Consider the following 144,179-nt stretch of genomic DNA (forward strand, 5'->3'; position numbering starts at 1 on the left):
AGGCCAGGAATTGGGCTTCCCTGGTGGCTCAGACTGTAAAGAATCCACCTGCAATGTGGGAGACCCAGGTTTGATCCCTGGGTTGGGAAGATCCCCTGGAGGAGGAAATGGCTATCCACTCCAGTATTCTTGCCTGGAGAATACCATGGACAGAGGAGCCTGGCGGGCTACAGTCCACAGGGTCGCAAAGTGTTGGACACGACTTAGCAAATAAGCACAGCACAGCAGGCCAGGAGTTGAGCTGCTGCCCACTCTCTGAACTTCACAGTTGGCTGTCGAACTGTCTTGGCACCGGTGGGTGTGTCGTTTAGCTTGCTGGTGTGTTCCAAAGACTGTACACTGAGGTTCAAGACCTAGTGGAGTTGACTCACCCGCTATCTTGGACCTGTTTGGTCTAACCAGTTTACATTGTGTCCTCAGGCCATGTCATTCTTCCCAAGACCGTGCCCTGCCCTGCTTCCTCCTGTATCACTACTGCCAAGGGCCTAGGTTTGATCCCTGGCTGGGAAAACTAAAATCCCACCAGCCATGCAGTGTGGCAAAAATAAAAGGTACTAGATCCATCTGTATGAATATTAATACGTTTTTTAAAAAGTTCAGTGGAAAAATCCTGATGTAGATCAAATATATTGTATAACATCACGGATATAAATTGAAAGCAATAACCTCACAAAACAGTTTTATATACTGACTGTAGATCCATATATACATGAAAAGAAGATGAAATGAGCAAATACCTACAAAACTCATAATAGTGGGACATGAAGTCAAATGTCACTTAAATGTTTATCTATAACACTTAATTAAAAATAAAATGATAAATATAACAAAAATATTCCATGTTGATCCCAGGTGGTTAGAAACTAGTGTTTTTTTACACTATTCTTTTCTGTTTATTCTTCCTACCTTTCTATCCATGTAAGAAATAGCTCATCTATTTTACAGCAATTAGTTGAAGGAAAAGGAAAGTGATTTTGCACATTTATGCCCATATGAGATTATTTTTGCCTTGAGGAGATAAAATCAGATCTCTGTTTTGGACTCAAGAAGAAGATTAAAATGTTTTCCTGCCTTTTCGTGGGTAAAAGAGGCCTTTTAGAATTCTTACGAGGCTTCTGTGCCTTTGGGCCTTGGCAATCACTTCCTTTTAATCCTCTTCAACAACCTAAGAGGTAGGGTCAATACTGCTTTCGTTGTTTTACACAAAGAGGTCTGTTCACACAGTCCTTCAACCTACATCCAATCAATTAATTTAAAAGAAAAGAAAAAAAATCTCTCCATCCCTGGGATAAGGTCCAAACTCTGAGATACCATGTGGGCTGGTAAGAAAGTTTAAAGCAAAATACTGACTTAGGCTTATTGATTTCATTGATTTCATTCATCTGGGGGCCTGGATGGGCCCCAGTCTCATTGGTTATGACTAGAAAGAAATAAAGTGAGTTACATTTAAACTACAAGGTAATAATCAGGTACTTCCTGCTGGTGCCTAGGGAGAGATTGTGTGTGGTGATTCAGGTGGGAAGATGGGGTGGGTCCACTTCTTCCTCCTAATACACATTTTTTGCAAATCTTAGAATTCATTTTTTTGTAGAGACTTCTGAACATGTATCCAATTCCAATTGATATTCATGTTAAAAATCTGATCTCATATTCCTTTAGCTTATTTCATTTACGTTTCTACCAGATCTTAAATTTTTTTATGCTAAGATTTCAACCTCTGAAACTGACCTTCAAGGGGAAATTGATCTCTATCACTCCTATGCTTAAGCCCTAGCCTTCAGACTCAGCACACACAAAAACAGCGATTTCCCTTCTCTTCTCTGTGGCAAGTGGTGGTGGTTTAGTTGCTAAATCATGTCTGACTGTGCGATCCCTACGGACCATCGCCCACCAGCCTCCTCTGTCCAGGATTCTCCAGGCAATAATACTGGAGTGGGTTGCCATTTCCTCCTCCAGAAGATCTTCCTGACCCAGGGATCAAAATCAGGTCTCCTGCATTGCAGGCGATCTCCTGCATTGCAGGCAAATTCTTTACCGACTGAGCCACCAAGGAAGCCCTCTTTGTGGCAAATGATATGTTTATTTCTCAATACTTGAGTATGAGAAAGTAGGTGCTTCTTGCTAAGCCAGGTAAATCATGTAGATTCCCACTGGTGGTGATCCTGGTCAAGAGAGGATCTCTCCACAGTTCAAGGAATTATGAGACTCCTGGTGCCAGAAAGCAGGAGGGCTGGTCCAGGGCTTTCACCTCACTGCTGGGGCTCCCTCTGGGATGTTGCCCAGGTCCTCTCTGGGTGAGCCCTCATGTCAGACAAACACAGGAGTCCCTCTGTTGATCACCTGTGGAGCACAGAATCCTCCCTAGAATGCATCACTGCTGCCAGCCTTGGTCATCCACAGAGATGCCCATTGTACAATGTTTCAGGGGGTGGAAGATAAATGAGGACTTTGGGATGAACATATGCAGACTACTGTACATAAATCTTCCCTTGTAGCTCAGACAGTAAAGAATCCGCCTGCAATGTGGGAGACCTGGGTTCAATCCCTGGGTTGGGAAGATCCCCTGGAGGAGAGAGATGCTACCCACTCCTGTATTCTTGTCTGAAGAATTCCATGAATAGAGAAGCCTGGCAGGCTACAGTCCATGGGGTCACAAAGAGTCAGACACAGCTGACACACACACACATACACACATACAATAAAACAGATAAGCAACAGGGACTTACTATATAGCACAGGGAAATACACTCAGTATTTTTAATAAACTACAAGGAAAAAAATCTGAAAAAGAATAGATACATAGATTATATGTATTATATATAGATACATATATGTAATACATACATGTATATATAACTGAGTCACTTTTGCTATATACCTGAAACTAAAACAACATTGTACCTCAACAATACTTCAATAGAAAAACACATTTTAAAAATTATATTAAAAAACAACTTATTAAATAAACTGTACCAGCAGGCAAGGACCTGTATAGGACAGTGAACTATATTTAATATCTTGTAATAATCTATAATGGAAAAAAATCTGAGAAAGAATATATATATTTTCCATATGTATCTTTTATATCTATATATCTTTTATATATAGATTCAGTTTAATATCTCTATAGATACAGCTATTAAATATAACTATATATATATATAGATAGATAGATAGATTCTATTAAACTGAACCACATTGCTGTATACCTGAAACTAACACAACATTGTAAATCAACTATACTTCAGTTTAAAAGAAAGTACCAAAGGGTACATTTCTCCAGCAAAGAAGCCTGCTATGTGTTTCTAAAGGCCCTGGGCTGCCACTAAACCCCCACCTCATCATCTTCCACTTCTCCATTCCTTTCCTGGGGAGGAAGAAAGTTTTTATTTCTCACACCTTTTGAGACTAAGGAAAAATAAACGTGACTGATCAAATTATACCCACCAAATGAACTCTGTTTTTAAAATGTCTTGACATTTTTTTCCCAGACTTCCACACCAAACATGAGAAATTAAACAGATTTAAATGTTGAAACACATGCATAAAGAAATCTCATTTTTTGACCTAACTACTAATTTTTTAATTAAAAGGATGACATATATTTTGCAGATTTTAATGTGTTCATATCTCCCCTTGCCTTCTTACACGTTATGAATTCCTCTCTGGGTTTTGCCCGTCATCTCACATCGGTCTCCCCCAGGAAAGGAAGGGTGACAGTTATGAGTCTATCCTGGAAGATGCTAGATTGTATTCTAACTTAAAGAAATCGTTATCAAACGTCAGTGCTTTATTATAAACATAGATAAACTGTGGAACGCCTGACCGATAGATGCACTCAAGAACTCATTCTACCGCATTTCTGCTTCTGTATTATCTCAACCTTTCCCACTCTCTAAGGCCAAACCCAAACATGTTTCTCCTTCCGCATTCCCCAGGGTCCCCGCCTCCATTTCCTGTTGGGCCAGAGTCCTGTCCTTTCTCTGGCTTAAAAATGCCAACCTGACCAAGTTACTCTCTCCTGACTGCTTACTGCCTTGAGAATAAAACCCACAATACAGCCTCACCCCTGGAAATGTGATGTGGGGTGCCTGCTTCTCGTTCCCTCCCCCCAAACCACCCCCACCCACCCACCCCAAATCCCCCAACAGGCTCCAATCAGCAAAGACTCTGCCAGGAATACCACTTCCTCAACCTTCTCTCCCTGACCACCCCTCCCATTCAACATCACCTTTGCTAACTCACATACTTTTAATGCAGGTGGGATCTCAGACCAAACTACTTGGATTCAAGCCCACTTATACCTCTGTGTGACCACAAACAAGACCCTTAATTTCTCTGTGTTTTAGCATCCATAAGTGTAAAATGGATATATGTGCTAAGTCGCTTCACTCGTGTCCAACTCTTTGCAACCCCATAGACTGTAGCCCTCCAGACTCCTCTGTCCATGGGATTCTCCAGGCAGAATACTAGAGTGGGCTGCCATGCCCTCCTCCAGAAAAAAATGGATATACTGAGATGTTAATTTAACAAATAATGATTGTTGATTAAAATAATATTAATAACAGCACCTATTGGCAGGGTGGTGATAAGAATTAAATTAGCTACTAGCAAGCTCCAGGAGTTGGTGATGGACAAGGGAAGCCTGGCCTGCTGCAGTCCATGGGGGTCGCAAAGAATCAGACAAGACTGAAGGACTGAACTGAAATGAAATACTATTTAGTGCTTGGAGCAAAGACCAGCAAGTGGGAAAACCATACCACCAGCTCTGCTCCAGCTTGATCTCTGAGGAGTCTCCCCTCATTCCTCCGAACTGTCTCTAGCTTCTCCTGTCTGTGTTGTGATGGTTTCTCAGCGTTAGAGGGTTCTTCAGGTCAGTGATGTCTTTGTCACTACCTCTGTGCCCAGAGCAGATCACATTACAGTGAAAACAGCACAGATACTGGCGTTCAGCCAGACCACAGTTTTCCAACCCTAGCTGCACGTTAGAATCACCTGGGGGAGGTTTTAATACGCTCCCCGGCCCGCCGCCCACCCCCCCCGCCATGCGAATTATATTGAGATCTCAAAGGATGGTTTCCTGACGTCAGTACTTTATAAGCCCTTCCCTAAGTGATACTAAGCTTCCCTGGTGGCTCAGACGGTTAAGTGTCTGCCTGCAATGTGGGAGACGTGGGTTCGATCCCTAGGTGGGGAAGATCCCTTGAAGAAGGAAAAGAAATGGCAACCCACTCTAGTACTCTTGCCTGCAAAATCCCATGGACCAAGGAGCCTGGTAGGCTACAGTCCACGGGGTCGCCAAGAGTCAGACACAACTGAGTGACTTCACTTTTTCTTTCAGGTGTTAGCTAACATTCAGCTAGGAGTAAGAACTATTGCACAACATACACGCAGGCTTCAACTTCAACTCTTCCTCACTTACTAGCTCAAGGACCTTGGGCAAGTTACTAAAATGCCCAAGTCTAGGCGTGGGAAAAAAATGTCTAACTGCAAAAGCCGCGTGCAGAACGTGTCGCTACCGCCCTCACCTCCTTAACAAATACCCGAAGAGACACAGCCGCCATGTTCGCCCTCCACCTCCTCCATCCCCCCCATCCCCCCCACACACATCAGGGATAGACCCAGCGAGGTCAGGGCATTTATTTCTCAGCCTTCCACCCTCCCAGGTCATCTCACATGTCTTGAGTCCAGCCCCCAACGGCCACAACTGCCGCTGGGCAGTGTTTTCCTACAGGCAGAGTAACCGTTTCCCTATTGTAGTAACCGTAGCATTCCCTCGCTTTTCCAGTGCAGGCGCCATGATGGCTGCTGTTCTCTCTGTCCTCAAAAATGTTCGGTGCGCCTTTGTTGCTTCTCCTTAACCGCCCACGTATTTACAGATACAGATACGTTAAAATTTCCCATAAGCCCCTTCGAATGTGCCATTCTTAATCCTGCCAAGATTGCATCGGGGCAGGGAACAATGACAATAAAGAGAAGAAATTAGAGAAAAAGTGGAACATATGGTTAAATATTTATAAAAGTGTAAACACACAACACCCTCTAAATCCTGTCTTTACTTGCAAAATTCTCCCATGGAGCCCTGTGCTATGCTGTCTGTGCTTAGTCGCTCAGTTGTGTCTGACTCGGTGACCCCATAGACTGTTGCTCGCCAGGCCCCTCTGTCCATGTAATTCTCCAGGTGAGAATCCTGGAGTGGATATCCATGCCCTACTCCAGGGCATCTTCCCAACCCAGGGATCGAACCCAGGTCTCCCGCATTGCAGGCGGATTCTCAGCCACCAAGGAAGCCCTCTAATACTGGAGTGAGTAGCCTATCCCTTCTCTAGGGGCTCTTGCTGACCCAGAAATCCAACTGAGATCTCCTGCATTGCAACCAGATTCTTTACCAGCTGAGCTACCAGGGAGCTCTAGAATGCTTCAGAAGTACTCTGAGTAACTATGGTTCACTATTTGGGGGAAGAAATAACACAGCAAACTGAATTTTATCTCATGTTTCTCTGAGACTTGTTTCAGACTTTTTTCCCCCTAATTCATTATATTGTTCCCTTCTTGTTCTCTTCACATTGGCATAAATCATCTAACAGGATCACTGTGAAGATTAAATAAGATACACCATGAGAATACATACCTTGTGGTAATAGTGCAGTGGGAGAAGCTTGGGCTCTGGTACTCATGTAGATACAAATTTGAATACCGATCCTTGTTCTATAACTATACATTTTTGCATATTGCCTCTGAAAATGGGGTATGAATTCTTATCTTACTGGGTTGTTGTAAGATGATACATCATAATAATGATAATAGTTATTATTGCTGAGCACCGTTGTGTGTCAGGCGATGTGATATGTACTTTATATGCCTTAGCTCACTTAATTCTCGTGAAAACCTGTGAAGTAAGTGCTGTTTGTTGTCCTTATTTTACATATAAGGAAGCTGAGGATCTGGGAGGTTAAGGAATTTGTTTGAGATCAAATAGCTAGTAAATAACAGCATTAGGCAATAATGTGTGATGTAAGGTGACTAGAGTGCAAATTAGGTACATATTAATGATATTCTCTGATATTTTGATAATGATTAATTTTCCTTCCAAAAAAAAAACCAAGATGAGTTCAGGATAATGTCATGAAGTTCCCAAGCTGAGTAATTATATCATTTGTTTCCTACCTCAATAGTCTAGCTTTCAAAGTTTTTCTGTCTGGAAATTGAAAATGGGGTATAATGTCCAGTATTTTTACTCCTACAAATTTCCCCAGTACAGAGTTGTATTCTTTTTTATTTTTATTTATTTTTTGGCTACTTCTTCTTTTCTGCACACTCTTTGCTGTGCACCTGGCTTTCTGTAGCTGCAGCAGGTGGGGGCTACTCGTCCTTGTGGTGCATGGCCTTCTCATCGCAGGGGCTTCTTTTGTTGGCTTCTCTTGTTGCAGAGCATGGGCTCTAGGTGTGTAGGCTTTAGTAGCTGTGGCTTGAGGATTCTAAAGCACAGGCTCAGTAGTTGTGGCTCACGGGCTTAGTTGCTCTGAGGCCGGTGGGAGTCTTTCTACACCAGGAATTGAACCTGTGTCCCTGTGTTGGCAGATGGATTATTAACTACTGGACCACCAAGGAAGCCCAGGAGTTTTATTCTTAACCATCTAAAACTAGAAACTACCCAAAAGATAGTGACAGGTGAAAGTCTCTCAGTTGTGTCCAATTCTTTGAGACCCCATGGACTATATAGTCCATGGAATTCTCCAGGCCAGAATACTGGAGTGGGGAGCCTTTCCCTTCTCCAGGGAATCTTCCCAACCCAGGGATCGAACCCAGGTCTTCTGCATTGCAGGCAGATTCTTCACCAGCTGAGCCACAAGGGAAGTCCAAGAATACTCGAGTGGGTAGCCTATCCCTTCTCCAGCGGATCTTCCTGACGCAGGAATCAAACCAGGGTCTCCTGCATTACAGGTGGATTCTTTACAAACTGAGCTATGAGGGAAGCCCAGAAACTACCCAAATGTCCATCAATGTAAAATGGAAGAATGAATTTTAGTATAGCCATGCAGGGCTTCCCCAGTGGCTCAGACAGTATGGGAGCCATGCACCTCCTTATTCCCATCCAACAAGAGAGAGTGAAAGAAGGACTTCCTGTTACTCTCTTAATAACAGAGAGAAGGGTTTCCCTGCTGGTTCAGTGGTAAAGAATCCTGCTGCCAATGCAAGAGACATGGGTTTGATCCCTGGTCTGGGAGGATCCCACATGCTGCAGAGCAAATAAGCCCGTGCACCACAACTATTATGTGTGTGCTCTAGAGCCTGGGAGCTGCAACTACTGAGCACATGCCACAACTACTGAAGCCCGTGCACAGAGCCTGTGCTCCACAAGACAAGCCACCACACTGAGAAGCCCATGCACGTCAACTGGAGAGTAGCCCAAGCCCAGCACTGAAGACTCAGCACAGCCAAAAATAAATAAATAATTTTTTTTTAAAGAGAGTAGAGAACTTACCTAGAAGTCTCTAGCAACACCCTGCATCTCTTTGGCCAGCATTGGATGGCTCACATGTTTATGAACTAATTCACTAGTCAGAGGATTCAGTTATTCTTAGAACAGTCAAGCATGCCCTGGAGGAAGAACAGTCTCCCAGAATGCACGCTGCTGCTCAATGGGGAGGAATAAACTTGGGAGCGCCAGCCATAATATCCACTAAAGGAGCTTTAGGAGACCGAGGCTGGACGGTAAGGGTTAACCCAGATTATGGAGATGCTTTAATAACAGACCAAGGAATTTGGATTTAACATAATAAGGTGCAAGAAAGCAACCTAATGTACATGATAGTTGTAGGATTGAGAGAAGGGTATTGGATTTGAATTTGCAGGTTCTAAATCTGTTTCTGCTGCTTGCTGACTGCCAAAAAGTGGGCAGTGGCCCAGTTCCTGGGAAATCCTCACCCTTCCCCCAAATAGCAAGACTGTTCCTCCCACTTGTTGGCTTATGAAGTAACTCAGTCCATAAAAATCCTCAACCCCATGCCCTGGGGCTGCTCACACGTTCTGAGATGGTCGAGATCTGTCTATAGAATGTGTATCTGTCCCAATAACCTGCTTTCCCTTTACTTTGGCTGGGTCTTGAATTCTTCCCTGGGCAAAGTCAAGAACTTTCACTTGCTGTCCATCCTAAGGACTCCTGACTTTTCACTGTCCAGTAACATCAACATGTGAAAGTGAAGTCTCTCAGTTCTGTCTGACTCTTGCAACCCCAGGGACTGTAGCCTACCAGGCTCCTCTGTCCATGGGATTTTCCAGACAAGAGTACTGGAGTGGGTTGCCATTTCCTTCTCCAGGGGCTCTTCCTTGCCCATGGATCAAATCTGGGTCTCCCGCATTGTGATTGCGCACAGACACTTTACCATCTGAGCCACCAGGGAAGTCCCTGTATATCAATGTGTACAAAGTATTAAAGGATGCTGTCATACTTGATCAGTATTTAGTCAAGATTAAAAACAGGATTTAGATATAAGAGAGAAAAGACATTTTTTCAGGTTGATCAGAGCTGTCACAGAGAGAATAGTTGACAAGGTAAAACCAAGTTGTCCCCTGAAGACACTGGGATGTGTAAACTGGAAAGTTCTAGATTTTGCAGGAAAAAAATTGATTTTTCCCTCTCACAAATTCCTAGTTTAATCTGAGATCCTCTATTTTAAAAGGGAAATGTTTTCCTGGAATTACATCATACATATGGTTAAGTCCCTAAATCTCAAGTTTGTAGCTCAATGAATTTTCACAAAAGGAGCCAACATTTGTAATCTCCACCCAGATCAAGAAACAGAGCATGACCAGCCCCTGAGAAACCCTCCATGAGCCACTTCCAAATCTTTACTCTCTTTCACTGCAGAAACCTCCAGTATTCTAACTGCTAATCACACAGCATACTTTTTTGTGTGTTGGAGTTTTTACTCAACACTACATTTGTGAGATTTATCTATGTAGTTGTTTATAGAAGTAGTTTTTTTTTTTCTTTCTGCATAGCATTCTATTGTATGAATATATCACATTTTATCCATTCTACCATTGATGGAAATATGGATCTTATCAGTTAATGATTATCACAGATATGCTGCTCCATGCATAATTTTACATCTTTTAGGGATTTATATGGAGACCTTTCTACTGTGTATACCTGGAAGCCGAGCTACAGAAAAATACAGTCTAGATGCCTAGCTTTTAATAAATAGTTGGACTGGGAGACTCTTCTGAAAGGATTTTATGTTTGTGGCCAGTTTGCATTAAGAACGTACATATTGCCGATGTAGAGCGTGGATTTGTGGACACAGCGGGAAAGGAGAGGGTAGGATGAATGGAGAAAGTAGCGTTGGCACATACACACTCCCGTGTGTAAAACAGATACCAGTGGGAAGCTGCTGTGTGGCACAGGGAGCACAGTCTGGTGCTCTGTGATGATCTAGAGGGGTGAGATGGGGGGATGGGAGGAAGGCTCACAATGGAAAGGATATATGTATTTATGACTGATTCATGTTGTTGTATGGCAGAAACCAACATGACATTGTAAAGCAATTATCCTCCACTTTTAAAAATTAATTTTTAAAAAAGAACTTATATAGCAAAGAACTATTCAATATTCTGAAATAAACCATAATGGAAAAGAATATGGATATATAAGTGAATATATATATATAACTGAATCACTTTGCTATACAGCAGACATTAACACAAATTAAAAATCACTGATATGTGTGTTAGTCGCTCAGTCATGTGCAACTCTTTTTCGACCTCATGGATTGTAACCCAACAGGCTTCTCTGTCCATGGGATTCTCAGACAAGAGTATTGGAGTGGGTTGCCATTCCCTTCTCCAGAGGATCTTCCCAACCCAGGGATCGAACCCGGGTCTCCTGCATTAAAAGCAGTCTTTACCACTGAGCTACCAGACAAGCCCCCTTAAAATTGCCTATACTTCAATAACAAAAAAATTTTTTTAAGATAATTACAATCCATAGGGTGCTAAAAATAACAAAAATAGAAAAAAAAAGATATATCAGTTACTGCTGCTGCTGCTGCTGCTTAAGCATGTCAGTCATGTCTGACTTTGTGACCCCAAGGACAGTAGCCTGCCAGGCTCCTCTGTCCATGGGATTCTCTAGGCAAGAATATCAGAGTGGGTTGCCATGGCGTCCTCCAGGGGATCTTCCTGACCCAGGGATTGAACCCAGGTCTTCTGCACTGCAGGCAGATTCTTTACCACTGAGCCATCAGGGAAGCCCCATCAGTTACTATGTGGGCCATAATAAACAAGACCAGAATCCAGAATCTATTCTGCTGTTGTGATTCATGATTCTGTAGATCAGCAATTTGGTTGGCTAAACCAATAACCTTTTCTGCTGGGGTCACTCCTGTGGCTGCAGCTATCTGATAGCTCAAGGAAGTTCAGTGGGATAAAACATCCTTATTTATGTCTTGGCTGAGCTCTATGTCTCCAGCAGGACAACCTGTGCTTTTCACAGGAAGCAGAATTACAAAGGATGAGAGCTGACGCTGTAGTACTTCCTGAGTCCTAGGCTAGGAGGCTGTACAGCATCACTTCTGCTGCATCCCATCGGTCAAAGCAGGCAAGCCCCATTCAAGAACAATAAACAGCTCTTTTTGATAACAGAGCCAGTAAAATATTGTGCCCACTTTTTTTTTCAAGTTCCCATGATCTTCAACCTGACCACAATTACTTATTTTCCTCTCACAGGCAAAATATGCTCACTTCCACCCCAGGAACCCCAAGTGTCTCATCCAATTATGGCATCAGGTTCAAAGTCTAAGATCTTACCACCTGTGAAAGTATTAGTTGCTCAGTCATGTCCAACTCTCTGTGACCCTATGGACTGTGGCCTGCCAGGCTCCTCTGTCTGTGGAATTCTCCGGGCAAGGATACTGGAGTGGGTTGCCATGCCCTTCTCCAGGGGATCTTTGCAACCCAAGGATTGAACCTGGCTCTCCTGTGGCAGGCAGATTCTTTACCATCTGAGCTGCCAGGGAAGCCCATTTGGTCCAAATGAGTGCTATCCTCGGGTGCAGCTCCTGTCAGGAAGGACACCTGCCCCCACAAAAAGGCAAGTTTCCCACTCCCCACACACCCAAAATATATTAGGAAGGCAGGGTAACCACAGTAGACGCTCCCATTCAAGGGAGGGGGAGGTTGGGAGGCACATAATAGTCACTGTCCCATGGAAACTCTGAAATATAGCAGGGTACATGGTTACTAGGTCCCCTTGAACCAGAAATAGGAAGGGTCTCTTTTTTTTTTTCTTTTTAAAAAATATTTATTTTTATTTATTTATTTGGCTGTGTCAGGTCTTAGCTGCAGCGTGTGGGATCTTCTGTTATGGCTCACAGACTCCCTAGTTTTGGCCCATGTGCTCAGTAGTTACTGCTCGCAGGCTTAATTGCTCCCTGGCTTGTGGGATCTTAACTCCCCAAAAAAGGACCGAACCCGAATCCCCTGCATTGTGAAGCAGATCCTTAACCACTGGACCACCAGGGAAGTCCAAGAAAAGTTTCTTGATCAGGGTCCATCACAGCTCCCTGGGTATTGAACCATCCAATCCATTTTTCTGGAAGCCTCTTGACTCAGCTCCTATCAGAAATGGCCCATTTTGCAGCTGAGTAGGTTTCTCAGTCTGCCTGCTACCTATGTTGACAGCCCAGAGTTTGTTTATTCATTATGAACTGTCTCGGTTCCTTTTAGTCTCAGCTGGCAATGATTTTACCGGCAACACTCTCTTTAAAATTTTGTGGATTTCCTCTGACTCTGATACAGGTCTACTCGGTGGGGCAAAAGTCACATTTACAGTTATTTTTGAGGCCGGTCTCTTTCTATGTTGGGTCATAAATCAGGCAGCAGTCGGACAATGCTCTTTTGTCTCCTGAGAGAGTCTAGCTGACACTGCCTCAAATTGTCCAATGATCTTAAGTGTGACATTACAGCTGTATGCTGGAATTGGACCTTGGCCCCAGGCCTCATTTTATTTTGAGAATCTCATTTGCTATGGACACTGGGCATAATAAACAATTTTATTTTACAGCTGAGCACATCTCGGATACATTATGTTTTTCTCAAAACTGTGCTTGCACATTAAGCAGTTGCATTTTGACCTCGTCCATCTCCTCCTGGTATCTTATCATATGTATCCAGGACCAACAAACTGACACATCATTCTGCCTGGGGGTTTCTTTAGGCAAATCCAAAAGTTTACTAGTAGCATTTCCTATCTTCCAGGTTATTAGAGACAACAGTTGTGTACACTGTTGGGGCACTGCATAATGCCACATGCCATTACCCACATCGCTGATGAAGTTTTCTCACTGCTTTTCTAAGCCCCACTAACAGTTGGTTTGCCACTAATCCAGCTTCTACTGAAAGTTTTCTCATCACTGTCTCCTCTTTTTCCAGGGCAGGATAGTTTATTCAGGTGGTAACCTTGAGTGATGGATTAGTATCTCCCCAGAGATAAGGAGCAGGCTTGCTTACTGCTTGCTCTAAAAGCAGTGGATTCCCCAAGCTCAGTGTTTCTCAGCTGCATTCCAAACCCACTGTGTAGAGAGCGCTCATCTGGGCTGTATCGCATCACCCACACAGGACCCAAGGGCAACGAGAACTGAAGCAAATATGCTGATGTGCATGCTGCTTGCTCTTCCATGAATAATAAAGTCCCACATCTCAGCCCCGGGAATCTTTGTCTACTGCCAGCACTCAGAAAACAGTCACAGGCTCGATAATTCGCTTGTAAGTAGGAAAAACCAAATCTCAGATCTAATAGTCTCCATCTCCAGGAGGCATTCTCAGTTTAATTTTCAATAAAACTTAAGTTAACACTACCAAAGGCTGGCCATGACCTGAAAAGAAGTCTCATTTTCCAAAGATAAAAGGGGGAGTGAAAAGAATTTTTTTTTCAAAGTTAAGAACTATATCACAATTCAGAACTGAAAGCAAATCCTGTTGACATCTCTGTACCCATGTTACTTTGTGTCTTCAGAGCTGGCCTGGCCTCAGATCAAAAGACAATATTACAGCATTGTTGAAAATTGTGTATTCTCTTCAAGAAAATGTTCTCTTTTAGGCCATTTATCAATCCAGCAACAGAAAAATTCCAACAACTGGCCAGCTTCAATGATTTGCATAATTTCTAAACAAACATAGTCATCTTTTAAGTACTTTTTTGAAAACAATTTCTTGGCCACACCATGCGGCATGTGGGATCTTAGTTCCCCAATCAGTGATCAAATCCACGTGCCCTTCATTGGGTTTGGAGTGTGAAGTTTTAACCGCTGAAACACCAGGGAAGTCCCACGTAAGTCTTTAACTCTGTGATCCCCAAATATGTCTGTCTTGTAAAGCAATAAGTCAAAGGAAGAACAGGGGTATCAGAAGTGGGGAAAAAAGATCAATATCATTCATACAAGAAAGACAAATACTGCATGGCATCACTCAGATGTGAAATTTTGAAAATTCAAATTCATAGAAACAGAGAGTAGATTGGTGGTACCAGGGGTTGGGGGGTTGGGAGAAATGGGGAGATGCTGGTCAAATGGTACAAAACTCCAGTTGTAAGATGAATAGATCTTAAGAATTAGATTTGAGGATATAATGTGCAACCTGGTGACTATAGTTAACCAAAGTGTATTGCATACTTGAATGAACTTACTTACAAAGCAGAAACAGACTCACAGACTTTGAGAACAAGCTTATGGTTGCCAGGGGGAAGGATAGCAGGGAGGGGATAGTTAGAGAGTTTGGGATGGGCGTGTACACACTGCTATATTTGAAATGGATCACCAACAAGGACCTACTGTACAGCACAGGGAACTCTGCTCAATGTTATGTGGCAGCCTGGATGGGAGGGGAGTTTGGGGGAGAATGACTACATGTATATGTAGGGCTGAATCCCTTTGCTGTTCACTTGAAACTATCACAACGTTGTTTGTTAATCGGCGATATCCCAGTACAAAATAAAAAGTTTAAAAAAGTGTATTGTATACTTGAAAGTTTGCTAAAAGAGTAAGTGTTCTCACCACAAGAGAAAAAAAGACTTAAAAAAAACTATGTGAGGTGTTAGACGTGGTAACTAATACTATTGAGGCAATCATTTCACTAGAAATATGTATATCAAGTCACTGCATCACACATCTTAAAACTTGCTGCTGCTGCTGCTGCTGCTAAGTCGTTTCAGTCGTGTCCGACTCTGTGCGACCCCATAGACCGCAGCCCACCAGGCTCCCCCGTCCCTGGGATTCTCCAGGCAAGAACACTGGAGTGGGTTGCCATTTCCTTCTCCAATGCAGGAAAGTGAAAAGTGGAAGTGAAGTCCCTCAGTTGTGTCCGACTCCTAGCGACCCCATGGACTGCAGCCTACCAGGCCCCTCCGTCCATGGGATTTTCCAGGCAAGAGTACTAGAGTGGGGTGCCATCGCCTTCTCCATTATATGTCAATTATATCTCAATAGAGTTGTGGGGAAATTCATGGATCACTTACCATACACCAAGAAACTGTAAAAAGTTCTTTTACTGACACTGATGTGAAACTTTATTATGCCTGTTGTTGTTTTAATCTTCTAAGAAATAGCATAGCTTAGTGCCTGAGATCACAGGCTCTGGAACCAGACACCTGGGTTCACAGCGTAGCTGGCTGGTAATTAGCTCTGAAAGGACAGGTGTGTTATTTAGCTTCTCTAGGCTCTGTTGCTTCATCTGTAAAATGGGGGAAATACTGGCTGTGAATTCACTGGGGCATTGTGTTGAATTAAAAGAGTGAGACATGTAAAGTGCTTTTCTCAGGGCAAAGACGAGTAAGTGAAGAGGATGAGAGAGGAAATTGCTCCAACATGCAGGATCAAGAATGACAATTTGCAGGACACCCTGAAAATCCAGAAGACTGAGACATCTTTAATGCCTGAATTTCTGGATAATGATAAACGGACTCTGGAAGCATCTTTCTATAATCTAGGAATCTAGTTTCTTTGATCTTGGGTTCTAGTCTCCATAACTGTGAGACATTACATTTCTGTTGTTTAAGCCTCTCAGTTTGTAGTACCTCATAGTGGAAGCTCTAGAAAACAAATACCAAATACTACGGCAATTCTGTCATTGTCTTTTTTTTTAATTGAGATATAATTAATTTACAGCGTTATTAGTTTCAAGTGTACAGGAGAGTGATTCGATTATACATACATATATTCTTTTTCAGATTCTTTTTCCATTATAGGTTATTGCAAGATATTGAGTATTATTCCCCATGTATTTTCTTTTCTAATCAAAGTAAGACATAGCACTGAAAGGCATTATAACAAGTAACAACTTCCTGCCCCATCCTTCCCCTCTCTCAGGGCAATTCTTTTAAACGACTCTTTTAAGTCGAACAGAGAAGTAGAAATATCGTATGACATCGTTTATATATGGAGTCTAAAAAGAAATTATATAAATGAGCTTGTAAAAACAGAAAGAGACTCACAGTCAGAGACGGAATTTATGGTTGTTGGGGGAAGGACAGGGGGAAGGGACAGTTAGGGAGTTTGGGATCGACATGTATACACTGCTATATTTTAAATGGGTGACCAACAAGGTTCCCAGGTGACTCAGTGGTAAAGAATCCGCCTGCCAATGCAGGAGACATGAATTCAATCCCTGGGTTGGGAAGATGCCTTGGAGTAGGAAATGGCAACCCACTCCAGTATTCTTGCCCGGGAAATCCCATGGACAGAGAAGCCTGGTTGACTACAGTCCACGGGGTCGTGGAGAATCGGATACAACTAAGTGACTAAGCATGAATAGGGGAGTAATAGCTCAACATACTAAGCTCAGTGCTCTTCCTTTCATCTTTTTTTCTTATAGCACACAATTGTTTTATAATCTCTTTTCATGAGGACAAGATCTCTACCTGTCTACAAATTTTTGCAAACATGGAACAGTTATTTTAAAAGCCAAAACATTTTTTCCTCCTTCTGTCCTTTCTTTCTTCCTTCATTTTTTTTTTCTTTTTTTCTTCTTTTTTTGGAAAGAGTCAAAAAGCAAAGCTCTGAAGATACCACTGGTAAAGTTTATCTTTAAACAAGACCTGGGAGGAAGTTAGGTTTTTCTGGCTGAGGATGAGAACTCTGGGGGGTGGTGAAGAGGTAGGTCCCCCATTCCTGGGGGTTCCTTTCCTCAAGGAGCAGAGTCTCCTCAGGATAGCCTGGCCCCTCCAGGCGAGCATCTTTGGTCTTGGTTCCCGGAAGTTAGGCTGGGAGCTGGGTCAAAGTTAGCAACCACCACTGCCATTTGGGAGCGCTTCCTATTGCAGTGCTAAGAAGCTGCGGTGGTTTTGTTGTATCCCTAGAGGGCCTCCCAGCAGCAGCCAGTGATGTGTCAGGTGACCCTCGGCAGGAGGGACTCCTGTGAGCAGCTTCAGACTTTGTACAGCCCATCCAGAATCACTCAGGGCCCAGGACACAGGTCTGTGTCTGACTCCATGTGACTATATGGACTGCAGCCCACCAGGCTCCTCTGTCCATGGGATTCTCCGGGCAAGGGTACAGGAAGGGGTTGCCATTTCCTTCTCCAGGGGATCTTCCAGACTCAGGGATCAAACTGGAGCCTCTTGCATCTCCTGCATTGGCAGATGTATTCTTTACCACTGAGCTACCTGGGAAGCCCCTTTGTGTCCCTAAGTGTATCCCGATTCTTGAGCAAAATACCAGCTGTCTTCAAGGTTTGCTTTAAGGGTGCAATAACCAACCTGGAAGTATCCATAACAGAGTCAACCTCAGGTGTATGGAGGTTTGTTTTCTTAGGCAGGCCCATCTCTAACTCCGATTACACAGGAATTGGGGGAGTGCTATTGCCATCTGTACAAAGTGTTCTATTTGCTGATAAGTAGCGTGAAAGAGAGGGAAAAGAAACACCAGTCACCTCATTGTGTGACTGTAAGTAATGAGGTTGGTTCTCCTGAAAGACGGCCATCTGACTCTGAACAAAATTCCCCACAGAGGAGGATCCTTGCAATTTTGAGCACTGCCGTCACTGGGAAAAACACGCAGACTCCCTACTTTGAAGATGAGCCCTTACTTAGGTGTGTGAACTCTAGTGACTGTTGTTCGGTTTTCTAAGTCTCTTTATGATGTAATTGACCTCCTGAGTATTACGAAACATTTGTGATTGTTTAAGGTGCTTTAAATGAAGTTTATGTTTCTCAGAAATCATTAGACCCACAAAAAAGTCTACCTGGACTGTAAAATGTTTATTGTTACATTTTTATTTAATCACCGCTTCCATCACAAGGCAACAAATGACATCAGTATTTCCTGAGTAAATACCAGGTAACTGCATTTTTATAGGCAGTGAGATGTTACAAAGGAGAAATGAGACATGATCGCTTGACCTCTGGTTTCTGAGATCTGACCAGAAAGATAAGACAACAGTGAAATCAATAGAGAAGTGGGGGAGGAAGGGTCAACTAGAAATATGTTTAACCATTTTTTATAATTAACGTTGATTTTTTACAAGGCCAAATTTGCAAGGAAAATATTTTGTTGACTTTTTTATGTTCTTCTTAGCTTTGTTCACATTTATCATGATTTCATTATGCTTTTATTTTCATGCGTATTTTATTTTTTACTATGCCATATTCACTATTTAAAAAAAAAATTTATTTGGCTGTGCCAGGTCTCAGTTATAACATATGGATCTTGTTCTCAAACCAGGGATGGAACCCAGGTCCCCTGTGTTGGGAGTTCAGAGTCTTAGCCACTGGACCACCAGGGAAGTCCCTTTATTTGTTTTAAGAGGAGATGATGAGATCGAAGTAAAATGGGCCACCCTAAAAATTAGGCGCCATAAATATTCTCCAAGGAAAGAATTCTTTCAATGACAGCATTTTTGTTTCAATTTATAAATATACAAACCACTGTTAAAATCTTTGCATTACAATATTTGCTCATGTACTCATCAATGGGAACATTGCTTAGAGAGAGGTATGTAGGTTATATAAAGCCCATTTGACTTAAAAGGAAATGTACACGAGGGGGTCGTGTGACTTCTCCAAACTCTCACCATGAGTCATAAAAGCAGAAATCAAGTTTCCTGACTTGGTCTTCCGCTGCGTCCACTTCATACTGTGTTTGTTCACTGATTTTAAAACGCAGCTATTTCAATCCGTTTTTAGGTTCTTTGCAGAGCTGGTTATAGTTATGCCTACAGTGGCTCAGGAAAATATCCATATTTTATGTGTCTAGTTTTCTCACAGGACACTGACATCTTCACAGGACTTCAGAGCTGCAGTGAGTCCCTGAGATCTAGTCCAATACTCTCATTTTATAGATTGGGAATCTGAGGCCCAGAGTGGTTCAGAAGCTCCAGGAGAGCAGATGCTCCAAGGTAAACAATGGTGTAGAAATGGATCCTATGAAAAAAGGTGAAAGGCGCCAACATTGCTTCCTCCGAACAGCTAGTCAAATATGACCTCTGAGTATTAGAAGTGTCATGATTCAGGAAGTTTAATAAGGAAGTTGTTTCCCTCTCTCTGTCTCTACCAAACACAAAAGGGAATAAGTTTTGCTTAGAGTGAGCAAAAAAAAAGAATGAGAATAAATATAAAAAAGCATTTTCTGGCAGCCAGAATGATTAATAAAGCTGAGATATGAAACCTAGAAATACAGTTCACCTACTGCACGATTCCCCTATAGAAGGTGTCAAAGTCAAGTTGTTAGTATCATATAGTCACTGTTGTGCAATGGTAAACATAATCCATTTTAGAACATTGTCATCAACTCAGGAAAAACCCATACCCTTTAGTTTTCGCTCACCGTCCCCTCCTTTCTCCTAGCTATGCTGCTGCTGCTGCTAAGTTGCTTCAGTCGTGTCCAACTCTGTGCGACCCCATAGACGGCAGCCCACCAGGCTCCCCCGTCCCTGGGATTCTCCAGGCAAGAACACTGGAGTGGGCTGCCATTTCCTTCTCCAATGCAGGAAAGTGAAAAGTGAAAGTGAAGTCGCTCAGTCGTGTCCGACTCGTAGCAACCCCATGGACTGCAGCCTACCAGGCTCCTCCGTCCATGGGATTTTCCAGGCAAGAGTACTGGAGTGGGGTGCCATCTCCTAGCCATAGGCAACCCCTAATGTACTTTGTCTTTACAGATTGATCTATTCTAAACATTTCATGTAAGCAGAATCTTATAATACGTGATCTTTTGTGACTATCTTCTTTCCTTAGCATCAAGTTTTCAAAGTTCAATGTTGTAGCATGTATCAGTTCTTCATTCCTTTTTTAAGTATTTATTCTTTATTTAGTTTTGGCTGTGCTGGGTCTTAGTTGCTGTACATGGGCTTTCTCTAGCTGTATCAAGCAGGGGCTACTCTTCTAGTTGCGGCATGCAGATTTCTTACTGTGGTGGCTTCTCTTGTTGCAGAGCGCGGCTCTAGGCACTTCGGCTCAGTAGTTGTGGCTCCCGGGCTGCCGAGTGCAGGCGTGGTTAGTGTGGCTCACGGGCTTAGTAGCCCTGTGACATGTGGGATGTACCCAGACCAGAAATCGAACCAGCATTGCAAGGTGGTTTCTCAACCACTGGACCACCAGGGACGCCCTCTTCATTCCTTTTCATTGCCAAAATAATACTCTATTGCATGGATATACCACATTTTGCTTATCTGTCCATCGGTTGACAGGTATTTGAGTTGTTTCCAACTCTCGCCTTTGTGAATAATGCTGCTGAAAACATCCATCTGCCAGTTCTTGTGAGGACAGCTGTTGTTATTTCTCTTGGGTATGTACCAAGATTGTGGAACTGCTGGGTCAAATGATAACAAGTACATTTAACTTTTTAAGGAACTGCAAGATGGTTTTACAAAGTGGCTGCCCTGTTTTCACTCTCACCAGTCGTGTAAGAGGATTTCAATTTCTCTGCATTCTCACCAACATTGTTATCATGACTTTTTGATGCTGGCCATTTTAGTGGGTGTGAAGTGATATCTCATTGTGGTTTTGATTCTTATTTCTCTAATGGTTAATGATATGGAGCATCTTTTCATGTGTTTATTGGTAATTTGTGTGTCATCTTTGGAGAAAGTTCTATTCAGATCCTTTGCTCATGAAAAAAAAAAATTGACAGGTTAAGTGCAGATTAGATTCTTAGTCTCTGGGTTGCTTCAGATCAGATCCTCTATTATATAAAAGTCCTAGTTGCATGAATTTGAATTGTTCCAATTCTGGTTCCATGAATCTACAATTTGGAAGAATTTCTGTATTTTAAGTTTGAATTTTATAGAAGGAAAGATGAGAAATAAAATGTTGCAAAAGGTCCCCACTTCCTACAGAGATGAACTTTCGAGTTAGAAGAGCTATGGAGACGCCTTTCAGGAAACTCCTCAGTTTGTGTCCTGCAAAACAGGTTTTCCATATCGGTGCAAAACCTGGCCCAGAAAGGAGCCAGTGGGCAGATGTGCTTAACTTCCCATGGCCTTTGTAAAAAATAAACCCAGTTTTTGTCTGAATTACATTATGGGGTGATCCATCTTCAACCAGCTAAGAGAGTAGCTACATTGTTCCACCAAATGTATGATGTAGCATGAAAATATACATCCCAAGAAAAGCAATTCAACAGGGTCTCATTATAGACATGCTCATGAAAGGTGCAGTCTTGGCAGGGAAAGCCAGCACTTTGCTTCCAGTCCTTTCCCTTCCTCTGAGTTCTTACGTCACTTAATTTAAAGATGAACATTTAGGCCCTTCCCTGGGGTCCAATAGTTAGGACTCCATACTGCCACTGCAGGGGGCACAGGTTCAATCCTGGGTTGCAGAACCAGGATCCTGCAGCCACACGGTGTGGTCAAAAAAATTAAAAAAAAATTTTTTTAATAAAGATGAACATTTAAATTTGTTTTAATTATTTTTTTTAGGTCTGCAGGCTCTGCATTCCTATGTACCAGGTTGTGAGTGCGTAGATGTAGTAGTTTGAGGTTTAAGAATTTAGGGTAAAAAGATGTGACCTGGGGCCAGTGAAGGCACCACAGTTGATCATTTAAACACAGTATGAGCTCACTGAATATTTAAGAATGAGTGACAGGAATTTTTATTTTTTCGAGAACAGAAGATATTTACATTATCCATCACTAATATGTCCGTCACCATCTCAAATAGAATTTAAGTGGTGAAGGCTACATGAACAGCTTAAAGGATTCAAACCTATTGTTGAGTGAAAAAGGACACCGTATCTAAGTAATCATTAGAAGGTTTACATTTTAAAAAGAAGAAGGGATCGTGGTGTTTTCTGATTATCCAAAATTCTTATGGCTCATTTTGGCACTTCAGTCATATTGACTCTTTGCCACCCTATGGACTGTAGCCTGCCAGGCTCCCCTGCCCATGGAATTTTTTCAGGCAAGAATACTGGAGCGGGTTTCCATGCCCTCCTCCAGAGGATCTTCATAACCCAGAGATCGAACCCACATCTCCTGCATTGCAGGCAGAATCTTTACCAATGAGCCACCCGGGAAGCCCTTGCCTAACATGGACTGCTGCTGCTGCTGCTAAGTTGCTTCAGTCGTGTCTGACTCTGTGCGACCCCATAGACAGCAGCCCACCAGGCTTCCCCATCCCTGGGATTCTCCAGGCAAGAACACTGGAGTGGGTTGCCATTTCCTTCTCCAATGCAGGAAAGTGAAAAGTGAAAGTGAAGTCGCTCAGTCGTGTCCGACTCTTAGCGACCCCATGGATTTCAGCCTACCAGTCTCGGTCCATGGGATTTTCTAGGCAAGAGCACTGGAGTGGCTTGCCATTGCCTTCTCCACTAACATGGACTAGAAGACAAATAAAGCCATAGTGCAAAGCATCCACCCCAAGCCCTCTATACCTGATTTTCTAGCCTACCCTTACCTCTATGATGCTCCCTACTCAACTATTTTTCCATCAGTTGCACCTACTGATGAAGAAATCAATAGACAGTTCCCAGATTACAGTCTTTGGTATTGGTTTGAAATGCCCAAAGGTCAGCCAGGGCAGCCAAGGTCAGCCAGCAACTGGTCACTTTCCCAGGGGCTGGAGGAATGGCTGAGATTCACTCCTTTAATATGTTCGTCATACGTCTTACGATCACCTTGTAATCAAGCATTGATTCTTAATCTGTATAACTTCTGATTTTGGACTCTTGGTAGGATCCTCAAGCAAAATGCCATGAGGACACCTCACAGACATGAGCCCTGCTCAGGAGCCAAAACATTAGAACAAATAACACGTGATGGAACTGAGGACAAAGAAGTGGGAAATTGGCACCAAAAAACTTTCAGGATTGGCAGGGAGACCTTGAAAGTGCTAAGACCGAACATTTTACCAAGGGAAAAAAAAAAAAAAGTGACCTTTACAAAGCGGTGTGCATGTGTTTTATGAAAAAATTTTATAAACTGAAAATGTTGATTTTCAGTCATTACTGATGAAATTAAGAAACAGAAGAAATACTAAACACAGTGAAACTAGGTCATCAAGGATAATCTAGGCCAAATTTGATTAATATATCATATAAGAACTTAAAACTACAGACCAAAATGCCATATGCTTATTTAACAGGGCACTGCCTTCTGCTTCTATATAAATTTGTCTCTATCTACTTGAGAAATCAGTTTCTCTTTTCAGTACTGAGTAGTAGAGTAGAAGTGAAATCCTAGGTCAAGCAGCTAAGTAGTTTCAAAGCTGAAGTTGTTGATATATTTGGAGTCTGAGTAACCCCCAACCGCATGAGTTGTCCCTTCCGTGGCTTTGGGAACAGTTGGGTCAGCTAATAACAACTGAACGGCTGAACTGCCTGGGAAGCCTGTATGGTAGGCAAGTTGAAGGGGGCCAGTAGCGTGGCACTGCTGACCTGCAGCGGGTCACAATGGTAGTCAGCGGTCTCCATGGTAATGTCTCTGAGCCATGAGGTCGGAACTGTGGGATTAATGACATCCCACGACTGGAGCAACCATAGTGCTGAGAACAGCTTTGACTACGGTAAGTCATCCCTGGACCTGAGATATAAATGAAAAACTGGAAGAACTCAATTCATACTGAGGACAAATGCAGGAGATTCTGGAGGGCAAGTCTTTCGTGTGAGATCCTGCAGGGTCTTTTCACTTTCTCCCCATTTGCGGTCCCCACAGTGGTACCAACAAGGGAGGAAAGGCCAGAAAAAGTGATTCTGAGAATGGATTAGACAGAAACCAAGAAAGAAAGAATGTGAATTCTGTGACCGCAAGTTATTCCTTGAAACTGTGTCTTAAATTAGCTGTTGACCGCCTTTGTGTATTTAAGGAAGCATCATTTGGTTAGAGTTGCCCAAAAGAATGTAGACCATTGCCCGAGTGATCTGGGTGGCCATCCTGAAAGAGTTGGAAATGCGTTTTTGTTTCATTTAGGTGGTTCCGGGAAGAAACTTTTCCAGGACCTATGTATGGGTACAGCTGTTTCCCCTGATCAGTATCCTTGCAGCACCCAAGTAAGACTAAAATTATCAGATATATTTTGTTCTATCTCTGGCCACTGCTAACTGCATTCTTTGTTTCCTTTATAACAAAAAGTATCTACTCTTTTCTTCTACAGTGACGATATTCATTTCTTGATCATTTCACCTTCCAGTCATTGAAAGATTGCAATCCAAGTCACCAGGATTTTCCACCTGACTTTCCCACAGGAAAATAAGCACTTAAAAGCAGTTTGACTCTTAGCGTCTTTCATTTCTCAAGCATCTCAAGATAAGCTCTGTTTAAAATCTTTAGAATTTCCATCCTAGGCCTCTATACATTCTGGCTGCTTCCTCTCAGAGGCTAAGGACACGTTATTTTCATTTTCAGGGACTATAGGCTAGTAAAGGAGGGATAACATAATTCATTTTCACTGCGGGAAAAGTAAATCACTTAGTAGTCAAAAGACTACTTACTTGATGGACTACCTTACTTAACTGTTTCTCTGAGAACTTAATCCCCTAACAAGGTATATGAAGTTGCTCAGTCGTGTCTGACTCTTTGCTATCCCATGGACTATAGCCTACCAGGCTCCTCCATCCATGGAATTTTTCAGGCAAGAGTACTAGAGTGGGATGCCATTTTCTTCTCCAGGGGATCTTCCCAACCCAGGGATCAAACCCAGGTCTCCCACATTGCAGGCAGACGCTTTACCATCTGAGCCACCAGGGAAGCCCAGCAAGGTATAAAAAAAGCCAAAATTACAAAGAAAATTATTAGATACAGGCGACTTGTCAATGGCAATTCTCTTATTATTTAAAGTTCTAATTTAGGCCTCCCTAAACACTTTTGCTCCACGTTTTTATATGTGTTTAAACATATATATGTTGGAACCTCCGTAAACTAGCAGTGAGAGGCAGCTTTATACTGGAGCATTGTGTCTGCACCTGCTTAAACGTTTGGAACGCAATTAGGAAGGCCTCAGTGAAAAATATCTGAGAAGCCAAATAGTAGTAAAGTTCATGCACGGGACTCTACAGAAAATATACTCGGTTTTCCCTATTTCATATACCATTTAATATACTCGGTTATTTGGTCTCCAGAGTCCACAGCAAACCAAATGATGAGAGCAGCTGACAAGGAGAGATGGCTGTCATTTTATGTCGGCAGCTATGAAAAGTGGCAGACCTGTGTTCGATCCCTGGGTCGGGAAGATCCTCTGAAGAAGGAAATGGCAACCCACTCCAGGACTCTAGCCTGGAGAATCCCAGGGACAGAGAAGCCTGGCATGCTAAAGTCCATGGGGTCGCAAAGAGTCGGACATGACTGAGCAACTGTTACTCACACACTCACTCATAAGAAGTGGCAGCTGAACTGACAGGAAAAATGAAAAAGAGAAAACTTCTAAAAGCCAGGCAGATATAAGACCTCAAATTCCAGAGGTGCAGAACAACTTTATTTCAGGACAAGCACCTCTAAGTGCCCTCTGTAGTCATCTGTTTCAACAACAGAGAGATAACTGACTTAATTATCCTCAAAGCTTGGTGCTGGAAAGATTTCTTGGGACTCGGCCCAACTCTCCCAATTCACAGATGAAGAGGTGGAGGCCTAGGGAAGCTCCAGGGGCCCAGGTCAGCATTGTAGCTGGTTAGTAGTGGAGCTGTAGTTGGAACCAGTTTTATTCTGACCCCAATACACGTTTTTCTTGACAAAATGGTTGAAGCCTCATTGGTTAAAGATGAGGATTGACTGAGATAAAGTATAGAAAGTTCACACAAAAACAGAAAGAAATTGAAATCTTGTTAGCTATTATTATGAATTTTTAAATCTGATCTAAAAGACTCTGATGTTGGGAGGGATTGGGGGCAGGAGGAGAAGGGGACGACAGAGGATGAGATGGCTGGATGGCATCACCAACTCGATGGACAAGAGTTTGGGTGAACTCCAGGAGTTGGTGATGGACAGGGAGGCCTGGAGTGCTGCAATTCATGGGGTTGCAAAGAGTCAGACACGACTGAGCAACTGAACTGAACTGAAACAATGGTTGAGCATTTTTAATACGAATCTTTTAAATATTGTTTCTTCTTCTGAAAATTAATTTCCATGAAGCAACCCATTCTTGGGTGCTAAAATGTCACCTCTTCAGAAAGGTTCTCCCTTGATCACCCTGTTAAAAACAGTGCCTCTTTCTTTTACTTTCTATCTCCTTACCTTGGTTTAATATGTCTTATAACCTACCACCATAAGAAGTTATATATCAGTTCAGTTCAGTTGTACAGTCATGTCCGACTCTTTGCAACCCCATGGACTGCAGCACCCCAGGCTTCCCTAGAGTTGGCTTAACCAACTTCCGGAGCTTGCTCAAACTCATGTCCATTAAGTCGGTGATGCCATCCAACCATCTCATCCTCTGTCATCCCCTTCTCCTCCTGCCATCAGTGGTTTCCAGCTTCAGGGTCTTTTCCAATGAGTCAGTTCTTTGCATCAGGCAGCCAAAGTATTGGAGCTTCAGCATCAGTCCTTCTAATGAATATTCAGGACTGATCTCCTTTAAGATTGGTTGGATCTCCTTGCAGTCCAAGGGACTCTCAAGAGTCTTCTCCAACACCTCAGTTCAAAAGCATCAATTCTTTGGTGCTCAGCTTTTTTCCATAACTTTGACTAGATGGACCTTTGTTGGCAAAGTGATGTCTCTGCTTTTTAATATGCTGTCTAGGTTGGTCATAGGTTTTCTTCCAAAGAGCAAGCATCTTTTAATTTCATGGCTGCAGTTAGCATCTGCAGTGATTTTGGGAGCCCAAGAAAATAAAGTCTGTCACTGTTTCCATTGTTTCCCCATCTATTTGCCATGAAGGGATGGGACCAGATGCCATGATCTTCGTTTCTTGAATATTGAGTTTAAAGCCAGCTTTTTCATTCTCCTCTTTCACTTTCATCAAGAGGCTTTTTAGTTCCTCTTCACTTTCTGCCATAAGGGTGGTATCATCTGCATATCTGAGGTTATTGATATTTCTCCTGGCAATCTTGATTCCAGCTTGTACTTCATCCAGCCTGGCATTTCACATGGTGTACTCTGCATATAAGTTAAATTAGCAAAGTGACAATATACAGCCTTGATGTACTTCTTTCCCAATTTATATATATATATATATATATATATATGTGTGTGTGTGTGTGTGTGTGTGTGTGTGTATACACAAATATATACATATATATATATATATATATATATACAAACACACATATGTATAAAGGCTTTCCTGGTGGCTCAGTGGTAAAGAATCTGCCTGCCAATGCAGGAGACAGAGGTTCAGTCCCTGGGTTGGGAAGATCCCCTGGAGAAGGAAATGACAAACCACTCCAGTATTCTTGCTTGGGAAATCCCATGGACAGAGGAGACTGATGGGCTATAGTCCACGGGGCCACAAAGAGACACACGACTGAGCCACTGAACTGAACAATAAATTATACACACACACACACACACACACATAAATGTAACTTATTATAACAAGCCTAAATTGTAACATATAACGAAATCCCTTTATAATGATGGTGTTTATATATAAGTACCAATATTCCCACCTTAAACTGAGTTCTATCAAGATTTTCTATCTGTAGTTAGGTTTTAAGAGGAAATATTTGGGCTGTGGTAGAGGTGAATTCATGTAACACAAGAATTCTTTTTTTTTTTTTAATTTATTTTAATTGGAGGCTAATTACTTTACAATATTGTAGTGGTTTTTGCCATACATTGACATGAATCAGCCATGGGTGTACATGTGTCCCCCATCCTGAACCCCCCCCACCTCACTCCCCATCCCATCCCTCAGGGTCATCCCAGTGCACCGGCCCTGAGCTCCCTGTCTCATGCATCGAACCTGGACTGGCGATCTATTTCACATATGGTAATATACATGTTTCAACGCTATTCTCTCAAATCATCCCACCCTTGCCTTCTCCCACAGAGTCCAAAAGTCTGTTCTTTACATCTAACACAAGCATTCTTATAAGACAGTTTCAATGTCACTGTTACTGGACATGGCATATAAAAATTAGAACACCTTCCTGAATCTTCCCATTTACTTTCTATGTTCTTTAAAAGGGCCTGGACTATTATCTCTGATGATCAAGCAAAAACTTAAGTGTAAACAAAATTTAGATAACAGCTTAGATTGAGATGGGAAAAGAATAGCATTTGACATCTTAGTTTTGATTTGATCTTGTGATCTAATTTCTTTAAATGATCATTTTAATTCCATATTGTTAAAGCATGGTTTCTAAGTGAGTTTGAGAAGTAGATGAGATTGTAAGAAGGCTGATAGTTAAGATTTAGAGAAAATAGTATTTCCTCAGCACCACCACCACTACTACATCTCCTGAAACATGAAAAATAAAAATAGGGAGACTTCCCTCATGGTTCAGTGGTTAAGACTTCACCTTCCAATGCTGCAGGTGCACCAGTTTGATCCCTGGTCAGGGAACTAGATCTCACATGCCTCATGGGCCAAAAAACCCAAACAGAAAACAGTAACAATATTGCAACAAAAGCAGTAAAGACTCTAAAAATGGTCCACATCAAACAAAATCTTTTTTAAAAATCCCCTCAAATAAAATGCTGTGCAATTGACATTTAACATTTGTACCTACTTGTTCCTTTGACTACCTTTACTTTCGCCCTTAGTGGACTCCTAGATGTTAAAACAGCCCTTGCAAACAGATCAAAGGAAATTAGAATATAAGGGGACAAGTTCATTGTGCCAGTTCCCTCTTATGATGATATGTGTGTTATGTACGAATTAGAAACCTCCTGCCTGACCTCTAGTGTTAGGATGTCTCAAGGCTGAGTCCTTGGCCCCCTTCTCTCTTCCCCAGGCAACATCACCCACTTCCACAGCTTTAAATGCCATGAATGTGATGGCTGAAGTTGGCATTTCCAGCTCTGCCCTCCTCCTTGATCGCCTGGCCTCTCTGTCCAACTACTTGCTGGACATTGTCACCCAGGTGCTTAGTGGCATCTCGAATTCACCATGAACAAAACCCAACTCTTATTTTCTTCTCTCCAGACCTTACCCTTAAAAGATCTTCATCTAAATTCCATCACCCGTTCTCAGACCCCAAACCTAGGTATGCTTGATTCGTCCATCTCATCTTCATCAGAGAAGGATCCACCATAACGCTTGTGAAGTTTCATCTGCCATGCCTTCCACACGCACAGGACCCTTGCAAGGCACCCCATTTTGTGTTTGGGTTTTCATTTTTCTTACAGAGGGCCCTCAACTTGTGTGTATTTCAGGTCCCATTAAACTTGGATCTGCCTCTGCACCCTACCTCCTGCCCTATTTTGTAAGAAAAGTATTTCAAGCCACCACCTTCTCTGACCTCGAGTACAACAATGACCTCCTGATGTTCCCCAGCTTCCTCACTTCCCTCTATATAGCAGCCAGAATGATCTTTTGAAACTGTTTTCTAGTCGTACCCCTTACTTAACCCACTGGCTTCCCCTTCCACTTAAAATAAGTCGTACCATGGAACCATCACAATGCCTGTGGTCATCTGGTCCTTGCTTAGCTCCCAGTCCTTTCTCTGCACAGCTGACTCCCCTCTAGCTGTCCCCTTCTTTCCTTGCTGGAATATACCGCAGTCTTTTTTGCCTCAAGGCTTTTGTACTAGCCCTTTCCCTGGCTGAAGGGAATTTCCCCCATTTCTTCACTTGTCACCTCATCATTCCAGTCTCCCTGGTGGCTCAGACGGTAAAGTGCCTGCCTGCAGTGCGGGAGACCAGGGTTCGATCCCTGGGTTGGGAAGATCCCCTGGAGAAGGAAATGGCAACCCACTCCAGTACTCTTGCCTGGAAAATTCCATGGACTGAGAGGCTCCTCAGAGCCTTCTAGGCTACAGTCCGTGGGGTCGCAAAGAGTCGGACACGACTGAGCAACTTCACTTTCGCTTTTCATCAAGTCTCAGCTCAAACGTCACCTCCCCTCAGAAGACTGTGTCCTTTGGGTGGAGATTCAGCTCCACCCCAGTCATTCTTGATCCCATTATCCCCTTCTTTTCACTTGTCACAATAAGAAACTATCTACTCAGTTTTCTTTATTGTCTGACTTCTTTCAAAAGATTATGTACTCCCTGAAGGTTCACTTGCTCACCACTGAATCCCCACAGCCTAGCAGTATCTACTGCAGAGAAGGTTCCCATAAAGTATTTGCTAAATAAATGCACAAGTGAAATGTGTGTTAAATAAAGAAGAGGTACTACACATAGTGTCAGTAGGATTGAGGAATACGAACTTTTTATGAAGTTTTTTTTCACTTCTTCCTTACTAACTGTAGACTGTTAAAACTTTATCTTTCCAGTGGATGCAAATTTGAGATGTGAATTGATGTCACAATTAATATTCCACTCTGTACAGAATCATAATATGTGAGCTAAAATGTATATGGCATTGTGTCCAAACTGTACGGTATTTGTCATACGTAGCAAGTAAATGGAGAGGAAAATATACAGACTAAATCTCATCTGAATCTCCCCATTCCTCTTGCCCCCAGACATTGGTTCAGGAGTGCTCAGGTTTGAGAGTTATGAATGCCATCCATATATTCTGAACAGAACTACATATATTGTGAAAAAAAATAGGAAAAAAAATCAGTATTTGAAATCTGCATCAATTTCCTTCATCTAAGGAAAGGCATTTTTTAAAATATCCATTTTATCAGAGATATAATTCATATACCATAAAGTTCACTCTTTCAAAGTGTACAGTTGAGTGTTTAGTATATTTACAAGAGTTTCACATCCATCACCACAATCACATTCCAGAACATTTCACTCCCCAAGAAACTCCAGACCTATTACCAGTCACTCCACATTCCCTCCCCTCCTCTCTTACTCAGCGCCCTCACCTCCCGGCTCCCGGCAACCACTAGTCCATGTTCAGTCTCTCTGAATTTGCTGATTCTGGAAATTTCATAACCGTGTAACCAAAAAATATGTGATTTTTAACATTACGTTTCTTTCACTGATAATGTTTTAAAGGTTCATCCATGTTATACACTGTGTCAGTATTTCATTTTCTTTTATTGCCAAATAATACCTCATTGTGTAGACAAGCAACATTTTATCTATTCCTCGGTTGATGGACATTTGGATTGTTAATTCTTTTTGGCTATTATGCATAATGTTGCTATGACCATTTATGTACAAGTTTTGTGTAGATATACATTTCCATTTCTCTCAAGGATATACTTCAGTAGAATTGCTGAGTCATATAGTAGTTCTGTTTAACTTCTAAAGAACTGTCAAACTGTTTTCCAAATTGACTGCTCCATTTTACATTCCCATCAGCAGTGTATGAGGGTTCCAATTTCTACACCAATCTTTCCACCAGAACTTGCTATTGTCCTTTTTATTATAGTCATCCTTGTGGGTATGAAATGGTACCTCATTATACATTTCCCTAATAATTAAGGATGTTGATCATCTTTTAATGTACTTAAAGCTATCGGTATCCATATATCTTCTTTGGTGGAGTGTCTATTCAAATATTCTGCTCATTTATTAGTTTTGGGGGGTTTTTTGGCTATAGAGTTGTATAGTTCTTTATACATTCTGATATAAGTCTCTTAACAGCTATATGATTTGCAAATATTTCTCCCATTCTATGGATTGTCTTTTAATTTTCTTGATGGTTTCCTTGCAAGCACAAAAGTTGTATCTGTTTTTTTTTTTTCTTTGTCTTTTTGTGATTTTGGTGTCACATCTAAGAAACCAATGCTTAATTCAAGGCCATGAAAATTTGATCTCATGTTTTCTTCCAAGAATGTGATAGTTTTAGCTCCCACATTTAGATCCATGCTTCATTTTGAGGTCCACACACTGTGCAAGCTAGCAGTCCATTTCATTCTTTTCCACGTGGATATCATGCAAAAGATAATATCAAGTCGTACCAGCAATCTTTGTTAAAAAAAGAGTGTTCTTTCACATTGAATGGTCTTGGTACCTGTATATATCAGCATTCTCCAGAGAACCATTAGCATACATTATAGAGAGATTTATCTTAAGGAATTAGCTACCATAATCGTCAGGCCTGGCATGTCTGAAATTGTAGGGCAGGCCAACAAATGGAAATTCAGATAAAAGTTGATTTTGTAATCTAGAGCCTGAACTTTGCAGAGCAAGTAGCAAGCTTTCTTATGTTGCCGTCTTGAAGCAGAATTGCTTCTTCTTCTGTAAACCTGTCTTTGCTGTCAAGGCCTTCCACTGGTTGAATGAGACCCACTCACCTACTGAGGGTAATCTGCTTTACTTAGATCAACTATTGTAAATGTTACTGACATCCACAATACCTTCCCAGCAACATCTAGACCAGGGTTTGACCAAACAACCAGGCTTCACAGCCTAGTCAAGATGAAATATAAGATTAACCATTACAGCACCCTTGCCAAAAATCACCTGACCACAAATGTATCACTTATTTCTAGATTCTCCACTCAATTTCGTTGATCTATATATGCCCATCCTTATGCCAGTACTGCTGTTTTGATTATTGAAGCTTTATGGTAAGCTTTACAATCAAGGTGTGAGTCCTCCAACTTTTGTTTTGTTCAAGATGTTTTAGCTATTTTGTAGTCTCTTGCAACTCATACGAATTTTAGGACCAGCTTGTCCATTTCTGGAAAAAAAAAAAAAGAAGTTGAAATTTTAATAGTTACTCCCTTGAATCTGGGCTTCCCTGGTGGCTCAGACTGTAAAGTGTCTGTCTGCAGTGCAGGAGACCTGGGTTCAATCCCTGGGTTGGGAAGATCCCCTGGAGAAGGAAATGGCAACCCACTCCAGTACTCTTGCCTGGAAAATTCCATAGACTGAGGAGCCTGGTAGGCTACAGTCCATGGGGTTGCTAAGAGTCGGACATGACTGATAATTTGAGGAATACTGCCATCTTAATATTGTCTTCAATTCATGTACATAGAATGTCTTTCCATTTATTTAGCTCTTTATAAATTTCTTTTAACTATGTTTTATCATTTTCAGTGTACGAGTCTTACTCTTGTTAAATTTGTTCCTGAGTATATTATTTTTGATGCTGTTCTAAATGGGATTTCCTTAATTTCATTGTTTTGATTGATCATTGCTAGTTTATAGCAACATAATTGATCTCTGTATATTGAGCTTGTGTCCTGCAACCTCGCTGAGTTCTAATAGCATTTTTGTGGATTCATCTGGGTTTTTTTCCATACAAGATCATGTCATTTATGAATCTCCAGTACAATGTAAAATAGAAATGATGAGAATGGACATTCTTATCTTATTCTTGATGTCAGGGAGAAAGCATTGATTTTTCCACCCAGGAAGCATGATATTAGCTGTGGGTTTTTCATCAATGGCTATTATCAGTTTAATGATGTTTCTTTCTTTTCCTAGTTTGTTGAGTGTTTTTCGTTATGAAAGGGTGTGGGATTCTGTCAAAGGCTTTTTCTGCATCATTGAGAGAACATTGTGATCTTTGTACTTTATTCTATTACTATGATATATTACATTGATTGATTTCCTTATGTTATACCAACCTGGCATTCCTGGGATTAACTCACTTGGTAATACTATATAATTCTATTATATGTTGCTGGATTCACTTTCCTAGGATTTTGTTGAGAACTTTCGCATCAATATTTATATTGGTAAGTGGCTCTTCTGAGCTGTCTTTAGTTTTGGTATCGGGTTAACATTAGCCTCATAGAATAAGTAAGTGTTCACTACACTCCTGTTTTTTGAGTTTAAGAAGGATTGGAGCTAACTCTTCTTTGAATGTTTGGTAGAATTTACAGTGAGTCCTGGAATTGTGAAAAGTTTTTTTTTAATTATTAATTCGATCTCTTTTCTATTCCAATTTTCTATTTCTTCTTGAATTTACTTTCAAAGTTGAGATGAGATTTTCTAAGAATTTCCCCACTTTATTTAGGTTATTTAATTTGTTAGCATATGATTCCTCACAGTATCCCCTAATAATTCTTTTTATTTCTGAAAGTTTAATAGTGATCCCCTCTTGTCTTATTTTATTTTGGGGAGCTGTGCCTCGAGGGTTGGGGGATCTTAGTTCCCTGACCAGGGGCTGAATCTGGGCCACTGCAGTGAAAGCACCAAGTCCTAACCACTGTGCTGCTGCTGCTGCTGCTGCTGCTAAGTCACTTCAGTCGTGTCCGACTCTGTGTGACCCCATAGATGGCAGCCCACCAGGCTTCCCCGTCCCTGGGATTCTCCAGGCAAGAACGCTGGAGTGGGTTGCCATTTCCTTCTCCAATGCATGAAAGTGAAAAGTGAAAGTGAAGTCGCTCAGTTGTGTCCAACTCTTAGCGATCCCATGGACTGCAGACCACCAGGCTCCTCCATCCATGGGATTTTCCAGGCAAGAGTACTGGAGTGGGGTGCCATTGCCTTCTCCGCCTAACCACTGTACCACAAGGGAATTCCCTCCTTTTTTATTTCTAATTTTAGTAATTTGAATCTTCTTTTCTTGATCAACCAAGCCCAAAATTTATCAATTTTTTGACTTTTCAAAGAATAAAATTTTTTTTCTATATTGTTTTTCTATTCTCTATTTCCTTTATTTCCTTTCTTTTTATTTCTTCTTCTTACTCTGGGTTTAGTTTGCCCTTTTCCTAGTTTCAAAGAAATTAGATTATTGATTTGAGATCTCTCTTCCTTATTAATAAAGATCCTTACAACTCTGAATCTTCCTATGAGAATTGTTTTCACTGTATCCCCTAAGTTTTGGTATCTTATGTTTTCATTTTCCTCCATCTCAGGACTTTCTAATTTCTCTTGTGACCTCGTTTATTTAGGAGTGGGATGATTAATTTCTACTTATTTGTGAATTTCCTTTGTTCTTGATCTCTAATATCATTTTACTGTGGATGGAGAACATACTTCACATGACTCCAATCCTTTTAAGCTCACCGAAGCTTGTTTTATGGTCTAACATATGACCGATCCTGGAGAATGTTCCCCATGCACTTGAGAAGAATGTGCATTCTGCTGTCACTGGCTGGAGTGCTACAGAGAGACGTCTGTTAGGTCTTCTATTTATTGTTGCTTTTCTGCCTAGTGGTCCTACTCATTATTCAAAGTAAAAATTGAAGTCTCCAACTATTTTATTGAATTTCCCTCCAGCTTATTAAAGCTTTACTTCATGTATTTTGGGGCTCTGTGGGTAGGTACATATGTTTATAATTGTTAAGTCTTCCAGACTGATTGACACTTTTATCACAATAAAATGTCCTCCTTTGTCTCTGATAACAATTTCATTTTAAAATGTATTTTATCTAACATTAATATAGCCATTTCAACCCTTTTTTGGATACTGTTTGCATGTATATCTTTTTCTAGTCTTTTACTTTTAACCTATTTGTGTTCTAAGGAACAACATTAAACTTAAAAACTAAACTGTTGTGCTAAGTATATTTTTGTCTCAGGTATTAAAATGCAGCAAATGATGGCTTTAAAATCCATTTACCACATTTAAATGAAAATATCTAAAAAATAAAAGATAGTCTTCCACCCCCCCCTCCCCATCTCTTAACCAGTCCTTGATTTAACCCATAACGGTTTATTCCACAGGATTAAATCTGGAGTCTTACTTACCTTCTAAAGGTTCACCAATCCATTTATTGTCAAACCAGCAGGGAAAGGAAATTCCTAAGCAAGGAACACTGCTCAGAAAGTACTGTACCATGTCTCCAAATCCCTGAGAATCAATTCTGGAAAACTGGAAGCAACGGAGAGCACTATAAGGTAACTGATTTTCACTTGAGTTCCTAAATCTAAGTGAACAAAGTACTCAGGACACCTGAGTTAGTTTTATTATTTTATTCTCTGGGAAAGCACTGTCCAATAAAAATATAACATGAACAAATGCAAATCACATATGTAAATTTTAAAGTTTCTAGTAGCCACATATTATTAAAAAGAAAAAAAAAGCCAAATTTATTTATTATTTAGCTAATAATTATAGTTTATTAATAAATATATTTTATTTAACCCAGTATAATATCATTTCTACACATGACTAATACAATATTATTATTCTTTGCTGTTGTTCAGTACTAAGTCATGTTCAACTCTTTGCAACCCCGTGGACTGCAGCACACCTGGCTTCCCTGTCCTTCACTATCTCCCAGAGTTTTCTCAAACTCATGTTATTCTTAATTTCCTATCGAGTCTCTGAAATTTACACTTAAAGCACAATTTAATGAAAGCCAGCCACTTTTCAGATGATTAACAGCCATAGTCACTAATGGCTACCACACTGGACAGTGCAACAGTAGTATTTAAAGCTGAGAATTAGCCTTGAAATCCTCTATGATGACCAAATCAAACCTAAAATTTTTTTCTTAACCACAACTATTGTCCATTGCTTATATAATAGGAGCATAAAAATGTAATAACCTAACAGGTGGTACAATCAGAATTAAATTTACAAAATGTGGAAGTTCCAATCTGCGTTGGTTCAACAGACTGCATGGAACAGACTGGTTCCAAATCAGGAAAGGAGTACGTCAAGGCTGCATATTGTCACCCTGCTTATTTAACTTATACGCAGAGTATATCATGTGAAATGTCAGGCTGGATGAAGAACAAGATGGAATCAAGATTGCCAGGAGGAATATCAATAACCTCAGATACGCAGATGACACCACCCTTATGGCAGAAAGCGAAGACTAAAGAGTTTCTTGATGAACGTGAAAGAGGAGAGTGAAAAAGTTGGCTTAAAACTCAACATTCAGAAAAGTAAGATCATGGCATCCAGTCGAATCACTTCATGGCAAATAGATGGGGAAACAATGGAAACAGTGACAGACTTTATTTTGGGGGGCTTCAAAATCACTGCAGATGGTGACTGTAGCCATGAAATTAAAAGATACCTGCTCTGTAGAAGAAAAGCTATGACCAACCTAGACAGCATATTAAAAAGCAGAGACATTACTTTGCCAACAAAGGTCTGTCTAGTCAAAGGTATGGTTTTTTCAGTAGTCACGTATGGATGTGAGAGTTGGACTATAAAGAAAGCTGAGTACTGAAGAACTGATACTTTAAACTGTGGTGTTGGAGTAGACTCTTGAGAGTCCCTTGGACAGCAAGGAGATCAAACCAGTCTAGCTAAAGGAAATCAGTCCTGAATATTCACTGGAAGGACTGATGCTGAAGCTGAAACTCCAATACTTGGGCCACCTGATGAGAAGAACTGACTCACTAGAAAAGACCCTGATGCTGGGAAACAATGAAGGTGGGAGGAGAAGGGGACGACAGAGGATGAGATGGTTGGATGGCATCACCAACTCGATGGACATCGATTTGAGTAAACTCCGGGAGTTGGTGATGAACAGGGAAGCCTGGAGTGCTGCAGTCCATGGGGTCACAAAGAGTTGGATATGAATGAGCGACTGAACTGACTGAATCTGCATTGGTAATGATTTGTAACATTTATTAAGCATTTGCTCTGTGCCAGGCACTATGACAAGTATTTTAAAACATGGTGAAAGTTACTTCTGTTATCTCCATTTCATGGAAGAGGAAACTGGGGCTAAGAAAAGTTAATTAACTTGGGCAAGATCAAGCAGCATGTAAGTTGTGAAGTCTCTTTCTGGCTGGCTCTGGAGCCTGTAAGCCTAGCCTCCAAATTCTACTGCCTCCCTAAAATGAATCAACCACCTGCAGACATATAGTGAATTTCATATATAAAGCTATGAGAGAGAGTCCAAATTTCCCCTGCGTGTGTTCAATTCAGCAATTTGCTGAGGGCCTATTGTGTTCAGTGCCCTTGGGAATCAGGTTTCACTCACCCCTGGCTGGCATGCTCTGACTGAAACTGACTGCTTTAGAGAGGGGCTCGAACATTTTGATAAAAAGCGGCAGAAGAAATGTGAACTATTCAGCATTTTTTATTTTGAGTAAATAGCTCAACAGCTCTCAACTTTTTCTGCTTGCTCTCATCTAGGCAATTGATAACATCAGTAATGGAAAGAGTTAGAAATCTTCTTTATCAGCCAAGTGTCTACTAACTATTCTTTAAATTCATCCACGTACTATTTTAATTTGTATAATTGAAAGATTAATAGAAACTATACAGATATATTTTATACACACAGAAATGTGATTACACATTTATATCTATGTAGCTTTAAAAGTAATTGTTTAAGGCCTGTTTATTATTTAATACCCAAATCCATCTAACTAATAATAGTTGCAACTGCCAAGTAAATACGATGCAGATGCCATACTGTGTACATTTACAAATGTTATCCTAGCTTTTACAACACTCCTATGAAGAAGTATTATTCCCTATTTTACAGATGAGGAAATATAGCCAACTTTTTTTTCAGTATGTTATGTTACTGGGGAGAAGGTAATGGCAACCCACTCCAGTACTCTTGCCTGGAAAAATCCCATGGACAAAGGAGCCTGGTAGGCTGCAGTCCACGGGGTCGCTATGAGTCGGACACGACTGAGTGACTTCACTTTCCCTTTTCACTTTCATGTATTGGAGAAGAAATGGCAACCCACTCCAGTGTTCTTGCCTGGAGAATCCCAGGGACGGGGGAGCCTGGTGGGCTGCCATCTATGCGGTCACACAGAGTCGGACACGACTGAAGTGACTTAGCAGCAGCAGCAGCTATTAATAAAATACAAACATCTGTAAATAATATCATCACCTTAAACCTGTGTACAGTTACAGATGATAATACTTCCATTTACATCATCCAAACTGACTCTCATAATAAGTCGTGATACAGAAAGCCCATATGCTTACAACTACCAGGATAGGTAATTAAGGTTCTTTTGGAGTCCTGCAGCAACTTTTAAAAAATTACAAATTGTTCATTTGGGAGAATCTTATTTGCATTCAGCACCTAATGAACCAGAAATGACAGACAAGACCAAATTCTACCACAGCTGACAGGAGCTTCCACAGAAGTTTCATAAGCCTCATTTCCCCAGTCTCCTCCCATTTTTAGGACAGGCCCATCCATGTGGGAGCCCAGGAAACGAAGAGCAGCAACCAGAGAGGATTCTGAGGCTCTCTTTTGCCTCCTGTAGATTTATAAACAAGACTGATGGCCAGTCAGCACGGTGCCTTCTCACAAACTTCAAATATCCTAAACTACCTAGACGTCAGGTCGCAGGTGACAGAAACTTGCAGCTTTCCATTTTTCCTACCTCACTGTCTTTTACAGGGAGTTGTAAATGCCCTAAGCAACTATGCCTCCAGAATTTAATAGGGGTCTGGAGAATTCCAGACTGTACAGTCCATGGGGTTGCAGAGTCAGACACAACTGAGCGACTTTCACTTTCACTTTCAATAAGCTAAGACAAAGGCATCAAGAGCTGGCCGTTTTCCCAGTTAACTAGCCCAAAGCAATGCCAACCCATTGGGAGTAAGACTCAAAAAGTTTTCTGCTCCTCCATTTCATTCCCAATTATACTTTAATGTTAAAACTTTTGTGATTAGTAATGTCATACCTTATCAACCATTATTATTCCTTTTTATAGATGAGACATTGAGCTTTAAAGACATTAAGTGCTCACTGAACTTCACATGACTAATAAGAGACTAAAGACTCAAACCGGTTCAACTCAAGTTCAAGGTTCTTTACCTTAAACCATCTAATCTCCTTGGGAAATAAATCTCTATTCTTGTGGACTGCCTTTATACAATATCTGAGCTATTTTCTTATGGGGAGATAATACGCAAAAAACAAACTGCATTATCTCCATGGGAAACTGGTTCCCAGTGCAGTAAATTCCTAGAAAGCCGAGCATTACAAACTCTTCTAAGGTGACAGGCAGTCCTGCTGCTAAGAGGACAGTAGGTCTTGCAATCTATCCACCTAGTAGGTGTTCTGGACGCCAAAACTGGTCTCAACTGTTCTGTTACCTACTCCAAGGTTATAGGCATTGCTCCCATTTGGGAATCTCCTTATTCATTACCCTTAAAAATCTCCTCCTTCTCTTTTGATTAGATACTTACAATATTAAAAGAAAGATGGGCTGTCCGTCCATATTCTAGCAGTTGATGTCACCACTAATACTAACTTGTGTTGTTTCTAGCCTGAAATAATTTTATGCTTTTTTGCCTCATCAAGCTTCCTATTTTGACAAATCTGTAGACTTAGGTTGTGGTTTAGTTGCTCAGTCATGTCCAACTCTTTGCAACCCCATGGACTGTAGCCCACCAGGCTCCTCTATCCATGGGATTCTCTAGGCAAGAATACTGGAGTGGGTTGCCACTTCCTTCTCCAGGGGATCTTCCTGACCCAGGGATCAAACCCGCATCTCCTGCATCTCCTGCACGGGTAGGTGGATTCTTTATCACTGAGCCACTAAGGGAGCTCTAGGCTTAGGTTGGATTTTCTATTATTTGAGATATTTGAGATAAATATATGTAATCTACAGAGTCATTGCCTATAAACACACATACTACAGCAGGTGTTAGATCAGGCCATACTCTGAGCAAGCCTGTAGGCAATTCACTTACTTCATAGGTAAGCTAGTCATTAAAGGTAATTGTTGTAGTATGTAATTCCCCAAATCCTAATAAACCTTGGGTGGGGTTATTAAGCCTCCTCAGAATCCAGACATGTCCAATGCAAAAAACAAAAATCAAAACCTACCCCAAATTAATGTACACAATGGTTTGTCTTTGAAGAAATAACGTGTTGTAAGAATGACAAATTGTCACACCTAAGAAACATCAATTCTACAAAGCTAGGTTGGCAATCTTCTTATGGACAACACCATCACAGTCAGAGATAAAACTCTCTAAGGGAGTTTTCTCCATGAATCAGTCAGAATTCTTTAAAAATATTTTGGCCAGCAATCATAGTTTCATGTGGATCCCTGGCAGCTCAGTTGATAAAAGAATCCGACTGCAAAGTGGGACACCTGGCTTGGGAAGATCCCCTGGAAGAGGGCATGGCAACCCCTCCAGTATTCTTGTCTGGCAGGCTACAGTCCATGAGGTCACAGAGTCAGGCACAACTGAGCACACCTAAGCACAGCACCCAAGCCTTGGCCCACAGATTCTGGACACAGTGGTCTAGACTCTAAATGTACAGCCGAGGTTTATCATTCACTCAAAAGCAAATGTTGCAAGACTTTCAAAGACTAGAACCTCAACAGAATAGTCAACGGGAAATTAAATCCCCTAAATAAATACTATGAGCAGCGAGAAATGTAGTCATCTCTATGTACTCGATGTGGAACCTTCTCTCTACAAATGTGTCTTCTTGAGACAGAAATGAATCGTTATTTTCTTCATTGTCACCTTTAGCCCAATGCATTGGACACAGTAGGAACTCATCAGAAGTGCCCTTTGATTGGAACATTCCTACTCCCTCAGCCTTTGGCACCTCCAATGAAGGCAGATTGGGGGTATTATCCATGCATTGAGTGAAGCGAAAGGGTTATTTGCTCAGTCCTGTCCCACTCTTTGCGGCCTGTCCGTGGAATTCTCCATGCAAGAATACTGGAGACAGGGTAGCCATTCCCTTCTCCAGGGGATCTTCCTGACTCAGGAATAGAACCTGCACCTCCTGCATCGCAGGCAGATTCTCCACAGTCTGAGTCACCAGGAAGCCCAGGATCTATGGATTAGTGAACTTCAAACTGAAACCAGGTCTCTGAGCTCCTAAGGACTGGTGTGAACCAAACACTTATTGAAAGATCACTACAAGCCAGTCTTTCTTTAGGAAAGGGAATGGGGGTCTTAATTTACCGCAGTCATTGAAAGAATGGCATCACGGATTCAATGGACAAGAGTTTGAGTAAACTCCGGGAGTTGGTGGACAGGGGAAGCCTGGCGTGCTGCAGTCCTTGGGGTCGCAGAGAGTCAGACACGACTGAGCGACTGAACTGAACTGATTGAAAGAAATGTGACCCCCAAACAAGGAAATCAAAGGAATAGTCTAGGATCCTGGGGTGAGAAGAGGGGAGGAAAGTGTGCTACGTGGCTATCTCAGGACGACAACGGGCTAGGAGAGGAGGGTAGGCCTGGCGGCAGGGCCCGGGGCTGAGTAACCCCTCTTCCGGGCAAGCCCAGGGCGTGAGTCACCGGTGAGCCTGGCGGGAGGAAGGGGTGGCCTGAGTCACAGCCCCGGGGAAGATCAGGTCTGACTGACGGAGGGATCTGTGGAGCTGGGGGTAGAATGGAAGTAGGAGGTGGATTTTGAAACCCACTCCCTCCCTCTGGGGCAGGGGCGGCGGAGGGAGTGAGGGGGATCTAACCCAGGGTCCCAGGGGCTGGGGGCGCTGCTGGGGTAGCAGGGAGGGGCTGGCGGACAACAAGGGGAGGAGACCCGCCCGCCTGCGGCGCCGAAATCTCCCGCGCTCTGGAGTTGGCCCCTCCTCCCCAGCCCGGTCTCACGCCCCCTCGCAGCCCGGCAGGCTGGCCCACCGGCTCCTCCCGCTTTCCCCGCGACACAGCCGCGACCACAGCTGGGCCGCAAGGCCCCGCCCCCGCCCCGCCCCGCGCCCAGCCAGGCGGCCGGCCGCGCTGCCAGTGACGGCGCTGCAGGGTGCGTGGCCAATCGGCACGGCCCCCGAGGAGGCGGCCTCGGCTCCGCCCCTCCACCGGCGTCCAGGGCCAATGGGGCGCTGGCGCCGGCGGCCGCGGCGGGGGTGAGGGGTCACGAGGCCCCGCCCCGTCCTCCCCTTTCCCCTTTGCCCCGCCCTTTCTGGCCCGCTCCGCCCCCCCGCCCCCCTCCTCAGTCCCGCGCCGAGGCTGGTGCCGGTCCCCGCGCTGGGCCCGCCCCCGCCCCTCCCGCCGGCCCGCCAGCGCGCCTCACGGCTCCTGTCTCCCCTCCCTCCTTCTCTCTCTCTCTCACGCCTAGCGCAATGGCGGCGGCCGCGGCGGAGCAGCAACAGTTCTACCTGCTCCTGGGAAACCTGCTCAGCCCCGACAATGTGGTCCGGAAACAGGCAGAGGTAACCAAGCGCGCCGCCCCCCGACTCTCGGCGCCCCGGGTCGGCGCGCCGACCCTGCCCCCCGACGCCGCCCGCCCGGGCCTCGGTCGGTCAGCCGCGGCGGCGCAGGCCAGGCCGGGCCGGGCCGGGCCGGGCCGGGCCGGGCCGGGCGGGCGGCGGCCGCGCAGCCCACGTGTGAGGCGGCCCGCGGCTCCCTGCGGTGTCCCCGGGCCCTTCCGGCCCTTGCAGCCGCGGCGCCCGGCGCCAGTTACCTCCCCGCCGCCGCTCGCACACACGTGCGGCCGCTGCTGACACGCTGCCCCCGCCCAGATGGGGAAGCCGGGCGGCGGGGAGGGATGTGGGGTGTGGGGCGGGCCCCTCGGCTCCCCTCGCCCCTTTCCCGCTTTTCTCCGGCTGGGAGCCTCCCCCGCCCTTCCAGCTGTGGTCTCCACCCTGCCCAAGCCCTTTGGTCCCCCCCCAAAACCCTGGCTGCTCCCTGAACCATCACCCCTGCTTTTCTTCTCCTGCCCCTCAACACCACCGTCCGTCCCTCCCTTCCCCGACCCCTCCTACTGAATAGTGTGCCTCGTCTTCTTTCCACCTATTTCCATCTCGTCCTCTTTCTCAGTCTAGTCTCTAATATCAGAAGCCGGATTTCCATTCCTCTCCCGCCTCCCCCCCACCCCCGCCCCCACACACAAGTTTTTGCGAAGTTGCCTTTAGGATTTCTTTCCAAGCAGCTTGCACCTTACTTTGCTCATCCTTCAGATAAATTTTCTTTGGTCTCTAGAGACTAATGGGATATCCTTGGACTTCCGTTGTCTATCTGGGCTAGTGCCACATGTTTAAGGCTTTTTTAAATTTCACCCAATCTAACCTGAATTTCTCTTTTTTTTAACCACCTTATTGGCTCCTGACCGCCAAAATGTGGAGCTGTGGATAAAGTTTCAAGAGACAGTATTTGAAATGTATCTGCAAGTTCATTTATCAGGTAGCGGTAAGGCACACTTGGTTCTGTAGAAGACTGTTGTTCGAGTGTGTTGAGATGCGATTTGAGACACGTCAAGGGAAGGGCAGAAACTTTCCAGTTTCTGTTTAGTGCATTATCAGATCCTATCCTCAGACTTGATTACATATGGAATTTTTTGTCACCACGTGATTGAAGATTTTTATAAGATTCAGTGAAGGAAAAGACAAAGATTCAATGAGGGATGTTCAGCCAGATATTCTTACAGAGCAAACATTTATTTTTACATAGCTAATGAAATCCTTTTCAGGACTCACGAGATTTTATAGTTGTTTTTAAAATCACAGCATCATTCCTACTTTAAATAGAGGATCTGCTGGTTACACTTAGTGGTTTTATGATCTGTGAGGTCAATACTTTGAAAGTTCAGTGCTGTGTGAAAAGCATTTTAAACTGTGATTAACTTTGTCCTAGTGACTGTCGATTCATTTATTATACACGTAATACATACTCAGGGTAAAAAATTCAAATTGCAAATAGTTTTTTATCCCATTCCCCAAAAGTAACCACTTTTAAGTGGTTATGCATCTTCCTTGCAAAATATTACATGTATATATATATACATTTATTTTTACACGAATGGGTTTATAATATGCATCCTGTTGCCCAACTTGGAATTTTTTATTCAGTGTATTTCACATTGCCCTATTAGAGGGTTTTGTTTTGCTTTTTAAAGCAGCTATGGATGCCTTTACTCAACCAGCCTCCTATGAATGAACGTTGAAGTTTCTAGTGTCCTGCTGGTAAAAACAGTGCTGTACATAGGAGTACGTGTATACTGTATTTTCAGACTTTTGGCAGGTTTGTTTGTATAATACTTAAAAGTTGTCTTTTCCTTAGAAGAGATATGCATTTGTTGGTTGCATCACTTTGCACTGATACCAGTGGGATGTGATGAGCCTGTAAAAACGTTTTAATGCTGTCTGCTAACTCTAGAGGTAATTTTTCACCAAAATAAGTTCTTAATCCCAACCCATAATAGAAATTTCCATGTGTTGCAAAGCAAAACAGCATTGTAATTAGTAAGCTAGTTTAATTCTCCCTCTTCCCTCCAGTTGCTTAAGTCTCTATTGTCAAGCCTAGTGGGGAATCTCTCTTCTATTGAACTAAATACCAATGTCTGGTTCAGCTTGAATTCCAATTGGTGCCTGTTGTAAATCTTTTATCTCTCCCATCACTTTGGGAATAGTTAGCAGCATTCAGCACATTTTCTCATCAAGAACAATTGAAAATAAGTACTTTTACGCTCTGAGTCTCTTTATTCTTAGTGAAAACATTCAGATACTATATTTTTCCTTTCATTGTCTATGCTGGGACTATGTTAACATGTAAAGTAAGTACTATAATACACAATTTTCTTAATTTGACAGAAAAGGTAAATGTTTGAGAGGAAGCTCCCTGGCACCATGTAATATAGCACTAAACTCGTCTGTAGATAGAGCTCCTTAGGAAAGCAAAATATTTGAAACAGAAATGGCTGCATGAAATGATACCTTAATACCACCTTCTTCTCTTTTTTGCCTTACAAAGTGAACCTTTTATAACTAATCAAACTAAATAAAATTGAATATTACAGTTTGTTGTAACCTGGAAGCCATTGGGCTTCCCTGGTGGTTCAGCAGGTAGAGAATCCACCTGCAGTGCAGGAGACACGGGAGACACCAGTTTGATCCCTGGGTGGGGAAGATCCCCTGGATTAAGAAATGGCAACCCACTCCAGTATTGTAGCCTGAAAAATTCCATGGACAGAGGAGCCTGGCAAGCTATAATCCATGGGGTCGCAAAGAGCGAAGCGACTGAGCGCACACACACACCACAACAAATAACAGAATTTTTTCTTAACTAAAGAATTGGCAAGGGCTCAGTATTTGTGTAATTTACTCAGTCAAAATAAAAATACTTAGTTGACACATAAATACCAAACTGTTGACTAAGGTGACTTGTTTTGACTCCAGATATGAAGTCAAGTACATTTAAAAACTTATTGTTATATATTGTTGAAATCATTGAATGGTTTCAGAACTTTTAAAAAGATAAAGCTTTTTACATTGTACAAAGCATTTGGTAGGCTTTATTTCTATTAAATCTTAAAGGATTTTTCTCTTTAGCTTTACAAAAAAATGTTTCTGGTATTTGAAGAAATGATTTAAATGCCTCTAAGTCCCAAAATTCAGTAATTAACAGAATAAGTTGAATGTCCATGGCATTCATGAGTGGACATTCTTCTATGACATAAGCTTGAGTATTTCACTAATCATATATGCATGGATTTTATATTCTCAGTTGTTTCCAGTGACTTATATTCTTCATTGATTCTAGTACGACACTTGATTGATGAGATTTGAAGGAGGGCAACGTTTTAAAAATTTTACCTGAACCAGAGTGTTCGTTAGATAAAAGTTGTTTGTCCTGTCTTTACATTTCCACATACAAAGTAAGTGAAAGTGTTAGTTGCTCAGTTGTGTCTGACTCTTTAGGACCCCATGGACTGTAGCCCACCAGTCTCATCTGTTCATGGGATTTCCCAGGCAAGAATACTGGAGTGGGTTGCCATTTCCTTCTCCAGGGGATCTTCCTGACCCAGGTATTGAACCCAGGTCTCCCACATTGTAGGTAGATTCTTTACCATCTGAGTCCACCAGGGAAGCCCATATACAACGTAGGCTTGCCATAAATATGTATGGAATGAGTAAGATGAGTGCATATTAGCATTTCTCCTTTGGGAGGATTAGATGAGGTCTGCTTTACATTGTGTGATTGTTTTTGATGGTATCAAATGGAATTGCACTATGATTACAGTGACACTGCTCACATTTCATTGAACCTGCCTGGACTAGTGCTAGGAATATTCTTAGAAAAATTGTATTTGCTGTTCTCTAACCTGCTCGGTGCTGAGAATACAACCAAAAAGTGATACCGTTTCTGTCTTTGTGGAACTCCGTCTACTTAGGCTAAGAAAAAGTTATTCTTTTGACTTGAGGGCTGTGTTCTTGGCTGCCAAACTATCCTGACAATGTTGTGGTATAAATGTAATAATACTAGATCTGGATTGCCACACTGAAACATATCAAATGGGGAGACCCCTCTTGCAGGAGTCAGGGGTCACACTAAACTCTCATCTAGTTGACTTTTAATTTGTTTGGAATAGAGTTTAATAAGTTTTCTGAGCGTGGTATCTTAGTGAAGAATATTTTTTCCCCAGAACTTGATTTGGACCACTGAAAACTTAAATGTTTATAGCATCTACAGGGCAACAGGGGCTAAGCTAGTACAAGGAACAAAAAGACATTTTTATTGTACTGTTAGAGAGTTTGTTTAAATGAAAATACCTTTACATGAATTACCTCATTTCTGGATAAATTCAGACCCTCTTCTCTCCTCAGCTGTGAATGCTTTTGGTCACAGTTTTCAGCAGTGTTATGTTCCTATACGTTTATGTACTAGAGAGGAACTTGAGGTCATCAGAAGATTTTGTATTGTCTTTTCCTCAAAAATGTGTTCTTCCCCAAATTCAGATATTAAGAAGTTTGAAAACTAAATAGCACTGGTTGTTTAGGACAGTCAGGCTCCAGAGGTGAAACCCAGAGAGAGCATTCAGTGTTGGGGAGGTTCGGGGTATGGTTAGCCTCGGAAGACCAGAGTTCTTTGCACTATTTATTGGCTGTGATATTGAGCCAGTTGTTTAACTTCTGAGCCTTTATTTCCTTATCTGTCAATATCCCAGGGTACCACAGAGCACTAGACAAATGGGAGATGTGGATTCAAAGAAGTCCAGTTTTCCTTTCCCTGTCTTCATCACTTCTGACTAGAAAGAAAATAGGTAAATTATAGGGCACAGTAGCTGTTAAAGTGCAGGCCAGCTCTTTGAATTTAGCCTGCTGAGATATTAATGTGTTATCTACATGTTATACCCTTAAAGTGGATAGATGAGAATAGAATGTTTACTAAGAGACTTCTTGGGGAAAACAATTCCAAGTGTACTTAAAAGAATGATTTCTTTCCCACATTATTTGCATGCACATGAATCTATTTGTTGTTCAGTCTCTAAGTCATGTCCAACGCTATGCAGCCCGGTGAATTGCAGCCCGCCAGGCTTCTCTGTCCATGGGGATTTCCCAGGCAAGAATACTGGAGTGGGTTGCCATTTCCTTCTCTAGGGGATCTTTCCAACCCAGGGATTGAACCCACATCTCCCACGTTAGCAGGTGGATTCTTCACCACTGAGCCACCTGGGAGGTCCATGTGAATCTATACCTCTCTTCAGTTTACTTTCGTAGGCATCATATACTTAGGTCTTATATTTTGATCCACTCTTAACAATCTGCCTTTTAATTGGTGTCAGGTTTTGTTTTGTTTTTTAACTGTTTTAACAGTTCGCTCTCATTATTTATGTGATTAATTGAAAAGGGAAGAAGTGTCCTGAGTTACAAAACCTAGATTTCTAGATCTATTAAAGTGATATCAAAGAAATGATACTAAGTTTTCTGGCCAACTTTCTCCTGACCTTTTATGTATGTATATAAAATGATTTCAGTATAATCCTTGCTTGAAAGAAAATGTAGCATAGAGAATTTGAATACTTGCCCTTTCTCTGACTTGCTTCATCTGAGGTTGTTTCTCTGGTGGTTATAAGTGGTAATTTGAACCAGTTCTACATCATCTAATCAAAACAATGTTGACAAAATAAGCAGTTTTCCATGATGGAGAAGGATATTGAGTGAGCACTTAACTGGCAGCATGATAGCCCAAGTCACATTGATCAAGGTTTTGGTTCTCTTAGGCCTTGAGTTTTTGTTTTGTTTTTTCCTTTTAATTAATTTATTTATTTTAATTGGAGGCTAGTTACTTTACAGTATTGTAGTGGTTTTTGCCATACATTGACATGAATCAGCCATGGCTGTACATGTGTCCCCTATCTGAACCCCCCTCCCAGGCCTTGAGTTTTATTAATCAGAGGAGCCCTAAGATCCTGTACATCAGAAAAATCTATTTAAGAAGGGTGGAAAGGATCTTAATTAAGTCACTTATTTGATATTTTCCCTTTATCCTGGCCTGTCCAAAGTATGTTCTGTCACAGGAGAAAACTTCCACCAGACCTAGATTGGTAGACTCATCATGCATGAATCTTCCCTGCTCTTCTTGTCATTTCCTGTCACTGGTGTACTTGTGAAGTTTTCTAACATGATATTCTAATCTTTAATGTTTTTCATGTAGGAAACCTATGAGAATATCCCAGGCCAGTCGAAGATCACATTCCTTTTACAAGCCATCAGAAACACAGCAGCTGCTGAGGAGGTACTTCTTTAATACCTGAGAAATATGCCTTTTTTTTTTTACAAACAAGTTGGGTATCAGATGGTGGTCAGAGTGAGTAATGCGAACTGTTGTTTACTGTGTAGACGTTACCAGAACTCTGAACTTAATTCGTTGTGAAAAGCTACTTGGAATGATAATTTTTTAAAATACTCTGTTTTAAGAGTGAGAATTTCTTTTTTTCCATGTAAGATGGTGTATCTCGAATGTTTTCGAATTAATGGTTCTTAAATAATTACATACAAAGTATTAAATTTAAGTGATTTTTTTAATAGTTATAAAAATTTTTCTTCCTAGGAACAGTTCATTCTAAAGGAGGAAATTGAGTTCAGTGTTCTAATGTGTTGCCAAATGAAAAAATACTTTATGCTTAAGCTATCTCTGGATGGTGAAGAATTTGTGCTACAGATGCGTAAGAACAAGGACACACTTTGTTAGAATCCTTTAAAAATGATGATTTTTAGCAAATTACCTAGCTTCTGTACTAAATTCAAATGTATAGTTTGTTACTGCTCTTCTATTCGTTTAACAGCCAACTTTGTCTTCTCAAAAGTAATATCCTTGTGTATAATGAATGTTCATTGAATAGCCTCCCTCATGGAAAAGGCATCAAAATACCCAAGTCTAGAAAACTTACTCCAAGTAAAAAACATTGCATTAGAATTTTGTAAAGTGATACTTTATTGCTAGCAGTCACATTAGATGTAAAATGCTTCTATTAACACATGATGGAAATGAAGTCACACTCATCTTCTTATAGTGTTACACCTGCCTTCTAGTAGGTCAGTTTAAGCTGGCAATTTAGTGCTTTCCAGTACCACTTAGGAAACACTATAAATGTGCCTCAGTTTTTTAAAACAGGTGATAAAAGACACTTCTTCACCTTTGTAACATACTATTTTTCTTTAATTTAAAATGTCAAATGTGAGGAAATGTCAAATGTGAGGAACAAACATAGAAGTAACTTAAATCCCTAAAATAGTTGGCTGTTTTAATTCTTGAAGATCGATGCAGGTTAGCTATGAAACGTTTTCAAGCCAAGAATAATGTGAAAATTATTGAATTTTATCTTTAAAATCCTATTTTGAACCCTCTTTAGATCTTACTTTGATTTATGAACTAGCCTCAGAACCTCCATAAGTCAGTGTATGTGTGAGAAGAATTGCACTAATTTTAACCATTGTTTAACCTGTCTTGAGGGGCTTCCCTGGTAGCTCGGATGGTAAAGAATCTGCCTGCAGTGCAGGAGATGCGGGTTCAATCCCTGGGTTGGGAATATCCCCTGGCGAAGGGAATGGCTACCCACTCCAGTATTCTTGCCTGGACAATCCCCATGGACAGAGAAGCCTGGGGGGCTACAGTCCATGGGGTTGCAAAGAGTTGGACATGACTTAGCAACTAAGCACTGCGTAGCAACCTCTCTGAATCCTTTGTAGAGCATAAATTAAATTTTTCTCTCTGCCAGAAATGATTCCAAGTAAGATTCAGATAATGGAAAAAGTGGAAATTTTTATTTTTATGGCTTTTTGTTGTCACAATATCAAAATAGTTACAGTGATCCATGAGTACTTGCAGTCCAGAAAAAAAGAACATGAAAAATTCAGTTTAATATTTTCAGTGGTTTATTGACTTGATAAAATTTTAAAATGGCATTTGTTTCAGCTTTCTTTTAATAATCTGAAGGACTATTATGTAGGAAATGCCGAATTTAAATACATTTTACAGATACGAAAATGGGTTAGTAATACACTTGCTGAGATTAGTTAGTACTTTTTAGGTGTGCGGAACTTGTAATATTTGCATGAATGAAATATAAAGACAAATGGATTTGATAGCATTTTATGTAAGAGGCTAATGAAAGGGTAATAATATAGTAAGATAGGCCAGGCTGGGAGCATAAGATTAAATAGGAAAGGTACTTTATATACTGGAATGAGAGCCAGATAGAGACATAAGAAAAGACTTATTACAGGGTTTTTGACTTACATAAGATTTGCTTTTCTCCAAAGAGAATATTAAAAATACAAATTAAAGACAGGTTCATCATTACCAGGATTCAAGGTGTAATACGCTCAGGGCTTTTCCTCAGCTATAAACAAATAGCCTTTGTATGGCATTTTCTGTACAAAAGACTAATGTGATTAGAAAGATTTTTATATTTTTTATGTATTTTACCTTTTTTTAAACAAAATGCTTTTGAAATGAACTGTAAAAATAGAATAGTGAAATATATCAATGGCAGAGTGAATGTAGTTTGTTGGAAATTTTTTCTCCAGTAAGACACCAGGTCATTAACAATGTTATCTATTTATAGGCTAGACAAATGGCTGCCGTTCTCCTAAGACGTCTTTTGTCCTCTGCATTTGATGAAGTCTATCCAACTCTTCCCACTGATGTTCAGACTGCCATCAAGAGTGAGCTACTGATGATTATTCAAATGGAAACACAGTCTAGCATGAGGAAAAAAATTTGTGATATTGCTGCTGAACTGGCCAGGAATTTAATAGGTGTGTATGCAAATACAGTTATCATTATGTTACGGAAGAAAGTGAGTACATATTTCTTTTTTTGTTTCAGTGGAATCTTAGAGGATGAATCACAAGTACTTGAGTATCATTTATTCTGTTCAAAATGAAAGTGATTGTGGATTTTGCGTTTAAAACCAAACATTACAGATGTTGTGAAATGCAGATATAATTCTTACCTCTTAATCTTCAAAACCATTTCTCTGTAGAGAAATAATTTTCTAGTTTACTTTACAATTGTCAGTTTTATCTTCCCCATAATCTGTAGTTTTGAAAGTATAGTCTAACTTACAAACCTGGCAATAGAAGTAGAAATCATGGACTCTAGGAGATTTTGTGCTGTTATATTTGTGTTTATAAATTAAGCACGTGTGCTTACTATACTACTATAGTTTGTTATTCAGTACCACAAAATATTTTTAGAAATTAAGTTAAAACATTTGAAAATGCATTTTATCAGCAGCCAGATCTTTTTTTGGTCACACTTAAAACAGTAGTAGTATAATTGGATATGCTGTTACTTTTTTTTTTTTTTGACAGAATCATCATAAACTCTGTTCACTTAGGTGGTATTTTTTAAAGGTTGAAAAGAATAATTCACTAAGATAAGGCTAACTTGGAAAATATTTTTAGTTGTGCTTAGTGAATTATGACATGACTTTTTAAATCTCCTTTCCTGGTGGCTCAGTGGTAAAGAATCCGCCTGCAATGCAGGAGATGCAGATTTGATCCCTGGGTCAGATCAGAAAGATCCCCTAGAGAAGGAAATGGTAACCCAGTCCAGTATTCTTACTTGGGAAATTCCGTGGGCATAGCAGCCTGGCAGGCTGCAGTACATAGGGTCACAAAGGAGTCAGACGCCTAAGCAGCTAAACCGCCGCCACTAGTAATGCGTATGTTCAACTTACTGATACAGCCAGTTCTTGAAAATTAATAGGAAATGTGTTAAGTTTTTAAGTAAGTTCTAAACCCACAGAAACTTGAATTTTTAAGTAACTTGGGAAGTTCTATTTTCAAATTTCTTGCAGATGAAATTTTTATAGGTTACATCACTCCTAACTCAAAATCACTTAATAATGGAAAAAGTGCTCTCTCCATAAATTTTTCTGTTATCCCACTTCTCCTTTCAGAGAAGTTCAGCAAATATGGGGGCGATTTTTAAAAAAGAAAAAATGCATAACATGTCTATATTCTCTGTAACTCCTAAGTTCTTTGTGACAGTAAAACCAACAGGTCTTAACTGGTTCAGTAGATTTTTGTGGTTCATTTTTATCGCAAGGTATCACAAAAATCTGTGTTTTGAAATCTGTTTAAAATGTCAACACATTGATAACATCCTGTAGCACTTAAAACTGCAAAGCGTGAACAGTGCTCTGGGATTCCCATTCTGCAGTTTGTAAGCAATAAGTATTTTGGTTTCAAGACTTGTTATCAGATACTTACTTTGCCTACTTTTTAGCCTCTTTAATAGCAATAATATGTGTGAAGGATTCAACTAGTCACATAGTCAAAGTGTGCTTTCTTTTCTCCAAATCCCCCTCCTGAGAAATAACCACCACTAATACCTGTGCTTCTGTAACCCAGATTTACACAATTGTTTTTTACTAGATTATAATGCCATTTTATGATAGAAGGACTTGGTTTCATTAAAATTTTTGTAAAAACAGAGCAAGTGACACTTTCTATAGCCACATATTTTGAATGAGGCTTCTGAAATGAATTCACCGTCAATATTTTGAAGTTTAATTTACACACCTTATGCCTGGATTTCTTTACTTTTAGATGAGGATGGCAACAACCAGTGGCCTGAAGGTTTGAAGTTCCTTTTTGACTCCGTCAGCTCTCAAAACATGGGACTGCGGGAAGCTGCCCTTCATATTTTCTGGTATATACATTGGGCTGATAAGCTTGGAAAATTTAATGTTATAAGTGCCCGAAGTGCATTTTAATTGATTGTTTTACTCTAGTTTAACGTTTTAGCCTTAAAGAATGCCTCTAGATAACCTTTGTACTTCTGTTGGAAGCAAAATTGGAAAGAACAAAGCTTTTCATTTGATATTATGAATCTTTTTGTTATATGAGGAGTCTCTGCAGTTTTTATTCCTTTCCTTTGTCCTTTATGATTCTGAAAAAATTTCTGGGACAGTTTGTTCTTCAAGAGATTAACAGTACCAACTGTAACTTTTAGAAAGCCATTCTAATATTAGCATCTGAAAGAAAATTGTGAACCCCCACTGTCTTGGTCTGTGACCAAGCTTTATAAAAATGTATTTTAATTATCTCATTTATAAGCAAATGATCTAAGTTTAGAATTAAATGATTGTCTGCATTTAAAAAGTGTGGCCTAGTGTACAGTTCTGCATTTAAAATAATAATATATAATTGAATTTGTAACTTAGCAAGATCTCTCTTTTTTTTTTTTAATGAGATCTACCTTGAACCTCTAAAGAAGGGTAGATATGACACCATTTTCTACTTTAGTTGTCAAATGTATCTTGTTTCTATCAAAGGTCCAAACTGGAGAATTAAGTAAAGGTATTCAGTGTAATTATTTACCAGATTTAAAATAGAGCAGAATGTGGACTGCCTGGATACCAGGGCTGGAAGCAGCTTGTGAGCATGGTTAGTATAGTTACCCCTGAACCCCGGTGCTTGCTCTTGTCCCGTCCTGTACTCCGGATCAGCTTCCTGCTGAGACAGGGCAGTAAGGGTAAAGCAGAGACCTGGGCAGGTGTGCTCCTGACTCCCCTCTTCTCCCAGTCTGATCTCCTCTGCTGCATTGTTTCTGTTCACCCAAGCCCAGAGAAGAATTGCTTGGAGGTCGGGTAGGTGATGTTCAGCCTTAGGGATTAATGTAAACTATTGAGTCATGTAAATAAACATAGAATTAGATGTTCTAGCTGACAACTTACTAAGATATAACATAGTTTTCAGAGGATGTTTTCTATCGTATTTTCAGGAACTTCCCAGGAATTTTTGGGAATCAGCAGCAACACTATTTAGACGTCATCAAACGGATGTTAGTTCAGTGCATGCAAGATCAGGAACATCCATCGGTGAGTAATTTCCATTCCATTAATATTAACACATAATTTAATACAGCATCTAACTTGTGAAAGAATCTGTGTGTTTGGAGATTGTCTTGGCTCTTATACTTGAAAATATAAATACTAGTGTTACTGATAAAGACAATTTCATCTTGTGGAAGGAAACTTGAATTTGCACGTCTTTCAAAAATGTCTCATGTTTGGCATTTGTCCTGTCTTCATTTCAGATCCGAACATTATCTGCTAGAGCTACCGCTGCGTTTATACTTGCCAACGAGCATAATGTTGCTCTGTTCAAGCATTTTGCAGACTTGTTACCCGGTTTCTTACAGGTAAGAAAATAGGTGATAATTATATCCTTAACTAGTTTTCTGTTGCTTAAATTCTCATCAGAGTTCTGTATTGCATTCATTTATTCATTAAATATTTATTGCCTGCTGTGTGCCAACTAAGGATACAGCAGTGAACAAAACATGCACGTTTCTTAATATTTTTTGCCTTTGATATACCTTGGGTCTCTTCGTTTCAAATTTTTTCTTTAAGGCAAATGATAATAAGCAACATATGCTGACTATTGAGTATATAATCACAGTAGGTTATTTCTATTAGAACAACCAAATAACCTATGAAATGCTCATTTTACAGAAGGAAAAGCTAAGGAGGGGATAAGAAACTTGCCCAAGGTCACAGTGTTGAGTGGTGCATGGTGGAGTTGTGCATAGTTGAAACCCAGATTGGACCATAGTCTTTACTGTTAAATACAGGGCTTGTGACAGTTTATATCACAAAGTAATTTTACAGTTAAACATTACTGGAAGCCAAGGATAAATTATTATTTTAAGGACATCTGCCCCAATGAGAAAGTAAAATGAACTTGGGGAAGTTAGAGTAATTGGTCTCAACCTTGTCAGACTTCAAACCTCCTTTTATAACAAGTATTTTATAATTTTCCATATTCCCTCTTAAAATGAAATGAATTTGTGTGCATACAGCTTATGTACGCATATAAGTTTTTAAAATATCAATGTATGGTTGTAAGTGGATACAAAGGAAAAAGAGAAAGTAATGTCTAGTAAAATGATATGCTTTTCCACATATAAATGCTAGGGCCTGACCCAACACAGACATAGGAGACTAGGTGATTTCTACACGGTCTATACGAATGCAATAGCTAAAAATGTGGACTGATAGATATTATTGGCAATTTGAACACCATGATTTGTGTTACTCTTGGTGTTTTGAACTGGTGATTTCCAGAAAAGGTACGGTTCCAGATGAAACAAAATACGGGTTCCTTCTTTATTTGTACAGTATCTGCATTTTAGGGAAGAAATATATCATAGTACATTAAAACAGGCAAAAAAGAATTTGTGAGTTAGGGTCTAGGTTGAGACCATTATAAATGAGTTTTTTAATGTATATGTTTGACATAATCATGTAAAGATGCATAATACGGTCAAATGAATTCCTCATAAGCGTTAGTGTCACGGGTGTGGGACATCTAGTACCCCAGCCTTTCCATGTCCTCAATCTTGTGACAAACAAAGAAACACCCCTGAGAGAGATAGTGCCCTATTGAGGGCCAGATTAGAGAGGGTTTAGGGAAACTGAAATGGCAACCCACTCCAGTATTCTTGCCTGGAGAATCCCAGGGATGGCGGAGCCTGGTAGGCTGCAGTCCATGGGGTCGCTAAGAGTCAGACACGACTGAGTGACTTCACTTTCACTTTTCACTTTCATGCATTGGAGAAGGAAATGGCAACCCACTCCAGTGTTCTTGCCTGGAGAATCCCAGGGACAGCGGAGCCTGGTGGGCTGCCGTCTATGGGGTCGCACAGAGTCGGACACGACTGAAGTGACTTAGCAGCAGCAGGGAATCTGAAACTAAAAAGTTCATATGTGATAGAATTGCTGCCAGGACTTAGTAGAAACTTTTTTCCCATGATACTAAGCTGAAAAGATAGTTTGGTCAATGACAAAACATTAGCTGATGAAACAAATGTTTTATATTACTGACACATCTTGACTTACTATTTAATTTTGTATTTTTCTTGTCTCAATTTAGAGTAAGTTAAAATGTTAGCCAGAACTTCTAGGAGTTATGGCTGTGATATAAGCAAAGGTAGATACAGAATGCTACATTAAAATTCCACAGTGACTGAACTTGTCATTAAAGAGAAATACAGTATAATTGGACACTTTAAATATATCATGGGATCTAGTATTTACTATCTGTATGAATTTTGGAAGGACAGAGAAAAGGAGATTCCTTCTGGTTGTGAAAACACTTCCTTGCCGGTCTTAAGTTTTGTCGTTGTGGTTATTGGAGATTGACTGGTTTTAATTTTGACTTAGGTTTAAATCTTTATATTATACGTTTGTAGTTAACATTAGACTAGAGTAAAATATGTATGTAGTTGTAGGTAGAACATCTGCATAAGGTTGATTGCAAAGTTATTTAGTGAAAAAGAGCACACGAGCGTTTCTCTGTTGTCCTTTCCTCTTGATACTCTGGCTAATGAGGCATCATAAAGTGGCTGTTGAACACAGACTTTTTTTTTTTTTTAATCTATTTCATCTTTTCTAGGCTGTAAACGACTCCTGCTACCAGAATGATGATTCAGTCCTAAAATCCCTTGTTGAGATTGCAGACACGGTTCCAAAGTATTTACGTCCTCATTTGGAAGCCACTTTACAGCTGAGTCTAAAGGTAAATTAAATAGTGCAGTGAATGTTCTGTTTCTTGTTTTCAATGAATCAACTAAATGTGTACAAATATATTTTCTTTGTAGTTGTGTGGAGACACTGGCCTCAATAACATGCAGCGCCAGCTTGCCCTGGAAGTAATCGTGACCCTCTCTGAGACTGCAGCTGCTATGTTAAGAAAACATACCAATATTGTTGCACAGACAAGTAAGTCAAAAGTCTAAATAGTTTGTTTTAAGGTGGAAAAATTGTCGGATAGGTTTGCTGAGAGTTGTGCCAGGCCACAGATTTATTGGAAGACTGAACGTCCTTTCAAACTCAGGTGAATCTGTGAAAATGCACCAGTACATTCTTAACTGCATAGGCCCGACATGATGGCTATGCTCCAGCACCCTGAAACCTCAGCGTAGCAAGCGTGGTTTGTCATACTTGGAAGTAAACCAAAAGATGTGTAAGACCTCTGGGGAAAATTGGGTAACACATTGAAAGACTAATAAGAGAACCCAATGTCAGTACCCTTTAAATTAACCTAAAAGTTCAGTATAATTTCAGCCCAGAATTATAATAGAATTGGTCATGATAAGATAGAGTCTAATGTAGGGCCTGGAGTAGCCAAGACAATTTTGATGACTGAAGTGCAGGTCTTGCCTATCAGCTGTGAAGATTTAGTTTGTTGATGGTGCAGCTATAGACAGATGAATCAGATGGGACAAGGTGGCCCAGCAGCAGATCTGCTCACGTGGAAACAAATTGAACTTTGATAATTCATCAAAGATAGTTTGCACGACTGGTTGTTTCTATGGGAAAAACATATTCGAACCTCAATTTTCAGTTGATTAGACATGAAATAATACAGATACATTTTACATATAAAGCTTAATAGTAGAAAGTGGTATTTTTTTTAAAGACAGAGTCAAAATCATAAGTGCAAAACATTGCTAAATTTGTACTAAAACAGTTGTTTGACCAACCAAATACACCATAAATGAGATCAAAAGATAAGCCAGACTGGAAGAAAGTAGTTGAGTGCACACATCAACAGAGTTTTGCTGTGCGGAAAACAGTGGTTGGAAACAGGAAATTCACAAAAGTTATAGCTGTTGAACACTGCTCAGTCTCAATAAACACGAGTGTAATTGTGGAACACCAGTTGTCAGAGTTTGACATTGTCAGGTGGTGGTTGATGAAGGGTGTGGGGCAGAGAGGACTCACAGGAGACGTCACACCTGTGACATAAGATCGGCCTCCTTTTGAGCTTCCCATAGGAATTAAGTTTATGGTGCCACTATGGAGAGCATTTGAGTGGGTTCTAGTAATAAAGATACTTGTAACAGTTTCAAGCACAGAAACAGAGAGGAAAGATTGATTTGTCCAGGGTTGTATAGCCTGGTTGTACAGACCGGGTTTAATATATGTTCTCTTCCTTTTCCCAATGCCCTGAACGTGCTCTTGTCAAGGAGATAGGTGTATCTCATCAAAGCACATTTTGCCATGTCCACCGAAAGGTTGATGTGTTTATGTAATGGAATGCTGTGAAGTAATTCAAGTGAAATCCATGTGTCTTGAGAAAAAAGCAAGTTGCCGAAGGGTATATGTACCATTTATTATATAGAAAATAAAACCTTTGAATACTGCTATATGTTATACACAGAGAAAACTGTAGTTCAAGTGTAAAAAAGAAAAAAAGTTTGATAATGAGAAACACTGATTTTATTACGGTCTTACTTCTGATGAGGGAGGAAGAAAACGTAACAGGACTTGGAAATTTTGATTTTTCGCCTTAATATGTTTACTTCTTAAAAAAGAACAAAACGTAAAGCCAGGGAGATGAGAAAGGTGAAAAGAGAACAAGCCACATGTGGGGAGCACAGGCAAATAAGTTTTTTGTTTTAGTATGTCCTTTGTGTTTTACCTCTTACAATTCTTGTGGGTGACATTGACAAAATCATAGCGTCATGGTCTTTGGGTATGAAGTAGTTCTTTTCTTTAGTTCCGCAGATGTTAGCCATGATGGTTGACCTTGAAGAGGATGAGGACTGGGCAAATGCGGATGAACTGGAAGATGATGACTTTGATAGGTAATCACATACCCCGAACTCTGTACGGAGCTTCCCTGGTGGGACAGAGCGAGGCCAGCTGGCGGTGAGAGCTTAGGGTTACAGGGTCTGTCTCTGCCCCACGTGGTGGTCTACAAACCTGAGGTTAAGCTTTTAAATTTGAAACGTGGGACATTTTGGCTTTCTCCATTGTGTGTTTTCCTATATCAAATTTTGTAGATATTTATTTCTAGTGAAGGTAGCTATCTTTTCTACCCTGTCTTACTCTAAACTGTTCGTCATGTCAAGAATTTTTTAAGAGTACTTTCAGAAATATATATGAAGGAGCTCTATTGTGGTAAATACCTTTGTGTATGTGTAGACCTTAAGTTATAATAGTTGTTTCAGCAGATTCCTTGTGTTTTCCTCATATAATGCAAGTTAAATGTAGAATAGAAAAGGGGCAATGATGGTGAGATTTAATACACTGGATGACAGTAACACTGAACTTACTATTTCACTTGTTTTGACTCAGTAGGCACCCATGAATACAGATTCCTATGGAGAAGTCCCCAAAATGTATATTCACTGTGAAATAGTGAAAATGGCCCCTTAAACATGTATGAAACATAGCGCCTCAGAGCTACCGTTTTAATTGACCTTTCAGTGGGCCTGAGGGTTTAGTGTCCTATTTTAAGTGCAGAAATGGAGAGGAAAGATTGAGTGACTTGTCCAGGGTTTATGGCCAGTTAGTAGACTGGACTTAAAACCAGTTCTCTTACTCTTCCCAGGACATCAGACTGCCTAACCTCCTTTTCTTAAAAAGAACTGAAACTATTTCCCTGAAAGATTGGTAGTCAGTGTAAGCTACTTTTACAGATATAATTAAAGACGTTCGACTTCGAAAATATATGGTATATTTTTGAAGCTTGATCCTGTCATTAAAAATAACTGACTTTTGGCCTGAATACCCTATAGAAGTATATGAAAATAATCCTTGACTGGAAACACCTAAATAGGGCTGAAGAGGAGACGGGGCTCTGGTCGAGTTTCCTTGTCCTGGTTCAGTTACTGTGATGTGTTGCTACCTGGCTTTTAATTTGCCCTGTAAAAGGCACTAAGGTGTATGTGATGTTAAGAAGCTATTTTTTTCTGAACTAGATAAATAAGATTTTATCTCTGAGTAAGTAGGACATAAATACATTTTCAAGGTCAGGCTAAGTCTTAAGAGCCTGTTTTCAAGGTCATAGTGTTGTCTTTCTGGTCTTACCTTCACAGAGCAGTTAGAGGTCATGTACGTGGCAACTGCTAATCTTGAGGTTCTAAAACAATAAATGTGCAAAGGCATTAATGCCCAAATTCCTTCGATTTTCAGTGAAAAAACTGTAATTGAGTTTCACTTACACATAATATTTTATAGGGCAGATTGCACCCCTTTAAAAGATGAATAAGCTCCCAGTTTAGAGAAAATCACATACAGGCTCAGCACCCTTTTCTGTTTTCTGTGTTCTGATAAGTTTGAAGACTATATTTCCAGGAAATGTGATTCAGAGGCGCTCCTAAACACTGCTGATCCCTCTGAGTCTTCAGAGTGTCAGAAGCTAAGTTTTAACCAGTGAGTGGGGACAGAGGGAAGTCGTGAAAGATCATATTCAGACATAAGACTTTTAAACTATTGATGAGGCATGATAAAAATTTTATCCACACCCCCGCCACTTTTTAAATTCTAGGGGTTTTAACCCAAAACTTCAGTACATATATTAGAAAATACTACTTGAGCTATTCTTCTTCAGTGTCGGTTTAAAAACACGTCCGTGCAGTGTCCTGTTTTTACGTGTTTCCGTATGTCAATTATATTGTTCTCTGTGTAGCAATGCGGTTGCTGGTGAGAGTGCTCTAGACCGGATGGCTTGTGGACTCGGTGGAAAGCTCGTCCTGCCAATGATCAAAGAACACATTATGCAGATGCTTCAGAACCGTAAGCTATTACCTCTTTGAAATGCTGGAATAGTGGAGCTTGACTTAGACTGTGTCTGAAAGTCAGTCTTTGCCTTTTTATATTCTCTGTTTAACCTACTTCTCATATTGATAAAATACTACTTAGTCATCTTTAGAAGCACTCAGTCTTAACGGTAAAGAATGTTTTTTCCTCGATACTGCCCCTATTGCTCTATTCTCCCTCCTCAGAATTATTAGCTTCAGTATATAGGAAAAAGTTTTTAATTCTAGGAAAAATTGTTTTACTCCCTAGTCAGAAATACCTAAGTTCAAATTTAACGTACCAGTATTTGCAGTGTTTATGAAATATTAGTGTATTTGGTTTAATTTTCCTTCATCTAATATCTTTTATTTAAAAAAAATAAAATGCCTTGTACAAATCAGAGGGGAAGCCATGTCAGTATTTGTTTTTATAATTTAACAAATACTTGGTCACTAGCCTTGAACCATGTAATTTTTTTCAATAAGAAAAATTGTCATTTTTGTGTTTTATATTACAAAGTGATTGTGCTTGACATATTTTAAAAAGTTCAAATCTGAAATGTATAAACTGAAAGGCCCTTAACTGGGATTCAGAGGTGTTCACTGTTAACGGTTCTCTGAGACTTGAGTCTCTGTCCTCATTACGCACAAAGGCAGCTGTGTTTAACGTGAGTAAAGCACCCAGACCCCATGCTTCCGGGAGCTTCTGCGCCACAGCGCATCCTGTCACCTCATGATAACCTCCCATTCGCTAAACAGCGACACAGCGCTGCACAGTTCCCCATTAAACCGAACAGTTTTGTTCATAATAAATAATGCCACTGCATACATTCTTACAGAAGTCCTGGCTTACCTGTATTAGCGTGTATGTTTGTAGCGTACATTGCAGGAGACGGACTTGAGGGTCCAGCCTTTGATTCTGGGTCTTAATAACAGCTTCATACCAGCCCTTATGTTTTTTATTATGTAGGTCCTCCTTATGCTATAAAGCTCTTATGTATTCTAAAAGGGCATTGTCCAAAACCATTGTTTCTTTAGGATGATGGTGATTTTACATCTGGGTCTTGAACAATAGGTTCCCCTTTTATTACCCCTAAATTTTGAAGGATTTTTCCCCAAACAGAGACAGCATCACAGGCTGGTCAACCTATAAGAGCTAGTAGAGAGAGTCTAGCTTTTCCATTTTTAAGATGAAGAACGTAAAGGCCAGAGATGTGAAAGTTTGCACAAAGTCACCCAGTTGTCAGTGTTTCACACTGCTTAGTGCCAGTCTTCAAATATATTGTGGACCTGCTCATTTGCAGTTAAAGAATTTGATTGTAAGTTTCTGCTACAATATTAGCTGGCTGCAGAAGGCTTTGCATGTATTACAGTGAACTCGCATGTGTTCACAGTAAGGCAGTGAACTTTGGGTACGGATTTGCTGTTGTTAAATGTGTGGCTTGGAGCAAGTCTGGACCTTTGATTTCCTTGTTCGTGGAAAAAAATAGGCTCTTCCAGTGGAATTAGGGTCCAAAAGTGTATTTAGTGTTAATACTACATGTGAGAAGGAAATGGCAACCCACTCCAGTATTCTTGCCTGGAAAATCCCATGGACAGAGGAGACTGGTGGGCTGCAGTCCATGGGGTCACCAAGAGTCGGGCATGACTGAGCAACTAACACTTCACTGCACGTGAAAAGAGTGTTAAAAATGACAAACAATACTTTTTCTCTAGTCACTTAACATCTCAGTCAGTTCAGTTCAGTGTCTCAGTCGTTTCCAGCTCTTTGCAACCCCATGAACTGCAGCATGCCAGGCCTCCCTGTCCATCACCAACTCCGGGAATTCACCCAAAGTCATGTCCATTGAGTTGGTAATGCCATCCAACCATCTCATCCTCTGTTGTCCCCTTCTCCTCCAGCCCTCAATCTTTCCCAACATCAGGGTCTTCTCCAATGAGTCAGCTCTTCGCATCAGGTGGCCAAAGTATTGGAGTTTCAGCTTCAACATCAGTCCTTCCAATGAACACCCAGGACTGAGTTCCTTTAGGATGGACTGGTTGGATCTCCTTGCAGTCCAAGGGACTCTCAAGAGTCTTTTCCAACAGCACAGTTCAAAAGCATCAACTTAACATCTACCCCACTGTAATTTATTTTATTTTATTTTTTTTGGTTTATTTTCTTTTTGGCTGTGCTGGGTCTTCACTGCCGTGTGGGCCTTTGTCTGCTTTCAGAGAGTGGGTCTGCTCTCTAGTTGTGGAGCACGGACTCTAGGATGCTTGGGCTCAATAGTTGTGGCTCCCAGGCTCCAGGGCACAAGCTAAATAGTTGTGGCACAGGCTTAGTTGCTTTGCAACGTGTGGTATCTTCCCGGATCAGGGATCGAACCCATGTCTCCCCTTTGGCAGACGGAGCCACTGAGCCACCAGGGAAGCCCTTGTATTTTTTCTAGCATTGATAAACAGCAATTTTTTTTTAATCTTAAAATTCAAAGCAGGAAGACCATTTTCACATCCCAGTACCATCCCATCACATTTGCTGAATATACTTCCAGGAACTCTGCCCATTGAGAATATATGAGACATAACTTTTAAATGTCCAAACCAAATACAGACATTTATCTATTTCAATATTTGTTGCATTAAAGTATTTTTCTTTACTATTTATTTTTGTTTGAGTTATTGTCATAACAATATATCGGTTTCAGATGTATAGCATAATGATTCAGTATTTGTATACATTGCAAAATGACCACCACAGTAAAAGTCTAGATTAATCTGTATCCGATATTGGTTTCTTAAGATTCTTATTCCTCAGTTGAGAAATTCTGGCTTAATAGTATAATGATAACTGAAATACATTTAAAGTGTGTATCTATTTCTGCTTTATTGACTATGCCAAAGCCTTTGACTGTGTGGATCACAATAAACTGGAAAATTCTGAAAGAGTTGGGAATATCAGACCACCTAACTTGCCTCTTGAGAAATCTGTATGCAGGTCAGGAAGCAACAGTTAGAACTGGACATGGAACAACAGACTGGTTCCAAATAGGAAAAGGAGTACGTCAAGGCTGTATATTGTCACCCTGCTTATTTAACTTACATGCAGAGTACATCATGAGAAATGCTGGGCTGGAAGAAGCACAAACTGGAATCAAGATTGCCAGGAGAAATATCAATAATCTCAGATATGCAGATGACACCACCCTTATGGCAGAAAGTGACGAAGAACTAAAGAGCCTCTTGATGAGAGTGAAAAAGTTGGCTTAAAGCTCAACATTCAGAAAACCAAGATCATGGCATCTGGTCCCATCACTTCATGGGAAACAGATGGGGAAACAGTGGACACAGTGGCTGACTTTATTTTTTTGGCTCCAAAATCACTGCAGATGGTGATTGCAGCCATGAAATTAAAAGATACTTGCTCCTTGGAAGGAAAGTTATGACCAACCTAGATAGCATATTGAAAAGCAGAGACATTACTTTGTCAACAAAGGTCCGTTTAGTCAAGGTTATGGCTTTTCCAGTGGTCGTGTATGAATGTGAGAGTTGGACTATAAAGAAGGCTGAGCACCAAAGAATTGATGCTTTTGAACTATGGTGTTGGAGAAGACTCTTGAGAGTCCCTTGGACAGCAAGGAGATCCAACCAGTCCATCTTAAAAGAGATCAGTCCTGGGTGTTCATTGGAGGGACTGATGTTGAAGCTGAAACTCCAGTACTTTGGCCACCTGATGCGAAGGGCTGACTCATTTGAAAAGACCCTGATGCTGGGAAAGATTGAGGGCAGGAGAAGGGGACGACAGAGGATGAACTGGTTGGATGGCATCACCCATGGACATGGGTTTGGGTGGACTGCGGGAGTTGCTGATGGACAGGGAGGCCTGGAGTGCTGCGGTTCAAGAGGTCGCAAAGAGTTGGGCACGACTGAGTGACTAAAATGAACTGATATAATAATGTTATCATAAATAATAAAGTTTTAATGTTTAGCAAATAATTTAGCAGTTTTTTCAGTAAAGTTAGTTACAACATACATCTTTACATGAGTTTTGGGCTCCCCAAAGGAAAGAATTAAGTCTGATCTCTCATTTAGGATTTTCTTTTATAACTTAGTTAGCTCTTACACCAGCAGTTCTCAAACTATAATCTCAGGACCCCTTTACAGTGAGGATCTCAGAGTGCTGTTGATTTTTGGGTTTTTTATATGAACATTTGCTTCCCTTTATAATATGATGAGAGCTTTTTTTTTTTTTTCATTGAATATAGTTAATTTACAATGTTGTGTTAGTTCCAAGTGTACAGCAAAATGAATCAGTTATACATACCTATTTGTCTCTATATATACATATATATCTCTCCACTTTAAGATTGTTTTCCTATATAGGTCATTATAGAGTAGAGTAGAGTAAAGTTCCCTGTGCTATAGAGTAGATCCTTACAACTGTTTTATGTATAGTAGTGTGTATATCCCCCATCTCCCAGTTTATCCTTCCCCCTCCCCCTGGTAACCATTGGTTTGTTTTCTACAACCATGACCCAGAGTGTGTTTGTTAAACCTGTTACATGTTAACAGAAATGACATATTTCATGAAAAACGACTCTCTTTTCCAAGACAAACAGGAAAATAGTGAGAATGTCTTTTTTTTATTTTGGGCATTTTTGTAAATATCTTAGGTAAAACTGAATTCTTATGTGTGCTTCTGGGTTGATTTTCTTGATATTCCACATATGCTGTAATCCTGAGAATACTCTGTACTCTCAAAATGAAAGTGAAAGAATAATGTTATTAGGAGAATGATTTTGACCTTGTGAACCCCATGAATGAGTCTTAGGAAATCGCAGGGTTCTTGAACCCCACTTTGAGAACCATTGTTCAGGTTTTTATATTTAGGTGTATCTTCTTTTGTTCCACAAGGAATTTAAAGCAACCTTAAAGTGAATGATAATATAGTAAAAACAAATATTTAGAAATGAGAGTCAGGGAAATTATATAGAATAGGATATGAAGTCCAGTAAAATAAACATTGGTTTAGTTAATATTCCCTTAACGAAAAAGCAGATAGCCATTGTTAATGTTAGAATACAGATAAGGTTCCATGCTCATTTACCATATTATTAAATAAAAATTTTTCGAAAACAGCATCTTTTCTCCTTGGCGTTTTTTCTTTTTAGAGAAATATGACTGGAGATCATTAAGTCTCTGTTCAGTGAACAGCAGTATGTGACACAGAAGATCCGTATCTTCACTGCCCATAGTCAGTCTGTGGGGACGTGTCCTATTTTAGGCAGTTGGTATAAATACCGACAAGCCCTTTGCTGCCACGCTGTCTTTTCAACTTTGGGAGTGAAATGCTTGTGTGACGTAACCACTGTGACAGTAAAGTAATCCAGAAACAGAGTTTTTCTATTTGCCTACTTAATAGCCATGTATAACCATACTTTGTTACTGTCATACTCCTGACGACTGGAAGGCCCCATCAGTGGTGTCTAATTGCTCTTCCCCGCCATGTAACTGTTCCACAGCTGACTGGAAGTACCGGCACGCGGGGCTCATGGCCTTGTCCGCCATTGGGGAAGGATGCCACCAGCAGATGGAGGGGATTCTCAACGAGATAGTAAATTTTGTTCTGCTTTTTCTTCAGGATCCTGTAAGTACCAGTAAACATTTGATTCCTTAATATATTGCCAGGGTTTCGCAGGGGACCCTGTTCCCTTTACTAACACACGAGCTCCTCTTCCAGCATCCCAGGGTGAGGTATGCGGCCTGTAATGCTGTGGGACAGATGGCTACTGACTTTGCACCTGGTTTCCAGAAGAAGTTCCATGAGAAGGTAAGTACTGAGTCTGCAGACACTGAAAAACTCCAGGAAGAGGGGTGGTGATTGAAAAGCCTGTGTGATTTCGTCTCACAGGTGATTGCAGCACTGCTGCAGACCATGGAAGACCAGGGCAATCAGCGTGTCCAGGCCCACGCTGCCGCCGCTCTCATCAACTTCACAGAGGACTGTCCCAAGTCACTGCTTATTCCATACTTAGACAGCTTGGTGAAGCATCTGCATTCCATCATGGTCCTTAAACTTCAAGAGGTAAGTTTCACTGTCTTTTAAGCTGTCTGTTTGGCTGGTATAGTGGAAATCGGAGGGAATGGTGATTCTGAAAGAGACTTCTCAGGAAACGTTAGCAGTTTCTGCCACTTTGATTTTAAAAAGGTGAAAGAGAAGGAAGCAAAAAGTGCTGACCACTCTCTTAACCAGAATGACAGACATAGAGAAGACGTGAAAAAAGAATATCCTTTTTGTATTATTAAACATGTTGAATTCTTAAAATAAGGCCTGGCCATCCAAATAGAAGATGGTTTATAGTTTACAGCTTAAGTAAGAGGCAACCTAAAAACAAGTGAATAATAATCAGTGCAGCAGCAGAAAAAGACAGGATGCAGGTAAGACAGGCAAAAACAGAAACCTGGTTTGTTATCAAGTAGAATGAAATGAAATTTCTGCTATAAAATAAAAAGGACGCACAAAATAAAAGCCTTTTAATTCGAATATTCAGCAAACATAAAGTTACTGTCAGATTGCTATAAAAATTTTTCTAAACACTCAGCGTCTGTACTTTGGCTCATGATGAACTGGTAACAGTTGGTAAACCGCACTTCACCTAGCCCTGGTCTAAAGGAGAGCAGAGAGGAAGACGGGAAATTACAAGGTCCCAGAAGGCAGAGAAGGGGTCTGAAGCAGAGGATGGGCACTCAGTGAACTACGATAGCAAGCTAAGAGCATGATACAGGAAGGTGAGTGTAGTACGTGAAGACAGGGAGGTAGTCGAGTTGAGGGCAGGTCAGTTAGGTTAGTTAGTTAAATCAGAAATAGATGGGTCAGATAGGACGTTCGAGTAGATTTGGCTGAAGGATGGCTCTATATAACCCAGCTCCCCGCTGGGGACCCGTGTGTGAGGTGCAGACTGAAGGAAGGGGCTGCTGAGATGGGATAGGGGAAGAGGGTCGTGTGTGTGAGAAGAGCTGTGCGGAGGCAGGGTAGCCAAGGAAGAAAGACTTTCCTGTGGGATCACAGGCTGGTCATGACGTTAACCACAGAGCAGATGCGAGATGCCAAAGGAAGGAGTGAGCTCACCTTGCAGAGCAGTGTGGGGACTCGAGGTACAAGTAGAAAGAGCTCTGCCGAGAGTGGCTGTGGTTGATGAGGGGGTGGAGGGTCCGGAGCAGTTGCCGGCTCAATTATTTCTATGAACCCACAAGGAATTACAGAATAACATTGCCAGGTGCTGACATGGCCTGACCGCAAGTACCCAGGAAGAATTTTCCTCGGCAGGTCAGAGAACACTGGATTGTTGGTGCAGGGGGAAGGCTGATCTCACCTGTTGCACCAGGGTGGAGAAAGAGGGCACCTCTCAGGGGTGTCCTCAGTGGTATTTTTCTGGGGAGAAATAGAAAATAAAGGAATGGGCCATAAAGGGAACTTTCTCCACGACCTAATCGGACAGCACAAGATATAAAATTAAGTAGTGGAAATAAATGAAGAACAATGAGTAAAATTAAGCTTGCTGGATACAAAAATTTAAGGGAGTTCACATTTATGCTCGAGAATTAGCCGTGCTTTGAGATAAAGTGGATACAAGTGAGGAGCGCTGTGCTGACAGGAGAGAACACCTCACAGATAGTTCAGCGGGGGCTCTTCAGTTTGCGCTGAGACCTAGTCTCCACTCTGGCTGCTGTAGGGTGGGCTCAGCGTGCAGTCTCAGTGCAGCCCTCGGGAACTGGCCGGGAGTGCTTGCCCCATCTTCTCCTCTGTGGGGCTGATGTTCTGTTGTCTTCCTTCCAGTTGATCCAGAAAGGCACCAAGTTAGTTTTGGAACAAGTTGTGACGTCTATTGCATCAGTTGCAGATACTGCAGAAGAAAAATTTGTCCCCTACTATGACTTATTCATGCCGTCACTGAAGCACATTGTCGAGAATGCAGTTCAAAAGGAACTCAGACTTCTCAGAGGAAAAACTATTGAGTGCATCAGCCTCATTGGTCTGGCTGTTGGGAAGGAAAAGGTAAGTGACTTGTCAACAATGTGTTGGGTTTGTTGTGTGTCATCTGGCTTTGGGGGCATCGAGGGTACCAGAGGATTTTTTTCTTTCTGATAAGAGGTTTTCTAAAGATTTAGTTGTTTTCCATCATCTTATTCTTGAATTACTTTAATTTTATATATAAATTATCAGCTTCATTTTTTCATTGCTAATAAGGTTTCTTCTTAACTCAGTCATGCTTTTGAAACCTTCCCTTACATGTGCAGTCTTATCTCTGGAGGCTTGTGGAATTCCAGACCCATATGTTCAGTTTTACCCATATTTAAACATATGCTCGGGGGACCCAAGTCCAGTGATTGAGACTCTGTCTTCCAGTGCAGGGGGCACAGGTTCCATCCCTGGTCAGGAAACTAAGACCCACATGCCTCAGGGTGTGACTGAAAAATTTTTTTTTAAAAACTAAAAAAGTGCTTGGGAACATTCCAGTTGCAATCCTGTTAATCCCCAAAGCTTTGAGTGTCCCAAGAGAAATATGCATTTAGATCTTCAGAAAAGAATTAAAAAGGACCATTGGCCCATGTGTTTTTCATCCTAGCCAGCATCTCAGCTGTCAAAGCTAACCCCAAAAAAGTTTCTGTTATCAGCCCCTCCCATTCTGATTCTCAGAGCTTTCAACATAAAACCTTTCTCTCTGGTCTCCTCCACAACTAGCACTTTTATCTTACAAATAGTTTTCTGGGAGACACTGAGAACCTAGTCAGTAAAACATTTTTATGTTCCATACTCTGTATTTTGGCTTTCAAACTATCTTTGTGCAGCACTGCCTGTTTATACAGTGGAGATAGCCAAAACTAAACAGAGAAGTGAAAATCATACAGCTTTTGCAGCTCAGTCACTCAGTCGTGTCCAAGTTTGCAGTCCCACGGACCATAGCCCACCAGGCTCCTCTGTCCCTAGTAGGATTTTCACAGAAAGGATACTGGAGTGGGTTGCCATTTCCTCTTCCTGGGGATCTTCCCGACTCAGGGATTGAACCAGGGTCTCCTGCATTGCAGGTGGATTCTTTACCACTGAGCCACCAGGGAAGCTAGAGAGCAATCCAGAATTGCTTTTCTGAATTTGAGTTATCTTTTTACTGCTGGAAATGCATAAGCCATGGACCAAAACTGGATGACACGAGAACTATCTTTATACTGTAATTCATTTTGACTTTAACTGAAAAACATTTTTCTAGAAATTCTAGAGCACTAAATCTGTTGAAGTATATGTGACAACTTCTCTATATAGTACTTTTATCTGAGGGGTTAAAACTCACGCGGGAAATGTTAATAGATTTGGGGAGAGAGATTTATTATGTGAGAAACAAAATTAGGTGGCAGTGGTATCTCTGTGATGAGATATACGTGAGTAACATGTGTCTTCCCCAAACTTTCCTCCAGTTCATGCAGGATGCCTCTGACGTGATGCAGCTGTTGCTGAAGACGCAAACAGACTTCAGTGACATGGAAGATGACGACCCTCAGGTAAAGCAGCGCGCATGGTCCCCTCCATCCTGGTTGATAGCGCAGGGCTAAATACTGAGAAGAAAAATTGAGCAATAGGTTTCTTGAGGTAATACAACCCCTGGTTTCAGGGGCATTCTTCACTGGCTTTCCACACCGTGTGTGCTTACACGTGTTTACTTTTGCACACCGTGTTTTTCCTCAGTCGATTTTCAGGCTGCTGCTCTTATGACTGAAGGTTTTTGGTGCTGCTGATCTCCATTATCCTAGGTGCTCGGATCTCCTCACTTCCCTTGAGCAGTGTCATCCACAGTCGTGGCTTTGGTTTTCCTCCATAGGGTTGTGACTTCAGTCACTGAACGCAGGGTTTATTTATCCAGCCACTTCCAAGACATGTCCGTTTGGATCTCTCCTGGCCCGTTCAGTGCCACGTGACTTCCTTCCCCTTTCTAAAGCAAAAGAAATGTCGCAACCAACAATTTTAGAATGTGTTGTGCTCTTTTCTCTGCCCAGGAACAAACATCCTGTAGCTTAGAAAGAGCCGTTCCCACTCAGCCTTTCTAACTCCTGCCCAGATTTCCTGGCCAGTACAAGTCTCAGTGGTGGGTGCCTAGGACCCGGTTGTAATAATGTCGCAAATGTCTATCCTATTCTTGGTGATACTCCCAGTGCCTGCTGCACAATGAGCATTCAATAAATAATTGTTGGATTAAATTTTAACTTTGCACAGCCATGCTGTAATTGTTTTCCATACTTAAAATGTTTTGTTTTGTTTTGTTTTTCAAACTTTTTTTGGTTTTGTTTTTGAAATTAGGAGTAGGGGAGTGTGTTTGCACATGCAGCCACATGAGGTAAACAAGTATATAAATAGATACCAGAGGGTAAAAATCCCTTTGTGGGCAATAGAGATGAAATAGAACCAGATTCTCTAGGGTACTTTGTAGTAATTAAAGTCTTCCTAAATTGAGTAGTAGAAGAGGTATCTTAAATGTGGACAACCCCCTACACAGAAAACTTAAACAAAGAGGAGAAAGGGGTGATTAATATTGACTGAGTGGAGTGTTAGGCTGTAGGCAAAGTCAGGTAAAGTCCTGCCTTGGGGAAAATTAGCGGCCAGGGGTTGATAAGTCTAAGTGGATTTTTGTTACATGATTCATGTGCTGTTATGTACTGCTTCTTGAAAACAGGAAAACATAAGACACAGCACTGGTCTGTCTCTTGCCTCACCTGTTGTCTGTATCCTCATGTAGAAGTAAGTTCTCAGTGACTTTATTGTTTCCAAACATTTTAAGTATGTGGTCTTTAGCGCACTTGTTGCTTGAAGGGCCAAAATAAAACATCATTTCTATGAGAAGGGGAAAGGGGCTTTACACATTTTTGAAACATCAATTTAAATTTAATTTTTAATTGTTCCCCCCCCCCCCCCCCCCCCCCCCCCCAGATCTCTTACATGATCTCCGCATGGGCCAGGATGTGCAAAATCCTTGGGAAAGAATTTCAGCAGTACCTACCGGTGGTGATGGGGCCTTTAATGAAGACAGCTTCAATTAAGCCTGAAGTAGCCCTTCTAGATAGTAGGTGTCTTCATGAGGAAGTGGCACTTGTAAGAGTTCTCCTTGTTATCATTTTTAACAAAGTTAAAATGAATTTGCTTTGATTCTTTGTTAATAGCTCAAGACATGGAGAACATGAGTGATGATGATGGTTGGGAATTTGTGAACCTTGGAGATCAGCAAAGTTTTGGTATTAAAACTGCAGGACTGGAAGAAAAATCAACTGCTTGTCAGATGCTGGTAATTATGTTTACTAAACTTTATTTTACAACTTCTCATGAATACATGTGTGTGTGTAAATATATTTCATAGGAGTGCTTTTTATAGATATTGAAGAAGTTAGTTTGAAGAGCCAGGAATGTATTCTTTAAGAAATACGATATAGAAACCTTTAGACTCAACATTTCTACTTACAGATTTCAATCCTAAAGAAATCATGTGGATGAAACCTTTCTTTACCAGTGCTATTTTTAATAACAAGAACAAAGTGAATAGCCCCAGTACAGTGAATAGCCCAAATACCTGTTGTTAGATGATGATCAGGAAGCACTGTGCCTTGGAGTATTACAAAACTGTTACAGAGCTAACTGAGGGAAGGGTTTTTGCCCATTTTGTGCTTAGTGTATGACAGGGGCTAAGGAATGTTTTTGAATGAACAAAAAATGTGCTCATAGTATTAAAAATAAAATTGGTATGATTTCATTGTATGAAAAAAGACATGGTAGGAGAACCAGGATATTTACACTGATTATCTTAACCTGTATGTGTTGTAGACAGGGAGGGGTAAGTTTTGTTTTGTTATTAACTGGTTAAGAGACTATGGGAACACAACTTTGTGAGTCAACTAAACTTGAGTAAAAAAATTTTTAAGAGATTCAGTTTAGTTCAGTTCAGTTCAGTCGCTCAGTCGTGTCCGACTCTTTGCGACCCCATGAATCGCAGCACGCCAGGCCTCCCTGTCCATCACCAACTCCCGGAGTTCACTCAGACTCACGTCCATCGAGTCAGTGATGACATCCAGGCATCTCATCCTCTGTTGTCCCATTTTCCTCCTTCCCCCAATCCCTCCCAGCATCAGAGTCTTTTCCAATGAGTCAACTCTTCACATAAGGTGGCCAAAGTACTGGAGTTTCAGCTTTAGCGTCATTCTGTCCAAAGAAATCCCAGGGCTGATCTCCTTCAGAATGGACTGGTTGGACCTCCTTGCAGTCCAAGGGACTCTCAAGAGTCTTCTCCAACACCACAGTTCAAAAGCATCAATTCTTCGGCGCTCAGCCTTCTTCACAGTCCAACTCTCACATCCATACATGACCACTGGAAAAACCATTTTATGATATATTATAAATCTAGCAGTTAAGTAAGCCTAAATAAAAACTAATGACTTCAATTCTATTTTTCTATTAACAAGGCATTGTTTTCTAATTCATTTAAGCGTATCTCTTGAACTTACTCTTATCAGCGCCTGTGTGCTTATTTACTCTATTGTGTTAGACTCTGTGGCCACATGGACTGTAGCTCACCAGGCTCCTCTGTCTGTGGAATTCTCCAGGCAAGAATACTGGAGTGGATAGCCATTAGCTCCTCCAGGGGATCTTCCTGACCCGGAGACAGAACTGCATCTTGTGCATCTCCTGTATGCAGGCGTATTGTTCACCACTGAGCCATCATATTTGCCTATAATTTATAAATATTTTGGAATCTTTATAGTATCAACTTGAGAAAAAATATAAATGTAACATCTTTTACAGTTACATAAACACAATTATCAAATCTTTTAATGTGGTAAAAGAGAAAAGAATTACGATGTTTTTTTTTGTTTGTTTGATTGTTGTAATGATTTTTTTTTTTTAATTCAAAACAGAAACTCATAGCTGCAGATTTACAGAAGAGATGTGCCATGATTACATTTTCATGGTTTTTAAAATAACTTTTTATATTGCCTTAATTAAGTGGTATCTTTCGTATGAAGTATTTTCAGAGTACGAAAGCTTTTGCTAAATTCTTCCCCACACTAAATAAGAATATGAAGCATTCCACCTTTTAAATGACAATATATTTTACAGTTGTTTCATGGCCCTTTCCCATTTTACAGTTCCCATGAGTTTGACTAATTTCCTTGTCCTGCATACAGCTTTAAAAGTAGTTAACTCTAGTTAGGGTAGAGCATTCTGTGGTCCTTAAGTTTTGCAGTTTGTAATAAAAAACAAATGCATGACATGGATCTTGATTTCTCTTCCAATACTTTCATTTCAGGTCTGTTATGCTAAGGAGTTAAAAGAAGGCTTTGTGGAGTATACTGAACAGGTTGTCAAACTCATGGTACCTCTACTGAAATTTTATTTCCACGATGATATCCTGTAATTTTTGAACAGAAAAGATTTCTAGCTAGACTTGAGTTGTAGAAGTAGTAGACTCTGTGCTAGCTGAAGTGAGTGGGCGTCACCAGTGCTCTGTTTGCACTGATGATGGTTTCAGGTTCTCTGCTTGTGCCTTTGTTTCGCTTGTGCCAAAAACCTGAAAAGGAGAACGTCAGCTATCCACTAGTTAGACAGTTCTCTGTGAAGCACTGAAGAGTTTTAAGGACTGGGATTTTATTAGCAAATATCTATAATTATGTATTGCCACTTTCCCCAAATGTCTTTTGGTGATGTTAAGAAAGTAAGATTCTTTTTAATAGGTTAGAGACCAGCTTAACTTTCTAGCTCATTTCAAATGTGGATAATACCTCTGGGGAGAAATGTCTCTTAATAAATCTTCATGTAACAATTGTCCTCTTCAGTATAATGGTAGTTGTAATAAGTATAGGTATATTTTTACACTTTTTTGCACACACACACACTTTAAGATGGGTTAAAAAATGACAGCACAGTGGATTGAGAGCCACACACACAGATCTGCTGCCCCAGAGCCCCTTGGTTGCGGTTCCTTGCGCAGTACTCGACGGTGGTGTCCTTCACAGAAGGGGGCTTTTCCCCAGCAGATGTCCCGTAATGCCTGAGGACAGGGCAGAATCATTTCTAAGAGGAATTCTCAAGACATTTATTTTAGACATGATATTAGATGGGGGAGGCAACTCTGCAGAGACTGATTCAGGAAGAGATCATTGGTAGTTTTCTTAGTAAAGTCGTTACTTCAGGTGCCTTTGTAAGAAATGTACTACCTGAAGTTTGGGGATAGGTATATCCTGAGACACTGTGAGAGTCCTGGCTCTTTCCTCCGTTATTTTTGTGTTGAGGGGTTATATTTGAACCTTTATTCCTGTTACATTGTAGGTGATTGGAAAGACAGGAAGTATGTCTTGGGGCGGGGAGACTTGAGTTTTTATACACAGGTTTTATTGAACGCAAGCTCTTGGAGAGCACTCTTAGATAAACAGAAGTTGCCTAGCACTCCTGTTAATAACTGACTGAGCACTTCAGTATGTAACTGAGCAAAACAATAGAACAATCTTGAGGATAGTAATCACACTAAATGTTGTCTAAGGTTCGTTTGAGTGAGTACGTTTTCCTTAACAATAAAACGCGTTCGAGTGGCAGCAGCAGAATCCATGCCTCTTCTCCTGGAGTGTGCGAGGGTTCGTGGTCCTGAGTACCTCACACAGATGTGGCATTTTATGTGTGATGCGCTAATCAAGGCCATTGGCACAGAACCAGATTCAGATGTCCTCTCAGAAATAATGCATTCTTTTGCAAAGGTAAATATTTTTCTCTTCAAAATTAGTGTAAACAGTTTGTGTGTTCATATATTTGTCTTACTAAATAAATGGGATTTTTTTTTTTATGCTGTAACATAATTTGCAACCAAAAATATTTAATTTGGTGTTATCACTCTTTTCCTTACTTTTTAAGAGTAGCTGCTCTTGTATTCTGGTCTTGATTAGTTTCCATCGTCATTTACCCAGTAATCCAACCACCAGATGACACTTCGGTGTCATCCAAGTCAAGTCTGGTCTCTGTCCTCTTCTCTCTCTCCTAAATTTCTCTGTTTTTTGCTGTATTTTTTCTTTTTGCTTGTGCCTCACTTAATCTGCTCCAGAAGCCATTCCTTCTTTCCCTCACAGTTCAGTCACCTTTCCTCAAGCATTAATTTGCTTTTGAGTCACTCCCCCCATTTTCCAAGGCTCACAACTCCATAGCTTGCTCCACAACTGGGTTTAAAAATTCTTTGTTCCCATTTGCACTCCTCAAGTTCAGATTTTCTGTTACTTTTCAAAGAATGCATGCTTCCATGCCTTTGCTCATCTCATTCCCTCCATTTGTGGCACAAGCTTAGCCTTTCTCCAGCACCATCTCTGTATAGAGTATGCATGTGATAACAGCTTCTTAAAAACTGGTTGGTCTTTTCCATCTTTGAATTTGCAACACCCAGCATAATTCCTGGCACTTAAGACATACTCAGGACATGTTTAAAGGGAAAATATTTTTTAAATTATTTTTTTTTAAGTACTGGTGTGGTAGCAAATATAATCCAAGTGTATCTACTGTTTAATCTCAGGGTAGGAGTTATGTTCATTTTTCTCAATGCCTCCATCTGATTCTTAATGGAGTTTAACTTTTGACTCCAAAACACTTAAATCTTAAGAGTTGCTTTCTTTCCTCAAACTCATGTTTAGTGCATTGAAGTCATGGGAGATGGATGCCTTAATAATGAACACTTTGAAGAATTGGGTGGTATACTGAAAGCTAAACTTGAAGAACATTTTAAAAACCAAGAATTGCGGCAAGGTAAGTTTTCCACACTTTTATTTCTGGATGTAATTCTTGACCATTTTTGGCGACCATTTAAGAAGACATTTATTTGGGTGTGTTTTAGTTAAAAGACAAGATGAAGACTATGATGAGCAGGTGGAAGAATCACTACAAGATGAGGTAAGTTACCCCATTTAGAACTTAACTTACGTGACCATTTGCATTAATGCTTAAGCTTCTGATTCATCTGACTTCTCCTAAAAGGTACTTCTTAGTAATTTTCAGCAGAAGAATCTGATGTGTGTTTCATTTAGAGAGTAAGAGGTTTGAGGCTAGCTGGTTTGTGTTCTGGTGCTGTGTGTGCGCTTTGTCGCAGTGACCTTACATACAAACCTTTGGAGTTCCCTCTTATCTTCTACACTCTCACAATGCTCATCTCTGCCTGCTGGTGCTTTCCCCATTTTGAAGATGAGTGAACTCAAACTCAGATGTTAAGTGATTGCCTAGAGCCACACTGTTGACACTCTCGTGCTTAAGGCCAGGTCTTTCTGTAATACCAGCTCTCTTTCCCCTGGACCACAGAATTGTGCAAATTTCCCTATCCCTATAAACAATAGGCATGTGGTTGACATAATTCTTAACGTTGTTACTCAGAACTCCTACCATCAGACCACTTGATGCCATCAACACAGGTCAGCTCTGTATGTAGGGTCTGCCGTGCGTGGCATGTGGCCATCTGATGGACCCGTGCTGGCTCGTGGGACTCATCCCTGTCCTTGGCAGGTGCTCACCCTGACACGCATATGGTTCCCGGGGATGAGGTGTTGTAAATAACTGACCCCACATCTCCCCACCATCCCACTCCAAAACTAGAGAAATCCTAGAAAACAAACAAAAGATAGTAAAGTAAAATCACTCATTTCAAAACTTTGAAATTTGGGATAGTCTTTCAACCATCTATTTTAAATACATTCCAAGGAAAGTATTTGCAGTAAGTGCAGTACTTGAATACTCCTTCTGTCTTTTTATTGCCAGACAAGATATCACTGGAGTAACCTCAGTCTCTGGACTCTTGCTGTGCTCTTAAGAAAGTGACAAGAAACTTAATTTTCTATGTTTCTTAGATTTTTTTATAATAAATGTTAAGAATAGTGAGGACACTTTTTAAATACATACATACTTTTTTTAACACATAGTATGCCCACTTGGTTTTTTTTAGGATGATAATGATGTTTATATTCTGACCAAAGTGTCAGACATTTTACATTCAATATTCAGTAGCTACAAGGAAAAAGTGTTACCATGGTTTGAACAGCTGCTTCCGTTAATTGTCAACCTAATTGTGAGTATTACCTCTTTTTGACAATTATTTTAGACAGTTGACCTGAAAATCTATTACAGCATTTTAAAATTTAACACTTTAAGGTTAAAATGGATCCTAGAAATCATAGTTTTCACTGTACCTCTTTAATTTACTGAGTTTATTGCATTGCCTTGGATACTTTCTCAGTGTATGCTTGGAAGTTTACTAATTAGGTTTTCTGTAGTCCAATTAATTTATAATGCAGTCTAAAAATATACAACTGACTTTTTATTATTTCAGATTATCTATACCCTGCTAAATTAATAAGTGGAAACAAAATGGTTACAGGTTTTTGTTTTAAAGTAGACCCTAGAAAATTTAGTTTTGATCTTTATTATGTACCACCAACAATCATAGGTTCTGGATGATAGCATTACATATTCAGTTTTTTTACATGTATTATAAATTAAAAGCAGTCATTGGATATTTACCCCTTTTTGGCTTTTAATTATGTGTTTTGTGATACTTTGTAGCACAGTATGTTTCTAAAAGTGATGTAGGCATGTGACATCCTGTTGAATCAGTACTATAAAGTTTTGCAGCTTTTGCTGTGGCTGTGTTTTTTAAATATAGCATTGCCGTTGTCTTTTTTGTAAAGGAAATGTATGTACGTAGATGCTGCTGTCATTCTTCCTCATACTTGGTAATTTCAGATGGTGGAAAATCTGTAGTTTGAGGGTTGTTATTCATAAGAACTGATTGTTGCAATGTTTATTTTTCATTACCTGTATCAGGAATATCCCTGTGAGATGACAGCCAATAGTGAGTGTTTGTTTCTTTTATAGTCTTCACTCCAGTATCCAAAGCTTAAAAGAATGTCTCTTTTGTAGTGTCCACATAGACCGTGGCCAGACAGACAGTGGGGACTGTGCATCTTTGATGATGTCATAGAACACTGTAGTCCAGCCTCATTTAAATATGCAGAATATTTCTTAAGGCCAATGCTCCAATACGTATGTGACAGCAGCCCGGAAGTCAGGCAAGCAGCTGCATATGGCCTGGGAGTCATGGCACAGTATGGTGGCGATAACTACCGTCCTTTCTGCACAGGTACTTCTGTTTGTCTGGTTACGCGCATTTCGCCCCAGACATCCCTGTTAGCCCTACCTTGCTTTCTGCCCCGACCCTGAAAACAGTATACACTGCTTCCTTCTCTTTTCCTTTTGCACACACCTTATTACAGCACTTAGACATTTACCATCCTCATTTGCATAGAGATGGGAATGAAGTCTGAGTGGGACCAGCGCCTCCTCGCCCCGGTCCCAGGGTGCAGTTCATCTGGGGCTTGGAGGACGTGCTTTTAAGGCACGTCTGGGTCCCTGTGAGTTCGGCATAGGACTAGAGCTTGGAGGCTTTTAAAAGCTGTAGTACACTGAGGTGATCAGGAGTGCAAGTCCAGAGACTGCTGACCTCTTGGGGGGCCTATAAATTAATGTAGTGAGGCTGGTCCAGAGCACACCAGGCAACCTCCCTCTCCCCTGTCATGGTTCTGAAGTCATGAAAACAAAGTGCTCCTTACACTTGAACATTTTCTCACTGTGATTTGTAGCTGGACCAAAAAATAAGACATATTTTTGATCATTTGCATGTAAATGAGCCTTGGACTGACTTCTTTCCAAATGCTTATTTTAGAAGCACTTCCACTGCTGGTAAGAGTTATTCAGTCTGCTGATGCTAAGACCAAAGAAAACATCAATGCTACTGAGAACTGCATCTCAGCGGTGGGGAAAATGATGAAGTTCAAGCCTGACTGTGTGAACGTTGAAGAAGTCCTCCCACACTGGCTTTCTTGGCTTCCACTGCATGAGGATAAAGAAGAAGCTGTTCAGACTTTCAATTATCTTTGCGACCTCATTGAGAGGTGGGCAGCAGGACAGGGCAGCCTTACTTCCTTTCCCTTCACGCAGCTTGGTGCTTCCTATGCGTGCCTCTCAGGCGTTCAGGTCCTAATAATGCTATGTTTATAAATCAGGTTAAGAAGCCTTATCACAGTTAGGAGTGCCTTATAATCACATCTAATTTTGAGTTGTGTGCGATTCAGTTCAACAGATGAGTCATTATAGAATAAGATGTTCAAAGAAGATTCTGTTCTGTCTTCCACCCCATTCATTCATTCTTTTATCCATTCAGTCATTAGCTTTACTGAGGCATCATTGGCATATCATTTATTAATAGAATGAGACGAAAGAACATGGGTTCGTACTGTTATTTGACCCTCTGAAATACTAGTGTTTTTCTTTGAATTAAAAAATCAGTGGTCTAAGGGAAATATACCAGATGGGCACTCATGGTCTGGCCCTTGACCTTTGGCGTTATTAGTGTTATTTTGTGTCTGTGAGTATTGCTAAGAATTAGAACAACCAGGATGTTACAAAAGCTATCACATCAAAGTTGTGTCCATTGGTGGTCTGGGCTCTGTCACTATTAACTACTGCTTTTAGTTCATAAATAAATCAGGGGCTACAACCACTCGTCTCATGGAGTTTGTAGAAATGGGCCAATGTGTGTATTCCTTCACGCCTAAGTTCTCACTGGTCATAAAAATACTAGAAGTCTTTTCACTGAGGACATCATTAAGGAATACTTCAGAGCCATCGTGGAGATGCGTTAACCTGTTCTTGCCTCTGAAGTAACCTGTTCTCCATCATGCTATTTAATCTTCTCCCTTGGAAATGACTGCTCTGAAATTTTCCTGATGAAAAAGATGAAACTAGTCAGATTCACTGTTAGGGTTCTTTCCATTAAACTTGACTGGAACTCATTTCCCAGTTTACTTTTGAAATGCCTGTAAGTCTTTTTGAACTTCAAATTTATTTTAGAAACCATTCTGTAGTATCTAAATAAAATTTATGTAAAGGAACTGTTCTTAAATGTATGGTTTACATGGGAAGAAACTGCAAAGCTAATCAGATTTCCTCCTACTGGATTTAAAAGGCAGTTGATTTTAGTGCATGATCATTGTATAAGGAAGGACCTAATAACAGAATTTGGTATTGGGGGAAGGGTATGGGAAAATATATGAGTGCTTGAGTGATTTTCTATTACAATTTTAATTTATAATGGTTTTCTTCTCTTATTTCAGTAATCACCCAATTGTCCTTGGCCCAAACAATACCAATCTGCCCAAAATATTCAGTATAATCGCAGAAGGAGAAATGCATGAGGCAATTAAACATGATGATCCTTGTGCCAAACGTCTGGCCAATGTAGTTCGCCAAGTACAGGTAAGCTGATTTAGTTAAATTGGGAAAGAAGAACTAAAATGGTTTTGGGGTTTTTTGTTTAGTTTTTTCTGTATTTTTTCTATTAGAGGAAGAGAGTAGAAATTCAACAAGCTAAGGAAATTTCACTTTTATATTATCTTGTCATCAAGCCTCAAATAGATTATACTTAATATAATCTATCCATATATTCTCATTATCTATTAAAACTGAAACCTTTGTCTTAAATCTGAGATTAGCACATACTCATTATGTTATTTTTCTGTATATATGTGAAAACAGAAAGGCGAGACGTTAATCGTAGTAACTGTCAGCTACCAATGTTTTATAATCAAGTTTTCCTCCCTAAGTGGATGTGTGTAGATAACTTGAACAGGTCATCAAAAGTGTAGCTTTATCAATGTACAAATGAGAAAGCTTACTGTGAGTGAAACATACTTCATAGAAATGAAAAGATGTCTTGCTTGTACAATGGTGTTCATCAAGCTAATCTACTGGAAAGAGTACTTTGCTGTTACAGTCTGCCTAATGATGGTTATGAGGGTACTGCCCAGTAACCGTTTTGCCAAATCTAAACATGTGACGTTGTTCTTTCCTAGACTTCTGGAGGACTGTGGACTGAATGCATAGCGCAGCTCAGTCCCGAGCAGCAGGCAGCCATACAGGAGCTCCTGAACTCTGCCTGAAGGGCCTTACTACCACCACCAGATAACTAACTCCAAATAAACGTTTACCCTTTTGTTTAGGTTTCTTTGTTTTGTTTTTGAGCAAAAGAGAACGGTAGAGTTGTGTGTAGGCCATTCTTCTGCAAAGCCACAACAGCAGAACGAGAAGCCCTGGGCTTCAGGATGGTGTGTAAGTGGATTTCCCCCCACCCGACTACTGAGGAAGTCCCGTGAGCCCTGCAGTAACACTGAAGAGTATTTTTCTATTGGTGTGACCCACCCATGTGAAGGTGAAAGGGAAATAAAATTAATTTTCCTCACTAGATACAAGGAAACTTAAGACAAAACAGCTTTAATTAAGATCCGTTCCTCAGCATAGATGTGTGTTAAAACAAGTTGCTGTACACCTAGTGTTCATTCTCTTAATTGGAGTGTGAGCCTTTTTGTGGGGTAGAAAGAAGCCTTCAACCCAGCAAGCTCATAGATCCAAACATTGAAGAAAAGCTGAAGACAAAAACAACAAGCATGAAAATGTTATTTTACGTCACTCTCGATCCTTTTCCCTAAAAGGCTTATGCAGTGACTCAGTTTGGAAAGCTTTTTGGCTTCCAGCCCTTGAATGTGAAGTGTCGTTGGCATGTCTGGCAGTAGTCTCATTCACTCCTCAATAAACAACGTTGAAATACGAAAGAAGTTTGTGTAAAAATTTAGTACTGTCTGGCTTTGATTCATTTAATGTTTTTAATATAAGAGTAATATTTTTTAAATGGCTAACAATGGCTCTGAGTTTTGTTTCCCCCTGATATTTTCTTCGTGCAATTCAAAGTTAAAAGCATCTAGTTTTTACCATCTTCCACTTTAATTTAAGCTAAGTTATGATACACCTACGCCATTCACAATTGATGTGCAAACTTCAGTCGTTTTAAAGCTAGCATTGTTCTTGTTAGAAAAAAAGAATTTGGCTTAGTATTTTTATTGCAAATTGTAATTGCTATGGAGCCACACACAACTTTTAAACTTTTAATTTTATGATAAGTATTATGGCTAAAAGTATTTACTGATAAATTCAGTAAAATGTGTGAATGTTTTTTTCTTTATGTATTAACCTCATAGCAGTAAATGACTTGCTGTTGTTTCTTTAAGGAATTTTTCTAAGAGGTCTTACTAGATTTCTTTTGAAACTCAAGTGTTAACAATTTTATAGTTTGTACTGAATTTAACCGTGACACAAAAATGAATTTTATGCTTAGATCAGAATTTAAAATTAAAGGTTTTTTTCTTTAAATGATTTGCATTACTTTATTAAAAGTAAATCTGAAATGAAGTAGAAAGTAGAATAAATTATATAAAGATGGTTTGGTTGGGAGCAAATACCCTTAACGTGTATTTTGTTTCTAGCCCAGAAGCTTTGGTATCTGGCAGGGCACATACCATGTTGAATGACTTCTCAAGAAGATCATTGCTTTCAGTGGTACCTGTTTGACTCTCTTAATGTGATGGGAGGGGATATTTGAAGCTCCCTAATAGCCTGTCTTCCTGTTGGAGTAAAATGTGGTAGGACAACCCGTCAGTCCTTTCTTAAACAGAATGCTGTTTGGAAAGCTCATTCGAGTAGTGATGGCAATCAACTGGAGCAAGTTAGATTTGCCTTTTTTTTTTTTTTTTTTTTTTTAACTTATTACTAAAAACGTTAAAAATGTGTGTGCTCACCTAATTTGAGATGGTATATGGTCAGAAGATGGGTACTTTTTTTTGGAGAGTCTGCTGTTTGTGGAGGGCTGTACTGAGCACTTACTTAAATGTTTTTGGAAAAAGTCAGAAGACATACCCCCGTCACAGGGGTCTAAGGTCCCTGAAAGAAGTAGGTGGGTACAGATCAATCAATTGCAGGTTGACTGCATCCTTCTGCATAGAAATAGAATAAATAATTGGAGTTGAACCAAATCAGAGAAGTTTGGTTTTAAAGACAATGTGACATGATCCTGAAATCCAGGGCTTGTAACTGTGACACACAATTCTTTTAAATTACCTGGGGAAACCTTTTTAACACCTCTACAAGATTTTGTCTCTACAAGATGAAAATTCATGTGGTTTTTCTTTTGTACCAAGTTTAGTGGCCTTGCATGACAGCCAATAATGATATATTTACGAATCCAAGCTATTTCTAGAGGAAAAAAAATGTGTGTGGCCCTTACATTTTCTGGGTCTTTTGTAACACAGAGGGTTAAGCTACGTGCACAAGAGTCAGAAATTTTTAGCATAACTCATTTGGAATATTTTTCTTAATGCTGTAAATCTGAAGAAAAAATTGTCTTAAAGCTCATATGATATTTCCATAATGAGAGTCAACTTTATTGTAACTCTGTAGTTGTCGTTTGACTAACAAAACCATCAGTAAATACATAAGCAAATAAACATCCATGATGCACCTGGTCTGATAAATACGGGGCAGTGCATACTTGCAGTGCCTTACGCGTTGTATCCTCGTGATCTCATGTTGGAGGGCTGAAGAGCTAAGCTGAACGGTTCACTTAGTAATTAGTGCAGCTTCATTCTGCCTACAAGTATTGCATCAAACCATCTGGCTCTTGGCTTGTTCTGTAGAAATCACTTTGTTCTTCCTAACTCCCTGCCTCAAAGGAGTCATAGCCAAAATCTTTCATTTCCTCAGCCCTGAAGGTATGAAGCTTTAGAAGGAAGTGAATTACCTGCAAGGGGTGGGGTTGGATTTTTACTTCCAACAGTTGAACTTCTCACCAGGTAGGGTGTTAGAACCATCCTGGACTGACTGACTCCACCCGCCTCCCCTGTTTTTTCCTCAATCTGTAATCTTAACAGTCGGTTGCTGGACAATATTTGGTCATGTTTTTTCTGTATATGTTTGAGTGGATGAATACAAATTCTTTGAAGATAAACTGTAGCTCAGTTACTCAATTTCTAAGAAATCCCAAAGCAGTGTAATCTTAGTTTTTGTGTAAGACACCACAAAAATTGTTTAAAAAAAAAATTCCAGTTAGAGTAGCAGAATATTGTTTTGAAATGTTCAGACAATACTTAACAGGTGTGCCAATAGACTACAGAAACAAGATGGGGCATCATGCCTGACAGCTGATTAAAAGCTTTGTTTGGGTTCCAGAATCTCAGCGTACACGGTACATGTGCTGAGACTCCAGACAGGCTAATAACTTCAGTATGTTAGTTGCCTTCTCTTTAAAAATGGGAATAAAATAGTACCCACCTTATAGGGAATTGAATTGAGTTTAGAAGTCAGGCTTGGTATTAGTTATCATCATTTAAATTTTCATTTTTTCAAAATCAAGTATCTTTTTTGCAAATTCCTTGAAAAGCCTCAGCATTGAGAGGAAGTTGTGAAAAGGATCATCTTTGCAGAGTCAGCAGAGTGGTACCAGGAGTGTATCTGGCCGATGGAAATGGGATTTTACTTGCTCAGCACCAAGTGGCTGGTGTTTGGAGATGTATGCTGTGGCACAGCCCCTAAAGCCACCCATTACCTCGTCTGCACCACGACCTCAAAACAAAGAGTTTGTCCTTGATTAGGGAACACACTTCAAGCCTTGGGTGGTTCTGTCCACCAGACCAGGGACTCTTGCCCTTTCAGTGACTGTCCCCCCCCCCCCCCCCCCCCCCCCCCGCAGGAGGAGGTCTCCGTGGTGGCCATCCAGAGGTGGGCAGCCTGACCCCACTGTCACCAGTCTGGACCCTCGGGAAGCTTTTCGGCCTTTCTGTGCCTCAGTGCTCACTTGGAAGCTGTCCATCTGGGCATTCCAGCAAACTGCACCAGACACTGAAAGTCTGGCCTCTCCTGGTCACTGGAAAGCCTTCTCTGAGCGGAAGCAGTCTCTCCAGGCCTGCTACTGCCACAGGCTGTGTCACAGATGGCCCACGTGGGAGCATTTGCAACCAACGTGTAGCATGTGCTGTCTTGGAGGGTGAAAGAACCAGCAGCAAAAAGAAGGCTGAGCCTCTCTAAGCCCTCTCCTCACACCCACCTCTGGTTCCTGCTAGGGACTGTATTGCTGCTAAGTCATTGTTGGGTTGACAGTTCAGTTCAGTTCAGTCGTGTCTGACTTTGGAGTGGGGTCTTTGTGACCCCATGGACTGCAGCACGCCAGGCCTCCCTGCACCAACTCCCGGAGTTTACGCAAACTCATGTCCATCGAGTCAGTGATGCCATCCAACCATCTCGTCCCCTGTTGTCCCCTTCTCCTCCCTCCTGCGATCTTTCCCAGCATCTGGGTCTTTTCCAATGAGTCGGCTGCGTTTACCCTCTTACTTTACCTCTTAGTGGGGCATCCAGGCTTGTTTGTTTCTGGCCTAGCTATCAGTGGCTGCTGCTTTCCACTCTGTTTCACACACTCCTGGATTTTCTCTAACCCCTCTCCCCTTGGGGGCTTCCCGGTGGCTCGGACAGTAAAGAATCTGCCCGCAATGTGGGAGGCCCAGGTTCAGTCCCTGGTTTGGGAAGATCCCCTGGAGAAGGAAATGGCAAACCCATTCCAGGATTCTTGCCTGGAGAATTCCATGGACAGAGGAGCCTGGCGGGCTAGAGCCCATGGGCTGGCAGACAGTCCGACAGAACTGAGCAACTAGCACTTGCACTACTTGCACTTAGCTCTCCCCTTGGAGGGAGATTTTAAACAGCCATTGAAATGAAGTAGATCCCCTTTGATCAGGAAATAGTGAAAGAATGTGTATAGGGTTACAACCCTGTCGCGTCTTTTTACTAAAAAACACACATTTACATTTATTAAAAGGCCAGAAAAGAGAGTTCTACTTTGGGAAAAATACAGCCCATCAATGTCATGTTTATGAACTGGGTCTTAGGGGGAATGGTTACCACTACTATGAATGATTAATAAGCCCAGATAAGCTCTTCTTATGGCTGCTGTCTCAAGACGAAAGTAAAGATACAAATAGAATCACCAATTTGGAGAGATTATAATGCATTGAAATAATCATGTCTTAAAAGAACAGTTAGTGAAGGTGCATAAGCAGAATGGAAGTTGCGCTTGAGGACACCAACTCACTTTTAGTGTCACAAAAGGGATTGCTTCTTCCAAAGTTAGAAACCTCAAGGGCGGCCCTGTCAGCAGAAGCAGAGTGAGGGGCACCTCCCTGGCCCTCAGACCTGCCATTCACCCTTTGGCAACTTGCTTTATGCAACTTGCTTTACCCACACAGCCTGCCCACCTCCAACACAGCAGCCAGTTCCTGGAAGTCACTCCTGAAGGCCTGCAAAATGGGTCGGCCAGCCAGGCCAGAGCCCATCCCCACATCTGACTAGTCACCATCCCTTTCAGTCCCAACTGTCTTACCACCTGATAAGGGAGCCCTAGACCCACAGGCTTCCTGCCTAAAAACCACTGTTTCCACCTGAAGGTAAGGTCTTTCCCTCTGCCTGCTCCTGCTTTATTACACAGTATACAGAGAGAATTTGCATCCAGATAGCTCAAAGGTCAAGATGGGATGTTTGCAATGAACCAGCTCGAGGTAAGAAGCAAATGCTCTCCCCATGAAAGTGAAAGCGCCCAGTAACATTTTCATATGGAAAGCATTTGCTTCTTACCTGGACAGTTCATTGCAAACATCCCATCTTGACTTTTGAGCTATCTGGATGTTGTTTAGTCGCAAGTCTTGTCCACCTCTGGCAACCCCATGGACTGTAGCCTGCCAGGCTCCTCTGTCCACGGGATTTCCCAGGCAAGAATACTGGAGTGGGTGGCCATGCCCTCCTCCAGAGGATCTTCCCAACCCAGGGATCAAATCTTCGTCTGCTGCTTGGCAGGCATATTCTTTACCTCTGAGCCACCAGGGAAGCCCATGGATTACATTATTTCCAAACAGTTTGTTCTGGGTGCTCCAAAGGCTTCCTCTGATTGGTGTGTGGTGGAAGGTGGTGGTGAGGATTGGATGGAACAGTGTAACCACAGTGCAGCATGCTTGGGGAACTCCAGTAGCGGCTGTTACTTGAGAGCTGCATCCAGGCCTGGGGGCCAGTTCCCAGTCCGGCAGACATTCCAGATACCAACAGAAGTGGAGAATCTATTAGCAATCTGAGGTTCCTGTTCCTGCTTTCCAACACTTTGCTGGAAATATGGAAAAAAGCACTGACATATTTTCTCAATTCAGGTGATAGGAGCGAGTGTATAAGTGAGGGATGCTCTCTCCCTTTAGTTCTCATATGTTACAAAAATATGTGGGTATTTTGAGAAAGGGGCCCAAATTCTCGAGAGTCTTAATTTCCTTTTTTAATCACTTAAATTTTACAAAAAGGGCCACTTGAACCTGGTTCAAAATTTAAGGTTTATAAAACATTATTCGGTAAAGTCTCTTCCCACACTTTCTCCTCAGCCACCTACACCTAGCTCTACTCACAAGGAGAACTTGATTCCTCCAGAACATTTTTGCTTGATGCAATTCATAACCACCTTCTGGAAGGAAATTAGCATCCCTGATGAAAATGCAGACATGTCTTTCTGTGGATATGAGTCTCAGGTTAAGAATTAATCTGAGAAACTGCCTACCCTTCTAGGTAACCTAGCCTGAGTTGTTTAAAACATTTGGTTATGTTCTTCCCACCCTACCCCTCATTAAGTCAACAGTGATTATCTACCCTATTTTTTTCTTTTGGCCTCTAAATACCTCTGCTATGAAAGAAATTTTTTAAATTGGCCAACTCAAGGTCTGTGCCCTTGCAATAAGTGTATAATAAAGTTCCCACATAACTAAATTATCCGAAAATTATTTTTTAAAACATTCTCAGAAGGAAAGATTGTCTATTTTAATGTATCCTTCCAGGGCCATAAACATTCAAATGCGTTTTTGGAATAAAAGTACTGTCCTTTTGGTTAGGAATTAATTCTCAATATTGAACTTTGTTAAAGATGGTGGTTAAATGTCTCTTGTCCTTTCCAATAAATGAGGATATATAAAGTAGTATGTGCGGTGCTGGTTACCATTAAAATTTTAAAACTAGCTCATTATATTGATTTAGAACCTCATTTCATCTTAAACTAAGTGACATCTGGCCAAAATCCTTTTATACTAAATCAGCATAAAAAGTTCCACTCTCTTTAGGGAGCATATTTTCAAGAATGCATTTTCCTAAATTAATTGTCTCATTTATTTCATTTCATCTTTTTTAAATTTAATAACACTGTTCTGTTTTTAATGTGTGTATTTTGTGGTTGCATGCTATTTTCATAGCAAATGATATCAGTCTGTGTTTCATTTGTAGTAGTAATTTAAAATTTTCCTTTAAAAAGGCACTGAGTGGACTTTTTAAATTATACTGTAAACAGAGGCACAGTTGTTTTGAGGTATGGCAAGTACATGGACAGTATTCATGAGTGAAGTTCAGGAAACACTTTTTCTTGGATGAGGTTTGCAACACAATTGTATAGGTCCAAGAAGTTTTGTTCTACTTGATTAGAAGAAATACAGTGTGGTAATTATTCTGTCACATTAGATGAACAAAAGCCAGCAAGAAGAATATGGCTTAGCCAGTGAGACACTTGGAGGTTTGAGTCAGAGGAAAACAGGAGACCTCCATAGGTTTGTTGGGGGGTGGGGCGGGGCAGGTTACTTTTCATTTTGAAATAATTTTCAGTTTATGAGAAAGTGTAAAAAACAAAAAAAAGACAAAAACTCCCAGGTATCTTTTATCCATATTTTAAAATACTGTGACATTTTCTCTCTGACTCCCCTGAGAGTGACAGACTCTCCTGACCCAAGTTCTAATCAGACTCCTCTCAGCTGTTTCCCTCATCTTGCTGTTGTTCAGTTGCTCAGTCATGTCTGCCTCTTGGTGACCCCATGGACTTCAGCACACCAGGCTTCCCTATCCTTCACCATCTCCTGGAGCTTGCTCAAACTCATGTCCGTTGAGTCGGTGATGCTATCCAACCATCTCATCCTCTGTTGTCCCTTTCTCCTCCCGCCTTCAATCTTTCCCAGCATCAGGGTCTTTTCTAATGAGTCAGTCCTTCACATCAGGTGGCCAAAGTATTCGAGCTTCAGCTTCAGCTTCAGCATCAGTCCTTCCAATGAATATTCAGGACTGATTTCCTTTAGGATGGACTGGTTGGATGTCCTTGCAGTCCAAGGGACTCTCAAGAGTCTTTTCCAACACCACAGTTCAAAAGCATCAATTCTTTGATGCTCAGCTTTCTTTATGGTCCAACTCTCACATCCATACATGACTACTGGAAAAACCATAGTTTTGACTACAAAGACCTTTGTCGGCAAAGTAATGTCTCTGCTTTTTAATATACTGTCTAGGTTGGTTATAGCTTTTCTTCCAAGGAGCAAGCATCTTTTAACTTCATGGCTGCAGTCACCATCTGCAGTGATTTTGGAGCCCAAGAAAATAAAGTCTCTCACTTTTTCCATTGTTTCCCCATGTATTTGCCATGAAATGATGGGACCAGATGCCATGATCTTAGTTTTTTGAATGTTGAGTTTTAAGCTAACTTTTTCACTCTCCTCTTTCACTTTCATTAAGAGGCTTAGTTCCTCTTTGCTTTCTGCCGTAAGGATGGTGTCATCTGCATATCTGAGGTTATTGATAATTTCTCCCGAAAATCTTGATTTCCAGCTTGTGCTTCATCCAGCGCCACATTTCTCATGATGTACTCTGCATAGAAGTTAAATAAGCAGGGTGACAATATACAGCTTTGATGTACTCCTTTCCCAATTTGGAACCAGTCTATTGTTCGATGTCCAATTCTACCTGTTGCTTCTTGACCTGCATACAGATTTCTCAGGAAGCAGGTAAGGTGGTTCCTTCACCTAGGGCTTGACTTTTCAGACTGCCATGTTTGTCTCTGCATCATCCAGTCTTAGCAAGAATCCTCCCAAGTCTGTTTGCTAGCTGCTAACCACAGACAGCAGCCCACCAGGCTCCCCCATCCCTGGGATTCTCCAGGCAAGAACACTGGAGTGGCTTGCCATTTCCTTCTCCAATGCATGGAAGTGAAAAGTGAAAGGGAAGTTGCTCAGCCACCCTCTAAACAGCCACATACAGTATTTGCCTTTCTCTGTCTGACTTAGTTCACTAAGCATAATACTCTCTAGCTTCATCCACATTGCTGCACATGGCAGGATTTCATTTTCTTTTTCTTACAGCTGTGCAATATTTCAGTTTCTATATGTGCCACATCTTTATTCATTCATCTGTTGGTGCACACTTGGGTTGCTTCCATATCTTGTAGATTGTAAATAATGCTACTGTGAACACTGGGTACACCTATCTTTTCAAATTAGTGGTTTCATTTTCATTGGATGTAAATCCAGGAGTGGGATTGCTGGATCATATGGTAATTGTTTTTAATGTACTGAAGACCCCCCATACTGTTCTGCACAGTGGCTGCACTGATTGACATCCCCACCAACACCGTGCGAGGGTTTCCTTTTCTCCAACATTTAAGCATGGACTTCACAGTCAGACCAGGCTGGATTTGAAAGTCCAGTCATGTCTCACTCTTTGCAACCCCATGTCCATGGAATTCTCCGGGCCAGAATGCTGGAGTGGGTAGCCTTTCCCTTCTCCAAGGGATCTTCCCAACCCAGGTATCAAACACAGGTCTCCCTCGTTGCAGGCGGATTCTTTACCAGCTGAGCCACAAGGGAAGCCCAAGAATACTGGAGTGGATAGCCTATCCCTTCTCCAGTAGATTTTCCCGACCCAGGAATCGAACCAGGGTCTCCTGCCTTGCAGGCCGATTCTTTACCAACTGACCTATCAGGGAAGCCCCATTTGAATCGCAGGTATCCTCTTTATTAGTTGTGTGGTTTGGAAAATGCACTTGGCATCATAACCTCTCTACCTCAATTTGCTCATTGTGAAACAGGGAACTACCTGCTCTGCTGGGTCTCTGAGAATTCAGTGAGGTCAGGCGTGCAGATGTTCTGGTGAAGGCTGGGTGCCCCCATCCCTCCCACAGACACATTATGCCTGTGGAACCTGAAGGGGACCTGTTCACAGCAGTTTACAAATAACTTAAAACACCTTTTCGAAATTTGACCTTTCACGATGTCTAGTAAATTCTTTTATTGCTGAGCAAAAATTGAGTTGATAGGTTGATGATGGACAGTAAAATAATCAAAATTGAATTTATTCTGACAAATGTATACTGTGGGTATCTTTTAAATTGTATTTGTTTATTTATTTATCTTTTGGGTGTGCTGGATCTTCACTGCTGGGGCAAGCTTTTCTCTAGTTTCAGCGAGCAGGGCACATGGGCTTAAAGCCGTGGGGGATCCTCCAGGACCAGGATCGAACCCGTGTGTACTGCACTGGCCGGCAGATTCTTTACCACTGAGCCTCCAGGGACGTCCCTGTGGATATCTTAGAGTCTAAAAACATTTGAAAAAAAGGTTTTGCTGGGTACTCCTTGGTGGTCCAGTGGTTAAGACTCTGTGTTTTCACTGCAGAGGGTGTAGATTCAGACCCCGGTTGGGGAACTATGATGTTGCAAACTGCACGGTTTGACAGCCCAAAAAAGAAACTCTTTGGGTTCTTTCTTTTTTTCTCTTTTACCTTAAAATGTATACAAAATACATTTGAAAGACACCTCATCCTTGAATTTTACTCAATGGAAAGTAAACAGTCAGCCCATGGAATAAATGTCTGGAAGACAAGGTTACTGGTTTTTGTTTGTCTGTTCATCTTTGTTTTTGGCTGTGCTGGGTCTTCGTTGCGGTGCGGGCTTTTCTGTAGCTGCAGCGTGGGGGCTTCTCATTGCAGGGGCTTCTCTCGGCATGGAGCACGTCCTCTAGGCGTGTGGGCTTCAGGAGTTGTGACTCGTGGGCTCTAGAGCGCAGGTTCAGTAGTTGTGGAGCACGGGCTTAGCTGCTCCGAGGCGTGTGGGATTTTCCCGGGCCAGGGATCGAACCCACGTCCCTTGCGCTGGCAGGCGGACTCCACCCTTGAGGGAAGCCCCAAGAGGACTGTTTTTAAATAATTGATGCTGTCAATAGTTTGCACGGTGAGCAACGTATGTATGGTTTTTATATTCTATTTGGGACAGGATTGGGGGTTATTTAAGATTTGTCTCCCTGGAGAAAAAAATGTGAGAACCTTGAGGGGGCAGCAGAGGAGCGTCACTGCTTTAAAGAGTTAGCGAACAATGACTTTCTGTGTTTCATCCTTTTGGAGAAAAAAAATGCTGGCCTGTCTGGAAGCTGATTCTGAAGAATATATCACTTATATTAGAGACACTGAGGCCTTCTCTTCAGTCAGGTGGATAATGTGGCTGCCATCTCCTGTCACAGGCCAGGGTTACATTTTTATCCTTCTGTGGTCAGTTTTCAAAGCATAAATGGGCAAGAAATGCAGATTATCGTGAATTAGAGCCCTTGGGGCAGAAAAGATAGCAGATGATTCTCAAGTGGAAAGATTCTCTCCTGGCTTAATTACTAGTGTGTTTCTATTATCGTTTCTGACCCTCCTTCATTGTTGAGACAAATAATTCAATTAACAACTTGGTAAGGCTTAAGTCTTGAGTTATTTGGAAAATTTTCCACAGTGGAGGACTTAAAACTTTCTGTACTTTCAGTGCCCGATAAATGCCAACCAGTTATTTGATCTTCAATAAATATATGGTGGAGAATTCATTGCTATTTGATATCTAGGATTGTTTTTTACAACAATATTTAGAACCCAGCTTCTAGGCATTCCCTTCAGAATTAGAGCCTCATACAACATGGTGAAGCAAGCGAGCTAGAAGAATTTGAAGAAACCACAAGAATTTTATGATCAAATGAATAACACAACAGAAGGGACTCGTTGAGGATAAATATTTTAAAATATGAAAAATAACATCTATTACCCTAAAATACAGGTGAAGCTAGCTCTGTGTTCTTAACACATTTCTGAAAAGGAATATGTATACAATATGGTGAATACTTTTTACATTGTTATACATTTGGCATATGCCTATGGAGAAAACAATAGCCTTTGTATATGATAAAAACACATAATTTTGACAGTACTGAATTTCTTAAGTATTTCTTTTATCATTCAGTTCAGTTCAGTTCAATCGCTCAGTCGTGTCCGACTCTTTGCGACCTCATGAATGGGTAGCACGCCAGGCCTCCCTGTCCATCACCAACTCCCAGAGTTCACTGAGACTCATGTCCATCGAGTCAGTGATGCCATCCAGCCATCTCATCCTCTGTCGTCCCCTTCTCCTCCTGCCCCCAATCCCTCCCAGCATCAGAGTCTTTTCCAATGAGTCAACTCTTCACATAAGGTGGCCAAAGTACTGGAGTTTCAGCTTTAGCATCATTCCTTCCAAAGAACACCCAGGACTGATCTCCTTTAGGATGGACTGGTTGGATCTCCTTGCAGTCCAAGGGACTCTCAAGAGTCTTCTCCAACACCACAGTTCAAAAGCATCAATTCTTTGGTGCTCAGCTTTCTTCACAGTCCAACTCTCACATCCATACATGACCACTGGAAAAACCATAGCCTTGACCAGACAGACGTTTGTTGGCAAAGTAATGTCTCTGCTTTTTAATATGCTTTCTAGGTTGGTCATAACTTTCCTTTTATCATTAGTGTATCTCTCACACTAAATAGGCAACACGAACACTCAGTATATTAATTTTTGTGTATAATCAAAGTTTGTCAGTATTAAAATATGATGTGGTTAATGACGGTAAACATCTTTCCATGGGCTCAGTTGCCATCCCTAATTCCTGTTTGATGAAATATTTATTCGTATTTTTTGCCCATTTCACAATTAGATTGCTAGTCTGTGTTTTTTTGTTTTGTTTTTTACTGTCAAGTTCTGAGAATTCATTGTACATTACAGATACAAGGTCTTTGTCAGATATGCAATTTGCTAATTTTTTTTCCCATTTGGCAGCTTATCTTTTCAGGGTCTTTTGTAGCACAAAACAGGGCAGGATCTGTATGCTCAAAATCACATGTTGATTAAATAATCCAAAGAAGACCTGGATAAATGTAGATATATATTGTACTCTTGGTTGGAAGACTCAATATTGTAAAGATGTCCATTTTTCCCCAAATTGATGAATAGTTTCAACACGTGCATGCATGCATACACCCTAAGTTGCTTCAGTTGTGTCTGACTCTTTCTGACCCCATGGACTATAGTTCCCCAGGTTCCTATGTTCTTGGAGATTCTCCAGGCATATACTGGAGTGGGTTGCCATGCTCAACTTCCCAATCCAGGGATCAAACCCAGGGCTCCCGCATTGCAGACAGATTCTTTACTAGCTGAGACACCAGGGAAGCCCCAGCTACTGGTAGGTATACCTCTAACATTTTTTTTTTTAACATGGCTACTTATTGTCCTCCTGAAAGGACAAACAAAAACTGAAAGACTCCTGTTTAAACTACAATATGCAGTAAAATGAAGTCGCTCAGTTGTGTCCGACTCTTTGCGACCCCATGGATTGTAGCCTACCAGGCGTCTCAGTTCATGGGATTTTCCAGGCAAGAGTACTGGAGTGGGTTGCCATTTCCTTCTCCAGGGGATCTTCCCGACCCAGGGATCAAACCCAGGTCTCCCGCATTGTAAACAGATGATTTACCCTCTGAGCCACCAGGGAAGCCCAATACGCACTGCATGTCCTTATTTAATTCTCCCACCTTGGTTCCTCAAAAGTCCTCTAATTCTGTCCTCCATCTGCGAAGAAAGCATAGAAAACCCAAGATTATTGAACCATGTGCTTTTAAATTGGTTTCCCAATAGTGCTGATGGATGTACCCACGCCATCTCACTCAGACCCACTCAGAATCAGTGACATGCATTTTTAGGAGGGCTGAAATCAAAGTACAGTTTGTATTAGTAACTGTGTTAGGAGCAATGTTAAGGGTCCACATAGGGACTGAACCCATGACCAAGGCCTCTTTCCGGCTGTCCCCAAGCCACGGAGACAGCAGATGTCCAGACAAGCAGCTTTTGAGGAAGATTCTCTTTCCAGGGATCCTTACTGACCAAAACAAGCTTTTGAAGCAAAGAAAACAAACTTATATTGGTTTTCTGCCTTGAAACGGAGTCGTCTTCCTCCGCTTCCTCCAGTTTAATAATGAGTTGTTAGTTTCAAAGGTTCATCACACAGTTGTTGCTGCTGCTGCTAAGACGCTTCAGTCGTGTCCGACTCTGTGTGACCCCACAGACGGCAGCCCCACCAGGCTCCTCTGTCCACGGAATTCTCCAGGCAAGAACACTGGAGTGGGTTGCCAGTTCCTTCTCCAATGCATACATGCATGCTAAGTTGCTTCAGTTGTGTCCGACTCTGTACGACCCCATAGACGGCAGCCCCACCAGGCTCCTCTGTCCACAGAATTCTCCAGACAAGAGCACTGGAGTGGGTTGCCAGGTCCTTCTCTGACACAGCTGTTAAGAATCAAGAAATAATCTCTGATTGTCTTCACTCAGCTTGCCAACAGCTGAAGCTCTTTTCATTTGTTATCTATAGTCAAGGGAGAGGCTCGATCCCTCTCCTTACGTTTTGCCGAGCACACCCAGCAGAGCAGGTTGCACACAGCGTTCGTCTCAGGAAGGTGCCAGCCAGTGTGACCACTCTGTAAAGAATGACTGGTCTTCCCTTGAGGGGCCTTCCCTAATGAAGACAGACCCCATGCTGGGAAAGTCTGTAAGACTCGAGGGTGAAATAAAAATGAGACAGGGTGTCTGGGCTGAGCCTGGCAAGGTCACAGTGGCCTCTGATATTTGCACAGTGGATATGCAACTGAAAGTGGGATCCAGCTGCTTGCCGCTCAAAAGACAATAGGGTCCAGGTTGGTGGAATGGAAACTCTGCTTTCTTTTGGATGCCGGCCTCTGGCGGGGAGGACAGACGCCTGTCCAAAGGCTGATTCTCAATCAGTGGGCAAGAGATTTTATAGACAGAGAGGGAGTTACATGCAGAAACAGCCCAGTCCTCCCTGACGGTCATCTTGAGATTGGTCAGCAATGGTTGGTCTGACCAGCGTCATCTTGGTTGTTCTAGGTGCAGTTAATCTTCCAGATTCCATTTCTTTCCATTTCTTTGAGGCCAAAGACAAGAAAACCTCAATTTTACGACCGAAAAATCAGGGAAGACATTTACAGAGAAATTTAGAACCAAGCATCACCATTCAAGGTCAGTCACCCCATCAAGTTGTTGTGCTTCGAGAGGAGGAAAGCAACATTTGTAAATCCTCAAAAATAGAAAAGCCTGCCATTAAAAACCATTCATTTCAAGGATCATTTAAATTGGACAACTGAATTTGCATCTCAAAAGTAGACTCAGAGCAAAGAAAAATTTTTCCCTATAACTAATAGGAAAATCTTGGTGCAAATTATATTGTCTTAATGGAAAATACAATATGTAACAACAAGGTATAAAAAAGGAACTAAGAAGGTTTTAAAACAATGATATTAATGATTTAACAATGATAGAAAGATGACAGTGAAACTAAGCGTCCCTCTAACAGAATTTCATACTATTTTTTAAAACCCATAAATAGCAAGAGTAATGTTTGATTCATTTCTTTATTCAACAACTGTTTACTAAGTGCCTCTTGAGAAATCCGTATGCAGGTCAGGAAGCAACAGTTAGAACTGCTGGACATGGAACAACAGACTGGTTCCAAATAGGAAAAGGAGTATGTCAAGGCTGTATATTGTCACCCTGCTTACTTAACTTATATGCAGAGTACATTATGAGAAACACTGGGCTGGAAGAAACATAAGCTGGAATCAAGATTGCTGGGAGAAATATCAATAACCTCAGATATGCAGATGACACCACCCTTATGGCAGAAAGTGAAGAGGAACTCAAAAGCTTCTTGATGAAAGTGAAAGAGGAGAGTGAAAAAGTTGGCTTAAAGCTCAACATTCAGAAAACTAAGATCATGGCATCTGGTCCCATCACTTCATGGGAAGTAGATGGGGAAACTGTGGAAACAGTGTCAGACTTTATTTTGGGGGGCTCCAAAATCACTGCAGATGGTGATTTCAGCCATGAAATTAAAAGACACTTACTCCTTGGAAGGAAAGTTATGACCCACCTAGATAGCATATTGAAAAGCAGAGACATTACTTTGCCATCAAAGGTCCGTCTAGTCAAGGCTATGGTTTTTCCTGTGGTCATGTATGGATGTGCACGTTGCACTATAAAGGAAGCTGAGTGCTGAAGAATTGATGCTTTTGAACTATGGTGTTGGACAAGACTCTTGAGAGTCCCTTGGACTGCAAGGAGATCCAACCAGTCCATGCTAAAGGAGATCAGTCCTGGGTGTTCACTGGAAGGACTGATGCTAAAGCTGAAACTCCAATAATTTGGCCACCTCATGTGAAGAGTTGACTCATTGGAAAAGACCCTGATGCTGGGAGTGATTGGGGGCAGGATGAGAAGGGGACGACAGAGGATGAGATGGCTGGATGGCATCACCGACTCGATGGACATGAGTTTGAGTGAACTCTGGGAGTTGGTAATGGACAGGGAGGCCTGGCGTGCTGCGATTCATGGGGTCGCAAAGAATCGGACACGACTGAGCGACTGAACTGAATTATGGATCAGGCTCCATTCTAGAAGCTGGCATTCTGAGAGGTCAATTAAGCGTGGTCCCAGCCCTCAAATTGCCCACGGGCTTACAAAGGCAGATGGACAAGCAAACAAGGTTGTACCATGTGCCGTGGGGTGCTCTTCAAGCTACACAAGGAGACAAGCAATGGGCACCTGCCCCAGACTAAGAAACAAAACGCTCCTCAGCAGAGGGAAGGCCTACTTCCAAATTTCTAAAGTAGAGAGGAGTTATTCAGGTAAAGAGGGAAATTCCAGGCAGAGGGAAGAAAAGCCATATTCAGGGACATAGAACCATTCAGGGACATAGAACGTGAAGCAGGTGTGGCTGCAGCTTAGAGCAAAGAATGTACCTGGACAGGCGGGCAACGTGTGGATAAGAAGGTTCTTGTATTCCACGTGAAGAGTTTGGACCTAATTCTGAAGGCAGTGGGGAATGTTGGAGGATCTTACGGCCAGGAGTGATAGGATCAGATACACAGTTTTGGAAAATGCCTCTGGCTTCACTGAGAGGAACAGAACTATAGGCTAGGAGGGGAAGTAGAAAGATGAGGTAGAATCCAGAAAGAAAACTCTGAGGACCTGGAAGCAGTGGGACTAGAAGAGAGAAAATGAGACGGCTATGAGTTACATTAAGGAAAGAGAATCAGCAGGTCATCGACTGGACTTGAAGTTGGGGGCAGGTAGGGTTGTCCCCAAGGCTTCTGACTTGGATGGCTGGGCTTTTAGGGCGTAAAGAAGGTGGTAAGTTCTATTTACTTATGATGTAAATGTATTAAATTATTAATGTATTAAAATTGGAAGCATTGAAAAGTTCATCAGACCGGAATTTCTTGACCTTTTATGTGTATGAGAAGCTTGTTCGGATGCAGAGTCTGCTTCTCTAAGTCTGGGATGGGACCCCGAGATTCCCACAGGTTCCTAGGTGATGCGCACGTTCCTGTACCACCGGCCACACTTCGAGGAGGAAGAATTTCCACTGCGAGGTCGATTAGATAACTTCATCTTGATCTCACACGGAAGAAATGAGGAAATACCTATTTTATGATACCTGACACTTAATAACACAAATATGATGAGACTAAGAAGAACAGACTCAAAGAAGGACTTTGGGAGAAATGCTTTGTTAAGTGCTCTAGGTAGGACGTGAGACCAGAAGCACCAAGGAAGAAACAGCGGGACAGAGGCTTCGAAGACGGTGGGAGAGCGTGCTGGGGGGAAGGTCACGTGGTCCGTCCCCGAGTCCTCCCCAATCAGCAGGCTCGTGGTCTTGGTCGGCGGGGGAGGGGGCGTGGCGCCTGTGCGCATGTGCGCACTTAAGTGTGCGTGGGTTGGTGGGCGTGGGGTGGGGCAGGGCGTGTGTCTGAGATATACCTGGGTTCTGCATCTAGGCAGGCAGTGCACGGCCAAACGCAGAGCCAGCAACAAGGGTGAAGTGGACCAGGGGTCAGCTGACATCCGGTTGTGGAAAAGACCATCTTCTTGCCTGGAGAATCCCAGGGACTGGGAAGCCTGGTGGGCTGCCGTCTATGGGGTCGCACAGAGTCGGACACGACTGAAGCGACTTAGCAGCAGCAGCAGCAACGAAGATAAACACACACGTGACAGTTATAATAGGGACCAATTCCTCTAAAAAGAAAGAGTCACCGAGTGAATTTAAACACCAAGGATTTGATGGATTTGGGATTATGTCCAAAGACCCATTAAAAAAAAAAAAAAGCCAACTAAAAGGAATGCCTGTGCCAATGTAAGAAAGGCAGGAGTTTAAAAAATGAGCTCTGACAACACAGACTTAAGCAAAAGCGAGAGGCAGTAGCCACGTTGGCATGTCAGAATGATGAAAGGCACAGTAATGAAAACACAGCAGATTCGTTAAGTACCATGGACTTCCTGACTGAAGAATGTACGAATGAAAAGGTGACAGTGATCCAAGAAGCAGTCAGTGAAAATCTATTAGGATTCCTTAGAACTTCGCTTCAGAATATGGCAGATCACATACAGGAAAGAATGGTTCTAAAGATTCAGAGCACAACAGCATCACTAATAAGGTAGAGTTAACAGAGTTTTAGACAATTAGATGAATTGGAGAATCGACCTTTTCAAAATGTGTATGAGTTTCTCTCACACTCCAGATAACCATAGATGGAGAAGTTTCAAGTAAATAAAGAATGTGCAGACAGCACAGATATTGATAAAATTAGAAATATAATAGCAAACACTTGCATGGTGTCTGTTATGTGACAGGCATTGTTCTCTGTGCATGTTTACAAATATTAACTGATTTAATTTTCATTAAATGAAATCTTATGAAGTGGATTTCATTATTATCCTCATTTTACAAGTGGAGCAACTGAAGCAGAGAACTGGCCTTTAAAGGCCTTACTAGGACATGACAGTGACTCCACTGTATACACAGAGGTAGCCACTCAGTTCACAACAATTCTTTATTCTGTGACCCCACATGTCAGGGGACCTGTCTGTGATGTTCCTCCCACTGGACCCAGAAGCAGACACCTGACCCAAGCTGAGCCAATCAGACTTGCTCTTCCAGCTGTTTAAAACTGACCCTGAGCTCTCTGGAGTCTTGACTTTATTTCCCAGCTAAGCCCACAAGGGGGTGCCCTAGAGGCAGCCCCAGCCAGGGCTCCCAGGCACTTGCATTTGAGAGCTGGCTGTTGAGCTCTTTACTATTCAGGGCGGTCCCAGGATCCTTCTAGTACTTTCTCCCTTTGCCTAAGTTACCCAGTAACCAGAACAGCCTTCACAAATACCCTGCAGCATTTAAAAACTCCCCAGGAGAGCACTGGAGTCCGTCCACCAAAACCCATGAGTGCAAAATGTTATTTAGAAGAAAGTACATTTCTCTAAATATATCAATAAGAAGGCAAAAAGATAGAAAATAGATCTCATAAGGGATTTAGAAAAGAAGGTAATTAACCATTGCTCAATGGAACTGAAAAAACTAGAAACTTTAAAAAAGAAAAAAGAAGAGAACTTAAACCAATGATCATTTCCTCAAAAGGTTAACCAAAGTAACAAACGATTGGATCAACTTTAAAAGTTAAAAAACCAAAAAAAAAAAAAAAAATTAAAGTTTTAGAAAGCTATTAATTCCACAGGAGGAGGGAATTGGCAGTCAAATTAGACAACCCTTGTTGTAATATAAATGCATGGGATTAGCTGTGTTTATAGGCTTAAATTACCCATTTATTAAATCTGTGTATGGCTCAGCCACTCTATCTTTGTCTCTTACCAGTTAATCTCTTTGGTTTTCTGGCATTTTTTTAAAGTGCCATGTTAAGTACAGCTGCCAGGAGTTAACAAATCACAGCAGTCCTGCCTCGGAGGATGGAAATAGCTCGGCCAGGGGTCAGACCCAAGTGCCTGGAGGACCTACAGGACGAGGGAGCTGCACTCGGGTCCTCTGAGGTGAGTGGGCACTCAGGCTGGTAGCCCTTCCACAGCCCATGCCCCTGCCGCCAGTGCCACCCACACAGATCCTTGCTGCTGCTCCCATGTGGGGTGCAGCCTGAACCCCGTTCTCCATATTCGAATTCCACTCCCACCCCCTGGGAGCTGCCATGTCTGCTAAATGCAGAAATCCCCAGACCGCCACCCTGGCCAGTTCAGGGGAGCCTCAGAGTACCTCTCCCTCCCTTCTTCCTCTCCCTAAACCTCTCATTCCAGCTTCTCAAAGCCTAGGGCTTTCACAGCCAAACACAGCAGTGGGGATTGTCCACTGGGTGCCTGATATTTCTGCTTTTGGCTCAGCATCCCCTAAACCACTAATGAACCCCCAAAGCCCTGAAAGGCAGGTTCTTGCTTCCTGAGAAAAGAGAAGAGAGAAAAGACAGCAGCAAGAGACAGACACAAATTAAAATCTCCCCTGACGTGGTCCCTACTTCCCTGTGGCTTCCAGGGAGGGGTCCTCAGCTCCTTGAGTGAGAACTGGCTATGTTTTGAGCCCCAGAGTCGGGCTCCTATGGACATCCACCAAAGAGTGTGGAAAGGAGAGGATGGGCCACAGAGAGAGGTGCTGAAGCCTTGACAGCAGATGGCTACTGTTCTGGCATGTTCTCTGTAAGACAGAAAACAGTTTTTAAGAGGCTAGGAGATATTGTGCCTGTAAAAAAAGAAACCTATTTTTTTTTATTTTCTGAAGGAAGCGAGTATATTCCAAAGAAAGCCAAAGGAACCTTTAACAATAGCTAAAGTCTGCAGGTTTATGGATTTTCTTTGCGAACATTGGTTTTTGTTCAGTTCAGTTCAGTCGCTCAGTCATGTCTGACTCTTTGCGACCCCGTGGACTGCAGCACACCAGGCCTCCCTGTCCATCACCAACTCCTGGAGCTTGCTCATACTCATGTCCATAGAGTTGGTGATGCCATCCAACCACCTCATCCTCTGTCGTCCCCTTCTCCTGCCCTCAATCTTTCCCAGCATCAGCGTCTTTTCAAATAAGTCAGCTCTTCACATCAGGTGGCCAAAATATTGGAGTTTCAGCTTCAACATCAGTCCTTCCAATGAACACCCAGGACTGATCTCCTTTAGGGTGGACTGGTTGGATCTCTTTGCAGTCCAAGGGACTCTCAAGAGTCTTCTCCAACACCACAGTTCAAAAGCATCAATTCTTCAGTGCTCAGCTTTCTTTATAATCCAACTCTCACATCCATACACGACTACTGGAAAAACTATAGCTTTGACTAGATGGATGTTTGTTGGTAAAGTAATGTCTCTGCTTTTTAATATGCTGCTTAGGTTGGTCATAACTTTCCTTCCAAGGAGCAAGCGTCTTTTAATTTCATGGCTGCAGTCACAATCTGCAGTGATTTTGGTTTTGGTTTTTATTAGCAATAAATTATTGATAAAAATACAGTTGCTAAAATACACTTACTCATAAGTTTTATTACTGAAGATCTGGCCAGTGTTTTAGGTATTTGTTATGGAACACCCATTTCTGTGGTCATCAGATTAATACTCTGAGATCTATTTCTTGGCATTTGGAGTTGTAAAATATAGGAACATTTTAGGATCTAAAAATATATCTCAAGATGCACTGTTACAAAGCACCATGCTGCTAAGTCGCTTCAGTCGTGTCTGACTCTGTGCGACCCCAGAGGTGACAGCCCACCAGGCTCTCCCGTCCCTAGGATTCTCCAGGCAAGAACACTGGAGTGGGTTGCCATTTCCTTCTCCGATGCATGAAAGTGAAAAGTGAAAGTGAAGTCGCTCAGTTGTGTTCGACTCTTAGCGACCCCATGGACTGCAGCCTACCAGGCTCCTCTGTCCATGGGATTTTCCAGGCAAGAGTACTGGAGTGGGGTGCCATTGCCTTCTCCGCAAAGCACCATGAGCACTGTGCTGTTTTAGTTAGATTAAGAAATTATTTGGAAGGAAAAACACACTAACTTGCTAATACATTTATTTAATAATTTATATTTACTCTAGCAATAGGATTATGATAATAACAGAACCTACTTTATAATGGCCAGTAGACTAAGTGCTAACTCATTGCCTATACTTTTCTGAGCACTGTATAAGTATTAACAAATCCTCACAAAAAAGGAGGTCATTTTGTTTCTAGCTAATTAAAAAAAATTTTTTTTCAGCTTTATTGAGGTTTAATTGACAAACAAAGTTATAAGGTATTTAAAGTATATGTAATGGTGATTTTTAAAGTAAAATTAGATTTTTAAAGGTTACTTACCATTTATAGTTATTGGAGAAGGAAATGGCAACCCACTCCAGTGTTCTTGCCTGGAGAATCCCAGGGATGGGGGAGCGCAGAGTCGGACACGACTGAAGTGACTTAGCAGCAGCAGCAGCAACCATTTATAGTTATCACAAAATATCGGCTCTCTTCCCTGTACAACACATCCCTGTAGCCTGTCTAATAGTTTGTGCCTCCCAGCTCCTCGCCCCTACATTACCCCCTCACCCGTCCCACTGGTAATTACTAATTTGTTCTATCTGTGAGTCTGCTTCTTTTTTTGTTATATTCACTTGTTTGTTGTATTTTTTTTAGATTAAAAGGCAGTTATTATTACTACCCCTTTTTTTAAGGTGGAATTTGAAACCCCAGAAAGTTAAAACACTTGCCCAGAGTCACACAGCTACTGCATGGGGAAGCTGGGATGGGAACGTGAGAATTACAGCTCTTGTTATGTTCCCTTTCTATCTTTATTAAAGTAGTCCAAGCTTCCTGCCAACGCAGGAGACTTAAGAGAAGTGGGTTCGATCCTTGGATCAGGAAGATCCCCTGGAGGAGGCATGGCGACCCGCTCCAGTATTCTTCCCTGGAGAATCCTGTGGACAGAGGAGCCTGGTGGGCTACGGTCCACAGGGTCGCACAGAGTCGGACACAACTGAAGCGACTTGGCACAGCACAGTACAAGCTTAGTGGTTAAAGGAAATACCAAGATGGCCCCATAGGAAAAGCTTCTTTTTCACTTGTCCTCCTGGTTGTAGACCAGCATAACAAGCCAGCATCACCACCTCAAGGGCGGATTCCCAGTGATTTCCACAATGTAGCATCTGTCTGAGAGCTTTTTCGCCCTGCATCCCAGTTGGCTGATACTCACTGAGTTCTACCAGTGTGGAACCTTAGCAAACCTCCCCATCACCCAATAGGCGCGGCCATACCCCCTTCAACAAGGTCTGTATCCCTGCCTGGGCTGGGGACGGGTCCTTCTTTCAGGTTTCTTCCTTTTTTAGATGCTCTGCCTCGGCCTGGAGGTAGTGGCTGCTCCCTACGCCTTCTTTTCAGGTAATTAGTTAACAGTTCTTTATATTAAACTCTCCCTGTTTGGATTACTGTGTGGTTTCTCCCAATTGGACCCTGACTGACACAGTGAGTTATTCCCATAATTTATAATAAAGGCTACCATTTGTTGAGTGTTTCTTACACAGGAGATACTGTTAAGCATATAAAAAAAACAAACCAACATTATTTGCCTTAATCATACAAACAGTGCTGCAATGTAAATGACATTATCTGCATTTTCAGATGAGGAAGTTCATGTCAGTATTGCATGGGTAAGAACGACAGGCCTGATGGAACGGACTCCAAGTGTCTGCTCTTAACGTCATGCCACGATCAAGGACCATTAAGGAAACAATGCCATCTGACCCAACTAAGGCGTAGGTGCCAATGTACCGGTAACTAGTCTCCATCATACATTCATTCCACAGCGGAAATCACAAGCTGTCTTGGAAAGCCCATAAATTACTAAAATCGCCTTCCCTTTAAGTATGTCCCTCTGCCCCAGGGCAGACTGTCTTCCTTGGCAGTTTTTAGCTCATCAGCTTCCACAAAGACCAAAAAATTAAGGGCAATCTCTGATCCACAGATGGTCTGTGATTTTTACTTTATAAACCTTGCCCTGACTTTGCTCAGTGACATTTGATTTATAGACAATTAATCTTCCTTGTGTATAAATTCAGTTTCAGCTGGCCTTTTAACTAAACTCATTTCTCTGAATTGCCCTTTGACAATTCTTCCTGGAGGGTCCGCTGAGATCTTTCTGTTTGTGTGTTCATGGGAGCCTGGAGAAGCATGCACTTTGCATGTACACCTCAGCGGGAACCCTGGAGTGCTGGCTTGCTTTCTTTCGGTCCTTCTGGTACATGTCATTCTGAGCCAGTTAAGTTCTGTATTTGTTGTTGTTGTTGTTAATGTGGTTTATTCATTTTTGGCTGTGCTGGGTCTTCGTTGCTTTGCGCCAGCTTTCTCTAGTTGCAGGAGGACCACTCTTTGTTGCAATGTTTGGGCTTCTCATTGCAGTGGCTTCTCTTGTTGCAGAGCATTGACTCTAGGGCGCACGGGCCTCCATAGTTGCAGCATGTGGGCTCTAGAGCATGGGCATAGTAGCTGTGGTGTGTGGGCTTGTTGCTCTAAGGCATGTGGGATCTTCCCAGACTAGGGATTGAACCTGTGTCCCCTGCAATGAGAGGTGGATTCTTATCTACTGTGCCACCAGGGGAAGTCCTAAGCTCTACATCTTGCCCACTGCTTCTACTTTCTGGCCTAGTCTGGTTCTACTATGTCCGTGGCCATTGAGCGGGGCGACAGGTCACACAGTGAGGGTTCTCTGGGAATGTAGCTTTGGGGGAGCTCCAGAGCTGTTCTTCTTCCTCCACGGACTGATGGACTGCTTTTCCAACTGTGGTTCTAAGACTGTTGGGTTCCAAGACTACTGCAGAGCTTGAGAGAGGGTGCAGAGTAAGGCAAATTAAAATGGTACCAAGATCATGGTTCTTACCAAGATTCAGCCTGTTTTCTTGAAGAAGCACTTTTTGGATTGTTGCAAGCCTTTGGTTAATTTTCGGAGTTCTGAAAAATTTTGTTTTGACCCTTTTTGCTGGTGTTCTCATTGTTTTTTCGGAAGTTTGGGTATTCAGAAGTCTTTACTCCCTTGTTCTAAAGTGTTTTAATAGCAGTATTGAAATAAATAATAAATTTGAGGCCTTGATTTGACTAACATTATTTCCATACAAGTACAACAGGAATCAGCTGCACAAGTCTAGAGTTACCTTATCTTGCCTAAGGCGATTTTTCCATTGCAGGGTTTTGGGGAGATTTCTGAACAAATCGATTTTTGTTATCTTTGGCTAGCTCTGGAGGAGGTTAATAAATTAGACTTTAAAGTCTCTTAAATTAAAAGGGCTCCCATTCCGATTGATTTGTGGAGATGGATAAACTCAATTTAAAAAATTCTCTGGGTTGCAGTATATCAAGTATTTGAGCTTTTTCAAAGGACTAGCCTTTGTAAGCATGTGGAGTTAAAATTTATTTTTTCTCTAAGTATTCTTGGGTTATGTTGTGTTGATTTATACAAGCATATGTTAATCTCCATAAACTAAAGTATTGCCTTTACATGTTAAATTATAAGGTTAAAAAGCAAGAAAAATACAAGTTGTTTTCAAGCTAAAAAATAATATACTAAAAAACCCCACAACTTTGCAAGAAAATGCAAAGATTTGGAAGATCTTGGTATATAAATACAGAAAAATTGTATAAGGGCAAGTGTAGGTAATGTTAATAAGTATGATTCATCTTCAAACAACTTATACTGCTTTGATATTTTTGGTTTAAAAAGAATTATGTTCCTCTATGATTTTTTAGCAGTATTAAAAAAAAGCATAATATTCTAGCTGATGTAAAGCCTGAGTTTATTCTCACACAGAAAACTTAATATGTCCTTAAATTTCCTATTCTGTTTTTCATAATCAAATAATATTTTCACTAAATGTTTAATATTTTAAATGATTAATTATCATAATTGATGTCTTCCAAAATACAGCTGACCCTTGAACAGGGGTTAGACGTGTCCACCCTCTGACCCTCTGCACAGTCAAACTCTGTGTATGAATTATAGACAGTCTTCTGCATTCCAGGTTCTGCATGTGCAGATCCAAACCTCCATGGATAGTGTAGTATGTAATATTTACCACTAAAAAATGTCGTGTATAAATGGACCTAGGCAGTTCAAACCCCTCGTATTCAAGGATCAACTGTAATTTATTCTTACAAATTTCACACAGGCTCTCAGGATGGCCAGGTTGTCTAAGGTGCCAGACTCAAATTTCACATAATGCTGCAAATTATACAAATTGTGGTTTTCCATTTGCACTGTGTGTACAATTTCAGGTACCATATTTCTCCTAGATACATTTTTTTTTTTTTACCATGCCTCGGTCTTAGAGCTTTTTCTTTTAGTTTTTTATTCTCTTTTTAAATTATTAAATTTTACTGAAGCATAGTTGGTTTACAACATTGTGTCAGTTCCAGGTGGACAGCACAGTGACTGATTTATACGCGCACATCTGTTCTTTTTCGGATTCTTTTCCCTTATCTGCGGTTACAAAGTACTGAGTATGGTTCCCTGTGCTGCACAGTATGTCCTTGTTAGTTATCTGTTTTATGTCAGTCCCAACCTCCCAATTTATCCCTTCCCTTCGGTAATCATAAGTTTGTTTTCTGTCTGTGACTCTATTTCTGTTCTATAAATAAGTTCAAGAGAAAGAGCGAACTTTTTGGCGAACTCAGTATATGTGGTTCTGGAACTACCACCATCCCCCAAGTCCCCCAGTGCTTCATTTTCAACACCTCCTCCATCCCCGGTTCCTAGCAACCACAGATCTGTTCCTTTTCCTGGAGTTTGCTTTTTCCAGAATGTCACATAAATGAACTTATACAGTATATAAGTTTTTGAGACTGCCTTCTTTCACCTAGGCTAACGTTAATGCTTTTGAAAAACTTGATCAGTGTTTCTCCATCTTAGATATTTTCTGACTACTGCCATTTAGTAATGTTATAGAAACGTCACCTCCCGCCTGCTTATCACCCTGCTTGAGGATCTCGGGTACAGTACCCTCTGAGACCCTTCCCGATGTTATTGGCATGTTGTAACTCACAACGTGTGACTCACAGCAAGAGCCCACTGCACTTTGTTGACCGACAGGTGTGTAAATACCACTGAGAAAAGTGTTTCCAAACTGAAGTCCAAGTAACCTGTGGGAAAGAAAACCTGAAATGTGAGAGTGATATGTGCATTCTGCTGGTCTATTCATGAACTCTCTAACGTTTTCTGTTTTGGTTTTTTTTTTCCAGTTTTATTTTTATTTAGTGCTGATGGATAAAACTGTTGACATTAGTCTCCCCACTACCTCATCATCTCAACTTCTCACTCTCTAGGGGTCACTGTTTTAGTTCTTTAACTGATTCTTTTATTTTTCTTCATCTCTTTACATAATACGCTTATTTTTATATTTCTTCTTCAACCTTAAGCAGTACCTGTTGACTTCCTTCTCTCTGGTAAAGAATCTGCCTGCAATGCAGGAAACCCAGGTTTGATCCTTGAGTTGGGAAGATCCCCTGGAAGAGGAAATGGCAACCCACTCCAGTATTCTTGCCTGGAAAATTCCATGGACAGAGGAGCCTGGCGGGCTACAGTCCATGGGGTGACAAAGAGTTGGACACAACTGAGCGACTAACGATTTGACTTCCTGCGATGGAATATAAGGATTTACCTCTTTCTTACACCTCTTTTACCTTCTTATCCTCCTAATAGAACAAGAGTATAATTTTGCTTAGAATAATTTTCAGTGTCACATTCTTAGGACCATATAAATGCAATTGATACAACTGTTATGCAATAAATTCTGGTTATTTTCCTTTTCTATGCAATTTTTTCTAACTGGAGGAAATAATGATAGTTTTTTAATATCCCAAGTTTTCTATATTCTTTTTTTTCATTTAAAAACATTTCAATTTAATTTAATTTAAAAATTGAAGTATAATTGATATATAATACGGTATTAATTTCAGGTGTACAATGTAATGATCCAATATTTGTATATATTGTGAAATGATCACCACCATAAATCTAGTTAACATTCATCGCTATGCATAGTTACAAAATTTTTTACTTCAATGAGAACTTTTAAGATCTTTTCTTTAGCATCTTTCAAGTATATAATATAGTGTTATTAACTATAATCAGCATACTATGCATCATATCACTGCTGCTACTGCTGCTAAGTCGCTTCAGTCGTGTCCAACTCTGTTCGACTCCATAGACGGCAGCCCACCAGGCTTCCCCGTCCCTGGGATTCTCCAGGCACGAACACTGGAGTAGGTTGCTATTCCCTTCTCCAATGCATGAAAGTGAAAAGTGAAAGGGAAGTTGCTCAGTCGTGTCTGACTCCTAGCGACCCCATGGACTGCAGCCTTCCAAGCTCCTCCGTCCATGGGATTTTCCAGGCAAGAATGGAGTGGGTTGCCATTGCCTTCTCTGCATTATATCACTGCTGCTGCTCCTAAGTTGCTTCAGTCATGCCCGACTCTGCGCGACCCCATAGACGGCAGCCCACCAGGCTCCCCCGTCCCTGGGATTCTCCAGGCAAGAACACTGGAGTGGGTTGCCATTTCCTTCTCCAATGCATGAAAGTGAAGAGTGAAAGTGAAGTCGCTCAGTCGTGTCCGACTCTTCGAGACCCCATGGACTGCAGCCCACCAGGCTCCTCCGTCCATGGGATTCTCCAGGCAAGAGCACTGGAGTGGGTTGCCACTAGGACTTACGTTATAACTGTCAGCTTGTCCTTTTTGACCACCGTCACCCATTGCATCCATCCCTTGCATCTGGCAACCACCAGTTTGTTCTCTGTATCTATGAGTTTGTTAGAGTCCACATAAGTGAGATCATTTTTTCTTAATATAGGCATTTATCACTATAAACCTCCCTCTTAGCATTGCTTTTGCTGTATTTCATAAGTTTTTTAATACATAATTTTATTCATTTATTTATTACTTTTGGCTGTGTTGGGGTCTTTGTTGCTGCGCGAGCGAGTAGGGGCACTGTCTTGTCACAGCGCGTTGGCTTCTGACTGTGATGGCTTCTCCTGTCAGGAGCGTGGGGTCTGGGCCTGGGGCTTCAGTAGCCTCAGTAGTTGTGGTGCAGGGGCTTTAGTTGCTCTGCAGCTAAATCTGGGAAGTGGGATCTTCCCAGATCGAGGATTGAACTGGCATCTCCTGTATTGGCACATCGATTCTTTACTACTGAGCCCCCAGGGAAGCCCACCTCATAAGTTTTTATATGTTGTGTTTTCATGTTCACTTGTTTCAAGATAATTTTGAATTTTCCCTTGATTTCATCTTTGACCCACTGGTTTCCAGGAACGAGGTGTTTAATTTCCACATAATTAACCATTGTGGTTGGAAAAGACACTTCATATGATCCAAGTTTTCTATATTCTTATCCCCAAACTTTCTCCCATTTATGTAATAAATCTCCTCTTACTGTTTTTATATGCGTTAGGTTTCTTTCTTTCGCTTTCCCTCTCTCCCTTCTTCTTTCTTTCCCGCCTCCCTTTCTTCCTTCCCTCCCTCCCTATTGAAACAAATCTCACCTAGAGTATCTAACATACCCCCAAAGAGACCGGTTGATCTCTGAACTAGTTGTGCAAGTTGCCATCTTGAGATTTCTTTTGATCATCATGCTGAGAATGCCCTCATCTTTCTCTCTTGTTGGAATCCCATGTTTTACTACATTTTGGTTAACTATTGTTTTTGTAGAATGTATCATCCATTAGCTCCCTGGAAGGTAAATTCTTTTGAGACCTAAAAATGTCTTGATTCTGTTCTCCTTCTTGATGGGTAGTTGCACTGGTACCAGGTTCAAAGTTAGATATCTTCTTTTCCTAGAATTTTGATGGCATGTCTTCATGATCTCAAACTTCCAATGTGGCTACTACTGAAATGTCTGCTTTTGTGATCCTCGGTCCTTTGTATGTAAACTTACTCTCCCTCCAGGAAGCTCTTAGGATCTTCTCCTTGTCCCCAGCATTCTGAAATTTCAGAATAATGTGTTTTGGTGCAGGTCCTGGGTACTGGGGGTGGGGGGGGACTTTTCAATTTGAAGACTTTTTTTTTATCCTGAGGTATACTTTACTCAAAATACACTCATTTAGAATGCATGCGTACATGTGTTTTGACAATTACACACACCATGTAATCATTTTGCATCAAGATACATTACACATTTCCCCCACTGAAAAAAAAAATTCCTTTGTTAATCCCTCCATGTTAAGCGCCAGACAACCACTGGTCTGCTTTCTATAAATACAGACTGGTTTTGCCCGTTCCATAACTTTGTACTAAGGGATTCACGTAGTATGTATTCCTCTGTGTCCCACCGCTTTGACTGAGCACGCCGTTTCTGAGACTCAGACATGTTGTGAATGGGTACATGTAATTCAGGCCTTTTTTCTGCTAAGCAGGACTCTGTTGTATGGATATATCACAGTTTGTTTCACTGGGGGATGATACTGGGTTATCTCCAGTTTGGGGCTATTATGAATGATGCTGCTATGAACACTGACCCACAAGTCTTTCTGTGGACATGTTTTAATTATCTTGAGAAACTCTGACTGGTTTTCCAACATGACAGTACCATTTTTTTTTGCTGTGATTAACGGTAAAGTTTAAGAGCTGACCCCACAAGTATCTTTTCGATGTCCTCTGTGCCTAATACTATCACCATTGGGCTGGTTAAAAAAATAAATAAAAGGCCTGTGGTATAAACAGAGCTGTTGAGAAGAATTTCCTCCCCGTTTTTCTGTTGGCAAAACTAGAAACACTTTGCCCAGTTCAGCAGTTTTTGACAAAGCCCCCTTAGTGTACCTCTCCTTACTCCCCCATCTCCATAGATGCCCATGTGCTGACAGCCTTCATACTAACCTTACTTGAAACCCTGACGGGGACTTTCTGGAGGTCCAGTGGCTAAGACTCCCTGCTTACAATGCAGGGGACACAGGTTCAATTCCTGGTGGGGGAAACTAAGATCCCACGTGCTGGATAGTGTGGCCAAAATAAATGAATAAAATTTTAAAAGAATTAAACCCCTGATGAAGCTACAGAACTTCCGAAGTGTTCTATTTTCTAAAGCTACATTCTCCCCCTACAATTCAAAGCTTCTGTTCCTCTGTTCAGTTGCTCATGTTTAGGGATTAGAAAGGCAGTATGATTAAATGGGACTTTGCATAAAGGACTGATAACCCTTAAATGTCAATCTGAAGACTTAGATTCTTCAGTTCTGGGAAATTTTCTTGTTTTATTTTTCCAGTGACTTTTCTCATCTCTATTTTTTTCCCCCCCTGTTTTCTCTTTCTAGAATTTCCATAACCTGGCTGCTGAGAATCTTGAACTGGGCCTTTATTTTCTTATCTTTACTTTCTAAATTTTTCTTTTTTCTTTGCTTTCTGCTCCCAGAAATTTATCTATCAAAATTCCTTCAAAATTATCTCTCAAATTTTCTTTTAGGTCTTTTGTTTGTGGTTTTCCACTTTTAATTTTCAAGACCTCTTTTGTGTTCTGTAATTTACAGAATAGCATCCTATCTTTGTCGACTGATGATTCAGTATCTTCTTATAAATTTCTAGGTATTATAATTAAAATGTCTTTCTCTCAATCTCTCCACAGTGTCTGTTTTCCCCAGGATGCTTTGCTGTCTGTTTGTTTATTTCCTGGCCACTCTCTTCGGTGATGGGGGCTTTCCTCCAATAGCTGGGGAGTTGGCTCTCTGATTGCAGGGGCCCCATAGGACTCACTGAATGCTCTGTGTACATGGCTAGGCTTGTCTACAGTTGGCATCAGGGTAGGTAGGGAGTGGGGCTTGGTTCGCATCAGGTCTGTATGTGAGCTTCTCTTTTCATCAAATCAGATTCCTCTGAGGACTTTATAATCTCGAGATTGGAGGATAGAGTGATTCCTGCCAGGGTTGGGGAGCCAGATTCAGGGCTCTGAGAAAGTGGCTAACTGACAGTATTCTGCGTGTGACCTTCCGCTTCATCCCTCCGTTGGTTATCTGGTAACCCTGCCCTCACCTCTGCATGGTAATTCACAACCCAGAGGCAAAGGGGAATGGAACTGGGGACTTTACTGATTCTTGAGCAATCTCCAGTCATCCTTCATTTAGCCCCTCATTTACCTCCTAGAGATGAAAATGACAGCTTGGTAGAGGAACTTCTGGAGGTTTTGGATTGTTTCGCAGCTTTCTCCACTGCTGGCTCATGAGACAGAATTCTTGGTTCTAGCAAATCCGTTTGTTTTATGTGTCCTTCCCAGCCTCCAAAATTGTGTGCCTTGGTGTTTCCTTTTTCATTCTCTTTGTCCTGATCGTTTTACTCCTTGGTTAAAAAACAGATTCCTTTACTGAGGATTTAGGAAGTTGGGGAGATTAATGAGCACATTCAACCTGCCATCTTGTTTGGAAGTTGGAAATCATTCCCAGAACTGTGAAATAAAAGGAGAAGGCAATGGCACCCCACTCCAGTACTTTTGCCTAGAATATCCCATGGACAGAGGAGCCTGGTAGGCTGCAGTCCAGGGGTTGCTAGAGTCAGACACGACTGAGGGACTTCCCTTTCACTTTTCACTTTCATGCATTGGAGAAAGAAATGGCAACCCACTCCAGTGTTCTTGCCTGGAGAATCCCAGGGACGGGAAGCCTGGTGGACTGCCGTCTATGGGGTCGCAGAGAGTCGGACACAACTGAAGCGGCTTAGCAGCAGCAACAGCAGTGAAATAAAAACAATTTAAAAAAACACAACCGTTTAACAACGCTTCCCCATTCTTCCATTCTTCCTTCACCTCATATTTTGCTCTTGTTGTATTGAAGTTGGGAGCAAAGATGTTTCACCCTGGAGACAAATAATCTAGGAATACTGCACTGTCCCCAGGCAAGAGCAGTGTGCACCCATGCACTGCTTGGGGACGCCAAGCTGTCAGGGATGGTATCATTCATCAGATAAGATCAGTTGCTCAGTCGTGTCTGACTCTTTGTGATCCCATGAATTGCAGCACGCCAGGCCTCCCTGTCCATCACCAACTCCTGGAGTTCACTCAGACTCACAGCCATTGAGTCAGTGATGCCATCCAGCCATCTCATCCTCTGTCATCCCCTTCTCTTCTTGCCCCCAATCCCTCCCAGCATCAGAGTCTTTTCCAATGAGTCAACTCTTCGCATGAGGTGGCCAAAGTACTGGAGTTTCAGCTTTAGCATCATTCCTTCCAAAGAAATCCCAGGGCTGATCTCCTTCAGAATGGACTGGTTGGATCTCCTTGCAGTCCAAGGGACTCTCAAGAGTCTTCTTCAACACCACAGTTCAAAAGCATCAATTCTTTGGGGCTCAGCCTTCTTCACAGTCCAAATCTCACATCCATACATGACCACAGGAAAAACCATAGCCTTGACTAGACGGACCTTTGTTGGCAAAGTAATGTTTCTGCTTTTCAATATGCTATCTAGGTTGGTCATAACTTTCCTTCCAAGGAGTAAGCGTCTTTTAATTTCATGGCTGCAATCACCATCTGCAGTGATTTTGGAGCCCCCAAAAATAAAGTCTGACACTGTTTCCACTGTTTCCCCATCTATTTCCCATGAAGTGATGGGACCGGATGCCATGATCTTTGTTTTCTGAATGTTGAGCTTTAAGCCAACTTTTTCACTCTCCACTTTCACTTTCATCAAGAGGCTTTTGGGTTCCTCTTCACTTTCTGCCATAAGGGTGGTGTCATCTGCATAGCTGAGGTTATTGATATTTCTCCTGGCAATCTTGATTCCAGCTTGTGTTTCTTCCAGTCCAGCATTTCTCATGATGTACTCTGCATATAAGTTAAATAAGCAGGGTGACAATATACAGCCTTGATGAACTCCTTTTCCTCTTTGGAACCAGTCTGTTGTTCCATGTCCAGTTCTAACTGTTGCTTCCTGACCTGCATACAAATTTCTCAAGAGGCAGATCAGGTGGTCTGGTATTCCCATCCCTTTCAGAATTTTCCAGTTTATTGTGATCCACACAGTCAAAGGCTTTGGCATAGTCAATAAAGCAGAAATAGATGTTTTTCTGCAACTCTCTTGCTTTTTCCATGATCCAGCGGATGTTGGCTATTTGACATCTGGTTCCTCTGCCTTTTCTAAAACCAGCTTGAACATCAGGAAGTTTACGGTTCACATATTGCTGAAGCCTGGCTTGGAGAATTTTGAGCATTACTTTACTAGCATGTGAGATGAGTGCAATTGTGCGGTAGTTTGTGCATTCTTTGGCATTGCCTTTCTTTGGGATTGAGGGTGCCTAAGCATAGCAACAAACGTCCAGTATAAGCAGAAACAAACATCATTCATTGTGGGTTTTCTCTACGGATGTTAAAGCCTAATGCCTTGTGCCATACCTAGTGGGGCTTCTCCAGTGGCTGGGCGGTATAGAATCCACCTGCAACGCAGGAAATTCAGGAGCTACAGGTTCGATCCCTGGGTGGGGAAGGTCCCCTAGAGGAGGAAATCACAACCCACACCAGCATTCTTGCCTGGGAACTGGAGCCCACCAGGCTCCTCTGTCCACGGGGTTATGCCGGGGTCCAGCCCCGGCTGATCCAGGGTATTCGAAGGAGAGACGGCAGAGGCGACCTATTTACTTAAATATTTTATCAAAGATATAAAGAGTAATAGGATGAGGATAGCTCAGTAGGAAAATTGAGTGGAGAAAAGAGGCTGAGTAGCTTGGTTTACTCGGGAGACCAATAAAACTTCAAGACAAGAAGTTTGCACCACTTATGTAGGCTGCAGGCGTCCTTCCGTTCTCCCGAAGGAGAGGAGACACTGAGGCCTCCCCGGTCGGATCTTAGAAGCCCAGGCATAATTAGCAAGCATGGCGGGTTCTGCGCTCCAGGTGGAGACTCAGCCAGAATTTGGGAGAGAGAGCGACATGGGGAGACCAGGTTTTGGTGAACAAGGCCCGCACTTTATTTTCCAAAGTAGTTTTTATACCTTAAGTTGTGCATAGAGGATAATGGGGGAAGGGGTGGAGTCATGCAAGGACAGCAGTTCCTGGTCCTAATCGAAGCCAGGCTTTCAAACTTATCATATGCAAAAGTTCAGGTGAATTACATCATCTTCTGGCCAGGAGGCCTGTTAACATTTTAAGAAACTTATCTTTCTCTAAAGGTGATTATTCCAAAGTCAGGCACCAGCCTCCAAAAAAGCACTGGACAAAGCTGCATTCCTATAGGGCAAAGGTGAGGTGGGCTCAATCAAAAAAAGAATTAACTCAAGGGTCCAAGGTTACAAACATTGAGGCTACTCCTTACATTTCTATACACCCATTATATCAATCAATACACTGCCAAGGACACAGTAGGTAAGGAGTATGGAGACTTAGCAGCAAACATTGGCCCAATAAGTGAAAAACCCTTCACCAATACAATTTCTAATCAATCTTTTAACTACTCAAAGGAATCTGTGTTTAGACAGTTTAGAACATCTCCCGCCTCTCACAGTTGGGAGGCTCTGAACAATCACATGTGGCCGGAAAAACCTATTCAGGCAGGCTAGAGGATTTCCAAAGGAGTTTGTAGGTTGAAACACTGTCACACCCAGGAATTATTAACTGGAGCTGTAAGCTAACTCTTTTTTCAGAGAGGTAGTGGGGGACAGCCCCCCGTAAAGTCAGAGGTGTAGGTGAAAGCACAAAGCAGAAAGTAGGCAGACTCTGGTTTTGGGGGTAGATGCTCGAGAATTTCCAGGGGGACTCCTGAGGCTCGATCCCGCCTTTGCGTATGCCGAGCCTCCTTCCTCATGACCTTTGTCATGGGCGGAGTTCCTCATGCTGGCTCCCGGCAGTGACAGAATTCCAGTTGAGCTATTCCAGATCCTGAAAGATGATGCTGTGCAAAGTGCTGCACTCAATATGCAGTATGCACTCAGTATGCAATATGCCGGCTCCCGGCAGGGTTCAAAGAGTCAAACACAGCTTAGTGACTAAACCATAACCACCACGCCATACTAGTAATTCTTCTTGGAGAACTTACCCTCTAGATCCACTGGCACGTGGAACGAGGGGCCCACATGCAGGAATTTTTGGTGCAAGGTTGTCTATAAATGCAAAATCTTGGTTATGGAACAGATGTCTGTCCTGGTGGGGATGGTAAACAGCATGGGGCCCACCATGCCGCGGCCATCGCTGCTGTGAAGAGGGGCTGATTCCCTTAGCGCTGATACATTAGGTGAGTTGACGTGTACTCCTATTTATGTAGGCACAGGGACTCGTACATAATGGTAAAAATATCTAGCATTTACAAGATCTTGAAATAGTCCAGGCTCAGTTCCAAGCACTTATATGCATTAATGCATTTAATCCGCCAAAAGCCTTACAAGGAGATTCTGTTATTATCCCCTTTTTACAAGTGAGAAACCTTAACTTGGTCAGTGGTTCACTGTTCCTAGTTGAGCCAAGGTCCAAACCCAGGCAGCCTGGTGCCAGAGTCCTGCACTTTACCGTGGAGGGGTGTGTGTATACACACACACACACACACACACAGAGAACACTTCTGGAATGAGAGAAGTATCAGTAGCTGCCTCTGGAGAGGGAAGATTGTAAGGGGTAGGTGTCTTAGTGACAGCAAAATATTTATTACAAAGCACCTTTTGTGTTAGCATATATTCTTTTTTTCAAATGACAAAATATTAGTCCATTTTGACAAGTCATATGGGTTTGAAGAATGACAAAACAGGATGATTAAGATATCACGTCTGTGGGGAACTATAACTATACTGTGGGGAATATTTCTTTTGTCCTCACTCTTTACCTCAACTTCCTAGTCAGCCTTCCATTGACCTTAAATCCTTGTGAAAAGGCTTTTCATATTAGCTGCATTTCATGGCAACTTTTTGAAACTGTAGCATTGGAATAGCTTTTGTTAACATTTGGATAGTAGATAAAATAATCCACCTCTACCAGAAATTGCACTTGGTTCTATAAACCAGTTATTAAACCCAGTTTATCACTGGAAAGAAAGATTTTTAATATTTATTTGTACGTGGCTTACCACAAGAAGCATCACACATAGTAAGTGCACAAGTTGCTTTTCTGTCTACAGTGGGACCTGGTTCAGTTCAGTTCAGTCGCTCAGTCATTCCGACTCTTTGCAACCCCATGGACTGCAGTGCGCCAGGCTTCTCTATCTTTCACCATCTCCCAGAGCTTGCTCAAACTCATGCGCACCGAGTCGGTGATGCCATCCAACCATCTCATCCTCTGTCATCCCCTTCTCCTGCCTTCAATCTTTCCCAGCATCAGGGTCTTTTCTAAGGAGTCAGTTCTTTGCATCAGGTGGCCAATATATTGGAGTTTCAGCTTCAGCATCAGTCCTTCCAATGAATATTCAGGACTGATTTCCTTTAGGATTGACCCAGTAGAAAACTCAGAATGTGACCAACCAATCTTCTGATTCTCAAGACTGTGGTTTGATCAAACCTGCATATCTTATATCTACCCATGTTGGCAGGTGGGTTGTTTAGCACTAGCGCCACCTGGGAAGCCCAGTCATTTACTAGGTCCTGACTAATCTCGTTCTTCCACTTTTTTGTGTAAACTCTCCTAGGTTTACGAACAAAGCTAAAGAATCTACTTCATATTTGTAAAATTCTGTGGTTTTTTTTCCTTTACAAATAAAATATAAAGGATCTCTATAATATATAAGTATAAAATATAAAAAGTAAAAATCTTTACATGTGCATCAGTGGCTGTTCATAGATAACTTGGAGGTCTTGGTCAAAATATGAAATGCCTATGTCTGGGTACTGAAATCAACAACCCAGAAAGGGAGGAGGGAAACTTGGATCGGTAGAACAGGGCTGATTATGAGCTAATTACAAACCAACAGGCTGATGAGGCTGCTGGAAAACCCAGTGCAGCCTCCAGCCAGCTCACTAGTGGGCAGAGACAGATGAAGGAGATAACGATTGGCTGTCCTTTCATCACAGCCAGTCCTGTGTTAAGACCCAAGAGCCGTAGTCTTAGAGGAGCCTGGAGAGTCAGAGTGTATAGACGGAAGTGGCAGGTGTGGGGTTTTAGAGTTGGGATTGCCCTGCAAGAAGAACTTGCCCTTCAGCCTCAGGGAGTGCAGGTAACTGGGAGCCTTCTGTCGCATCACCTTTAGGCTCTACTCAGCCTTTGGATGAAGCCAAACTGTGCCCTGGGTCTTCCCTGGTGGCTCAGATGGTAAAGAATCTGCCTGCAATGCAAGAGACCCAGGTTCAACCCCTGGGTCAGGAAGATCCCCTGGAGAAGGGAATGGCAACCCACTCCAGTATTCTTGCCTGGAGAATCCCATGGACAGAGGAGCCTGGCAGGCTACATTCCATGGAGTCGCAAAGAGTCGGACATGACTGAGCGACTCACACACACACACACACACACACACACACACACACACTGTGTCCAGGCAGCCCTCTGCCATGCCTGGGCTCCCAGATAGTATGAGGGCCTGGCTGTTTCTGCCCAGTGCAGGACGTCTCTCCTGGGAAATCGTGGAGCTCTTAGCTGGGTCAAGCAAGACTCTGAGAGTAGCATGGATGCATATACACTAACATATGTAAATAGTTAGCCACTGGGAATTTGCTTTATGACTCAGGGAACTCAAACGGGGGCTCTGAGTTTGAGTTAATAACCCTCTGTAATAACCTAGAGGGGTGAGAATGGACAGGAGGTGGAAGGAGAATCTAGAGGGGGGACATCTGTACACCTATGGTTAATTTACCTTGATGTATGACAGAAATCAAACCAATATTGTAAAACAATCATCAGTCTATTAAAAATCGATATTAAAAAAAAAAAGGAAAAAAGACTCTGAGGCCTACCACGCAGTCCGGGCTCTCTCCACTCAGTCCCACTTGCTTCCCCCTCTCCTTCCCCAAGGGTCAGGCTAGCATCCTACTCTGAAAGCTTTCCCTGCCTAGTTCTCATTTTCCCCTCTTTATCTCCTCCAGGCTTTCCTCCCACCCCTTTCTCCAAGAAATTGCTGGCACTCTTAACTCCATCTCAGCTTCTGCTTCCTGAAAAAGCTAAAACGAAGGACTATGTTCTTAATACTCTATCTCTCTAATCATGCTATCAAAAGAACCAGGTTACAGCAGGGCAGAAACTAAAATTCTATCTTTTTCCAAGAAGGCCATTTCACTGTTGGCAGCCGCCTTTTTACACTTTGACAGTTGATAGAAAAACCTGGGGTGTCACCCGACCGCCTTCGTGTACCAGTAATGGGCTGTATGTCTCTGGCGAGGCTCCCAATGTGATCTCTTCAGATACTTTGTAGATTTAAAGTTCTTTGGTTCTGGGAATAATTGAGTGTTGTCACATAAAAAGCCGATTTCTTCTGGGCTGTTCTAAAAAGCAGAAATAAAAGTAGTTATGGAGAAGAGGATTTCACTCCACATAGGAAAGAACTTTTTCACCACCAGAGGAGTCACAATGGAAGGGATTGCCCCTAGAAGTTGTAGGCTCCTGTATTAGTTTGCTTGGCTCAAAAAATAGAAATTCTGTTTTCTATTTTCTTTCTTTTTTAAGTATTTAATTAAAAAAAATTTTTATTTTGTATTGGAGTATAGTTGATTTCCCTGGAGGAGGGCATGGCAACCCACTCCAATTTTCTTGCCTGGAGAATCTCATGGACAGAGGAGCCTGATGGGCTACAGTCCATGGGGTTGCAAAGAGTTGGATACAACTGAAGCGACTTGGCACGCACATAGTTGATTTACAGTGTTGTAATTTCTGGTGTACAGTAAAGTGATTGATTTATATATATATGTGTGTGTGTGTTGTGTGTGTATATTCTTTTTCAAATTCTTTTCCCATTTAGATTATTACAGAATATTGAGTAGCATTCCCTGTACTTACAGTAGGTCCTTATTGGTTATCTGTTTTCTACATTGCAGTGTGTCTTTGTTAACCCCAAGCTCCTCATGTATCCCTTCCACTGCCCTTTCTCCTTTGCTAACCATGGATTTATTTTCTATGTCTGTGAGTCTGTTTCTGTTTTGTAAATAAGTTCATTTGTGTTATTTCTTTTTGGATTCTGCATATAAGTGGTGTCATATGATGTTTGTCTTTCTGTGACTTACTTCACTTAGTATAATAGTCTCCAGCTCCATCCATGTTGCTGCAAATGGCATTATTTCATTCTTTTTTATGGCCAGATAATATTCCATTGCGTATATGGACCATATCTTCTTTATCCATGCATCTTCAGTAGACATTTAAGTTGCTTCCATGTCTTGGCTATTGTAAATGTTTTCCCATAACATCTTACAGAAAAATCCAAACTAACTTTTTAGCTGACCTAACAACTGCAACTTTGGAACTGGGTGAAAATGAAATAGGAGGAAAATTTTTTTTCACTCCATCGCTTTTTTAAAAATAAGCAATCAGTTCAGTTCAGTTCAGTTGCTCAGTTGTGTCCAACTCTTTGCAACCCCATGGACTGCAGCACGCCAGACCTCCCTGTCCATCACCAGCTCCTGGGGTTTACTCAAACTTAGGTCCATTGAGTCAGTGATGCCATCCAACCATCTCATCCTCTGTCATCCCCTTCTCCTCCTGCCTTCAATCTTTCCCAGCATCAGGGTCTTTTCAAATGAGTCAGCTCTTCGCATCAGGTGGCCAAAGTATTGGAGTTTCAGCTTCAACATCAGTCCTTCCAATGAATATTCAGGACTGATCTCCCTTAGGATGGACTGGTTGGGTCTCCTTGCAGTCCAAGGGACTTTCAAGAGTCTTCTCCAACATCACAGTTCAAAAGCAATAAGCATCCTTTTTTATTGTGGTAAAATATACATAACAGAATTTACCATTTTAACTAATCTTCAGTGCACAGTTCAGTGGCATTAAGTGTATTCGTATCTTCATGAAAATGTCATCAGTACCTATCTCCAGAGCTTTGTTCATCTTTCCAAACTGTAACTTCCTGCACACTGAACACTCACTCCCAGTGCTTCCTCCCCCAGCTCCTGGCAGCCTCCATTCTTTCTGTCTATGAATTGGACTACTCTAGGTGCCTCAGATGGGTAGAATCATATAGTCTTTTTGTGCCTGGTTTACTTCACTGAGCATAATATCCACAAGGTTTATCCATGTTGAAGCATGTGTCAAGATTTCTTTCCTTTTTAAGGTTAAAAATATTCCATCATTATGTATATATTAATTTTTGTTTATCCATTTACTCATCAGTGAACATGGGTTGCTTCCCAATTTTGACTATTATAATTAATCAGGCTGCGAACATGGGTGTATGAATATCCATTCATGACCCTGGTTTCAGGTCTTTGGGTATATCCTCAGAAGTGGATGGATTATATGGTAATTCTACATTTAACATTTCAGGAACTGCCACAATTTTTCATTACTCCATGCCTTTTTTTTGCCATACCCCATAGCATATGGGATCTCAGTTCCCCAACCAGGAATTGAACCCACACCCCCTGCATTGGTAACTAAGAGTCTTAACCACTGGACTGCCAGCGAAATTCTAATACCTTTTTGAAGTATGTAAGTTACTGTATGTGGAGCCCATTTTTAAAGACTATTCAAAGTTACTAAAGCAAAGAAGAACTAAAGAGCCTCTTGATTAAGGTGAAAGAGGAGAGTGGAAAATCTGGCTTAAAACTCAACATTAAGAAAACTAAGATCATGGCATCCAGTCCCATGAGCTCATGGCAAATAGATGGGGAAACAATGGAAACAGTGACAGACTTTATTTTGGGGGCCTCCAAAATCACTGCAGATGGTGACTGCAACCATGAAATTAAAAGATGCTTGCTCCTTGGAAGAAAAGCTATGACCAACCTAGACAGCATATTAAAAAGCAGAGACATTACTTTGCCAACAAAGGTCCATCTAGTCAAAGCTATGGTTTTCTCCAGTAAGTAGTCATGCATGGATGTCAAAGTTGGACCACAAAGAAGGCTGAGCACCAAAGAATTGATGCTTTTGAACTGTGGTGTTGGAGAAGACTCTTGAGAGTTCCTTGGACTACAGGGCAATCAAACCAGTCCATCCTAAAGGAAATCAGTCCTGAATATTCATTGGAAGGACTGATGTTGAAGCTGAAGCTCCAATACTTTGGCCATCTGATGCAAAGAGTTGACTCATTAGAAAAGACCCTGATGCTGGGGAAGATTGAAGGCAGGAAGAGAAGGGGACGACAGAGGATGAGATGGTTGGATGGCATCACCAACTCAATGGACATGAGTTTGTGCAAGCTCTGGGAGATGGTGAAGGACAGAGAAGCCTGGCATGTTGCAGTCCATGGGATCGCAAAGAGTCAGACGAGACTGAGTAACTGAACAACAACAAAGTATACTTAAACACAAAAAGAAAAACAGTGTCTAAAGGGAAGAAGAGTAAAACAACATGCATTTCCTTCTGTGATGTGTCCTAGAAGTGCACGTGATTTAAGGTTTGAGAGGTATATGGTGAGTCCCTCATCCCAGACATCAAGGCTCTTCTCTTGGTCACTCTGTTGAAGTTCTCTCCCATCTGTGACATATTCCAGTTATCATTGCTTTTGTGCCCACCACTGAAGCTTCCAGTATGGGTGTCTGCTCTGCTCTTCTCTAAACTTTTCTTTGATCGTCTCAGAATTCTGATTCCTTCCTCTGCCCCAACAATTTTCATCTTTTTGCAAAAGGGCTGGCCTTTAAACTTCTAATTGGTCAATCAGAAAACATCTTTACACTTCTGGGATAAACTGATCAATTACTGTCCGCCAGTAAAAAGTTCTGGGTCTGCAGCATTTCAGGGCTGTGTTTGTTTACTGTCTGTAGTCACCCAGGATGAATTTAAAAGAGTCAAATATAACCAACAATGTACCTGTATCTTTATATATATCTATGGTATTGTTTGATGTAATACAGCTCTAAAGCCTTGACTTCACATAAGTACATGGGATCCTGAATAAACATGAATCCATTCAGATCATGGTGGTGGGTCATAATACAAGAGGACTTCCCTGGTGGCTCAGATGGTAAAGAATCAGCCTGCAATGCAGGAGACCCAGGTTCAATTCCTGGGTCAGGAAGATCCTTTGGAGAAGGGAATGGCAACCCACTCCAATATTCTTGTCTGGAGAATTCCACAGACAGAGGAGCCTGGTGGGCTACAGTTCATGGGGTCACAAAGAGTTGGACATGACTAAGCAACTAACGCACACACATAATACAAGATGAAAAGGAATTTCAAACTATAAAATATTTACTCTGGAGAACAGTGGCAATCCGGTCAGGAGACATCTGCTCTGAGTCATCATAATGTAAATAGCTGCTGCTGCTGCTAAGTCACATCAGTTGTGTCCAACTTTGTGTAACCCAATAGATGGCAGCCCACCAGGCTCCCCTGTCCCTGGGATTCTCCAGGCAAGAACACTGGAGTGGGTTGCCATTGCCTTCTCCAATGTAGGAAAGTGAAAAGGGAAAGTGAAGTCGCTCAGTCATATCCAACTCTTCGAGACCCCATGGACCTACCAGGCTTCTCCGCCCATGGGATTTTCCAGGCAAGAGTACTGGAGTGGGGTGCCGTTGCCTTCTCCAAATAGAGTTGCCCTCAAAAATATCTGCTGTTCTTTGCTCTCACTCTGTGTTTCCCAAGCAACCTCCTGGTTAGTCATGTAGCTTCACAAGATCCATGATGCCTGAGAATAAGGATGCAGGTTGGACCACTATGCCTTCCCAGGGGCATGAGCAAAACAATGCAAATAAACCAGTCCGTGTATCATCAGAAATTAGTGAGTTGACATTCTGGTCTCTTCTGAATTTGGTTAGCACACAACAACATTGTGCTTTAAAATATATAAGACAGAGCATCAGACTTGAGATTCTGGATTCTGATAAATTACTGAGATGCTGTGCAATGTACCGTCAGGTTCCTCCCAGATGGCTCCCTGTCTCTCACTGAGCTTATTTTCCAAAACAGCAATTATGTCTCCTTGTCTGTCCTTTAGAAACATTCCGATGTTGTCTCACAAAAGGACTGTTTCTGTAAATTACAACACCACCACCACAATGCATTGGAAAACAGTCACTTAGATTCTCTTTCATCCTTCAGTATTGTAACATCATAAGTGTTCCTGTTCAACCTTTATAAGAAGTTACGTCTTTTCTAAAAATATGAGTAGTTGATAATCATTGGATTGTACTTCTCTTTCTTCTTTCTAGTATATAAAGCTATCACTTTCCAGGATACATTCTGAAAGGCAAAACAGAAGGAAAAGTTGTGCAGTGCTAACTAAGTTATCCACTCCGAATGACGTTACTTTCTTTGGAAAAGGACAGCTGTGCACCATGAAGTTACTATGAAGTTTCATGGATAGAACTGAAGCAATGGCAGCATCAGGTTAGGACATGACTCATGCAAACCTACAAGCTAAATGTTAAGTTCATTTAGGTAATGGTCATAATAATTATCAAGCGTATCATACTAAAAGTAATATTAAGCATCTGTGACATCTTCACATTTCTAATATTTTTCCTTTGGGGAGTTTTTTCTGTCATTATTTGTATTTCAAAATCATTAGATTTTATATAGGGTTCGATCCCTGGGTTGGGAAGATCCCCTGAAGAAGGAAATGGCAACCCACTCCAGTAATCTTGCCTGGAAAATCCCATGGATGCAGGAGCCTGGCAGGTACAGTCCATGGGGTCGCAAAAAGTTGGACCTGACTGAGCGACTTCACTTTCACTCTCAGATTTTATGCAGTATCTACAGTAGTGGTCCCCAACCTTTCTGGCTCCAGGGAGTGGTTTTGTGGAAGATGGTTTTTCCATGGACCAGAGAGATGCAAGCAATGGGGAGCAGCTGTAAATACAGATGAAGCTTCACTCACTCACCTGCCACTCACCCCCTGCTGTGAAGCCCGGTTCCTAACAGGCCCCAGATGGGTACCAGTCCATGGAGATCCTTGTTCTAGAGCAGGGGTCTCCAGCCTTTTTGGCACCAGGGACCCATTTCGTGGAAGACAATTTTTTCACCAGCTGGGGTGGGGGATGGTTTCAAGAATATTACATTTATCGTGCACTTTCTTTTTTTTAATTAAGTAATTTTTGGCTGTGCTGGGTCTTTGTTGCTGCACGCAGTTTTTCTCTAGTTGCAGAGCGTGGGGCCTCCTCTCTGGCTGTGGTGTGCAGGCTTCCCCTTGCAGTGCCTTCTGTTTTTGTGGAGCACGGACTCCAGGCGTGCAGGCTTCCGTAGGTGTGGCACATGGGCTTCGTTGCCCTGCAGCATGTAGGATCTTAGTTCCCAGACCAGGGTCGAGCCCGTGTCGCCTGCATTGGCAGGTAGATTCATCACCACTGGACCACCAGGGAAGCCCCCTCTCCTCCGCCCCATGCACTTTATTTCTAATCTAATGCCACCACTGATCTGACAGGAGGTATCTGTCTGCAGCCCAGAGGTTGGGGACCCCTGTTCTAGAGGATGAAGCCCTCGTGTTCATTCAAGGTAAAGGAAATTCGGGCTGGCTTCCCTGCCCTCCTCTACTTACTTATATATACCAGGCTGAACAGAAAAATGATTCTAATATGAATATTTTCTAGCTTCTTCTCCAAACACCAGATGCCTCAAAAAGGTCCCCTAACTCCTGACTAACCTACTTAGATTTCCATTTAAATTGGGTAAATGAGCTCAGGTTATAGAAATCGGTGGTAATGAATATTTGAATTCTGTTAAAACTGTTACAAAACGAAAATGTTATTGAAGAAAGCTAGTTTCAGTGTATCACCGTAGTCTAATTATTTTGAAAGAGAGAATCTGACCCAGAGGTCTAGTTAAACCATTAAAAAGGGTTTCATATCCCTTGTTAATTGAAAATGAAAGAGATTTTCTTTTTCTGTGCCTCACTTCAGGCAAAATTGTGCAGGGTTATTTGTATGGAGGGGATAGGAGCACAGTAGACCGCGTCTGGACTCCATGGGTCATATTGCTGCCTGTTACCCAAGGTCATGTTCAGGTTTTTCAGCGAGAAGTACTCTTGACCCTTGAGCAACACAGGTTTGAACTGCACAAATCCACTTATACATGGATTTTTTCCCCCAATAATAAATATCACTATGTGATCCGAAATGGTTGAAAGCACAAATGTAGAATCATGGATACAGAGGACTGACTTTAAATGATCCGCAGATTTTCAACTGCATACAGATCAGTTCCCTAAACCCCCAGATGTTCAGGAGTCAGCTGTAATTAACTCTTTTTTAAAAAACATTAATCTTTTAAAAAATTTATTAATTTCTTCTTGGCCACACCCCACAGCATGCAGAAATTTCCCCACCAGGGATCTAATCCATGCCCTGGAAGGGTGGAGTCTTTTTTTTTTTAATTGATTGGTATTTTGGCTACGCTGGGTCTTTATTGCTGCATTACAGGCTTTCTCTAGTTGCAGACAGCAGGGGCTACTCTCTAGTTGCGCTGTGCAGACTTCTCATTGTGATGGCTTCTCTTGATGCAGCGTGCGGGCTTCGGCAGTTGCGGCTCAAGGGCTTAGCTGCTCCGTGGAAGTGGGATTTTCCTGGATCAGGGACCGAACCCATGTCCCTTGCACTAGCAGGTGGGTTCTTTACCACTGGTCCACCAGGGAAGTCCTGTAATTAACTCTTAACAAGCTGAGATATTGTCAGTGAGAGGGTCATTTCTCCAAGCTGCCAGAATATTCTGGAAAGCCTAAGATTCTGGATTAGAATCTGGCCTTCAGAGGTTTACGAAGGAATGTTTGCAAGGTAAGCAGTAGAACATGTTGACTTTGGCACTTTGTTAGCTTGGCTGTGACTCTGGTGGACTATGGTGACTCCCATGGACTGTGGACCTCCCTTTGCCCTCTGGCCCCGCCCCCCACAAATGAGAAGGGCTAGTCTTTGCCACAGGCACTAGCCTCGGTGAGTGCCAGAGCTAGATTTGTCCCCAGGTCTCTTTTGCTCATAAGTCTGCCTTCTTTCTGAGCTGTTTCTCTTCGGAAACAAGGTCTAGATTGTATTTGTTTCCTGACGCTGCCATAGCAAAGTACCACAAATTAGATGGCTTAAAACAATAGAAAGCTTTCCGCATCGTTCTGGAGGCCAGAAGTCCAAAATCTAGGTGTTGCCAGGGTGAACTCCCTCTGGAGGTCTAAGGGGATTTTGTCCCAGGCTCCTCCCCTGGCTTCTGCGGCTTAGCTGGCAATCTTTGGTGTCCCTTGACCTGCAAATGCATCACCCCATCCCCTTCTCATCTTTGGGTGGCTTTCTCTGTGTGTCTGTGTTTATTAGCCTGCTAGGATGGCATAACAAAATACCACAAATTGGGTGACTTACCCAACAGAAATTTATTTTTTGCTGTACCATGTGCATGTGGGATCTTAGTTCCCTGACCAGGGATTGAACCTGTGCCCTCTGCAGTAGAAGCTCACAGTCCTAACCACTTGACCACCAGGAAAGTCCCTAGCAATTTTTTCTCACAGTTCTGGAAGCTGGAAGTCCCAAGATCTAGGTGCCATCGAGGTTGGTTTCGTCTGAGTCCTCTCTTGCTGGCTGATAGGTGGCCAGCCTCTTGCTCTGTCCTCCCTTAGCCTTTTCTCTGTAGGCATCTGGAGAGAAAGGGAACTCTCTGGTGTTTCTCTCTTTTCTTCTAAGGACACCAGCCTTATTGGATGAGGGCCCCACCCTTATGACCTCATTTAACCTTGTGCTCAGTCACTTAGTCATATCTGACTCTTTGCAACCCCATGGACTATAGCCCACAAGGCTCCTCTGTCCATGGAATTTTCCTGGCAAGAATACTGGAGAGGGTTGCCATTTCCTCCTCCAGGGGATCTTCCTGATCCAAGGGATCAAACCCATGTCTCTGGCATCTCCTGCATTGGCAGGTGGCTTCTTTACCACTCAGCCTCCTGGTAAGCTCCCATTTAACTGTATTGCCTCCTATAGGACCCTATCTCTATAAGCAATCACTTTGGGGGTTAGGACTTTCAACATATGAATTCGTGGTGGGACACAGTTCAGTCCATAACAATTTTATGCTGCTCGCCTCTTTTTATAAGAACACTAGTCATGTTGAATTAGGGCCCAGACTATTCCAACATCACCTCATCTTACCTTGATGATATCTGTAAGATGCTATTTCCAAATGAGGTCACATTCACAGATATCTGAAATTAGTACTTAAACAAATCTTTTCATGGGACACCCATGAATTCAACCCAACTAATTTTTCAAGTGTGAATGCGTGTTGAATGACTCAGCCATCCTTTCAACCATCGACCGTGCTTTGGATATCTCACATAAGTGGAATCATACAGGGTCTGTCCTTTTGTGGCCGTCTTATTTCACTGAGCATATTGTCTTCTGGCTCACCCATGTTGTAGCCTGTGTCAGAATGAGCTTCCTATTCAAGGTGGAGTCATACTCCACTGTGGCTACATGCTTCGTTTTGTTCATCCATTCCTCTGTCAATGGACACTTGGGTTGTTCCCACCATTTGCAATTGTGAATAATGCTATTATGAACGTGGGTATGTGCACATTATTTTAAATCCATCTATTTCATAATTAGCAATAACCTCAGCTACCATTATTGAATTATTTGCCCAGCTCAGATCTGGATGACCAGGAACTAGAAGGGAGTGTACAAACCCTGGGGCATGGCCATCTGATAACTGGGTCATCTGAAACCTGGCCCCTCTGTATGACAAATATTTTCGTGAACAAATATAGCTATAAAAAAGACTACATCACACCTACCCTAAGAATATGCTTTTAGGCTCAATTGAGATAATGCCCTTTGAAAACAATGAAGGTCTATATAAAAACATTGATACTGCTATTATTTAATGGTATGGCTTTTTCTGGCCCTTATTTCCTTCAGTTCATCTGCTTCCACTGTCCCTACCTACTTTAGGGAAGGCACTAACACCCCGGAAACATCCACAGTTCCTTTATCTCTCAGATTTTATTCACTTTGGTATTTTGTATCTCTTTAGTTTCTTGCCTGATTTCCATATACTTCTCTCTTTGCCACCAGTTCCTCTTGGGATCAAACAGCCAGTCCCAATGGGCCACATAGGATTTCTGCAGCTTTCCCACGTCAGCTAAGGGTGCGGCCCTCATCTCCCTAATAACTAATAACAGCTCGGTTGGGCTCCCCTAAGAACTTAAAGACACAGGAAGCCTGTCTTCCAGGAAGGGGAGGGGAGGCGTGGCTGCCTATGAATTACTAATGCATTCCATTTGCCGCAGTTTCAAGGGTAACTAATTATCCCTTTAATAAGGGTCTGCTCATCTTTCTGCAGCACCCTTGGGGGTGGTTTCTTAAGGTCTCAGAATCCCTGGGTTTTGAGAGCTGCCGCGTGGTGGCATCAGCAGTCATTTCCATCCTGGAGTCAGTCTCCCCTCCCACTGTTGTCTGGGTGGGCGGAGCTGAGCGTGTCTGCTACCCAGCTAATTGGAGGATGCTAATGAATTCCTTCTGATGAGCTCTATCAGCCTAGTCACCAGGTGATGGAAGAATTAACAAAGAACACTGACCGTCGTCTTATCATTCCTGGTTATTAGACGTGGGGTTAGGCTGAGGACACAGCTCATTTCCTACCTGGCTTTCATAGAGAACTGCAGGGGCTGCGGGGTTAGTTCTCTTATCCCACATAACCCCTTGTATAAAGAGGGAAAAAGAATGGCTATTCATATCAGAAGACTCACTATGGCCCCAAACAGTGGGAGCTCGGATTAGCCAAGGTCAAAGTTCACATTTTCTCCTTCTGGTCAGACTTCAGCCCCACTATTCAGCATCCTTGGGGAATTGAGCAGTAGGTTTCCTTGTTTGGAACTTCCTTGCTTAATGTCCCTAATGCGTTTGTTCCTTAGGCCACATTTTAAAACGCTTCTTGTTCCCTCTCCTGTCACCTCGTTATTTTTTACTGTTGTTTTTTTTGAAAAATAATTATCATAAGAAAGTTGCTTTTACAGTTATGTAGGTCTAGGTGCAGTGCCCGAACATTTTTGGATAAAAGAGACCATGTCACATATTAATGATATTAAAATCCATGAGTCCACATTGCAATTGCTTGAAAAACCAACTCACCATCCTAGGAGTCCTATAGAATCAATGTATTACTTTGAAAATTGATCAATAAGGGGGAAAGAATGAGTCTTTTGATCTGCTCTTCCAATATGAACTATTTCTGCTAGATATTTCTCTTTCCAGAAGCCTTTCAGCTTCTGTAAATGAAGATACAAGATTACATGATAGAAAAATCTATGAATATTTCAGTATACATCTCTAAAAGATAAAACTGTTTGTTTGGTTTTTTTTCGACACATGGCCATGATTTCACTACCACATCTAAAAATATCCAGTTGGTGTCCAAGTGTTTGCGAATGAAATAGAGTTTAGACAAGGATCATCCATGGTCACAATACATAAAAAGAGACAACCAGATGTAAGCTGCCTCTTGTTGGAAGCTTACAATTTCCACTTATAAAGTATTCTGCCCCTCTCCCGCTCACTGAACTGAACTGGATCAAGTCTTTAAATCTGACTACAAACCACGGGAAGTACTGGGGTCAGAGGAGCATGTGAATATTATACCAGGAGGATGTTGTCACAAAACCCAGAATGTGGGAAACTAGAGTACACGAGGCAAATGACCTGATTTTTTCCAACAGCAAAAAATTACAAGAAAAAAGAAAACAAGAAAAAGAACCTGTGCATTAAAATACTTGACATATTGACAAGGGACTTCCTTGGTCGCCAAGTAGAAGGGGTACTTCCAAGGCAAGAGGCGCTGGTTTGATCCTAATTTGGGGAACTAAGATCCCACAGGCCATGTGGTGTGGCCAAGAAAATACTTTTTACAAAAAGAGACATACTGATGAAATGCACTGGGCAGATTGTTTGGGCCCTGCCTCCAACAGGTCAGGTGTACAAACACTGACGAGGCAACTGAAGAAATCTGAGTATGAACAGTTTTAGTGAAAATAATGATATTGTGACTATGTGTAAAAATAATCATACACCCACACACCCTCATACATCCTACACCAAAATATTTACAGATGAAATTGTATCATATCTAGAAGTCACTTCAAAATAATGCCAATTTTATATACATTTCTCATTAGTTTCACTTAAAGGCAGAGAATTTACTGGTAGGTGAATAGCACTTTAAAGGTACATGAAAGTTAAACTTTTAATTTCTTTAGCTATAAAATTGAACCATAAAAATTTTTATAAGCCATAAAAATGCTGTTGAATGTATCCACTCCTTTAAAATAAAAAGCTTGGGACTTCCTTGGTAATCCAGTGGCTAGCACTCTACAATCTCAATGCAGGGGGCCTGGGTTCAATTCCTGGTCAGGGAACTGGATCCAACATGCTCTAAGAGTTTGCTCACCGCAACTAAGGGTCCCACAGGCTGCAGTGAAGACCCTGCATGCCACACCTGAGACCTGTTGCAGCCAAATTAATGAAAATAAATATTTAATAAAAATAAATGGTGGCACTAGTGGTAAAGAATCCACCTGCCAATGCAGGAGATGCCGTTGACGTGAATTCAGTCCCTGAGTCGGAAAGATACCCTGGAGAAGGAAATGCTAATCCACTCCAGGATTCTTGCCTGGAAAATTTGCAAAGAGGCGGATAGGACTGAGCTGCTGCTGCTGCTGCTGCTAAGCCACTTCAGTCGTGTCCGACTCTGTGCGACCCCACAGACGGCAGCCCACCAGGCTCCCCTGTCCCTGGATTCTCCAGGCAAGAACACTGGAGTGGGTTGCCATTTCCTTCTCCAGTGCATGGAAGTGAAAAGTGAAAGTGAAGTCGCTCAGTCGTGTCTGACTCCTAGCGACCCCATGGACCGCAGCGACTGAGCACGCATGTGCAAATAAATAAATAAAATACAGAGCTCTATCATAAAATGTTAGTGACAAAAATGTGACCGAAAAGAAGTTAAAAAAAAAAAGTGCCTGGGGGACTTCCTTGGTGGTCCAGTGCTAAGACTGCAAGCTTTCAATGCAGGGAGCCCCGGGTTTGATCCCTGGTCGGGGAGCTAGATCCCACAGGTCCTGCATGCCACAACCGAGACCCGGGATAGCCAAATAAATAAACATTAAACATATATGTGTGTGTGTGTGTGTGTGTGTGTGTGTGTATAAAATAATACCAGATTGTGTGTATTTGGAGAGGTGGCTGTATAAGATTATAGATGAAACAAGATTGGCCAAGAGTTGGTCAGTGTTGAAGTCGGTCTTTGCAAGCTCATTATATTATCCTTTCTACTTTTGTTTGTGCCTGAAGTGTTCATAACAAACCATCAAACAAATGAATGAATGAATAAATGAACAAACAAATCAACAAATACTCTCTGGTCCCTCCCTTAAGAAGGGACAGCATCTAGTGATGATAAAGTCACTTCCTCGCTCACAGTCATCCCAGCTCTGATTGTTCATTGCTCTGCTGAATAACCTCCCAAGAGCCTGAGGCCACCAAAGCCTTGACATTCATTTTTCAATTCTCTGAAGTCACTTAGAACAAAAACCTTTATTGATTCAAATCACTCCAACCTTTAAAAGCAATTAAATGTATACAATTCATGAAGCAGAATCAGTCCACACAGAAATGTCGTCTGGTTCCTAAATATTTAATATTTTTCTCCCTGGCCCTTAAAAACATTCCCTGTTTTCATCATGGGACTTGAAAATTGATACTGTTTTCCCTGGGTATTATAATAGCATTTTTATTATCAACCTGCCTTGAAATGAGGTCAGCATTAATGTTTTAAGGGTTGATTTTCTTCTTTCTCGTGTTCCTCATGCTTTTGGCCTACTTAGTCTTTGTCAATTCTCTCTCCTTTAGCCCAGTAGCAAGGCTTCTACTGAATTATTGTCACTGAAACCACGCCTCTGAGTCCTCTGGCTTCCTTTGCAGGCTCCAAACTCTACTGCCCCCTCATTTTAGAATAACAAGGAGAAAAGCGCTTCTTTTGGATCAAGAAAACAAGTAATTAAATTTTTTTCCTGAGTAAAGGGTTAAATCTTGGAAGGCTATTAATTTTTAAGAGCAACCAAAACTTGAAGGCTTTTTCAAATGAAAACATTGCAAAAGTTCTTACTTAAGATGCTCTTGGACATTTTCTTTGTTGTGCTGGGAAAAAAAAGTCCTCAAGGGCAATAAAGCACAGAATAGACAGAGTATAATCATTTCTTTTTAATTGATATAAAACAGCTTCTAGTTTCTAACCCTTAAATTAAAAATAAAAAAATGAATTCCCAAGTCCTTTTTAAGCCTAATTTTATTTTTAAAACAACATAATAAAAATATGTAATAAAGACATGCATCAGTTTAACACATCCCATGCTCTAATTTAAGAAGCATTCATGGGAAATGTGAAAATATTCTGTTTGAAGTGGGTGTAGAGGCAGAAAAAATTAGCGGTTCTTTGAAAAAATAGTTTTCCTTCTAATTTTATAGTTCTCAGTTTTAATTTGTCTTTTAAATTCTTTATGGGCAATATTCATAATTTTGGTACTAGTGAGTGCCCAGAATTCATTAATTTTAACATGTTGGGAATATTACATCATGATTTACCAATAATTACATCTTTGCTCTGAATGAATGTCATTGCCATGTGTCATTCCCAAATTCCCATGTTTTATCAGTAAAATGACATTTTTATGGAGCAAACAACCGATGACTCTTAGTTACAGTAAGTGTTAGTCGCTCAGTTGTGTCCGACTCTTTATGACACCAGGGATTGTAGCCCACCAGCCTCCTCTGTCCATAGAATTCTTTACTGTAACTTCACCAGGGAAGTTACAGTAAAGGGTGTCCCAGTTTTTTAAAAAGGAGGTAAGTTGAAATTCCAGGACCCTTAGACTAATATGTTTAGCTACAATTTCTGACAAGCGTTTTAAAAATAACATGATGATTACCGGAAGTCCATAGGGATCAACTCATATTCAAAAGCAGAGACATTACTTTGCCAACAAAGGTCCGTCTAGTCAAGGCTATGGTTTTTCCTGTGGTCATGTATGGATGTAAGCATTGGACTGTGAAGAAGGCTGAGTGCCGAAGAATGGATGCTTTTGAACTGTGGTGTTGGAGAAAACTCTTGAGAGTCCCTTGGACTGCAAGGAGATCCAACCAGTCCATTCTGAAGGAGATCAGCCCTGGGATTTCTTTGGAGGGAATGATGCTGAAGCTGAAACTCCAGTACTTTGGCCACCTCGTGTGAAGAGTTGACTCATTGGAAAAGACCCTGATGCTGGGAGGGATTGGGGGCAGGAGGAGAAGGGGACGACAGAGGATGAGATGGCTGGATGGCATCACTGACTTGATGGACGTGAGTCTGAGTGAACTCCAGGAGTTGGTGATGGACAGGGAGGCCTGGGTGCTGCGATTCATGGGGTTGCAAAGAGTCGGACACGACTGAACGACTGAACTGAACTGAACTGAAGCATAAGTCACATGATATTCATCCCATTTTTTAAGGTTGACATTGAGGCAAGCGATAGTCCAATATCTTAATTTTCCCAGGCAATTAACATTGGCTGGTATGTTATAGATGGACAAATGTGGAGATTTTAGAGAAGTTGGAATAAGTTGACCGTATGTCTAGATTATATGATGTGTGCTTAGTTGCTCAGTCATGTCCACCTCTTTGCAACCCCAGGGACTGTAGCCAGTCAGGCTCCTCTGTCCATGGAGTTCTCCAGGCAAGAATACTGGAGTGGAGTTCCCTGCCCTTCCCAACCCAGGGGTCGAACCCAGGTCTCCCGCACTGCAGGCAGATTCTTTACCGTCTGAGTCTCCAGGGTGCATTAACTTAGGGGGTCTCCAGGGGAACATCACAGGCATGGTCCGTGGCTGCTCCTGGTGATGTGATGTGAGATGAACGTGAACATGGACATGCAGGAGACATTCGGCCACTCTGTAGGTAATGCAAAGATGGGAGGGATGCCCACCGTGAAAGGAGATGAGCCAAGAGCTAGCCCCCATCTTGGACCACCGGCCAGGACTGCACGCGTGCTTAGTTGCTCTGTCATGTCTGACTCTGTGACCCCATGGACTGTAGCCCACCAGGCTTCTCTGTCCATGGGATTTCCAAGGCAAGAATACTGGAGTGGGTTGCAGTAGATCTTCCTGATCCAGGGATCGAACTTGCATCTCCTGTGTCTCCTGCATTGCAGGTGGATTCTTTACCTGCTGAGCCATTGGGGAAGCCCCAAAGGCCAAGGCTAACAACAGGAAGAAATTTAATGAAGACAACTGTTTAAAAATGTACCTGGATTTATTTAATAAGACACGAAGACATGGAAATGACTGTTGTGAAGGTGGAAGTTTTTTGTTTTTTATATTTGAAGTCCCCTGGAGACAGGAGACAAGCCATGCCAGGCCATGTGAGGTCACACTGGGGAACACCAGGGTTCGCAAGAGGCAGACAGGGGCAAGAGGAAAACGTGGACAGGAGCCCTTATTGTGATTTCATTGGGAAAGGCAACACAAGGGGAGTGGTGAGCTGACTTAGGATTGGCTAGTTTGGATAATCCCAGTGGGCTCTGGGGTGTAGGAGACATCCTTACTGTCTGGTGCCTGGCCCTGGGGTGATTAAGGCAAGGGAATAGTGGCCTGGAGTGTGAGGGCCCAGGAGAGGCAGCAGTTGGTGGATTGGTTGGTCTGCATTTGGAAGGCATGCTGGCAGGAGAATTTACCATCTCCAGGAATTGGCTGGCCCTTGAAGGGGGTTGTCCCTCCAGGATCCACAAGGCCTCAAGTTGTCAAAGCATCAAAATGTGGTTATTATGAAAACACAACGCGTAAATCTCTTGCTGAAGAAAGCCCAGGAAGATCAGGTTTAATGATTCATGTGAACAAGTGTAGGTTTGGCTTTGTTTTGTTGGATGATGGGTTAACGAATCAATAATGTGATACCTTGCTGTCTCCATAGCAACTTGTCATCACTCGGGTCCAGGCTCCAAAGCCGCCTCCTCAGGGAGGTCCTCCTTGACACCCTGTCCAGCTCTGCTTCCCATTCCTGGTCACTCCCTATGATGTTGGACGGTTCTGTTCCCCTAGCACTTATTATCTGAAATGACTGAGCCACTTACCTGCAAGCTTGTGTAATGGCTGTCTTCCCTGCTAGAATGTAACCTCTTGTTCATCTCTGTGTCTCTAATATCTAGAACAGTCCCTGGCACATAGTAGGTACTCAAAAATATTTGCTGAGTGAACAGATGCAGAGCTTAAAAAAAAACAAACCCAGCTGCATCTTTAATTGAATTGATAGGCATCTGGTAGTTGATTGAAGGCAGGAGAAGGGGATGACAGAGGATGAGATTGAGCAAACTCTGGGAGATGGTGAAGGACAGGGAAGCCTGGTATGCTGCAATCCATGGGGCTGCGAAGAGTCAGACATGACTTAGTGACTGAACAGCAAAGTTGATTGCAGAAAATAATAGTTCTTCTGATTTTGTTAATAACAGATTTTATTAATAATGATTTTGTTAATAATGTTAATAAGAACATTATGTAAGATTTTTTTTTAATTTATTTATTTTAATTGGAGGCTAATTACAATATTGTAGTGGTTTATGTCAGATTTTGGATGCCAGACATTTTAAGAAAAATCTGACAAACGAGAGAGACCAGACATTGAGAAGTGCACCCAGGATAGTCTGCGTGTCATCTCATTTGGGATTAAGGGGGAGAGAAGGAGCATTTAATTAGCAGCCACGATGTGCCAAGAACTGCGTTAAGTTGTGATAAACTTCTAGTTGCCACATGTACATCCCTTGCCTCTGAATTCACCTGGCTGGGGTTGTGAGTGTGTGTATAATGGGAAAGCCCTGCTCCTCCATGTGGAGTTAGGGTTCAGCTCAAACTGAGGCTGTTCTCTGGGAGGGTGTAGCCTTCAGCAGAAGCCATAAGGGGATGGGCAACCTCAGGAGAGATGTGGAGTGCATGGGTCCCTGATTCTCTCAACCCTAATCATCTCCAGTGTTAGTTGCTCAGTCCTGTCCAACTTTTTGTAACCCCTGGGCTGTAGCCCACCAGGCTTCTCTGTCCATGGGATTTTCCAGGCAAGAATACTGGAGTGGGTTGTCATTTCCTACTCCAGGGGATCTTCTCGACCCAAGGATCGAAACTGCGTCTCTTGCATCTCCTGCATTAGCAGGCAGATTCTTTACCACTAGTACCACCTGGGAAGCCCATAATATGTAAATTGAAAAGTGGAAGTCGCTCAGTCCTGTCCGACTCTTTGGGACCCCATGGACTGTAGCGTGCCAGGCTTCTCCATCCATGGAATTCTCCAGGCCAGAATACTGGAGTGGGTAGGTAGCCGTTCCCTTCTCCAGGGGATCTTCCCAACCCAGGGATTGAACCCAGGTCTCCTGCATTGCAGGCAGATTCTTTACCAAATCATCTCAAGAAGGCTTCAAAGGCACTCACGGGCTTGGCCCTTGACCAGCCTGACTTCACCTGTTTGTACCACAGTCCACTTCCAGCCTGCTGAGCATGCGTGGAGATCACCCCTCTGACTTGTTCGTTCGGGCTCCTGCTCCCATCTGCAGTGGTTAGTTTCACGTTTCAACTTGACTGGCCCCTGGTCTCCAGAGATTCAACTAGCCACGCCCTAGGTGTTGCTGTGAAAGCATTTCGTAGATGAATGTATTAACATCTACAATGAGCTGACTTGAAGAGTAGGAGATCACCCCACCACCACCACCACCTCTGCCCCACAACCTCAGTGGGCCTCTCCCCACGAGTTGAAAGCCTTAAGAATAAAATCCAGGTTTGCATGACAAAAGAGAAAGCCCACCTGAAGACTGCAGCATTAGCTGCAGTGGGAGAATTTCTAGCCTGCTGGCCTGCCCTACAGATCTCACACTGGTCAGCCCCACCGTCACAAGAGCCCATGACTTGAAATGAATCCCTTTACCCACACATATACCCCTTTGATTCCATTTCTCTGGAAGCCCTGGGCTGATACAAGGCCCCTGGCTTTTGAGAGTCAGGTGCGGCCATTGTGTTTTTCTGGCTTCAGAATGTAGAACAAGCTTTCCTTTCTGCTCTGAGTAGATGCTCAACATCAGTGGAGGGTCTTGACTCCGTGACACTTCCTGGGGCAGGCTGTGCCCAGGGAAGCATGACCCTAGCATTGGCATTCAGAAGGGGGTGGTCTCTGCCCTCCCTCGTGTTTCTACCCCTGGAGGAGGAAGAAAGGGGGACCCTGGCATCCTCCATTCCCCACTTCCACCTTCCCCTTCCCATGCTCCCAAAGCTTTCCTGCTGCCTTCGAGGCCCTTATGCAGAGAAAGAGCCAGCACCAGCATCCTCCACGCTAACCCTGCAGGGTTAGCCCTGGGTGGGCACCTAGGAACTTAGATTGTGGGAAGGTTCCCACAATTAATTTAGGTGAGTGGCTCATCTTCCCTAAGCTGTTGGTGCAAACAATATGCTTTATGCTGAGCACGTGCTTTCCTTCTGGGAGTCTGGGTTGACGGGCAGAGGGTACCCCGAGGCCAGTGCTCCGTGAAAGCCCTGGGCACTGGGTCTAGAATGCGTTTCCCTGGGGGTCAGGAGTTCATGCGCATTGTCACACCACGGAGCTGGTGGAATGTGGCTCCACTGGGGAGGGGACTCTGGAAGCTGCAGCTGGTTTCCCAGACTTCACCCCACGCACCTTTTGTCTTTGCTGACCTTGCTTGGGATCCTTTAGCTGTAATAAATCACAGCCATGAGTATGAGTATGGATGGAGCCCATCTGTCCTCCTGAGGATCCCTGAACCTGGGGTGGCCTTGGGGACCCCTGGCTCAGCCCTCCATCATCTGGTCCACTCTGGTCCACTCTGACCTCATCACCCGTCATGTTGCCCCCACGACTGTCTCCTGACTCACCAACACTTGCGGTTCCCTCTGTCTGGAGCGCCCCCTACTCGCAACCCCATGGCCTGTTTCCTCTGTCTGGAGCGCCCCCTACTCACAACCCCGTGGCCTGTTTCCTCACCTTGTTCAAGGCTCTCTTCCAGTATCACCCATCAGGAACGCAATGCTGGACCACCCAGTGTGAAACTGCACCTGCCCCATCATTCTCTGTTCCCTCATCCTGCTTTATTGTTCTTGTTAACACCTACCACCCGATACGTTTATATCTATTAGTTTCTCGACTTGCTGTCCTCCGCCAGTGGCCCTCACCAGGATGAAACCTCCATAAGGCAGCAGTTTTTCATTTCGTTTCTCATTTGAGCAAACCGCCCTGAAGGATGCTTGGGCGAAATGACAAGATCTCTGGGCTTTGCTTTAAAGGCTTTTATCGAACTAAAAGTACACTGCTGTGTCTAAGAGAGCCGGGAAACTCACGTGATAAATGGTCTAATGCAAAATGCGTGTTTGAGTTTCTGTTATTATCATAGGTAAAGATAGCTTATTGTGTGATAACTGCTAGAGGTGTTTTGCTTATATATATTTTCTAAATTTACCATGAAAAATTCAAGAGGAAGAGTCATAGAATAATTTCCCATTAAACAAAACCTAGATTATCATCAAGATTTTCTCACAGTTGCTTCCTGCTTTTCCCCTTTCCAGTATTTTAAAGCACATTTCAGGTTTCATGTCATTTTCTTCCTACATACTTTATAATATAGTTCTAAAAATAATGGGCATTTTCTTATATAATCACAAGGCCATTTATCACACCTCACAAAATTAACAATAATTCTTAGAATCATAATACCCAGCCCATAACAAAAATTCCCTGATTGTCTCAAAAAGTTTTCCACGTTTGCCTTGGATTCAGATTTCTGGATTTCTACATTTGTTGGATTCAGAATCTAAACATATTCCACACATGTTCTTTTGTTCTGTCCCTCAAGTCTTTTCTAATCTAAAACAGTTCCCCTCTGTTTTTTTCATGTCATTTGTTGCATAATATGTTTTTAAACTCAAGTGTTTATTTCAGAAACAGAGATTGGAATAAATGAGGGTACCAAAAAAATGAAATTTGCATGTGCAGTGGAAATAGGATCTTATTTAGAAACTTAGAAACTTGGAATTAGAGAGTCAGGATCTCACTGGTTTCTTGTGTAGAACTTGTTGGGTGGGACCTTGATTGAATTACAGTCTGCTTTCTGCTTTTCTGAAGACAGTAATGATTTTTATTTATGTATTTCGTCAGGTGCTGGTGGTGAGCTGTTTCTGGAACATTTAGTTTAGTGCTTCTGTGGACTACTGAAAAATCGGTTTCATCGATAGATATTCTAAAACAGTACATCAGTGTTCTGTCTTAACACTGACTGTGATTGTCAGAATTGAATCACAAGGCAAGAAGGTGTTACTAGGCTTAGGATTTAAACTCCTAGTCAGGTTTCTAGTCTCTAGGCTATAGGCAACATTCTTTTACAAAAGCTGCAGAGCCAATGTGACAGCCCAGACAACATAGCACGAGGGTTAAAGGAAAAGAAACAGATCTAATATGGAGTCAGATTTGTTCTTCTCTGTCACCCTTTGGGTCCCAGCTTACTGTACCTTCCTCCCAAAAGGCTTCTGATGCCCTGTCTCTATGGGCAGACGTGCTTGCCTGGTCCTGCGTCCCACCTTCACGGCGTTTACCTCGCAGCATCATACTTTCTGCCAGCTAGTGCCTCTTCCCTGGCAGAGCCTGCCCACTATGTGCTCTCATGTGTTTGAGGAATATATAAATGGATGATGGAAATTTTTTGGAGATATTCAGATTTTTAAAAGCTGACGAGAGGTAGTGCTTCCAAAGGGAACAAGAAAAGAGAAGGGATTTCCTCCAAGCTAAGAAGGAAAAGGGGGTCTGTGGTCCCATAGGTAGCAGGGCCCTCATCTCACCTGTGGTTGCCAGCTTTGCCAGAACTGCCCCTACCCTAAGCAACGCATGAACATTGCAGAGTAGCTGCACCGATCCCATATGAAGCCCAGGGCAGGGACATGTTGTTGTCGTTCAGTCACTCAGTTGTGTTCGACTCTTTTTGACCCCATGGACTGTAGCACGCCAGGCTTCCCTGTCCTTTGCTATCTCCCAGAGTCTGCTCAAATTCACGTCCGTTGCACTGATGATGACATCCAATCATCTCGTCCTTTGTCGTCCCCTTCTCCTCTTACCCTCAATCTTTCCCAGCATCAGGGTCTCTTCTAATGAGTTAGCTCTTTGCATTAGGTAGCTAAAGTGTAGGAGCTTCAGCTTCAGCATCAGTCCTTCCAATGAATATTCAGGGTTGATTT

The 144,179-nt window shown here is 41.8% G+C and overlaps 1 protein-coding gene across 2 annotated transcripts; it reads left to right on the top strand.

The window, feature by feature from the left end:
- The first annotated feature begins 23,936 nt into the window (after positions 1 to 23,936).
- Positions 23,937 to 84,310, top strand: IPO5 (importin 5). Of its 2 annotated transcripts, NM_001372122.1 has the most exons (29): positions 23,937 to 23,989; positions 24,394 to 24,473; positions 36,114 to 36,225; positions 43,320 to 43,413; positions 49,634 to 49,714; positions 52,047 to 52,239; positions 54,040 to 54,142; positions 55,217 to 55,313; positions 55,532 to 55,636; positions 57,892 to 58,014; positions 58,097 to 58,217; positions 60,001 to 60,088; positions 61,918 to 62,024; positions 67,528 to 67,652; positions 67,746 to 67,835; positions 67,917 to 68,090; positions 69,843 to 70,061; positions 71,477 to 71,560; positions 72,981 to 73,113; positions 73,211 to 73,332; positions 75,346 to 75,442; positions 76,614 to 76,786; positions 77,705 to 77,816; positions 77,905 to 77,960; positions 79,000 to 79,122; positions 79,974 to 80,193; positions 80,776 to 81,004; positions 82,226 to 82,367; positions 82,964 to 84,310. In NM_001372122.1, the coding sequence occupies exons 4-29, from the start codon at positions 43,324 to 43,326 to the stop codon at positions 83,048 to 83,050; spliced, it is 3,294 nt and encodes a 1,097-aa protein (NP_001359051.1). In that variant the 5' UTR covers positions 23,937 to 23,989; positions 24,394 to 24,473; positions 36,114 to 36,225; positions 43,320 to 43,323; the 3' UTR covers positions 83,051 to 84,310. The 2 variants fall into 2 exon arrangements, with proteins under 2 accessions (NP_001359051.1, XP_059747991.1); XM_059892008.1 differs by lacking the exons at positions 23,937 to 23,989; positions 24,394 to 24,473; positions 36,114 to 36,225 and having other exon boundaries at positions 43,196 to 43,413; positions 82,964 to 83,739.
- Positions 84,311 to 144,179: the final 59,869 nt, after the last annotated feature.

Source organism: Bos taurus, chromosome 12 (assembly GCF_002263795.3).
Source record: "Bos taurus isolate L1 Dominette 01449 registration number 42190680 breed Hereford chromosome 12, ARS-UCD2.0, whole genome shotgun sequence".
Taxonomy (NCBI): domain Eukaryota; kingdom Metazoa; phylum Chordata; class Mammalia; order Artiodactyla; family Bovidae; genus Bos; species Bos taurus.

What these genes read in the sequence shown, in the direction of transcription:
- IPO5 (NM_001372122.1), top strand. Translation starts at nt 43,324, where the DNA reads ATGGCGGCGGCCGCGGCGGAGCAGCAACAGTTCTACCTGCTCCTGGGA. An exon ending in ACTGGCCAGGAATTTAATAG is followed by an intron (nt 52,240 to 54,039) that starts GTGTGTATGCAA and finishes CTTTACTTTTAG; the next exon opens with ATGAGGATGGCAACAACCAG. An exon ending in AAGATCAGGAACATCCATCG is followed by an intron (nt 55,314 to 55,531) that starts GTGAGTAATTTC and finishes TCTTCATTTCAG; the next exon opens with ATCCGAACATTATCTGCTAG.